Consider the following 126,194-nt stretch of genomic DNA (forward strand, 5'->3'; position numbering starts at 1 on the left):
TCAGACGTCGAAAATTTCCAGTTTTACGTTGTTGCTAAACCCTCCACATCGTTTACGATAACATAACCTTTTATTTCCGAAAATGTCTTAGAAAAAATATCATCTTTGAACATGTACCTTGAGTGCACATTCAACATATATTTCTAGTTTTTTTTTTAAGTACAAACGATCTGTCGGCTCCAAAATTGCCCTGTATTACTTGTTGTCTAACGTCCGTCTTGCCGAAATGTGTCGTTCAGCATTTTGACGTCCATTGATATCGTTCGGGGTTTCTTTTTTCCACTTATTGTCATTATACTTGTTCAAATATGTTTAATGTTGTTTAACTACTTATTCGCAAAACGAATTTCTAATCGATTTTGTTAATTTCATTTACTTCCAAAGCCGCTTTGGATTTATTTCATGGTCTTTACAAAATTGTATCAGTTACTGCTGCGCCGCCTTAAACGCTGACATCGTAATTTTAATACGAGTTAACATTTTAACTTGTCACAAAGCGCAATATAGAATATTAATGAGTTTTGTTATAGCCAAAACATTTTCTGAGTAAATAATAATATCATTATCAAATATCAATGTATGTTTTATTTGAATTTTTTCATTCGAAAAGCTTTTTTCCTCGCAATTTTCATTTCACTATGTTGATTTGAACTTTTTGTTTTTGACATTGCGCCGCATGTCGAATTTCTGATCTAACATGCTTTCATTTCACTAATTTCCTCTCAAACAATATTTGATTTTAAAACATTTTTTGAATGCAAATTTCTTGAACCCTTTGTGGCACAAATTTCATCTTCCTTTGTCTTCGATTAACTGAATAACGCCACTTGTCTACGCTATTTTGGGACAACCCTCGTACTGTTATATTCAAAATCGTGAAATTAAAAAATTATTTTGAATAAGATCAAAAACTTAGTATTATCCTTTAAAATGGATGTCAGTGCAATAAAATTGGGTAGTACAGAACTGCCACATTGGTGCATTATCACGTGACAACTATAAATAGCTTACGTATATTCCTTAACATAAAATGAGATAGAACAACACTACCCCGCGGTTTCAAAAATAAAATAAACATACCAAGTGAATGCAAAACATCTTAGTTTAATCAAAACCGCTGCTAGAATCCTATGTTTTTCCTTATTAAAAAGTTATTTATCCAGTTCTCGCAAAACCTTCCCAACTTTTAAATAGTTTGCACGGAAAACGGCAAATTGCATTAAAACAACACACAACATGGGATTCTAGCAGCACTTTTCAATTTAAGCATTGATCAAACTAACGATACGTATAAAATTTCAAGTTCAATATATACGGGGTAGTGTTGTTCTAGTCGGATCTTTATATCGTAAACAACGACAGAGGAAAGCCTGGCCGAGAAATAAAAGCAAATTTACATACCTTTTAGCGAATGATTGATAAAACTAACATCTCCCCCAGTATTCTTATGTTCAATTCTCAATAAATCACACCACAATACTTTATTAGAGTTCTTAGATTAGTTATATTTTGAATATGTTTACAATGCTTTCCGATCAAATTCACACGACATTCAACTTTTAGTCATGACGTCATCAATGTGTAAATCTACGTAATACAAACTAATTTCTGGAAAAAAATTGTCTTCAGTATTTTTCATTTGTTTTTGATCTACGTTTCGTTGCTTAGATATTTGAATATGTACATAATAACTACGATTTGTGATTCCACGGAATTACATGTAACTCAGATTCCATATGCTTCCTTAACACCCCCGCGTATCGGAATCCGCGAACAAGTACAGAAACTGTGATACCGAGTTGTTGTAAGAAACTTAAAAATTACTGGTAATTATGTGTATTTTTATTAAAATTATAAAGAGTTGCGATAAACATCTTGATTTTGGACAAGGATGTTCTAGTTTTCATGGTTCATTATTACTTCCTCCTACTACAATCGAGAGAGTTCATTCCTTTCAAAATTGTATTGAAGGAATAAATACATTCACACTTTGGGATCCTCTTAACATCAAATTTCCAGGGATGGGACATATCAAGATTCCCGATTAAAAAAAGGATATTAAAGTTTTCCCTATGGACACACTAATGGCAGAATTGCCAGTTAACAATGAACTACAACCTATGGAATCATTACCTTGGGGGGGGGGAAGTTTTTGGTTTTATGTATTTTTAATTTTGGCAATAATGATTGTATTTGGAATTTGTATCATGAAACGTAAAACTATCAAAAAGTTAGGATATAAGTGCCGTGGTTGCTGGTCGGGTTGTCGAAAAAGGGGTGGTGACAGGGATGAGGAGGGTTCTGGAAGAAATGTTTTGTCTGGTGTTAATCCTGATCAACGAAATACCCAAGAAACTATTGAAATGAACCCCATAGTAAAGGACACTACAACCCCAAAGAAACTTCGCCGTAATGAAAAACCACGACGATCAATTGCAGACGCTCACGCTATTGGACCAATCACTAAAGAATTAGCATACCAGTTGACCGGAGAGAATAGGAACTCCGATTATCCAAAGCCTGAACGCTATGGACCGGACCCCGACTTGGCACACGAAGCCCTTGCAGAAAGGCCGTTGATGTCTAAGAAATAGAGGAACGCAGTCGATGTTCCGCGAGGAGCAAACTTGCCATCCGCGCAGGAAGTGCCGTTGGTGTGCTTAAAATAGTTATATATTCAATATGTTTCAATTTGTGAAAAATGTAAAATGTTTTTGAAATGATTATGAAATGTTATATTTGAAATTAAATGTGATGAGCTGAGAACTGCGGATGGAATTCTTTGAATCCGAATTACACAACGTTTTCTTGATTATCGTTCCGATTATTCGAAATGGATGCAATTGTGTGAAACCGATAACTTAAGTGTAACTTTTATGTACGCTGGACAGTGTAACCTTTATATATACTTATATATTCTATTATAATTCTTGCGGCGCTTATGCTTGAATTAACATTTTATAATGGACTTTATATGTTACCTGTGTGGAACTTTGGGCATTGGACAATTCTGATTGCATTTAATTGCAATTATATTTGATTTTGATTATTGTGTATCAATTATTATTATTGTTGTCAAAAGTTATAGGTTTATTACTGACTTTTGCATGAAATGCTAAACAATTATATTGTCATGAGTGAAGTATACATATTGTTGACTGACTATTATTGTGTCTCAAGCCGGTATAGGAAATTGGTCACTTCATTCAACCTCTTAACATAGATGTATGTTCTGACCGGTGTGTCGCCAGGAAGTTCATCTGACTTAGAGGAGTTTGAAGGATAATTTCTCACACCGGGCACCTGGCGAAAGAAATCTCCCTCGGGTATATTTCTTTTGTAAGGGGGCGTATGTAACCAAATAGCCGTATATATATATATATATATATATATATATATATATATATATATATATATATATATATATATATATATATATATATATATGTGTATATATATATATATATATATATATATATATATATATATATATATATATATATATATATATATATATATGAAACATACTTTTATAATTGTATTCTGCTTTGTGTTAATTAGTCATTAGCTTGATACTCGATACGAAATAAGTGTATAGTGAACAATGTTAAAGGTCATTGACCGAGAGGGACAACTGCGTAGTTAGAACTCGTGGTGTTAACGGAATGACCAGGAAGAATAAAACTCTCGATGATGATTGGACTTTGGAAAGCGGTCAACGGATGCAAGACTCTTAATTGTAATTAACCTTTAACAATGGACTTCGTTGTAAGTTACTTATGAACTGTGACCTGAAAGGTTGTTCTAACAACTGATTATTTTATTTTACTGATGTTTATACTTATGATTTAAATAATAATAAGCAGATGGATTTTAGACTGATAGCAGATTGATTATATATTGCTTTTATACCACTATACGATTACAGTGCTTAATAAATATCATAAAACTCCAACTGATTTTCAATAACAACAGAAGGATCACACTCTTCTTGAAGGACTATTTTAGTATTTGAATACAAAGTACTACAGTTAGAGTCTGATTATTCACTTTTAATAAAAGAAAATAACATTACGGCTGGGTGGACCGGGATTATTATCATTTAAAATCTGTCTTAACGACGCCGAGTACAGAACGAGTACGCACGCTTTCGCTCAGCGTTTCATTTGGTTTGTGACGTCATCTTTTTGCTTGGTTGACGCCATGGCGTGATAGTTTCAACTGCAGATATTCTGCGAAGTTTGTTGAAAATAGCTCGTTTGATGCGTAAAATTAATGTTATACTGTGGAATAAACATAAATGTCTCGAAGTATAAGTATATTTGGGCTTGGGTCGAAAACCTGATGAGGATTCAGCAAGCCTATCCTTCTGTCACGTTTTCTTAACCCGCGTAAATATAGCTTAATTCATATATTTCAAGACAGTAACCATGTATTTTATATTAATGACCCTTAATATGTGATGTTATATATCTTTTTATTACTAAAATATGTCTGAATGTTTTAATAATACTATATAGATCACCTTTTTCGCCTTTGTCAAATAAAAAATAGCCATTATCTGACGAATCTGGGAAATTGGGCATACAAAAATCAACTTTGATAAGACCCCTGGAACAAACCAGGAGGTAAACGGTTTTTTTTTATTTGACCATTTGATGCCTTTTAGCAATAACTTTAATATGTAGAACAGAAAAAGAAATCCCTAGGGCAGAAGTTTAAAAAAAAATGTAAAAAATGTGCAAAATTGATACATTTCATGCAAAATCCCATAGGGGCCTATGTTAAAGATTAACAAACTTTGAGATGACCCCCTAAACAAACGGTGTGGTAAATGTCTTATTTTTTAATCTTAAAATAATAATTTTGTCAGTAGAAATTCATGTAAAAAATTTCATCCAAAAATCTAGGGCAGAACAAATTAGACCCGGTCTCGTTAAGTTTATAATTATATGCAGAGGTCAACATGCATATAATGTTCGCCCAAAAGCGGGATTATTGTTTCAGCATCACGGTCAACAATTCATGAAATTCCTGTCTTATTACCCGATTGATTAACATTGATCGTTTAGACATAACACTGGGGTATTGGGATTTGGGAAAAGGGGGGACTATTAACCATGATACATTTGTAAGATGTAAGTTTTGTTATTTGCCGACTAAGCAGGTTTTTTTATCACTTAGTGTTAATCGGCAAATATAAACTTGAGACGAAAAAAATAATGGATATTTTAAAGAAGCAGATAAAAATATTACCATTTTCTTTACCAAATCGATTTCTGATTAATTCATCTCTCTCTCTCTCTCTCTCTCTCTCTCTCTCTCTCTCTCTCTCTCTCTCTCTCTCTCTCTCTCTCTCTCTCTCTCTCTCTCTCTGTTGACAATGGTTTTCAAGTGGTGTCAATTTAAGCTGTTGTCCTCCCAAACAGGCTTTATTTATGTTTTTATACTGAATGTCATAATTCTAAAGAAGAATTACTGCTTTTAAATTGTTTGACGTGAGTTCTACGGCCAACCGTTCGCGTATACTTTACGCGGATGTAATAATTCGTTGCGTTACCCATTGCCAAATATGTTGCTAATGATGAAGGTAATAGAACGGATATTTAAGTATTTAACATGAAAGTATTATAACACATTATGTAGCATTACAATCTCGGTGTATCATTGTACAATAGTGTTGAGATTCAAATATATAAATTAATAAATGGAATTTGACTTACTTTTATCTACATGTAACTTCAAAAGAATTCATTAATGTACATTTGCTTTTGTACAAGACAATAATTCACTTTAGTTATAATTGCTTAATTATTTCATTAACTATTACATCTCACCATTGATTTAATTGACTCACTCAAATTGAAGTTTAACGTTGACTTACGTCACTTGTTCTTAAGTGTTAACTTCTATTGTTTTCAACACTTATTTATATTGTGATATACATGATTGTCGGAAGAGAGAGGAATTATGTTTGAGATTGTTTGGGTGTAGTTTTTGGATTCCAAGAAATCACCTATACCGAACTAAAGTTTAAATAAAGTGCCTGGTAACGTCTAAAGCCAGGACACATTATATTAAAGGGATATACTTATTGCATGTATGGACAAATCAACCAATCACTCAATAAAGCAATATGATTAAAACATGTCATTGGTATAAATATAAAAAACAAGAATAAGTTGATGCAGACCTTTATATGAAAGTTTTTGGAGAATATTCTTACTTTCGCGATACAAAACTTTTAGATACTCTTGAATACAAGCATCAAAGAATAAAGTATAAACAGGAATACATTGTAACTTCAAAATATTCAGGAAATAGATATAGAAAAGTATCGTTATTGTGTCTAATCATATGCTGTGGGTTGCATGTGTTACATGTACCAACAAGAAATCATATTGATGCAAGCGTCAAATGGGTTGCAAAAAATATAATTGTTGTATGAATCATTGGTCGTTTACATAAAAACACACTACAAAGAAGAAAATAAAAGTTGGTTGTACTAATATTTATGGTGAATTTTGATATATTACTGTAAGCATTTTTAACGGTAATTGTATGATCATTGCCATAGATTGAAGTGATGGAGAATACATTGATTTGTACATTACTCTAATACAAAGTTCAACTCATCATTTTTCTCCTGGAGATTATGTATTTCAATCCATTTTGATTTTTTGTTGTTGCATTGTATTGAATTAAAACCTTTAAAATGCATTAGTTTATATGAGTTCAAGGGACCACATGATGAAATAAAATTGGTTAGTTCAAATGTTCCTGTCAATTCAAAATTTCATTTATGTCATATTTTTGCGTAAATAATTGATAATGTATTTCAATTCATGATATTTTCTACCACATTTTACATGGAGATATAATGAATACACATACAAAGTCATTTTATTTGACACGGCACATAGAAATTCAAATATATCATTTACATAAAATTTAATGACATTCAGGTCTTTAGTATTTCAGGTCTTTAGTATGTCCCGCATACCTATCCCGATGCATTGTTTTGAAAAGAATGAAGAACTCCAAAATTTTCCGAACAGATTATAGTGTCGATAAATCGCGCCAAGCACGACAGTCTACCAAGTATGACTTATTTTTTATTTACGAGTAAAACAAAAAATATGTGATATTTTTTAAAAAGCATAAAACATATTTCTACATGCAATGTTTTTTAATTCATAAAAAGAAGCATAATATGAATTCTATTAAAAAATAATTATACCGCAGAAACGCAGTAACAATATTTAAATGTATGTCAAATAATGCATGTCCCCTTGACCTCACTGACTTTCACGTGTGTTTCCAAAAAGTGTAAACATGTAGTGTGAATCCTGTGAATTTCAAATATCTTATTATTTAAAAATAGCCAAAATTGCAGTAGACAGCACAAATGAGGATGCTTAAACATTATATATATATATATATATATATATATATATATATATATATATATATATATATATATATATATATATATATATATATATATATATATGTGTGTGTGTGTGTGTGTGTGTGTGTGTGTGTGTGTGTGTGTGTGTGTGTGTGTGTGTGTGTGTGTGTGCGTTCGTAAACACTGGCAACTGAGAGCCGACGTCAAGTTACACAGCAACAACTGAGAACACAAAATTCAAGTGAGGACAAAAATCTGGTCCTCAGTTGAATTTCACCTTAGAAATGCTTAAAATCATGCCATAAACCATATATGTGAAAATTGGTGCATGGACCGGTTGGAAGTATTTTTCCGTTTTGTGTATGTTGTGTGTGTATAATTATCAGCCCGTCAGCATGGCGGTATACACACCACGAAGGGCAACACGCATGCGCGGGTTAAAACGGAAGTTTACATTCTATCTGGATCATATAAGCGCTTGAAAACATACAGATATCAAGGACGATCAGTGTCGCGTAAAAAGATAAAGGTAAGTACTATTTGTTTTGGTTTTTAAAAAATATTTTATCGCATAGTGTGTGTTATAAATATGTTAAGGAATTTATTCAACAAACGGAAATTTACATCCATACTTGTTTTTTCGATTAAATTGAATCATACCTTCAGTTACAAGTACAGTGCAAGAAGCCGTGTATGATCGATACAAACTGGTATAATGGTAAATTATTTCCAACAGTATAAGTCAGTATTTACTTAAAATCGTTAATATTATACATGTACATAAACCATCACATACAATTTCATACAACTAACTAAAGACGTCACAACAAAAATTGCTCATTATCCTCTATAGGCATCCATATTAACAGCCATTGTCTTTGCAGGATGATAATTGTATTCATTTATTACATACAGACGATGTGCAATTTTCAGAGCAATATTAATTAATGTGTTATCAAACGAAAAGCTAGATATGCACAATAAATGTGCCATACAAATATTCATTGCTTGGCGTTAAAGAAAATATCCAATGGCATGTAAACATGAAATCAGCAAGTACTGGTGACGTGTAGAGGAAAATAAAAGCAATAATTTGATTTTAATTAAGAAGTTGCTAACCTAGCCATTATGACATGAAAACGTGTTATAACCATTATAGTTTGTACATTGTTGATTTTGAAGTAGTTTGTACTATGTAAACACAATATATCAACATCATTTCCCCCCAACACCCCTCCCTTAAGTAAATTTTAGATCCGCGCCTGTTTGCATATCATTACATCATACAACTTATATATGAATTAATATGATATCCCAGAAATTTGTCCTGTTTTAAATGAAAATATATCAACGAATCAATTTAAGCTATAAATGCATAATCAATATAACATACCAATTGCAAGGCGTAAAAGATTATTAAATGAAAAGATACCAACGAATTTAATACACACATTAAAATATAAAGACTCAACAAAAAAACACACATTGTAACTGCTGGCAATTGGAAAAAAATGAAGGCATTACAATTAGCGTCAATTATCAAAATTTAATTATGTAATGGCTATAAGTATCCATCATTTTATTTTTTGTGAAATATATCGTTGTGTATGATTTTAATTTTTGTGATTGATTATTTGTGGTGTATCTTCTCGTCTGAGGCTTTAACTAGGGTTTTAATGCGTACAGTTTTTTAAAACACAATTTAAATAAATCATGACTTACCTTTAATGTTACAGTTTAATTTATATAATATTATAATGATAATTACGTTTAATAATATTGCTGTTTTCATTTTTATCTGTCTAAACATTTGCATAAATATAATAACATGTGCTTTAATAAATTATATTATGCCAGGCGCGGATTCCACTAAAAAAAATAAGGCTGTGAAGGATCGTAGCGGCTACGTGGGGCTACGTACATGTACATGTAGCAGCTACGCTGTTGAACAGAAATCTAGACAAGCCGCTACGTGGATATACCTAGCTTACATTTTTAGTGCTAAGCATCAAACTCGAAATTGCTACCTCAGTTACCACTTTGTACCAAACTTGATATTTATCCTATTTAGTTATATTTAGTTCAAATGATAAGTTATTATGAATTTAAACTTGTACTGTACGTTATATTTCCGCTTGAAATTAACAAAATATGTCGGTTTAATAAGTGGTTGGCTGAATTTAAAGACATAGCGGCTAGGCTGGTAGCTTATAGTAATGTTCAATATACCTAGATATCCATATATATCCACATCCATATGTTCATTCGCCTTAAAACGCGTTCGCCCTTTGACGCCGTTCGCTCTAATTTCCGTTCGCCCTGAAATGTGTTCGCTCAAGGCCCGTTTGCAATATTAAAATATAATTTTAAAGCGATTTTTTTGTAAATAAAGTTTCAAATTATATAAGATAAAAAACCGCATTCAGTGGATTCAACACATATTATAGTGTCCAGATTAACCTACGTGTAGCTGCATGGCCAACTTAGAAGATTAATTATTAATTATAAATAAGATTCTTTTGATAAGATTAGGGCTATAAAAACTTTTATTCTGAATCAAAAAAGCCGCTGCTCGTATCCTCATTGGATTAAATTGTTTTCAAAACAAAGCGAACATATAGAAAAAAGCTTTCCATAATTTTCAGTTTAAATTATTAACCATTAATTAACATTATCCACTTACACTGTTAAAAGAATTACGTCTTAACATTTAAAAAAAGAATACTTTCATGTCTTTGATTTCAGTTAAAGTCAGTTATTTAAAGAAAATTTAGTTTTATTGAACAATTGTAAACATTGTTAACGGAATTAAAAACATAACATCGATGATAAATGTTGGATGAAAAAGATAGAAAAATGAAAACTTCTTTATTTTCTTTAACTGACTTTAATTGAAATCACAGTATTCTTTTTTTTTTTTTAAATGTTTAAGACGTAATTATTTCAACATTGACAAGCAAAAAAAGAAGGAGACGTAATTCACTAATCGTTATAATGCCTATTTTGTTGATTTGCACCCCCCCCCCCCCCCCGATGCTACGCTCCTTTGTGGCGAACGGACTTGGTCGAACAGGTAGATGGGGCGAACGAACCCGATACCTTTTTGCGCATGCGTTAAGGATCATCAAAATGGCGAAAGTTGACTGCATGTCACCTTTCCAACTAGTAAACACTAGATACGAAACACCTTACAATACCTTTTGCAGCTAGAGCCGTTGGAAGGTATGTATCCTTATGTTTGCCTGTGTGAAGGGAGGTTTAATCTATTTTTGCCGAAACGATCGATTCGGTAGGGGTACCATCCTGCATGAAGTCCACTCGTTGACGTTGAGAGGATGTACCCAATCCTTCGTCGTTTTTAAACTCTCTCTCTCTCTCTCTCTCTCTCTCTCTCTCTCTCTCTCTCTCTCTCTCTCTCTCTCTCTCTTCTGCTTTTGACGAAGCTCCCACTGGACACATTGAAACATTGAATGTTGTGATGCTCTAACTGTCAGGATTTGTTATACACAATTTTGGTGTAAATTAAAAAATAATGTTTGACAAAACTTAATTTTTAGCTAAAGAAGAAACCCATTTTCACAATAATGAGGCTTATTGTTATTTCTTGCATAAACCCTTGACAAAAGTTGAGCTCATGAGACACATTACACCATCATTAAAAATAAAACACCCAATGAAATCGCAGCGTGTATTTGTTCTTTACATTGTTAAAGTTTAAAGGCCGAACATTTTACAAACGCCCCCTTTTTTACCTGTACAAACTTCAAAATGATGCCGCTGGTCAATCAAGTTTGAACGATAGCACCCATTTCGATGGACGTGATCGTCCGAGCGTGATCTGGCCAGGTCCGCTGATTTCTGTTTGCTAGCAATTAACAACGTTATCTTTGATATCTTCCGTCACGTATAAAAAAGGGGAATTAAAATTGAACTTTTAACATTACCGGTATTAACATTGTTAAATATAGAAAATAAAAGTCAGTAATTGAAAATATGCAATTTATATTTGTATGTGACCTACTAAATTCCACGAAGATGCATAAGCAGTTCCAAAACATGTAAAAAAAAAAAGAAAAAATTTAAACAATCTTATGAGCTACTAAAGCTGTATTTACTGGAAATACACTCAACTAGAACTTTTTGCACGAAAACGTCACTAAATGGAAAACAAACTCCAATAATACTGTCATCGTAAAAAGGCAGAATATAGTGGTTTGAATTCTTATACAATTATAATTATTAAAATTGACTTCCTAAACAATGTCAAGTGCTAAACACAATGTACTGAGTTACATTTTTAGAGCAGAATTAATTTAATGATTTTTTTAAATTGTACTTTACAAGTGTAATTCGGACAATGCGTAACATTTCCATAAAAAATTGCTTCATATCATTAGAACAACAACATATTCAAACTAAGACCAATTCTGACTGATTAATTATTAATATTTATTAGTCCACTACAGGTTTTCACCGGAGGGGACTATAGCTTTCCTCTGCATCCGACAGTCCGTCCGTCTGTCTGTCTGTCCCACTTCAGTTTTCCATACTTTTTTTCTTTATGTGTTTGAGGAATAATATGAAATTTGCTGAACAGCTACAAAATGTCAAACTACAGATCAAGATTACACTTTTGTAGCGTCTGGTTGACATATTTTCGAGAATTTTTTAATGTTCGGGTTCGATATTCTGGATAACAGTGCATTGTTTTTACAATTTCCACAAACCGGTAGGGGACGTGTATTGCTTATGCAATACTCTCAGAATGCTTGTTTCCTGTATATTAATTCGCTTCTTGTGTTTAATGATTAGCAGCGTTCACGACCGCTGGTAGACTGCAAGCCCGGAGGCTTCTACACCTCTAGAAATTAAGCCCCGCCCTCACCTGAGATTTACCACCCGGTAAAAATGTGTGACCTTTAAGGACAGTCAAATGGTATAAACATTATTATGTTCCCCCACCCATAACTACTATTTAGACTCATCTATAAAAGTTATCTAACAGTTTCTTGTTATTCGACAGAATGATAAGGGGTTTTTTTCTGTTTACTTTTTTGATCATCAGTTTAAAATTTGTGATTTATACACAGAGAAAACTGTTTTATAAACTACCGGGATTTACTATAATCTCTCAATCTTTGCAGTGTGGAAAACAGTAAACAAACAAAAAAATGGATGTACGTGCTTTAGCATATTGAAAACCATGTCAAGAAAAGATCAAAAAAGAGTTAATCCCATTGAAGAGTCAAGGAAATGGAGTGAAAAGAATATTGATCCACCAGGATTTAATAGAAGTTTATTTGAGAACAAAGGTAAGGAAACATTTTTGAATTGCCCTAAATTAAACTTCTGAATTTTGTTTGGAGACCAATCTAGTTGGTATTATTCCTCTATTGTGAGTTAAATATTTCATGAATCCTATTACTTTTGCGTGCTTCATGGTTATCAACAGGTATTACTCCATATTATCAATAAATTCTGCTATATGGCCCGCTGATAGCTGCACAAATATATATATATACATTAAATTTAAAACCAAGGAACTTCATTTATCAAGGAAGTACATGTAATATTGAATAAAAAATTCAGTTGACTAGTGACTACTGTGGATTCATCATTGTTGAAGAACATTTTCGGTATTAAAATTTTCACAGAAGATGTTCCTAGATTAGTTTAAATAGTCCAAAACCATGTGGAACTTTTTGTGTGCAATAAATATTAAATTTGTGCATGGGTGGAACTGTAGCTCTACGGTCTGTCAACCTGAATTTCACGTGGAGCTACTGTTCTGCAAAAATACAAAAATTTTCTTTCGTACAAATTCTTTGACATGATCGCCCTAAAAGAATTGCAGCAGATACTGCAAAGGCAGTATATGCTGCAACAGTGCTGCAATTATACTTAATATCTACTGCAAAAATGAAGTATATTTGCAGTACTTATTAGCATAATGTACTGCGCACCAGTATATGCTGATAATCTACTGTAAATATACTGAAAATGTGCTGCAAACACTTTCTGTTAGTGACACACAATTACATATGCTGCTTTTGTACTGCCAATAGGCTGTATTTCTACTGCTTTATCTTTATCAAGAGATACTGGTATAAAAGGTATACTGCATTTCTACTGCCTTATCATTATCATTCACATATGACTGCCATAGGCATGATAGGTGTACTGCATTATCTTTATCATTTAGATACAGGCATCAAAGGTGCTGCATTTGTACTGCATTATCTTTATCATTTAGATACATGCATCAAAGGTACTGCATTTGTACTGCATTAACTTTATCCCTTAGATCCTGAAGGTATACCATATTCCGCAAATATTACAACTCATATAGACATGTACACTATGATCATGATGATCTGATGGTTTGTGGGAAATGCAAAATTCATGTGTATAAAAACTGTTTGTTCCAACACTGAAAAAATATACTAATAGACATGATCGATGTTTCAATAATAATAACTCTTTAATTTCATATTAACACATTAGTAAAGACATGGTCAGTCAGTAGCTTATGTACAACCTTCGAGATCGAAAGATGCATTCCGTTAGAATTTGAACTCCGTCGCGAAATGTTATTTATAAGTGAACGGCATCACTGTAGCACACAATTCATCTCAAAGACGTTATCAATCTGTTTCGAGAATATTTCTATGACCACTGTCGCGAATGCATTAGCTTAGAAGCGATTGAAACTCCAGCAGTTACACTCTTTTTCGAAGAGTCCGCCATTGTTTATAAGGTGTCAAGTCAATTCGTCGCCAATACAAAATGAATACGATCTTTAAGATGGAAAAAACTTAATTTTTAAATTAAAAGTAAAATTTAAAATGAAGATACTACTTACAAAAATAAGTGCATAGTTTAAGAAACAACGTACGATATTATATTATTTGAGTTCCAATTATTTGATAGTTTTCAAAGACTTGCAGGTTCAAAACATGAAGGGGTTAAAATTATACGGACACGACTTGTGTAAGCTGCGTACTAAACAACTCGTACGTTCCTTCAATTCTTATGGCTAGATTCTGAATATTTATTAATGACATCGTTAGTACCTTAAATTCAGTATAATTAAAAAGAGTCAATTCATTATGATCAATTAATGTTTTGTATGTTTTATATATGTTCATATCAAACCGAATCGAAAAGTTCCAATTTATCAGAATATATTGTCACCGTGTTGTTTGAATCTATAACGTCATTTCCGCTACGCACTTTTAAATGAAGCAGACGGATCTTCAACATGTGTTATGGAACATTAAAAAATCACAATGTTGCAGCAGTTGTAGCGAAGAAAGGTAAAATATTTATGTTGAAATCACCTTGAGTGTATATGAGATAAATGTAGTTACTTTAATGGAACAAATGAACATGTTTTGTCAAACATTTCAAAATGGCGATTTTGAATTTTTAAGTTAGATTTATGTTAGATTTATGGCAGTAAAATTCTTTTATATTGTATAAAGTTACAAAGTTATATACTATAGCTACAAAGATGGATGGATACATGTGTACAAAAAGAAAAGAAAATAAACACAATAAGTAAAATCATTCTCTTTTTTCTTCAGAACTAGTGACTCTGAATGATGATCATGAGGAACTTTCAAAGATGCACTTGATGCTGAATATTGATTGTTTTAAGGTAAGCAAAATAAATGATTTCACATTTGTATTAGATTTAAGCTTTGTTAAAAATCTGAGTTTGCATCAAAAGAGGGTTGAGTCATTAAATCACCTAAATAATGAGTGCTATTTTAATATGATGTTATTATTCTAACAAAAGATAATACAAATTCCATTACATTGAATTTGAGTAATAATTGTAATTTATCCTTAGTATCAAAGGCTTAATTCAAATTGAATTTTTTTATGCTTCTGTAGGAAAGTATGAAATTGTATCCATAGGGACTTGCCAGTTCAACAAGTGAATGCTCTTTAGCTAAAGGGCAGAATACCTGGCTCAAAAAGCCCTGCGAGACAACTGGAGGTGAAATATGCAGAATGGATTAAAGAAAATGACATTCTAAAATGCAGTAAGTTAATAGATTAATCATTTCAAATTGTATATCAATGTAAAATTTTTCTGTAAATTGTACAAGTCAAAGTTAAGTTATAAATTATTTAAAATACATTTTTTTCAGGGTTTTTTAAGTTTTGACCTGTTCATTTTAAATAATAAAATTGTGCACCTTATTTTTTTTTCATGACTTTCATTTTATAGTTATTAAAATTCTATTGGTTTTAAAGAATCTTTGGAATTACAAAAGACTGTTTCTTCTGTTGATCACTGGATATCAGTGGTGTATGTAAATGTAAATCTAACACTTTTTATACCTCCTTCAATGCATTTATAAAAGAGTTCCATCTGTCTTTTTCATTTTTTTATCTCTCTGTATAAATACAATTTTTTAATGGCCTGCATTCATTTTAAGAAACACCTTAGACCTAACATTTTTTAAATTAATGATGTTTTAATTTGGATATATTATTTTCATTAATTTGTTTGCAGATTTTTCAGCGCAGAACTGAGAAGTCTTGCGCTACAAAAGGGGGCCTTCACCATGCAGTGGCGGTGAAATTGACCAAAGGACCAAAAGCGGGAAAGCTAACTGTGCAGCACAGCAATGAAAGTTCATAAAGGCTTGTGTATATACTGACTGTTACACATTATAAATTACTGCTTATACTATAGATAGATTTACTGTAATAACTGTAGTAGCTGAAATAATCTGAAAGTTTTGTAACGTTTATACAATTATCATGAGTATTGCGAATATAGATATATTTGCAAATTATTTGTAATTAAGTGTACATGTATCTAGAGTAATTAAACCTGATTATATTACTTTATTTGTTAATTTTGTTATGAATAGTTGTTGTATTCTACAAAGGCTGCCAACCATATTCACGGTATATCACTATATGTCAGTAGTTTTGCTGTCCTACCGGCAAGGGTACATGAAATCTGAAGCAAGCTGCATCTCTACTGCCAACCAAAGCTTCCATATTTGGATACACAATGCTGCTGTGCAGTACTAATTTAAATATTTGAAACATGCTGCAACTCTACTGCCAACCAAAGCTTCCATATTTGGGTATACAGTACTGCAGTGCAGTACTAATTTAAATATTTGAAACATGCTGCAACTCTACTGCCAACCAAAGCCTCCATATTTGGGTGAACAGTACTGCTGTGCAGTAGATATTTGAAACCCACTGCAACAGGTCTACTGCTTAGCAGCGCTATTTAGTACTGCAGGCCAGTAGACTGTAGAGATATTCAAGAATTCTACTGTAGGGCAGCATATACTGCCTGGCAGTATATACTGCCTGGCAGTCTTATTTGCAGTACAATTGCAGTCTTAATTAACATATTTGAAACATACTGCAAGTCTGCTGCTTCATTGTATTTTTCCATTTAAAAGCTCTGCAGTACATTTGCAGCACTGTAGCTCTACTGATAGTCTACTAGGATTTTATACTGATAATGTGCTGCATATGTACTGCATTTATGCTGCAATTCTGTAAGGGCGCGATATCAGTGCAATTCATCTAATAGTATATACATGTACATATGACAATAACATATAAATTGAAATCAACAATTTCTTCATAATTTCCATGTAGCTTCCTGTACGCTTATATTATGTATTATAGGCAGAGGAGTCAGAACAACTGTCCGCAGAAATGCAGGCGACTTTTTGTTAGTGTATACAGAAAAGGTTATAACAACGAAGGAAGGTGCGAACTTGGAAGAAGGGTTCTCATCTGGCTACAGATTTTGTTTACAGAGATTTGTGGTAAGTGTCTAGATTCTCATGAAATACTTTTTTGTTATCTTACGTACCTAAATATATGGATATTGGTTTAATGCCAGGCCATGGCTTAATCAAGTATAGCTAAACATATTTGGCTGGTTTTATGGTGATAGTCAAGGGTTCCAGCAGTTGGAAAATTCAACATTCAAAGAATTTAGAAAAGTGAACACCTTTATTTGTATGGACTAAATAATGTTGTCACAGAGATAGCTGTCATTTCTCTTATGGTAATTAATTTAAAACATATTTTTCCATCACTGAATCTCGCAAAGACAAATGAATCTATTTACAACTTTTTTTACATCATCCCAAAGGGAAGTCAAATTACATACTTTATTCCTGTGCACTGTTTGAATCCTAAATAAAAATCCCCTATCTGTTATACTTCTCTGGCTCCAATTGATGACTATCTCAGATCATTAGCTTCAATTAATCTATATATTGATAAACTAGTTCCATTTCTACATCACTCTAACTCTATAAAAATCTTAAAGGGCCTAAAGAAAAAATAGGTTTGTTTCCGCTTTCCCAACCGACCCTGAAAAATACTGCTATCTCAAAACTTTTTTTTTGCCATTTTTCAGTGAGGGTGTTAAATTTTCGTTTTTTTTTTTTTCAGATCATCAATTTTTTAAAAATTTAGTCAGAGAAACGTTTGGACAAGTCTGTTTATTACATCAACGTTGAAAAAACACTTGAAATTAAAAATAGCAGGACATTCTGCAAACAATAGCACCCATGCAAGGCTCCAATTATCAAAAGCTAACTCATAAAACTTGACCACTCTAGACGTTAATTTGCTTCATTCTTAATTACCCTAACACGTACAGCTTGAACTGTCTGAATAACGCATTCTAAAATCACTATAATAATTACAACTAATACACTAAAATTTACTCCTCATCACATGCATGAAGAAACATCACAACTACTAGTATACAACAGTCTGCATAATATTATAATAATGAGAGTGTTGTGTTGTGCAGTACTATGCTTATATATAATAACCAGGAATTATTTGTTATTGTGTGACAGAGAAAGAAAAAATATAAAAACATTGTCATCTATCTGAAATGCATGCTAGGCCTTACAGTACTTAAGTACTGTTAGGCCTAACATGCATTTCTGATAGATGTATATATTTTTAAATTTTTAACATGTCTTAAAAAAAATTAATCTATAGTAGTTTACACATGCAAGCCTATATTATTTTTATTTCTTTGATTTAAACAAAGGCTCTATCCAACTTTTTGCTAAAGAAAATGAGTTCTTGTAGTATTATAAACATATATTTTGGTATGAATCTTTTATTAATGGAAGCAATTAATTTAACTCGATCATTTATAGTGTTGATGTATTAGAAGAAGATGGTAGATTGGGAAGGCTTGTAAACCATGGGAGCAAGAAAGAGATCAACTGCAAAATAAAATTAATAGGGGAAGTGCTATGTCTTTTTGGAACCAGGTATTTACAAAATAATTTTGCCTGTTTACCGTGTACTATAGGCTTACTGGTACTGATTTAATTATCATGATTAGGCCAATATTTTTTTTATTTTTAAGTTTATGAACCCAAAAGTTTTAAGTCCCATAGGAGGAGAAAATGAAAACAAAAAAATATTTCTTCAATACATTATCAACATTATTTTGTCATGTACATTATATGAGTTTCACTGAAAAGATTTCTTATAACTGTGGTATTTCTCAACTTGGTAAACATATATGGAAACAGGCTCTGTACATTTGTATATTGTTGAAGCACAAATTTTTGTGGGGTTGAAATTTCGTTGTTTTATAGCAAAATAATGTTTTATTGAGATTTAATTTCGTCATTTTAAGAATATCTTAAATGTTAACTATCTGGTTTAAAATTCTCATCTCCCCCTTGGCAGATTTAGTGTAATTCATATAATGCCATATAGCGGTTCTTCTGAGTTATTTATTGTTCTTGAAAAAACACAGTTGTGTTTATAATGGCAACAGCAATACAGCATCACTTTAAAGTATGTCACAACAAATACCGAAAATAAATTTCTCTTCAGCTCATCCTGTACACAGGAAAAATGTCCACATGTGTAAAACATGTGTTAAACATATATTTTACATATATATTTTACATGTGTATAACACATAAAAAGAGCACACATGTATTAAGTGTTTAATTTCACACATGTTCAACATGTGTTTAACATGTGTAAAACACATGTAAAATTAAACATGACATATTTTTTATGTGTAAAACACATATTCTATATGTGTAATATATGTGTTGCATTTTATATATGAAATTCATGTATAAATTTTTGTTAGCAATTTTCAATAATAAAGGTACATCTTGACTTAAGCTTTCATTTAAAATATATTAAATATGCTTCATATTTTCACTTCGCTTCAAACTATTCCTCGATATAAATGTATGGATCATCAGTATAGAACTATTGCAAATGCATTCTTGGTATATCAAAATAAAGTAATAACAAAAACTTCATTAATTTGTTCTCAGGAGTTTATTCTTCATCACGGTGCGTTGTACAATTGCCCTATCATTTCTCTCTTTCTTGTTCCTATAAATGAAAAGAAAACCTATATATATATGCATATGTAGTGTTTCTTAACACCAAAATTACATGTAGTTATTATTTTCCATGTCTGTTTTACAGGATGCACTTATTACACTATATCCAATGACAAATGCTATTACATTATATATATATAGCTTCAAAAGAGGAATTCATCCATACAAAATTACACTAGATAAGTAATCTAGGTCAGAAAATGTATATGATTTATTAGGATTTTAAAAGAAAGAAAGAAATCACAACAAATCTTTTAACTTACATCTTGGTACCGCTTAATTCTTCTTTCTTCCTTTTCTTGTAGAAGATCCCAGATGTTGGGTCTAAGGTCTTCTTTTATGGATGCATAGAACTCTGGTGACATAAAAAATAATCTAAAGTTAATTAACAGTCATGGTATATTTCATGGATTGAAGATTTAATTAGATTATTGTCATTTGAGAATCTTTTCACTTTAATTTAAATATAGCTTTTCTGTTTTAAATATGTGCATTTCTGTAACAGAACTTACATACGTGTTATTTTTACTATACAATTATGTATATATAATATTATAATTCTCATGCACCTTTAAACTCTGGCCAAAACTTCTCACATTCATTAAACTTCTTTGTTGATAAGAATGCCCTCTGAAAGATGAAGAAAAAGTAAGCAAAATTCTTTCATAAAGTATAAATCAATAGATAGTTATATATATATTTAGATACATGCATATGATGCAATTTATTTGTTCATAATTATGTCCAAAAGAAGGGACTGATTGCATGTTAAGTTCAATTGTTTGTGTCGTTAGTCAATACATTTCACTAAGTATCTATACATTGCATTACAATGTAGATCCTGCTCTTTTAAGATGCATAGTATTGTTGATTTTTATTGACATATTTTGTTTATCACACAAAATTAGACTTACAAGTGCTACTGTCATCTTCCTCCTCTTTTTGTCCACAGGACTCTCCCCTGGTGGAGTGAATGGCCTGTACAAATAATTGCACAGGCCATCCAGGGAGAGGGCCTGTATGTCCATTGTAGAATGGAACAGCTAAGAAAAATAAACATCAGACAATCAATATTGCAACAAAAAACAAAGATGTGTGTTAAAATCAGTCACTGTATACACATGAAAGAGAGGTCATTGTTGTACATCCTAAAATTACCACTATTACAACTATAAAAAAAATCTTAAACTTCCATATTTAAATAATTGTGAGTTCACATGTATTTTTTAAATGATGTTTTGCAAGTACATGTTATACAATACAAGTGCTGTTGATTGTTAAAAACTGACAGCGATATGAAGAAGTCTGAGATAAGAAATATAATGAAATAAACAATATGCAGCCATGCATCAGTGTCCGGATACCAAGCAGCTTAAACAGAAATATTCTGATATTGCACTATATATATTTGCATCATATTACTAAAAAACTAACATATATATGAAAACTTGTTAAAATTCACTAAAACAAGACACATTTTATGTACATGTACATGAACATAAATGTTCTCTTACCATTCGCCTCAGTTGATTTCTCATCTGAGTAAACTTCTGAGAAGCAAAACTGCACATACTCCGAAATTTGCACGGGTTTTCACCGACAAGCTCTTTTACTTCTCTCTAAAAAATGCATCAAAATGATTGTATGTGCTTCACTTGAATGTCAGATGAGGTTGAAGGAAAACGTTGTACTCTTGTCATATTTCTTAAATGTATATGCATTACTATAATTAAGTCACTCAAAACTAACCTTGAAGTCTTCATTTTCAATGTCAAGCCAGGGAAAGCTGCAGAAGAGTCCCTTCAAATACTGGAAGTAGGTTTTCTGCAAGAAAAAATTAAATGTGGTTGTGTATGTACACACACACATATATATATATATATATATATATATATATATATATATATATATATATATATATATATATATATATATATATATATATATATATATATATATATATACCGGTATATACATGTCTGTGTGTGTAAATATATAACTTATTAAATGTATTCGTGCGTGTGTGAGAGTATGTGTGTGTGTGTGTGTGTGTGTGAGAGAGAGAGAGAGAGAGAGAGAGAGAGAGAGAGAGAGAGAGAGAGAGAAGAGAGAGGGGCTTACATGAAAACCCTGATCTTCAATTCTGAATAATGTTGTTTTTTCCCTGGTTTCTGAGGATCTTTTAAGTTCCTCGATACTTTTTCTAAGGTCTTTTAGTTCTTGTACTATGGCAAATATAAACATTTTTATAGGTCAACACTTTCACAGTAACTTTCATGAAATTGACCCCTAGGGCCTACCCCTTTTCAAAAATATTAGATATATTTTTTTCATTCCTTAATCCAAAATCAACTTTAAAAATTGATAAGACTGCATCTTTTACATTATTACTTTTCATATTAAACAAATAAAATTTCCAGCTTCCTCGAAAATATGATTTTTTTTAGCTGATAACGTTAACATGGTTACAGTAAGTAAAAAAAAATATTCTGATCCAAAAAAGAACATATGAACATACTATGTTTTATGAATTGATTGGCATTTATAAACTTACGGATGTCTTTAAGCAGTTTCTCAGACACAGGGACAGTCTGCTCTCGATCTGACTCTTGGCCAAACAACTCCTGGGATGCTGGTGCCTCAGTCTCTTGGGAATCCTTTAATATTACATTACATTATACATTTGTGTAATTTATGTAATTAATGTTACATATTGATTACAATTTTGTATATATTTTTAAACACAAACTTACATAAATAGACTGGAATCTTGACATTTCTGCTTTTTTCGTCTTTGTACAGCGCACGTTGTCGTCTGTTATTGTTTATGAATATTCATTATTTACCAATGACGTAATGGCAACAAACAATCCAAACCTGATCATAATACAGACTCCATTTTTCTGTTATGACACATTAAAAGTCCACAGTTCTAGTAAAATTGAAATCAAATAAAACAAAAAGAGTATGATTCCGACAAATTTTAATTTATTTCTCAGTGTTATTAATATTCTGCAGCTCATTTGATTGCACACAATACCGATCGGGATCGATCTCATTTATAGTTCGTTGACAGTTCGCGGGGTAAACAAAATGTACGTCTGCGATTGCTGTGAATTCAAAACAGTAAAAGAAAATAATTATAAAAGACACCTGTCAACAACCAAGCATATAAGGGCTTCAAGTTTTATCAGCGGAAACGAACAAAACAATCTCCAAACTACCGTGGATGTGCGTCTCATTCTGTCACCAGACGACCAACAAAGTAGATGCGAGGAGGTACATGAAGATGATGAACTACAGGACGATCGAAGTGAAGATCAACGCGAACGTGAACCATTCATTGGTAATTCGAATCAAGGGGAAGGTGAACAAACAGAATACTATCCATTTAAAAACAAGTTACATCTTCTACTTTACATCTTGAAAAATTCACCAACACATGCAGTGGTAAGTTCAATATGTGAACATAAAACTAATCGTAGTTCAAAAAATTAATTAATATTTAATTTTCCATTACCTTTTTGTAATGTTTGTTGGGCTTGTTTTTTTTACCGGTGTATATAAGCTATTTATAGAATGTGTGGCATTATCTAAAAGAAAGGCCTGGATGGTTATAACATATAACCTATACCAGCGCGTGCCAGCATGCAACTGCATGGCTGGGTTTCAAACATTTCCTTTAATTTAAAAAAAAATATTTTAGAGCAATGAAGTCGTTAAGTTTGTGATGTTCATCATGAAAGAAGTTGGGATAAAGGAAGAGATTCCATCAATGCATGAACTTGATGCCACCAGTTTTGGAGATTTGAATTGGGAGACTTTAGTAGATGAGGTGCGTAAAATAATTAAGCTTACATTTAGATCTGCCTAAAAAATTTAGATATGATTTGTGCCTTAACTATAAACTATTATTTAATTAGTCAAAAAGGATATCCATGAACACCTTTTGAATTTTGGTACTTTCCTACATATTTTTTATAGAGCTCGATCTCCTTTAAAAAAGCTTGTACAGGAGATCAATACAGTATAAATTAATGGCCTCAACCCTTTTATATGATTCACATTTTTTTTAAGGAGACCAATTAACAAGAACTAGGTAATCGGTAATATATGACAAAAAATAATAATAATCTGTTTTAATTAATAGCATCATGCTGAAGATGGAACATCATTTTGGTGCTTGAAGCCATCAGAAATTCTGAAACTATTTCTAGCAAATCCCAAATTTGCAGGGGATATTATGAGGTAAATTTATCTTAAATAATATATTATATATATTATATATACATGCTTTCATTTACTTATTTAGTTTTATAATTGACCTATTTATGTGGTTCATGTTCAGTAAACTTCCTACGATGCAACTTGAATAAATCATTTAATGCTATATAATAAATATGAAATATTTTATATTGTGAACTGACTGTGCTTCAATATTCATTGTGGTCCTGACTCCCTCAAAGAAATGGTTCCCCCTTGGAAACATTATAAATTCTCACCACTATACCTGTCATTTAGGGTGTACATGACCTCCCACTCCCTTTCCAACTCAATTAACATATATGCAGATTATATCATATCTATATGACATTTTCTTTGCTACCTCACTGAGTATGACTATAATACTCATATGGTAAAGGAACTCTGTAGATTATTTAATCATGCATTCGCATTTGTAATCACAAGATTTCTTAATTGTGAGCATTTAATTTTACAAAAAACAATTTTTCTTTTTTATATTTTGAGAATTTTTATAAATCATTTTTCATCATAAAGGTACCCTACAAGTAAGAACAACCATCCATCTGGAGCTGAAAAATGGCAGAAAGATCTTGCATTCCACCATATGAGAGTTGAAAATGTGTCATTCTTTACTGGCAAAATGTACACATATAAAGATGATCAAACAGAGGAGGAGCAACATGGGATGCTGAAAAGCTTCATTGATGATGTAAACGTAAGATATATTTCTAAATATGTATAACAATTTCTCATAAAAATGGGATTTGATTTTATTACATTTAGTTTCTTTTTTTTAAGAAATTATAATTATAGCATGGTGATTATAACAGCAGATTAACTACTCACATCTCAGATCTCTAGATTTCCACTCATTATTCCGCATTTTTTCTGCATTTTGTATATATGGAAAAAAATGCGGAAAAATTAAATAATACGGAAATGCGGGGAAAAATCTGTAAATGATCTGGAAAATATATGGATATGATATGGAGAGTTGGACTTGGTTTATTTTTTATCTGGAAAAAATATGGAGCTCTGAACTTCGACAATTTTTCATCCAGAAAAAATTCGAAGCTCTGGACTTAGACATTTTTTTCGTTGGATTAAAACTTATGGCACTAATACTGGTATGTGCATTTATCACAATTACAGCATGATGCTATTAAAGCAGTCATCCAACCATACACAGAAACAAATGAAGATGGATCTGGCCATCAAAGGTATATATAAATAAGCTTTTTTTTAAATGTTTGACCATAATGCAGATTTACTTATAAGCTCACCTGAGCCAAAGGCTCAAGTAAGCTTTTCTGATCACAATTTGTCCGTTGTCTGTCTTTGTCGTCGGCGGCGTCGTTGTTGTAAACTTTTCACATTTTCATCTTCTTCTCAAGAACCGCAGGGCAGATTTCGACCAAATTTGGCACAAAGCACCACTAGGTAAAGAGGATTCAAGTTTGTTCAAATGAAGGGCCACGCCCTCTTTAAAGGGGAGATAATTGAGACTTATTGAAAATTTATTGGTATTTTTCAAAAATCTTCTTCTCAAAAACTAATCGGCCTGGAAAGCTTAAACTTGTGTGGAGGCAGGTAGTGTAGATTCAAGTTTGTTCAAATCTTGGTTCCCGGGGGTACGGCGGGGCCACAATGGGGGATAAATTTTTATATATAGAGAAAATCTTTAAAAATCTTCTTCTCAAAACTATTAGGCCAGGAAAGCCCAAATTTGGTTTGAAGCATCCCCAGATCGTAGATTCAAGTTTGTTTAAATAATAGTCCAGGGGTAGAGTGGGGCCACAATGGGGGATGAATTTTTACATAGATATACAGAGACAATCTTTAAAAATCTTCTTTTGAAAGACTGGCCAGAAAAGCTTAAACTTGTGTAGAGGCATCCTCGGGTAGTGTAAATTCAAGTTTGCAAAATCTCAGTCCCTAGTGGTAGGGTGGGGCCGTGATGGGGGTTTGAACTTTTACATAGGAGTTTATAGAGAAAATCTTTAAAAATATTCTGGGAAAGTTTTCGGTCCAAAACTCAGTACTGAGTGTGAAAGCACAGGTTATGCAGATTTAAGTTTGATGAAACCGTGATTCCTTAGAGAAAAGTGGGGCCACGAAATGGGAGGGGGGGGGGGGGTACATAGGAAGAGAGAAAAATATTCTTACAGGCACAACAACAAAAGGGGCTTGGTATTTTACCCAAAAAAAGAGGTGGATAAAAATTGGCAGATTTTCAGGTTTTTTTTAGCAAGATCTACTGTACTTAGTTGTCAAGATATTTTGATACTGTAAAGCTAATTTGATCAGAATTAAGGCAATTGTTGTTCAGGTGAGCGATGTGGCCCCTGGGCCTCTTGTTATTAGAATATGCATGATTATATAAAATATTTATTACTCCTTAACTATCATGTTGATGTTGAAGTAGACTAACAAAGAAGGGCGCCGTTTAATTGTCCAACTTTAATAATTAATTCGTTGCTGAAATGTAAAATTTACTGTTCATATATTAATTCATTCTATTGTAGAGTTGTTCGAGCATTGGATTATACGATACACGTTCCTTTAAAACAATTGAAAGAATGTAATGAGCAAGTAAGTTAATAACTGACTGCTTTTCCTTTAATGAAATTGATCTTCTTTATCTTTTGTCCAAGCTGTAATGAAAGATCTGGCTGAAAGTCATTGAGTTACAATATGTCTCACATCAGGTTATATACTCACAGTAAAGCTTATGCTGCATTAAGATCGACTCAAGAATATCTTGAAGAAATGCATTAATTTTCAATTTCATTTTAAGGCATATTGCCAGCTTGAAAGCGTGTCAAACCTGGCTGCAGAGAAACCATCAATTCCAATATGGACATTGCCTGTCAATATTTTCGTTGACGATACTTCTGCAATCAGGAGTAAGAGATGGCTCGGTCTACATTGTGTGCAAATGCAACCTGCAGGTAATATTTTTTTTACTGGTTTTTAATTAGGTTATTAATATATAAGCAAATATCTTTTCCAGCATGTACATAAACTTAATCCATGTAAATCTAATTAATTCATAATTAATGAATTTCAGTAGCTAGCACATAAAACAGGATTAAAACATGTTATCATACCATGTAAAACATATGGAATATGATTTTTTAACAGTGCTTTGAATGCATATGTTTTATCTCCATTACATTGAGACTAGGGGATAGAAACTCAACTTTTCAGATATAAATCACATACCATCACAAACTATGATGTCATGATGTTATGATATTTATATCATATATTTTATATAGAAAATATAATGATGTCCTGACAAAAAAGCGCTACGGGTCTATTTAATTATTACTTGATTTTCGCAAACTTGTCTTCAATATGTGCCAGCTGCCAATACCAATCAAGTCAATGTCAACATGATTATTTGATGTCGTACTAGCACATGATCGTTGGAATTGAACGGCGCATACTAAATTTTATGTCATAATAGTTACTAAATCGCTCTGAAATTGTATTAGTACAAAGATCTAGCTAATTTTATATTCTTATGACATTTTATGTCACTTGCAATTGAATTCTTTCATTCAACTTATGCATTGATTTTCATATAGGATTAAAGCTCCATCTTCGACAACATCATGAGTCAATCTTCTTATTAGGTGCGTCTGAAAAAGTTGACCCTAATACTCTTATGAAGCCGGTCATCTCAGATATACAGAATTGTAAAAGGTACTTATTACACAATAATAAAGGTGAGATGCAGATAACAGTTAAAATTAAAGAACTGTATCTTAAACTTATAAAATAATTTACAAAGAGTTTTTAAAATTTTTGAGTAATAAGTAGCATACTTTAATGTAAATATTTTTCAATTCTTAGGAATGGAATTAGTGGATTTGATGCATACAGAATGGAGGAATGTACCATTACAACAGACTTGAATGCCGTTGTTGCAGACTTCAACATGCAGTCATATCTTTGCAACCACCTCGGAGCCACTGCTACCAAATATTGCCCACGTTGTTATGTAAGTAAGTTAAATGTAGTGTAAATTTCAGTTGTCATTATCAATAATTAAGTCAACAGGTTTTGAGGGTAAATATTAAGGTTTTCCGATCCTCTGCCTCAAAGCATTTTTTTTCATCATAAAAGTTATTGCAATTTTGGGCACAGTGGATATAATGAAATAAGTATACAAGTTAAGATGATATTAGTGAAAAAAACAACGGTCGTTCCAGTGCATGCATGCATGGCTCGAAACCCTTTTTCTTTATGTAGTGGGTCTCTGTGGAGCCACTAAGCTAAGCAGTTCTTTGAATAGGTATGTGTGATATGAAGACTTATTAAATTAGACTATATAAGAGACAGATTTAAGGTACGAACAAAAAAATTCTGGATTATTTAGAGTTATCGGACATTGCTGAGGATCGGAGATCGTTAACTAGTGTGTGTGTGTGTGTGTGTGTGTGTGTGTGTGTGTGTGTGTGCGTGTATATATATATATACTATAAGCGTTTGTACTCAAGTGTTTTAATTATGCCCTTAATAAGCATGTACCTTAATTTATTGATTCATATAGGCAGATGCAGAACATGCCATCAGGAAGGCAGAAGAAAGAACACCAACTAAGACATTGACTACCATAAATAGAATTAATATGAGAAGTATGGAGACAGACAAACGTAAATTAAGGCAACGGACAGGAGTTAAGGAATACGAAAACCATATCTGGGATGTGTTGAATCCTCACAGGTATGAAAAATCTTATTCATTGAGAAATTTTTTAACCGGGGTTTCTATAAGAAAAGATGAAGAGTATTTTTTTTTAGACTTAAGACAAAACATTATTGATGATGTATTATCATTCCAGGGACATTCCTGTTGGCTTCCTTCATCTCATACCGCTTGGCCTCACCAAACACTTAGTGAAGTACATCTTGAAATCAATTTCGGACGAAAAGGTTGAAAGGCTGCAAGCTCACTTGTCCTCTCTTACAAATGAATCTTTTGCCAACAACTTTTTTTCCTCCATAAACAGTCGTCAAGGCAAAGACTTCAAGCAATATGTATGAACATGCTTTCTTTGTTGTGTAGAATTAATGTATACTGTAGAATCAGCATTGTTTGTGGGAGATCAATGTTTGTTGAATTTGTGGGTATAACCCTTGCATGCCTACAAATTTACATCCCCACAAATGTATTTATATATACAGTCATTTGTTTAATATTTTCTAACGAAATATAACTTGCTATGGAGTTTAATTAATTATAGTCTTATTTAAAGCTTCTTTTTGAACAACTATCATGTTTTCAAATGATAATTAATTGCACAATGAAAGTCGCAGAAAAAATATGTCATTTCTATATAATTACCCGGTAAATAGGATGTTTTTTCATTAGTTGCAGTTTGCCCCAATCAATTTTGCATTTGTTGGCATACCACGGGAACATTTGAAAATGCTGACTACACTTGCAGAGGTAAGACCATATACATGAAATGTTACATTACAAAACTTGCATATGTATAGGCTTTTTCCGTAACCCTGGTTAAATAATCTTGAAAAGTAAATGATTCAATATCTGTTTGTCACATCATCTTTCATTGACTACATGAAAATGTTTACACTTGTATAAATTTTATGTACATATTCATTTTATACTTATTATCCTGCATCCTGTCTCAACTTCTATTGAATACATTTGAAGTCATCCAAGTGTAAATTAGGAAATGCTTTTCAGATCCAGAAAATTCTTCTTAAAGATGAATTTGTTGAGGAAGATATCGTTGAGACAGAACATCTTGTCAACAAGTATTTACAACTTGTTGATGAGCATGCACCGGAATTGAGAAGAAAAGTCAAAACTCATCTACTGTGTCACTTGGTAATCATGATAGCTTAGCTGTTTGCGGTAAACTGAAATTTTTATCCTTGTACATTACAGATTAGTCAGTGAAGATCTCTTTTAATGTTTTGAAGGTTGATGATATCAGAAGACATGGCCCTCCAAAAGGATACACAGAAGATGGATTTGAAAAAAAGCATGCTTCAATACGCAATGATATCTTTCACCAAAACCAAAAACAGAGAAGCAGAGACACTGCAATTTCATTTTCGCACATGACATTGCTTAACCATGTGATTTCTGGTGGATATTTTCCTGTGAATGATGATTGGTAATGTTAGATTTACATGTACTACATAATTCTATATTTAAGTTAGCTAATGAAGGACATTTTCCTGTTCTTGAAGACTTGCTCCTTTTGCTTTTAATCCATAAAAATCAATTTAAAAAAATCTATCAGGTTTAGAATTTGTTTTAAATACCATAGTTTTTAGCTCACCTGGGCTGAAAGCTCAAGTGAGCTATTCTGATCACATTTTGTCTTTCATCCGTCTGTCCGTCAAACTGTCTGTCCGTAAACTTTTCACATTTTCAACATCTTCACACTCATTTTCAAGGGGAGATAATTAGAAATTAATGAAAAATGAGAAATTTTAAAAAATCTTCTCAAGAACCATAAAGCCAGGAAAGCTGAAACTTGTGTGGAAGCATCCTCAGGTAGTGTAGATTCAAAGTTGTGAAATTCATGACCCCCGGGGGTAGGGTGGGGCCACCATAGGGGGTGTTAAAGTTTTACATAGGAATATATAGAGTAAATCTTTAAAAATCTTCTTCTCAGAAACTAATCAGCCAGATAATTCTTTGTAATTGTTAAGACTTTATCTCCAGGACAATTCTTCGGCCTCACAAGAAGGTTCAGAGTTTGATGTAGTTTTATATCCCATATATAAACAATTGTTAAGGATCTTTTTGAGAATACTCAACATGTGATATGACTATAAAATCATCCTGTTAGAAAAGGGACTAATGATTATAAACATAAAAATATCCAGGGGGAAAATGGATTTTATTTACATAGGATCTACATGTATTATTGTACATTGTCCAGATTGTTTGTATTATGACTCCATTAAGCCGATTTTATCATACCTAATGTTCCTCAGGTGAACGATGTGGCCCATGGGCCTCTTGTTCTATTCCTAATGATTGAATATTTTTTTGTCCCACGCCGCAACGCGGAGCGGGCAGGGACATAGAAATGCCGGGCGTCCGTCCGTCACACTTTTTTGTAAGCGCTCTCATGCCTACAAATTTTGACGGATTTTCAATAAATTTATACCAAATGTTTATACCACTAATACTTTGGTCAAGTTCGAAAATCAGCATTGGTCGATACTTTTTGTTGGAATTATGGGACTTTGACCACAATAATGACTCCGTTTTATCCCAAAATTCACCTTGTTAGCGCTCTCATGCCTACAAATTTTGACGGACTTACATGAAATTTATACCAAATGTTTATATCACTGGGAATTGGTCAAGTTCCTAAATCAGCCTTGGTCGATACTAGTATAGATCTACCGCTTGACCGGCGGGGGACCCAGGAATTCTATTCTTGTTCATGAGAGCATTTATTGATATTCATAGTATTAATTTTTTTTATTTTCAAACATGTGCTTGTTACCATAGACCTTAATGCAATTTTCATTAATTAATCACTGTTTAGATAATAACATTATTGAAAATTTCTCTTGGTAAATAAAATTCTTACAAATAATATCAAAGTATTTAATACATGGATGGATATTAAAGGTTACTCAGTATAAAATAAAACAATATATATGGATGAGATACCTTATATGTATTACTTTATAACACTAAGATTTAATGTTTCAGGGTGTGTATTGGAGAAAAGGCAAGGACTTTGGGGCAACAACGTGAAATAGTCCAGTTTATTGGTAGAGAGATGCCCCAGGAGGAGGGAGAAGTTCCAATTAAGAAACTGAAAAGGAAACCCAATGGGAAGGTTATTTCAACTGCAATGGAGGAGTGTATTCTCCTCCAGCTCTGTACAGAGATGGAGGTACCAGCTTTCTCTCCAGAGGATGCAGTCATATTTACAGGAAAAGCTGCAAGAACCAGGAGGAAAAATGAGCTCGCAAATAGTGGGGATGCTGTGCAGTATCTTTCATCGCAAAATGAGGTAAAATATACTGCAAGTATTATATATCATGTACAGTTACACATTTGGAGATACATATATATTTATTTGAATGATCATACAGAATAGGCAAAGTTCATTTCTGTGATATTTTTAATAAAGTCACAATGAAATGAACTTTGTTGTTATGTTTTTAAAACTTCTGTGAAGCCTTTTTTGGCCTGTTTTTTTTCTAAAATAACTTTTTACCTGATACATTAAAGTACTGGTATTTAAGGTAAAATTTTTAGAAAGTAATGGTGTTTGTGAACTGATGTCTTAAATAGCATTTATTTTGGAATGTGCGTTTTAACAGGTGGCCGTGGGGATTTTTGAAGAGGGCCTTATTATAAAAAAAAAAAGGAGTGCAGAGGTCATTAATGCAGTCAAATTACAAATCATGGAAAAGACCGGAATTGCAACAGAGACTGGATGTAAAATTTTTGAGTTGAAAGACACATTTATTTTTGTTAGTCCTAGCAAGCTAGTGCAGTTGGAACACATTTTTCACAATTGCAAATATGCCAGCTGTCGGGTGACAAAGACTAACTCTAATGAAATGGGTATTGTAAGACACAGAAATGTGAACTCTTACATATGGAATCAATTCAAATTATGAATGTTGTGCTGAATGTATTGATCACAACATTCATTATTTGAACTGATTCCATATATACATGCATGTGTATGTACATGCATATGTAAAAGTCTCTACATGCAGGAGATTAAGTTGTTTTGGGTAGTTAGTCATTAGGATTTTATTGTGAAATAGAATTAAAATTGGAATAACAATTTAGCCACATTGTTACCTTTGGTAACAAATTATCATTCAGAGACCAATGTTTTTGACAGGTATTATCCATTGTTAAGTCTTTGTGATCAATTTTAGTCTAAAAACTACCAGTGTATTTTTTTTTTTAATATAAAAATAAAAATACATGTATTCATTTGAAATACATAAATTATATTGAATTGAAAAACTTGTTTTATCTGTCAATATTTATTCTAGAATGGTCTCATACAGAGCAGAAATGTTCTCTGGTCCCAAAAATAGAATTGTTCACATATTATACAAACATCTGTTTACACAATAGAATCAAAGTACTGAAGAACTGACGGGAGTTGATTTTGTCGATGTTTATTTATTTTAAAATCAATGATATGTTATTTTGCATGACAAGTACATGTATACGTAGTTTTTAATTTGAATTACGCATATTTTTATAATATGAATTTTTGAACTAGAATGTCGAGAAACCTCCATTTTGTGAATTGATCGATGCTAAAACTTGTTCATTTTTATTGATTTCAAGATTTATAAATCAGCTTGTCCTTCTTCAATATTTGTAACTTTTTCAAGCTTAACTTCTGAAAATGTACAGTGTGTCATCCACTGTAAAGAAATTTGTATATATGTATAATTGTATAGTTGTATGTACCTCATGTACCATGGCATTGATGGTGAATGTGCGTAAAATGAATAGAGAAAAAGGTATTAGTAGGACTGTAAGCCTAGTTGCATGTTTTTAACTGGACATATTGTATTCTGTTAATGCAACAGGTTTTTATGTGTATATTTCCAATTTATTTATTGTCATTTATGTTCAATAAATGACTTTTTTTATCTTCATGGATGAGTTGTTCTCTTTACTATACTATGAGAAGTAGGTAGACAGATATAAACATGCCTTTTCATTGTTGGGACAAGCATTATAAATGATCTATTTTTAGTCTTACTTTCCATCATTCATCACACATTTTTGCAATCTTTGGCATTTAGAATATACATGTATATTTTCTATGTAACTCATCACACATGTAACACACATGTAAAATATACATATTTCATGTGTGTCAAAAAACATGTATATAATATGTGTAAAACACATGTTCAAATTTACACATGTAAAATATATGTATATTTTATGTGTTTTTCATATAAAATATACATATATTATACATGTATAAATTTGAACATGTGTTTTACACATGTCAAATATGTGTAAAACATGTGTGGTATGAAACACATGTTTTACACAAATGGACATTTTTCCTGTGTAGTATGGAGTTACATTTTCCCATATAGACGTATTTATTTTTACAATGCAATAATTTTTTTTTGTATTTCAATGGCTATTGAATATTTTCACAAATATAAAAAAAAACATATCTAGAGTGTGATTGAGATTTTGGAAAATAATACAAAGGCTTAACTCTATCATAAATGTAATACTGTTCATGAATGCCAGTGACACCAAATAAATAAAAAAGCATCTAGTTTTTATCAACAATTTTTATAAATATTACATTCCGTATTTCCTCCATCAGTTTTGAAATCCCTACCTATTTTTGTTCCAATTTACGAAAAAAAAGATAATACTTAAACATTTATAAAATTAAACTATTATATCGACCCTACTCTGATGACATAACATTTTTATGAGGTCAAATATTAATTCAGATATATGGTATCTGTTGTTGTTTTTAGCATGTTTCAATATTTTTGCAGTGTGTGCCCTACGATAATATATTGGAAAATTGAGATAAAACTAACAGAAGATATACAAAATCATGTTTACTAACAAATACAATTTTATCATTTAATATTACAGTAACAAACATATTTCAATATATAAAAAAGAAAAACATAGTTCGAATTTCCTCTGTTTTTCTAAAAGTACAATATTGTAAGAGCACAATTCCATGATATAGTAAAAGTTTTAAATGTTATGACAAAACTTATTAATTCCAATAACATTTTGTGTGTTTAGAACAAATTATACCCATTACATTGAACTCAAATCCTGAATAAACAAGGTCGATAATTGCAATATTTTTAAAATTCTAAAGAAAACCTCAGCTTAAGTGCAAATGAATCTAGACGTAAGAAATGAATGCATAATGTTAATATACCATAAATGTTAAAAAATATATTGGTTTTTTGTTTGAGAGTTTGCGTTTGATAAAGGCATATGGTATTTAGTTATGTTCTCAACTCATTTACTTACAAACATGCTTGTGAGAAAAAGTTTTTCGCAAAAACGATGTTCCCATTTAATGTAATGGTGTATGGAAATTCAAAAGAAATCTTTTCTTTTGCACAATTTTCAACCATTTTAGTTGCATTTGACCAGCAGTCTTCTTCTTGATTTCGATCTGATTCACCTACGAAGTAAAAAAAAACCCAAACAAACACAACAAAACAAAACAAATAAGACCAAGAAAAACTAATGCAGATACAACATGCCTTAAGTTATTGTGGCATCAAAATGAAAACTTATGTCATTTTCCTTGACTTACGTTTCCTTTTCTTTTTTTATGAAATCAAGATCAAAATATTCTATGTTACCCATTCAGACGTACACTTCCATCAGGGAATATACAATAAAAACATATCGTTACTTTGTATATTGATATAATCATACCACCACGATATATTCCATAATAGCTGATAATTTGATTAAAATGATTCAAGACCAATAATTATTGAATTTATTTAATAGTTTAATTAAGGTCTTCCGTTTCTAACGGAAGACCTTATTATTATTATTTTTTTCCACAAATTTTGTGCAAGCGATTTCTTGAAAACTATTCGGCCGATTTCGACCATTTTTTCTCAGATGATTGCCAGTGGTCATAATTCTAGAAGTTTTTTTAAATTTTGAAATCGGCACTTCCGGTTCCGATTTACGGCCGATTTTGTAAGTTTTTACGAGTAATTTTGTGCAGACATAAACTCAGAGACTATCAAAATAGGAATATGAAATTTTCAGGATAGGTGAACTTTAGGTTGAAGTTGTGCACAATGTAGTTTTTTGGCGCCAATGGCGCCATTTCTATGAGCTCGCCTAGGCTCGAAAATTGGGTACGGATTTCGAATCAAATTTTTCATACGTTTTGATCTGTATCTTTTTATGAGTTGATATTTTGTTAAAACATATATAACAAAAGTGGTAGATAATCAAAAGTTCTTTTCAACAAAATCAAGAAATAGTGGCTGGCCCCTTAAATTAGGGGCCAAGATAGTCATAAACTCTATTACAAATAACTTAAAAACGATAAAGATTTTGTAAAGCATTATAGAAGCAAAGTTGTTTATTGTACCAATATCTATTAGAAAAAATCATTGCCACGCCCATTTATTACGTAATTAGGGATTTTTAGGGGCCAAAGTACTTAAACTTTGACGAAAAATAACTAGAGAAGTATAAATATTTTGTTAGACATCATAGAAGAGAAAATGTTTGAATAAATGATTTTAATCGATTCCATTAATCAAAACACCAATGTCTGTCCCCAATAAGGATCTAGAGGGCTGGCCCCTAAAATATTCAATCATTTGTATCTCAAAAATGATCAACAATTTTACATGGGTGTAAAAACACAAAATATTTGTATTCTTAAGACCTTTTCAAACAAATCAAGAAAAAGGGGCTGGCCCCTTTTTTTAGGGGCCAAGGCCTCCGTAAACTCTATTACAAGTAACTTAAAAACGATAAAGATTTTGTAATGCATTATAGAAGCAAAGTTGTTGATCGTACCAATATCTATTTGAAAAAATCATTGCCAAGCCCATTTATTACGTAATTAGGAATTTTTAGGGGCCAAAGTACTTAAACTTGGACGCAATATAACTAGAGAAGTATACATATTTTGTTAGACATCATAGAAGAGAAAATGTTTGAAAAATGATTTAAATTGATTCCCCTTATCAAAACACAAATTTCTGTCCCCATTAAGGATCTAGAGGGCTGGCCCCTAAAATATTCAATCATTTGTATCTCAAAAGTGATCAACAATTTAAGATGGATGTAAGAACAAAAAATGTTAGTATTCATGAGACCTTTCGTATAAAATCAAGAAAAGGGGCTGGCCCCTTAAATTAGGGGCCAATAGACTCCTAAACTCTTTTACTCATACCTTAAAAATGATCAAGATTCTGTAATGCATTATAGAAGCAAAGTTGTTGATAGCAGCAATATCTGTTTGTAAAACTCAATTTCAAACCCATTGATGACGTAATTAGAGATTTTAGGGGACTAAAATCTTAAATCTTTAATGTGCTGTATGTTAAAAAGCAAAACTCTTTGTTAAGCATTTTAAAGGATATTGACAATCGTATACATTATCTAAAAGGAGGTGGTTGAGGGAGAATTCTGAAATTTCATTGATATTTTAATCGAATCGTTTAAAAAATTGAACGGAAGACCTAATCGTTACTCGTAACGAGATCGTATCTAGTGATATATATGTTTGATATTTGATGCAAGTCAGATGCAAATGGCGGTAATTCATTTTTTGCACAATAGAATGAAAAACATAACCAATACACCGTTATCAAATATAAAAACAAAACATTTACCCAACAACAGAAAGTGCTGTCTGAAATTTGACTTACGTATTTATTAATGGAATCAAGTTAAAATTATTCTTTGTTACCGATTCGGACTTACCTGCAATCTTGGATTTTCTCTTAATCCATAATCTTAATACATCGAAAGACCTTGCGCTCCAGTAAGGAGAAATAGGCATAGCCAAAGACGTTCCATCTTTCCGTCTGTTGTGGTGAATTTGACATCGTGAATTCGTATTTATATACGGAGCCTTCGTTTTTTTTGTAGGATTGTAAATGAGATAGTTCATGGGCAAATTGTTAAAAGTTCAAAATGATATCTGTTTTTGAAATTTCATATGACAAACTAAAATGTCAATTCCAATTGGTAGTGATATAATTGAGGATGTGAATCATTTTCTAGTGATTTAACTTTTCTTGATTGCTAATAAAGGCCAAGTTGTGAAAGCCACAGTAAAAAGTTATTGCAACTTTACAAAATGTCGAAAGTATACGTGCTGATTCCAACAAACATAGAATGGTATGTTTTAATTTTATTTTTACCTCAACGTGTGTTAATGAAATGTCTCTTAGAATTTATGACGGGTACAAAACGGCATAAAATAATATAGAATGAGTAGAAAAAAGCGAGAATGCCAATGGCACCATCGTTCACTTGAACAACAATTCTTGAATTATTCTATTTTGAAATGTTTATGGATTAAACAAAAAATATTGTTTAACCCTCGTATGTTCCAAGATTTGTCAATACATTAAAAAACACATACAACGTAAGGAACGTTTTTCGGGGGAAGCAAGTATTTTGTAAGATTTTTTTTTAAACTTAGAAATATTATATAAATCTCTCTCTCTCTCTCTCTCTCTCTCTCTCTCTCTCTCTCTCAAAAACTCTTTCATGTAAGTTGATAACTGTAAAAATATCACTAAGGTGATAATGATGGAGGATATGTGCAATTCGTGTTGCATTCGTCACACTGGTAGCACCGTAAAACAGTTTAATTCGTTTTTTTAATGTTATTTAAAGAACAAAAATGTTTGCTGAGAGAAAAAAAATGGGAGGGTCAGGCCTTTCTGTCTCCCTTTATGCAACGTGCCTGCAATGATTATGTATACACACGACACGTGGCCTGAGTAGTTGATCAAGTTGGTAATTAATCAATCGATACAGTTTGTCTAAAATTTAAAAAAACAAAACAAATAGTTTTAATTGCATTATAGTTTTCAAAACTAAAAGATGAATACAATGATAAGAATAATGTGGTGGTTTCGGTTAATTTGATTGTGTGTATTTGTTTATTTATCCATATGTGTTATGTCTTTAAATCTATGTTTATACTTGTATGGATCAATATATCATAGGAGCGCCTGGATCTATGATCCCGGTCGGGATCTAGTATTGTTTTATATGTAGATGTATAACTTTTGTATTTGTTTACACAGGATGAATGACCATCTTTAAGTTCTCCTTAAAGGTGGCTTAAAGATGCTTAAAGGTAGTTTAAAGACGGTTTCAAGCCACCTTTAAGCTACCTATAAGGAACACTTATAGGTTCTTAATGTCCGAACGTCTTTGAGCAACCTTTAAGCCACCTTTAAGCCATTTTAAAACAATCTTTATTCAATATTTTGCTTAATTTACCGGCAAGTTTAATCAGCTGTGATCAATGGACAAATATATATTCAACATATCTGCGAAGTATTTATTTTAGAAAAGTATAGCCGTGAGTCTGGACAAAAAAACACACCTATTGTGTAGGTCCTGCATATTCTGTGCTAATTCTATGGTTTTTCTAAGGTTTATCAAACGATCGATTTTAATTAGATATTCACAAGGAAATAAAAGAATGTCTAGACACACAACGCAGCGATTTTAACAAGTGAATTTGATTATACATGAACATGTACAATAAATAAGTAAATACTGTATATACTGTCGCAAGTTTTAATGATTTCAAGACAGAAAAGGTATTAAAACGGTCTTTGCTCTAAAAAAAAAATTAAAAAAAATCGAAACTCCCAAGAACAGGGTTTAAACCCGGGACCCGTCGTTTAATAGCACCACCTCACTCCCTCCGAGCAACTTATATCTTTGAGGTGGTTTTTATTTCCTATAAATCGGTGGCTATTGAATCAATGTAATGAGTGTATTTTTCACTTGAAAAGATTTTGACTTCCACTCAGTTTGAAACAATCAAGTATATCTGATTTATGAATTACATGCATGCATGTATTTAGAATGAAATACGGTACTTATTCTTCAGTGAAAAAAAATATATTGTACCTGAATGGAAACTGTTATGCTTACTAGTGCTTTGTTAATAAATTTAAAAATTACTTTTACCAGTGTCTTGTAGTGTACTTGTCCTGGTTAAAAATTTAAAGTTCCCTTTCTGCGCTTTCATTAGTTTGCAGTGATATCTTCTCTGCGTTTGCAGCAAACTAACATCACATATTATACACAGTGTAAAAAAGGGAAACAATTGTGTCTTACACTTAAAAAATAGATCTCACATTCGTCAATGAGGAGAAAGCTTATCAATCAATTATATATTGACAAAACATGTCTGTATAAACAGTTATCAATTATTCAATTAATTCCTTAAAAGAGCACAGAAGCTCCTGTTATATGACGGTGATCATGATTATTCTTTCATTGTTAAATATAAGTTCTTCAAAAAAAAATTGCAGCTATTAAATTATATCAATTGTAAAGTAATCCAAATTGCAAGGATAGCTGGTAGACTGATTAAAAAATAATAGTACTAACACGTACCAATTGTTATATAATTTTGAGCTTAAAGTAAATTGTTCAACACGTAAAAAAAACCGCCTTGAATTGTCATGAATATATAGTAGGGCTGATTTTCACCTTTATATAAAAAGTTATGCCTGTGACATTTCAACAAAAACAGGAGCATCTGACATTGCCTGGTTGACAGAGATCACGCACTGTTCCAAATTGTCAGCAAAAGTCTTTGTTATAAAGGGAAGATCCTGGCCAAAGTTCACCATTACTTTATCCAGAGTCTTGTAGTCTACTTGTCCACAATCGCTCTGGGTCGTTTGTAAGGTCTGATCAAGCTTGTTTTTTATCATCCTAAAAGACAAATAATGTTTAAAAGAACTAAACATGATATAGGGCTAATATTCCCCCTAAAGATTCACATCATTTTTCTGTAATTCTTTTCTTTCATTGTATGGATATATGCATGTTAAAAGATTTTTCATTATATTTTTTTTCGATTCAAATGCCCACTTTTAAGACATAAACATTAAAATATCAACCTTTCCCCGCCGTTTCCTTATTTCTGAAATAAAACAGCTTATTTTCACACATTTTCTTTTCATCAAAGATATATCTATCCAAAACACTTAAACGTGACAAAAAGTCAGTTCTTGTCCAATGCGTAACTCCATCTTCCCCATTAAACATTATTTTTTTTAAAATGGAAATTTTTACTTTTTTTGGGTGACTAACAAAAATGGCGTCACCTTTGTCTCATACATTGCCAGTCGGTGCAAATAAATTGAATAAAAATTTAGAAATTATAAAAAGACTAACAGAACATTTTATTGTATCTGAAACACATTTAAAAATTTCCAATTGTGGGGTCCATATTTGACTGAAATCGTATGTGGTTCTTTGTAAATGTTCGTTGGCATGTGCCAAGAGAATATGATAACTAAGTGTATGTATTTAGAAGTAAAAATCATTAATATTTGTGTAATTTTGTTAAGCTTCCTTGTCTTATATCAGAATAAAAACATGAACGCTGTCGTACTATCGAAGATTAACATTTCTATTAACATTTTCAAATAATAGGTAAATATGCAATCGTCTTAAAAATAGTATATTACCGACAAACATCTTGCTGCTGGAGGTTCTCGGAGTTTGATTTTTAAATATTTCTTTGGAAAGACGGCCGGTTTGAGCACCCTAAAAGACTTTCCAAGGCTAAAAGTAGAGACAAAAAAGGCCGCAGAAAGTAGCAATGTAAAACTGTTTCTAGCATTTCATCGTCTAGCTTAATTACTTTTTGTGTTCAATTCAAGTTTAATTTGATTTGTAATGTTAAACTCGTGTTGAAGTCCGAGTGATTTATTTAGTCCTACATCCAATATGGCAATAAATGACCTATCACCGCAGACACAATAAAATATCAAATTACTGAAAAGCACTAGCCTTGGATGTAAGACAATATTTTCTAATTGTAAACCTTAAGAAATATTTGATTTGCAATTTTTGGGAGTTGATTTTCAATCAACTCTCCTATGCAGTCACTCGGACAAACCGAAAGTGAAACAGTGTTTGGACCTCAGCACAAATTAATGCTCCTGTCAAGACTGAGTTCTTAAAAATAATTGATGAATTCGATAAAATGTGTGCTAAAGCATTGTTTTTCAATTTATTCAAACTTATTTACAAATACCTTAAAAATAATTGGATTTTAAATGGTACGAACAATTTAAATATTTTTTGTAGTCGTATATATTCCTACGCCAGAGTTCAATATAGTCTCGTTCAACTCGACGCTCGGCTGTCTCCGTAAACCCTTGTCGGAGATTTACGGTGTCTGCCGAGCGTATGGTTGAACGAGACTAGAGTTCTATAAAAAATAATTGCTTGGATGCATACAATTTTCGAGAAATATTTCTACCACTGATACATAGTTTGATTGAATTAATTTTATCTTTAAATATTATTTAACATGATTCATATGGAGGTTTCTAGACATTCTAGTCGAAAAAGTTCAAAAATTCGTATTATAAAAATATGCGTAAATCCAATTAGAAACTACGTATACATGTACTTGTCATGCAAAATAACATATCATTGATTTTCAAATAAATAAACATCGTCAAAATCAACTCCCGTCAGTTCTTCAGTACTTTGATTATGTTGATAGCAATGAAATTGTAGGGAAAAGGGTGGACTGCAAGTTTTTATTTGTCTTAAAGACGCAAAGAAATTTGCATGTGGAAATTAAAAGGTTTCAACAATAATTAATGACCTACAAAATTTGTTTACTTTAGTACTGAGTAAACATGAGTGTTTGCTTATAAAAAGTGCACACTGTGACCACATGTTGCTTTATCTTGAACATCAAACAAAATGTATATGGAATGTGTCTTTTCGTTGGAAAAAAAAATTAATTTAGTGGTTTTATATGTCTATTAGACCCATGAAAAACATGCTAGGACATTTTCTTTATGTTCGAGTTATTTTGTTTGCAAAGTTTACAAAGTCAAGTTTACATTTTATTCCAAGTTCATCATACTAATCACGTTTACATTTTATTCCAAGTTCATCATACTAATCTTTGATGAGAGTGGCTTTTAAGATGGTATTAAGGAACGGTGCAGATATTGTGCATCCAAAGTTAATATGGTACTAATAACAGTTCTAGGAATTTTGGAATGTTGAAAGTGCCACGACAGGATGTAATTAGACAGAAACAAATTTGTTATATCTGTTTATTATTGTACTGTTAATTAAAATTGGTTGTAATACTAGTGTTTGCTTCTGTCTACCTAGATAATCAAAACAAAGCAACAAGTTACAGTGTATCCTGTAATCAATAACACATCACAGCTTATCTTGTCTTCTAGCATGGTCTGGAGATAAAAATGTAGTCAATAACCATGGATAATGATTTCATGAAAGCAAAATATCTGCTTTCATTTCTATTCGTTTAATTGTTTTATATTGTGCAAAGTTTTATTAAATTGTTGACATATTTGTGTGTAAAAATATATCATTATACATATACAAAAGTTAAACTTATGTTTGCATAAATAAAGTTGATGTGCGAAGACTATTTTTGTGCATATAGATTTAGGCGGTGCAAATTGAAATCTGCAAGGTTACTAAAATATGACTGCCGAGCATAGCTTGAACTCTAAAAAAAATTGATAGCCGTGAATGTTTCTAATCTACATTAATTCCCACTGCCTGCAAGTCATGTGTTTTTCTAAATAAAGTAGAAAAATCAACAAAGTTGACAATGTAGTTAGACACAAAGTTTTTATTTGAAATGCATAAAAAATCAATAGGCATACATTGTATTAAATTTTGTGTGTTAACATGATGTAATAATATGGTGCAGAGCAAATGTATGGAATGAATGATTACCGGGATTTTCGTTTTTGAAATGTTATAACATGTTATAGATATATAAATCATATATATATCTATATAATCCATAATTTCTCTGAGAGGTTTTTCTAGTAAAAATATCAAAACATTTATTTCAAAATCATATTTAATCAAGAGGCTGACTTTAACAAGGAATATAGATTCACAAGACAGTTTAATTCCTTTTTTCTCTATATAATACATTTTCTGTCATACAGTAGGTTATTTTTTTATCCTTTTTTTTAAATTCTTTTTAATTTCTTTATTTTTTTTTTTGGTTGGATTTTTTAACAAGAAACAGGCAGAACAAGTCCATTTAATTACAGCAAACTTGATTCAACTTATTCTGGACAGTTGTTTTTTTTTTTCAATTGGAGGGCTATAGGAAAGTTTTTGTGATATCTTGACATGCAATTAAACAGTTTAAGCATATCAAAACAAAGCTAACACTATTGAGTGAACGTGCTATTATTAGATCTTGGAAAATTTACAACATTTGATAATGGCGGCGATGTTGACAAAAGCATATTACATTAAAACAACAAGTGATCATGGCTCTGTTTATTCCCTTTTTACAGATTTATAAACTCAGTTTTGATATATATCAATCATAAGTCCTCTAACAGTTAACCAGGTGTGCCCCCTTGTTGAGATCGATCCCAAAGCTAACAGGTTAACGCGCTCTCTGCTGGTACAAGCGTTTTCATGAAGTTTGATTGGAATAAGGACAATTTTATATCCTATTTTATACTAATTACAGTTAAGATGTGAAATATTTGAAAAAAAGGATATTTGCTTGAAAATAAGCATGCATAGCGGGAAGCATGGTGGCACTGTGTGATGCATGGCAAGGGGTCGTTAATGCATGGCGGTACCGCTGATTAAAACGGCCTGGGGTTAACAGAGACACCCTCTGCGTTTTATTATTAGAGATCAAGTCTACAGTCAATTTTTATTAAATATAGATGGCGTTTAATCGGAAGCATCATCCCCATATTGCAATGCCAGTATGCGCTTCGTGTACTGTGTACGCTTAGCGCTTAAAAATCGCTAATCATAAATATAAGTAGTGTCATATTTCTTTGACATAAAAAACCCAGTCAACAAATAAATGTTCTATAGCTTATATATCTTGATTACAAAATGACCATGCAGGTGAATCAATTATATTAAGTTGGATAAGGTATTTATTTGTTGGTAAAATTGTATCCAAAATCTGGAATTGCTGAATACGAGTTTTAAAATGTAACTCCATTCTATCTTTCTATACACAAATCCAGTATCTGTTCACTTATTTATTGAACGTATTGGGTTTTTTTAACTCTTGATAAGTACACAGTAAATTAGTTTACATCATTTGCTTTGCATGATTCATAATCTATACTTATCACAATATTTGAGGCTTTCCATCTATCAAAAATCACCCCCTTTCAATACATACATTTTTTAAAGAAATGGTCTTAACATTAGAGTTTCTGACAGATTCAATGCTTGTAAAATTACCTTCATCTTCCATCAAATGTTTAATGAATTAATGACAAGAGTTGAAATATTTTTTTTTTGAATAAAAATTGATGAGTTACATGTGTCAAATCTGATTTTATATTAAACTATATAATTATGTTCTTTAAGCACGTTTATGTTATTTTGGCAATGAGACAAATTGTACCCAATCTGATTAAACTTTTGTCCAAAATATATTACTTATTTGCTTTAAATTTATATATACATTCTAGATATATCTCTCGTGCCAACATTCTTAACATGTTACTAAAAATACATCTTCACAGTTGAACACTGTGTACACATTTTTACCTATCGTTTATACATAACTTTCTGCACAAAACAATACACAAGCAAATTTTATGTTAAACTTACCAACTTAAAAGTTCTCTCTCGTAGAAATAAACATAGCAAACATGGTAAATGTAAATGGTATTCAGCACAGGGACAAGGACAAATCTAAACTGATCGTTTTCCACAAACAATTCTAATAACAAAACCGAATCCAAAAATCAGGAATATTCTAAAAAATCAAACCCAAATCGGAAAAATGTGTATAATGTTAATTGGCTATAACATGCATCCATACTCTTTGATAGACAGTTTTGACAACTTTGTTACTTTATTTAGAAATAAAAGATATCTCTGGAATTTGAACACTAAATGTTCACTCATTATCATCGTAGATGGGCCGTTCTAGTCAAAAACATCATAATTGAAATGTTATATATACCCCTGTAAAATTCTGTTAGATAGATTTTTTTTAGAATTTATATTTAGAATTGTACTTTGGGTTTTGATTCCGCTAATAGAGATCTTTGATTTAGGCTGCTTTTAATTGATGTAATTTTAACAAAACGACTACGCTTTAATAAAACCGCTTGTGGAAGAACTACTTGACTTGGTGATTACTAAATTTGAACTGATCCTCAAGTGGATCCATAAGACGAAAGGGTTACAGGAATTTAAAAGTATGAAGTAAGAAAAAATTGAATTAAATATTTTTTTTAGAATCATGCTATGTTCATGTTTAAGGTAATTATTTAAGCATTTTTGGTTCCCGGTGACTACACTTGTCAGTGATATTTCGTAGGTTTTAAATAATTTGAAGGTGAAATTGTTGTAAGCTATCCTTTTTACCTAATCATTTATAATGTAGCATTTATATTTAACGTTATAAAAATCACTAGAGTTCTCCATCAAATTGAGGATAAGAGTCATTAAAAGTGCTTTGACTTTTCGTGACTGCTTAAGATAAGTTGTTTAGAACCTTAATTGAATGTCACAATCCATCGGATGACCGAAAAAAGTAATGCCCATTCATATACTTTTCGTGATTGCTAAAAATGAGTTGTTTAGAGCCCAAATTGAATGTTACAATTCATCGGGTCACCGAAAAAAGTCATTCCTATTAATATATGCATAAATACATAGTTTTGGTGTAAAAAAGTTTGTGAATGTGAGTGCTGATTTTAAGGTAAACTATTTGGTATAATGTATACATGTAATTTATGTCATTGATACAATTTCAAGCAAATATCATATTTTAAGAACATAAAAAAAGCAACAACAATAAATCAAATGTTTTTTGAAGTTTCAAATAAATATAAGAAGGTAATTTCCTTGTTCTTGTTCTGTTTCTTACACTATTATTTTGTTTAATTGCTCTTGATATCCTTCTCGATTAGATCTAGATGATAGGTATGTTCGGTTTATGCTGTCACAAGATTAGATCTAGATGATAGGTTTGATAGGATTATGCTGTCAAAAGAGAACATTTAGATCCAGATGATAGTTAATGCTTTCAGAAGATTATATATAGATGATTAGTTTTTTCGGTTTATGCTGTCAGAAGAGTAAATCTAGATACAGTGGTAACAACGTTATTGTTGACAAGCCAATCGTGTTAAATAGTTCGTGTAACGTGGGTGATCGTTCGTGTAACGTGCGGGATCGTGCGTGTATCAGGAAAAATAGTTTGCGTTTTTTTGCGTGCGTGTTCGTGCGTGATCGTGCGGTTTTTTCGTTTTGTAACTTTTTTTACGGAATGTCCGGATTATTTCTTAAAACAACGACACGTTTTTTTTTTGTAAAACAATGTGAATTTAACTAAATTTTAAACTTTTTTTTTTATAGAAAAACATTGACAGTTGTTAGCATTTATTCTCTCTTTCGTGGTTAAATACATTTATCAAGTATTTCCACAGCTAATTCAATCCTTTGTTCGGTCGAGTTAGTTTTGCATAATGTTATAGTCAGCCTATATCAAGCATCCATTGTGTCTTGACACATAATTTTAATCATTTAAGCAAGAGCGACACGTTGAATGAAAGCGGTCAAGCTTACCCACTCCCCGTTCTAAACTAAACGATTATTCCCAACGATTTTTCTTTCAAATAAGAATACGATACGCATTTCTATCAGGTACATTGTATAAAAATTTATTTGAAATATTTCTTTAGACGCTTTAAAATTTAAATAGAAATAAATCAATTTTGTACTTTGAATTATGAAAATATTGGATGTGAAAAATCGAAATTATATGGAACAAGGTAACAAATTTACCTGTGACCCGCATAATTAAATCGTACGTAAGGGAAATGGATTACATAAACAGTCAACTTGTATTTAAATAATTTCGTGTAGTTTATGCATTATTTTCATTTCTTTTACACTTTAACTTATAATAGAAGTTAGTGTTCGTAATGCAGACAAAAAAAATAATTTGTGTGGAATCCTATTTATTTGTGTTTGAATGTGTAATATTGTTTACTCGTAAAATATAACATTGCATGACTGAAGTGCATGCCGCTTTTCAATAAAACACAAACATAAAGCGATACAAATTAAAGCAATACGTTTTCTTAATTTTAATCTTAAAAATAAATTTTGATTTTGCGTGTTTAATGGTGTAGAATCGTTCATATGCGTGTTTTATCGTTTTTGTTCGTGTATCGTGAACATTCAGTAAGTTAGTGATCGTCCGTGTATCGTGCGTGATCGTTCGTGTATCGTGCGTGATCGTTCGTGTATCAGAATTGTGCGTGTCGTTTGTCAACAATAACGTTGCTACCACTGTAATAGCTATGCTCAATTTATGCTGTCAGAAGAGTAAATCTAGATAATAGCTATGCTCAATTTATGCTGTCAGAAGAGTAAATCTAGATAATAGCTATGCTCACTTTATGCTGTCAGAAGAGTAAATCTAGATAATAGCTATGCTCAATTTATGCTGTCAGAAGAGTAAATCTAGATAATAGCTATGCTCACTTTATGCTGTCAGAAGAGTAAATCTAGATAATAGCTATGCTCACTTTATGCTGTCAGAAGAGTAGATCTAGATAAAAAGTATCCTAGGTTAATGCTGTCAGAAGAATAACAAGGCCGACCAAAACACAAAATCAGGATGATAAACAATGCACTCTTTATGTATTACTGTATACTGTGAATTATTTGCTTCTGTTTAATTTTCGTTACTTTCGCCCTCATTGCCAGTGGGCGAATTTATGACTGGCGACCTTTAATGACTCAAATTGTATCTCTTTAAGAAAGGAGTCTTCTCGTTATCAGACATATTTTTTATATTAAGAAATTCATGAAATTTTGACACAGTCAAACAGATCATATGACCAAATGAGTCTATCAGTTTAAACAGATTTGACCATCTTGTTTTCGCATCAAGGTCATTTGACGGATGATAAAAATACATGTGGATCTTTGCATAAAAAAGTAGTTATCTGTATGTTTATATATCTGTTTAAAAAATGAAGATCTTATTTTTCATTGAAATGATAGAATATCAGATTGTCTATCAGCGTGTAATAGAAAGTTGGAATAAATAAACTATTATAAACTAAAATTTATTTTGCTTAGCCCGCAATTCCTCTAATTTTCTTAAATTTTGAGGATATTTTTATTATTTTGTTAATGCTTCCAATATTAAAATATCTCTGATTTTAACATAGTATTCAGACCTTATATAAAGATATTATTTGACAAAAAGCTAATATATTGACCTTTTAATACGAGAAAAAACCGATTTTTGTGATTTTTTTTTTACACAAATCAATTTATAGGATGGACGCTTAAAAACGTTAAAAAATGTATTTTGATAGGCAAATCATATTTTAAAAACATATTCTGAAATTCAAGTATCTTATTACTAGTTTCAATAGTTAAAATTCCAAAATTAATGTTTTATTATAACTCATTTAGTTAGACTCATGAATCTTCAGCAATTCTGATTTGCAAAAAATGTGAGCTTTACCTACGCCAATGCTCCGCCAAAAATATAGTCGTTATTAGATTTTAAACTTTGATTTCTATTTCTTTGCCAAGTTGTATGATAGTAAAAAAAAAAGAAAAAAATATATTTTAATTTCCATTCATCTTGATTTACTGAATATTTAATCAAATTTACTTTTGACAAGTCGAGAACAAGAAAAGACTCCTTCCTTCCTCTGTCTTGGTGAATTCAAGATGGATCGAACTGTTTGCAAGTGTAGAAGGTCGAAACTTACACGAAGAGAAAGGGCTTTATACAGTATTATGTATTATGCAGGAATAATTAACTATATGTTTGAACCTTACACCAATCGAGGAGCATTCCCTACTAGTGAGCATTAAAGCTGCTGGTGGAAAAGCATCACTCTGAGATCCAGAATCGTAGCCCATAAACTCTGTTTCAAAACGATAACTATATACTTACATTTCATATTTCAATTCACATTTTGATGATGATATTTTGTCAATGATATTAATACCTTATTCATACAACAGGATTTGCATACACCAGTTTAATTTACACATATTTTAATTTTTTTAAATGTCTATTTTTGTCCTAGTGAGGACTAGGTGAAAATTAATTCTGCAGATATGTTGTAGCAGCATCAAATAGACCCAGTCCTGTGACATTCCTCTGGAGACAATATAAACAGAAGATCACAATAACTCCCTTTTTCTTAATATGCCACGTACTTGGTACTTAAAGGTACATTTTTGTATTATGTTCAGTTCTGTTGTTTGAATCAGTGCGTTGGACTTTTCTAGTAGTATCCTTAGTTCGGAAACATCCAAAAGTTAATCATATACACAAATAGCAAGAAAACAATCCTTTTGCGACATTAACGAATTTGAAGCGGTTAACATCCTTAAATTAATTGTCCGTTTGAGGATACACTGACAATATAAAAATTTCGACTGAACACCTAGCAAATACAATTTTTTACTTATGTATGTAATTTTACTCGTGTAAAATTTGCATAGATTAACAAATTTGGGCAAAACAGGTTTAGGCTAATGGCTGTATGTAATGGTAATTAAGTGTAAATACAAATTTTGCTGTAATTGAATGTAATGTATAATTGACCAGATTTTCAATTACATGTGATTGTAATTTAATTATTTACTTTCAATAGACGGCATGTACTTTAAATTAATTTTCATTCACTTTCAATATCAAAACCAGATGTGTATATGAATAAGAAAGATGAAGAATATTGACACCAACACTATCATTTGTACGTTAAGTACAACAACAATTATAAAAATACAAAGTCGAGTTAAGATGAGTTGGTAAACAAAAATGATGTAATATCACTTTTCCCAAATATAGTTTTTAATATCCACTTTTGAAGAGTTTCATTTTCTACGTATAATATTTATGAATAAAAAAGTATTTGATAATTTGCTTGATCTCTTAACTAGATTTGTCCTCACTTATTTAAACTTACATAAGCTTATGCTATAAATGATTATAATGAATTTATTATACCGCTATTAACTTTTCACTGAATTCAAGTAAATTGTTACAGCACACACTGATTGCCTACAGCACACAGTGATTGCTTACAGAACACGCCGATTGCTTACAGCACACAGTGATTGCTTACAGCACACAATGATTGCTTACTGCATACGGAAATTGCTTACAACACACAGTAATTGCCTATGACACACACTGATTGCTTACAGCACACGCTAATTGCTTACAGCACACAGTGATTGTTTACAGCACACAGTGACTGTTTACAGCACACAATGTTTGCTTACAGCACACAGTAATTGCCTACGGCACACACTGATTGTTTACAGCACACAGTGATTGCTTACGGCACACAATGATTGCTTACTGCATACGGAAATTGCTTACAACACACAGTAATTGCATACGGCACACACTGATTGCTTACAGCACACGCTAATTGCTTACAGCACACAGTGATTGCTTACAGCACACAGTGATTGCTTACAGCACACAGTAATTGCTTTCAGCACACACTGATTACTTACAGCACACGGTGATTGTTTACAGCACACAGTGATTGCTTACAGCACACAGTAATTGCCTACGGCGCACACTGATTACTTACAACACACACTGATTGCTTACAGCAAACAATGATTCGCAGCACAGTTAAGGCTATATTTTGGAGGCGGGGCTTTTTTGATCAACTTTGAACTATTTTGTTGAAGGGAGTTAAATCAAATATCAAACCCCACATTGTGCAATAATGATCATTATTTAGTTATTTTTAATGAAAGCATTAATTTTCGTTTGGTTCCGATCCGCTCCCTTCCGACGCTAGTATAGATTCGTGATGCGTCGACTATTTTTAACTGCTACATGTAGCAAAATGGCAGGCATGGATGTAAACATGTGCGCCGAGATGTTGTGGATTGATACAATTGTTGCAACCACAATTGAAATAAAACCACTATTGAAATAAATTATTTCAATAGTGGTTGGGAATGCATTTCATTAGAAAAATCACTTTGCAACCACTATTGAAATAAAACCACTATTAAAAAATTTTATTTCAATACTGGTTGGGAATATATTTCATCTGAAAAATCTCTTTACAACCACTATTAAAATACAACCACTACTAAAATAAAATATTTAAATAGTATTCCGTGATATATTCCATTTTGAAAATCAATTTACAGACACTGTTTGAAGTACAACTACAATTAAATTATTTTTTCAATTGTAGCTTAGAATTAATTTCTTCATTAATTTTTTTTTTTTGAACATTTACATTTTTTTCTTTACATTTCTCTTTCTACAAACACATTATGTCCTATGATATTGTATATTATTTGCACAATTGTGAGCATCTTGTAAATTGCCAGAACTTCTATATAAACCCACATGTATATTGAATTATTATTTATTGATTACAATTATTATAAATATCACTATTAATACAAATTATTTCAATAGTTGTTGGGGATTACTTCACTACGACCACTATTGAAATATATTATTTCAATAGTGGTTAAGGATGCGATTCATTTCAACCACTATTTAAATAATTTATTTCAATAGTGGTTGGGGATACCTTTCATTTCAACCACTATTGAAATAAAGTATTTCAATAGTGGTTTATGATGCATTTCAGTTTTATGTCTATTATCATATCTGTTTGTAACACTTTCCTTTCTGCTAGGGGAGTTTCTTAAGAAAAGAAGTATGTCTTATGAGATTATGCATTTCTTTTTGATTATGATGTTCTTTGATTTACCTCTATATTGTCATGTTTCCCATACCACCTGTCATCTGGAACCGAAAGTTTGATGCACAGTCGGAATAATAGGCATTAAAATAACATCCTACCACTATTAAATTATTTTATTTCAATAATGGTTGTAATGAACCGCATCCTTAACCACAATTGAAATAAATTATTTCAATAGTGGTTGTAATGAAAGTCATACCTAACCACTATTGAAACAATTTATTTCAATAGTGGTTATAATGAAATGCATACCCAACCACTAGTGAAATAATTTATTTCATTCGATATTGGTCTTAATGAGGTACATCCCAAACCATCATTGAAATTATTTATCTTAATAGTGATGTTCATTATTACATAATTCTATAATGAGATATAAGCTATAAATTATTTTTTGATATGCAGGGGTTTTGATTAGAAGTTCTGGCAATTTACAACGTTGTTTTCTAGTACAAATGATTTACAATTTCCATAAAACATGATAGTATATCTATAGAAAGAGAAAGGTAAAGAAAAAATATGAAAACAATTCTGTATGTTAATCTGCGAGGATTGGTTATTTCTGCACAACAGTGAACATCCTAAAATAAGTACATTTACATCATAGTCTTGATTACAATTACCATAAAATATGCAAATCTTTAGTACCTTAATTGTGTATTTGAATTGTTGTTGAATAAAAACAAATGTATATGCATGTTTATCTGCGAGAATTGGTTATTTACTTCTACACAGCAGTGAAAATTGTACCATAATTGTGTATTTGATATTATTCGTTAGATTTTTTGCATTTCAAAATAGTTTGCAAATATGATATACAACTTCTTTCTTTCCAAATGTGTTACATAATAGTGATTACATAGCTATGATTATAAGTTATTCATTCCAATCTACAATTCAAAAAATAAAATTAATAGTAGTTGAACTTTAATGGTGTCTGTAAAGTAGTTCTCATCATGAAATGCCTCCCCAACCTCAATAAAATCATTACTTCAATAGTGGTTGTATTTCAATAGGGGTTGCAAAGTGATTTTTGTAATGAAATACGTCCGTCCCCAACACACTAGCATATCATTTTGCTACACAAAGATAATATATCAATACTTTATTCGCATAAAATTAATTTTTTTAAAGAATATTTGAAGATATTTTAAATCCCACTTGTTGACATTGAAATTACAGAACCTTTATATATATTTAGAATTTATCTCAATATAACAGTGTGTCATTATTACTTATATTACCAGTATATGTAAAATTATGGTCTAGAATAAAAAAAAGATGATACAATATAGGTTAATTGATGTGGGAATTATTATCTCTAATAGTGTACTATTTTGCTGACCTGTCTTAACTATCAACATGGTCAGGGTTTTTTTTGACATGATATCAGAACGATTTTTAAATGAAATCATTTGTCAGGCACGTTGACTGTCCCTGCAGATAATTAAAACATTTTTCAAAGCAATACAGTTATCCTTGTTAGGTAGCATTAAATTGTTAAAAAGCTACAACTAGATTGTCACCACCTTCATTTAACTCGCATCATGTAATTACCATTCACCTTGCTTTCAATGGCAGGGGTCAGTCAAAACATTTCGTTGAAACTGTTCTGGAGTTAACACGGCTCTGCCGATTCAAAGCTTATATGTAGTGGACTGTAAATTTTTGACTTTATTTGTTAAACTTGGCTGGAATACATAATTTATAAAGAAAATGAGTGACAGCTATAAGATTTCAACATATGAAGTGCTATTTTTTGTTCATTTACGCCGTAGCTTATACATGTACTTCATGTGTAGACTCCTATACTACTTGTGTTGTGTAGAAGAGGTGAACGGTGCGGGGTACCTGTGTCATTGTGTTATTCCATATGCTGTATGCTCCAGTGTCTCATTACAATCAACTGCTTCAGCCGCTAAGTTTAATTATCCAAATGCATTCAACATGTTTTGGTAAGATTTAAAAATACAGTGCCTAACATATATATTCTGTGAGTGAAGACTACCCTGCATGTATTTGTGTGTTTTAATTCTGCTTGAAATGAAACTAAACTTGCCGTGAGAGTATAAATTACATCACAAACATTGATTGCTTAGCATTATCCCTTGACGATAAAGGTTTTTTGGGGAGGGGGGGGGGTTCTTTTTGCTATTGTAAACATATATACCTAAGTCATCTTGGAGTATTCACTTAAATCTTGATTTTATTAAGTACTAGTATATTGGAAACATTTGTTAATTGCCACAAGAAAATATGTAATGTTAATTATAGTGTATAATTATATTTATAGAAAGAAATCAAAATTTAGGAATAAAGAACATAAAGTACATGTACATGTAAATGCCCGTGTGGCATTTCCAATACTATTCTTCTATGTAACTGTGTGTCCATCTTGGCATCTTTTGTGTTCACTATTGTTTAAAAGAACATTGAATAAACACCAGAGGCTAATTCTTTGCTCATAGGATTGTCTTTTATCAAAAAAGATTTCCCAGGGTGAAAGTTCAATTTTTATCATTTGACATTGTTTAGTTTATACTGTAACTGTTGTAAAGTGCAAGTGCTAAAATATATAATGTAATGTTAAACTTTGTAGGCTTATGCGTGACACCATCTGCATCAATTGGTGAATTGGCTAGTTCTACCTCCCTATGTTTCTGCCTGTTACATGTACCAAGCTTTATCTATTTGGGGACCATCGGCATGATTTTGTGCGAGAAAATCTTGATTTTTTAAAATTATTAACAATGATATTTAAAACTTAAACAATCTAAATTAATCTTAATATGCAAATATTATCTATTTAAACCATGGTTTATTTGTTAACAGTTTCCTGACTATGATTTATTTATTCAATATTCCCTTAAGAAATGAATAATAAATGTTTTAAAATTTATGTTTTTGTTGTTGTGATCAACACTCAAAATCTAGGAGTTTACATTGTTCATGTATTGTTGTTTGAGTATTTGTTCATTAGGAAGGGGGTGGGGGTAAAAGTTTTGTGCCTGTGCTTTCTTAAAAACAAACAGCAATATGTTGAGGAATACTCTAAAACAATTAACAGAAATTTTGATGAATAATGTGTATTAAAATATATTTCATTCACCAGTAATTGATTTAGTTGGCAAAGAAGGTAAAAAAGTAAAAAATGAAAAAATGCATGGCTTGTTGCATGCACGAATTTAGGGGGGGGGGGGGTACAGATCCCCCCTGCAAAATTCAAATTTCTTTAAATTACATTACAAAATTATACCTTAAATCCCCTTTCCTGGCAAACTCAAATAACTGTCCGATCCCCCCCCCCCCTCTGGAAAAACTTTCTGGATCCGCGCATGGAATATAAAGAGGTAATGCATGTCGTAGTTATCTCTGATGTTTTTTACTGTTAATGAATTACTGACCCACGCTGTCGCTTAAAATTTTCAAATGAATGATACATGTATTTATTTATACTTAAGTTACAATTTTGCCTCCAACAATACATTCAAGGGAAACTATCGCAAAATGCTCGTAATGTAATACAAATTTCCTGCAATACTATATCTACAGAGTTATTTCCCTAAGCCGAAATCTTGCTCGACATTGAGTTTCAAAAGGGGGTTGAGTTAAGGAAAATACATGTATTTCATCTTCAAGCACTTTGGCAAGGGCATAATCTGTAGGATACTTTTGATATGTTTTATTCTCCGGATTTGTCTAATTCGTTGATGAAAAATGACTTGATACCCCAGAAAATGACGGATTTTCGAGTGTAATTTTGAATATAGCGTTGTAATGAACTCGATTCCAATAAAGCAGCATTTTTGGGTGAAGGAGATCACATTAAAAGTAAAAATGCAAAACAAATAAATGCGCAATGGAGGTATGTCCTTGCGATATTTAAAAATATGTGTGACATAGGAAAATGTTTATAGATATCGATGTCACGTGATAGGCACGTGATGACTCTAAATGCAAACGTGTGTCGTAACACATGGATCACTAGAGTTAATAAAATAGTATTTTGGAAAATATTGTAAGCGAGTTTGAATTAATACGACCATCACATTTGTTTTGGATGACATATATTATAGTAATTTTAGCATATGCAACCTTAACAGTGCTGCGTTGCTTACAACACACGCTGATTGCTTTCAGTACACGCTGATTGTTTACAACTCTGATTGCTGATTGTTTACAGCACACACTGATTAATTACAGGAAAAGCTGATTATTTACAGCACACTCTGATTGCTTATAGCACACATTGGTTATTTACAGCACTCAACATGATTGATTACAGCACACATTGACTACCTACAGCACTAAACATGATTGCTTACAGCACACACGGATATCGTTTACATCACGTACTGATTGCTTACAGAAGACAGTGATTGTTTACAACATACACTGGTTGCTTACAGCAAACCTTAATTGTTTACAGCACACACTATTATTGCTTACAGCACACCTTGATTGTTTACAGCACACACGGATTCACTGCAAGAAGGTGTGCTATACTGATGAACTGTTACGCTATTTAAAACACTTTGAAATTTCTTGTTATCTAAGAAACAGTTCCGAAATATTCCGAGTAAATAATGAATATTTCTTATACATCATAGTTAACAAATCTGCTGTCAGATTAAAAAAAAACAAGCGCTTTGTTACAAATGGCGAGTTCTCGGTAAAAATAAATTAGTTAGAACATTTGCATGGTACGAAAATGCAATGTGTTTCAAGGACATTAGCATTGATGACGCCCTTTCTCAGATACTTAGTTATAACCCAGCGGGGAAGTTATGGTTTTTACAATATGACAGTGGTGATTGGTTGCTATAATAAGTTATTCCTAATTGTATATTTCCCTCTTGCTGATGAAAGTTGTGTCTAAATAGTTTTCATAAATCATAATGTACATGGAAGTGTCAAATTTGAGTCCTTGATCATAATTCCACTTTCACTTCCTTTAATGTTTGGAATTAAATCTACCTCTTCTTAAGCATCTTGAAAATGTTGCGAGAATACACGTAATTTTACCTTATCGACAATATACATCAAAATATATGATAAGCTGAACATCATCAAAGCATTTGCAGAAAAGGAAAACCGCAATATGCACAGCAAATATTTATTTCCAAAAATCCATACGGCATACTCGTGAAAGTAAAATTTGATCGGTTGATGACTATGTGACATTCATGCTGCAATAATCAGTGGGGTAGATGTAAAACTGCGCAATATCAGCGGTAAGGATAACTCCCCGAATGTTGTCTCTCAGAAGCCGGAAGTCGTCTTCTCCACACAGAGATCTGGTCAAGTTTAGACCATGCTGGAGTTTTTCATTTGCGACCCTTGAAATCATGTAATTAAATCTTTAGCTATCTTGTTAATCAGAAAAAATATACAATGAAACGATTTTGAATAGACACAGTCAATGGTAATGAATTCATGTGCTTGTTTCAAATTTTGTTCTAAGAATAAGAAATTTTAATTTCATCTTTTTTCCAAAATATGAATAAGAGACAAAAGGAGTTTAAAACATCAGACTACTGTAAACAGATAGCCATGCTATGACCTTGAATTGCTAATATTACATAATGGTCACTATGATATTTATGTGAACTTAGGTACTGCGCACTGAATGGTGTTAATGGTAATTGACAGAATGAACTCTGTGAATCTTGTAGCACTGCGTAGAATTCCTAAATGATGTTATAAAACCAGGTGAATAATACGGGCATAATAATATCCAAATTGAGAGTTAAAAACAAGTGTCATATTTGGCGATTCTGTGTCTGCAACGTCTGTATTGAGTCATGTATTGTGTATTCTATATATTAACCGTTGTAACCTTTTATGGCATGTATGAAAGAACGTATTATGAGTAAGTGATGCCTCATACCTAGGTGGGGGACTGCGAGGCTCAGGACTCGGAGACTCAAATCCTGCATCCGTACGCTTTGATTGGCAGTTTTGACAGTTTTGTTACTTTATTTAGATATAGAATATTAATCTTAATTTTGAACACTAAATGTTCACTCGTGATCGTCGTAAATGGGCCGAACTAGTCAGAGTTCTCCATCATATGTAAAATGTTATATATGTAAAATGATGTTGAGCAGATATACTCTTTCATTTGGGCTGCTTTTAGTTGATGTAATTTTAACTGTTCGATCACGATTGTAAATAAACAATTGGTGAAAGAAGTACTGGACTTCGTAGTTTGAGTAACATCTCCAGGAGATAACAAAGTTTGAAGGCTTACACTACTTAATTACTTAGAAAAATGATACATACTGAACAGAACAATCAAAACTTATTTTTATACATAACAGATCCGACCACCTTCTTGCTAAATACTGATTCTTAATATGCCTATTTCTTTCCAAGAATCTAACATAGAACTCTAGATCTGTAAACATTGAACTGTAAACCAATTTTTACTCGCATACGAGAAATGTTCACGAGTTTAGCTACAACCTAGTCCTTGCCAATAGTTCTCGCTGTGAACCAGTCCTTGTCGATAGTTGTTAATGCAACAACAGTCTGAATAAGGCTTGTTTACGAAAATAAGTCGTAGCAAACCAGTTTATTAAAAACGTTATAACTTGAATAAAGTCGCCGCGAATAAAATTTTGTTTACAGTAGCACACGGACAACGTAAGAAAAAGAAGCATACGAGCATATATTTTCCATAGTCACTTGCTGGTTGTCATAATTTGCTGCAGATGAAACAACGTCTTGGAAAGATCTTCGATTCATGCAGTCTATCAAACTTGACAGCTCTGGATGAAATAATAAACGAGTATTTTGCAATTGTATAACTACTTTAAACAATAACAAATAAATGGTAATCCTAAAGGAGACTCCCTTATTAACTTTTCCATCCGAATTACCTCTAGGTGGTAAGCGTGGTTTTGTGGCCGTCAACAATTCTTCAAAAGACCTTAACTATTTTGCTTACAAAATGAAAAAACAATCTGTATACGAAGCTTTTATTCAAAGTGAAACTAACATCTTTGGAGAATGGCCTCGGCCAATTATCCTCATAGAAAGAATTTCATTAGAAATATAAATACAATCAACTTTTAAGATGAATTATTCAATCGTTTGTGCGGACAAATTATAAATCGATTCCACAAGACTGCATGAAACAACAAGAATATATTTAGTTGATGCTAAAATACGTCAAAAGTGGGAGGAAATGCATTGTTCGTTATATACAATAAGAAAAGAACCTATTCATGTGTTGTTTTTTGTTGTTGTTTTTTTAATCGTAAATGTAATTATTACCTAAGAAATTAAAGAAAACAACAACAACAACAACTACAACAACAACAACAAGTTGCAAATAAAGTAAAAGAATAAGTATTGTGGATACTTACCTGTCCTTTTAGGACACATTTACCTGATTACTTCGCGCAAATTTTCAACAATTTTGGGCACCTGCATCTCACAATCGACACTTTCCAACTCTCCATAGCATTTGTGAGCCTCTGTGACCAAGCTGTAAATTATTACTTTTTAGGTTTGTTACTGACTGGCTACAAAAATATATCGGCTTTGTCACGCCGTCTAAAAGATTGATCAACCCCATATACCCCTGCATTCACTCAGTATCAAACAAAATACGTGTTTTGTTTTTCCCGAGAACTATAAGTAAAGAAATTTACTTAACAAGATGCAATGATCAACAATACTTTTAAAAAATTAACACTTTGTCCAATTTAACACATTCGAACTCTTTAAAATTATCGGCCACAGTGCTAAATATTTTTTTTTATTTATATGATTTTTTTTAACTGACAAATAAAGCGATAATACTGAAATGAGGGAAGTTTAAACCAACGAAATTGTGATATTTCAGTTCAATGCACTGAATGCTTACTTTTGGATATCGGCAGTTCTATAACAAACCAAGCTGTGAAGACAAATCAAAAACTGCACGTTAGCTTGGTATGATGATTTTTTTTTGCATATCTTGGTGTGTCAAAGGACCGACGAAATCCAAAAGTAAGCATTCAGTGCTTATATTTGATATGTTTGTTCTGATGCCTATATGGGCTTTGAGGCTATCTGCACATATAGATTAAAAAAAATATCCTAACGCGGGGGGTGTTAAGGAAGCATATGGAATCTGAGTTACATGTAATTCCGTGAAATCACAAATCTTAATTATTATGTACATATTCAAATATGTAAGCAACTAAACGTAGATCAAAAACAAATAAAAAATACTGAAGACAATTTTTTTCCAGAAATTAGTTTGTATTACGTAGATTTACACATTGATGACGTCATGACTAAAAGTTGAATGTCGTGTGAATTTGATCGGAAAGCATTGTAAACATATTCAAAATATAACTAATCTAAGAACTCTAATAAAGTATTGTGGTGTGATTTATTGAGAATTGAACATAAGAATACTGGGGGAGATGTTAGTTTTATCAATCATTCGCTAAAAGGTATGTAAATTTGCTTTTATTTCTCGGCCAGGCTTTCCTCTGTCGTTGTTTACAATATAAAAATCCGACTAGAACAACACTACCACGTATATATTGAACTTGAAAATTGTATACGTATCGTTAGTTTGATCAATGCTTAAATTGAAAAGTGCTGCTAGAATCCCATGTTGTGTGTTGTTTTGATGCAATTTGCCGTTTTCCGTGCTATATAAAAGTTGGGAAGGTTTTACGAGAACCGGATAAATAACTTTTTAATAAGGAAAAACATAGGATTCTAGCAGCGGTTTTGATTAAATTGAGAAGTTTTGCTTTCACTTGGTATGTTTATTTTATTTTTGAAACCGCGGGGTAGTGTTGTTCTACCTCATTTTATGTTAAGGAATATACATAAGCTATTTATAGTTGTCACGTGATAATGCACCAATGTCCAATGTGGCAGTTATGTACTACCTGATTTTATTGCACTGACATCTATTTTAAAGGATAATACTAAGTTTTTGATCTTATTCAAATTAATTATTTAATTTCACGATTTTGAATATAACAGTCAAAATAAGACGCTAAATTGCCCATATGCTTCCTTAACACCCCCGCGCAAATACATAGGTCCCATCGGCTGTCGTGTTGTATGGTACGGAAATCGGTGTTCCCTTTTCCTTCAGGCATGATCCTATTGCTTCGACCGGATTTTCAAGACAATTGTCAATACGTTTATGGTCTTTTAAATTGAAATATATAATAATTTATAACGATACAAACATCGACACACCAAAAAAATTCAATGTGATAAAATATTGATGAAATTTAGAAGTTTGACTATCAATAAAAAAATCACATGTGCTTTTAATTGCTTAAGCTTTGAACTCATCTTAAAAAATCGTAAAGATTATGTTTTGTTCTAAATATTAGATAGAACGAAAAAAATGCATTGCTTAAAATACACGTCACATTTATTTCAATGTTTCAAGGGTGTTTATGGCAAAACTTGTTCTATGTCAATTTGAAATTTTAAGATCAGTTGACCACCTAGCCTCCTGAGATTGTGAAACTAAACAAATTCATACAAAATACCGAAACTTTCATGTAATGCACATAAGGTTGTTTTTACCCTTGTTACACATACACGAACAAGTACGCGTTCAAATGTTTAACATATTATTTGTAATGATTTAACTTACTTTAGATTTTTAATTCATAGAGAAAATTAAACCAAAAGATAAATCGCTTAAAGGGTTAGTTAGTGTTTTCTATACTTTTATATAACAATATTCATTATCAGAATATTAAAACAATGATGCAAATTAATAGTAACAATTTGGTTTTTTTTTATATAAACTATAAGCACACTTTTCATTTTATTTAAATCATACGTACTTGTTCAATAATTTTCAAGATACACCCAAATGGAGTAAAACTATTTACTAATCAGCAGGTTTTACGGGGAACAAATAATTCTTGAAATACATATCTTCATTTTCTAGGACCATCCTTAATCCAAGACGATTGTTGATGTACAAGCTTTGCGCCAAGTTAAAGATCAGGGCGCTCCACAATAAGCAGGACAGCCAACTCTCCATGTTCAATTTTAACTTTAAATAATTCAGCTCTTCATTTTTAAAGCGCTAAGCATAGCTCAGCGCTTTATTGTCGTTAGACTTCTATTTCCCGTGCAAGGAATAACTGCCCTCTATGAGCAGAAATATACATAATTTAAACTGGTAAGAGGTATAGGGAACCAGTTATCTGGGTGACGGAAATGGCCGAGTAGATACGATTGGTATGCGGGGCTTACGTACATCAGCACGGGATGCTATGCAGTGATGAAAAAATATAGTGCGTATTCAGAAGCTAAAATATAGAAAAATAAAATCGATTTTTGCAAGAAAATGTCAAAAACTGTGATAAATTACTGTTCAAAAGGTATAATTTGTGATTTTAACATATCTTTTTTCAGGCAAGTATCCATATACAAGTCGTGTTCAGCTTTAATTCACATCATCTTCAGAAAATAACATATATTTAAAGAAATCTGGCCTTCGATACTTTTAATTGATATTCATTAAGCATAAACCAAAATTTCAATAAGGCTCATTTCCGCCTACGCTTGCACACAGCAAATTTTCTTAGAACCAAGTTAGGTTAGCGCTTTTCAGTACTTTCAGTACTTTGATTTTCCTTTTATACCGTAATACAGTTCTCATTGTCTTTATTGCTGCAATTTTAGGGTCAGAATTGTTTTAAAATTACCTCTGTTAACGGAATAACGGTTATCATTATTGACAAAAGATAATGGCAGATACATTTTTCCCACATATTAAGTTTTGCACATAAATTATATTTGAACTTTCCATTATTTCTTTTTCATCACGCATTTACTTCTTGTTGTTTACTCAGCAGTTGTACAATGCAAAGATTTAATTTTGTATCAGAACGACAAACTTGATATTTTTTGTGAAAATAGATGTTAATGCAATGAATGTGTCATTCATTACTGTCATCTTGTGATATAATCACTTTCTAACTTTAACTAGCCTATGAATATTTCTAATATAAAAAAGATATAGAACATCACAACTCTAGGTTTTCACTAAGCAAAAACCATATTAGATAAAAGCATAATATCTCATCTAGAATCGGTAATCTTCTTAAATGAAATTGAGACTGTCTAATCATTAAAATTAGTGAGGTCCAATTTTGATAGATTGTTTAATTTTACAGGATCGAAGAGACTTTTTCGGGTATTCTCTTTTACCGACAAAAGGGAATATCCCTTTTTTATGTTTAAATTTTGTTTGTTTAATATTTAAAAAAAAAGACATTCATAATTACTTAGATTTGTTATTTCGCGGAACTACATGTAACTTTTAATCCATATGCAATTTTAATACTGTTGTGTTTATTCTAATAAATAACACATCGACATTAAAAATCTCACCAGGGTGAAAGGAATAAAGCGATATATAGTGCTAAATTGCCAATGTGTCACATGTACACACAAACCACATAATGATGTATGTAATGCGTATAGAGAATGTACATAATGAGGTAATTGTGTTATGAATAGAGATAATATTTTGCTTATCAATTCCAAACATATTGTATGTTTTTGCCATGTGTGCTAAAAATATATTCAAAACAAGTAAGGCAAACCTGTAACATATTTATAAAAACGTTAATTTTTTTACTAACCAAACGAAAAAAAACCACTATATATACTATGTTATCGTTAAATTTCATTTGAACATAATTATCAAATTGTTTTCATTTCTTGTGTTTTTATTCATCTTTTTTTCCCGATAGATGCCGATGCCCTTTGTGAAAATGCACAATATTTGTTGAGTGAATAATAAACATATATAAACATATAAATTTGAATTATTATGTGCATTTAGAAAATAGTGTCCTTATGTATGTGTTATATAACAACAAATGTAGATACCAGGGACTTTTCAGACTTATTGTTTAACAGTACTATAATGACTGATGTAAAATAAGTAACAAAAAGAGAGTTCTTTTATTATCTATAAAAATATGATAAAAGTATTCCAATAGCAAGACTTTTGAACATACATTAAATAAGCATGCTATCTATCTCAATCAATGTGAATGAAAGAAGAGAGCAATATAACAAATCAAACAATTATGGAAATGAACAACCAATGACATAAATAGTGAACAATATGATAATTCAATAGAAACGCATATGTCAGCTTAATTTACTTAATTTAAATTGATTAAATTGAAGTCATAACGAGATTTCTGATTGGCTAGATAATTAATTTATCGTATAAAGAATGATGTTTACGCCATTGTTAGACCAACGTTAAAAATAATATCAATCTGCCTGACGTAACATTTAAATTTTATACAATCTTATGTAATTTTTACGATCAAATGGCTGTTCTTAGCTATAGTTGATTGGTAAAAATTAAATCATTAGGAATGAATTCAATATTTTTTTTGTTTTATACGATATAAAATGGTTTGGGGCAGTTTACGCTTTATAAACCGCAAAGCGGTTTATAAAAAAGCGTAAACTGTTTCAAACCATTTTATATCGGATAAAACCAATAACTATTGAATTCATCGCTTATAATTGAATTTGTTACTCTTCATTGTAGATAAAAACGGTCATTTGACCTTTAAAATGACGTAAATTTGTACAGAATTCAAACGTAACGTCAGGTGTATTGATACGTTTTTTACGTTAGTCTTACTATGACGTAGGCAACATTCTTCATACGATATAAAATAAATTTTAGCCAATCAGAAAGCGCGTTACAACCAGAATTAAATTATTAAGGAATTAATTTAATACGTATTAGTTTTATCTGACATACAATAGTTTGGAACAGTTTACTCTTTTTTTATAAAACGCTTGGCGGTTTATAAAGCGTTAACTGCCCCTTACCATTCTATATCGAACCCCCCCCCCTAAAAATATTGAATTCCTTAATCAACCATTGTAAAAACAAATAGCCTCCTCTATAAACGTCAACTATATCATTTTTTTATAAACATTTTCTCTTTTTAAAAGCTTTTGGTTATTCTGATTGAACGTATGGATGTTTTACTTTGAAATAAAAAATTGTAAGGATATAACACTAAACAGAATATTGCAACGAGTTTAAAAACATCTATATTTTTAGAAACGATCAATCGAAGCATGAAAGACCGATGTCTTAAATTGCCGCCAATTTTTTATTCAATGTCATTTATTTATTTTGCAAAAGTGTTTTTTAAGTTTTTTACAAATTAGTGCGACAGTGTTCCATTAAAAGTTGGACAATGTTGTAATGTCCTCTGTTAGAAGCTATTTTGATTGGATTTGGTTTTGCTTCCATGCACATCTTCATATCCACACCAAAGTCAAGCAATAGTTTAACAATACTGTAATGTCCGTTTTGACAAGCTATATGAAGAGGTGATACAGCCTGTCTTACACTCAATTGAGTATCAGCGCCTGCGTTCAGTAAAAGCTGAGCACAACTGATATGACCTCCATGACAAGCCATGAAGAGAGGACTTGTTCCGTCTTTCATGCATACATTTACATCTTGTTGCTTACTCAATAAAAGTTCTACAATGCTAAAATGTCCATTTTGACAAGCAACAGAGAGAGGACCTGCCCCATTTGTATTGCATAAATTGACATCAGCTTCATTTTCAATCAAAAGCTTTACGATACCATTGTGTCCAGTGCGACTAGCTACATAAAGTGGACTTATGTTATTTACTTTACATAAATTAACATTGGCTCCATTATCAAGCAAAATCTTAACAAGACTCTCAAATCCGTTTTGACACCCAATAAGAAGGGGACTTTCTGCGTCATTGTTACACATATTTATGTCCACATTTTTGTTTAAAAGCAGTTTAACAATATTGCTATGTCCAGTTTTGCACGCCCAATGCAATGGAGAATCTCCATTTTCATTGCAAAATTCGACATCGGCACCACAACTTAGTAACTTTTGAGCAGTATCATCAAATCCGTATTCACAAGCAATGCCGAGAAGTGTTGATCCATTTATGCTACAGCCATTTATTACAACACCATTATCCATCAAAAACTTTATTACTCTGTCAAATTCGTCGGGACTAGATGAATCAGGATGATTTGAAGAGGTCTCCTTCCCTATTCTAAAATGGGTGCTATTTTTCAAAATATAACATACAACTTTGTCGATCTGTTTTTTACCAACTTTACAAAAAATAGTTCGTTTGGTTTTCTTTGCATTTGATCTTCGGTTTACTCTTTGTTAGAAAATCTTGAAAAGATTCAATCTGCAAATTAAGACTAGCTACAAAAAGAGGACTTGCTTCCAACTCTTCGGTTAAATCACAATTGATTTCTCCTGTGTCTAATTGTAGCACATAGCAATTATTTTCTCTGAAACAAGCAATGCAAAGGCGACCTGTAATTTCTTGTTCGTTGTAATTGAGTTTCAAAGCATTGCCGACTGGTAACTTCCCAAAACTCTTTTGTCTTATTTCAATTACTGTCGAGGATTGTTGTATTCTATTATTTGTAAACAGATGATCAATAGCACGCATGTCTTGTATGAAGTAATCTATGGATGCATCCCACTTTGTAGAAGCTAAAAAAAGAGAATCACTCTTTGTTTATATCCTTTGAATCAAAACTATAATTATATTTCAGGTTAAACTAAGTGATTTGAAAAAAAAATGTTCACATTCATATTACTTTTTTCCTCTGGATTATCTGTTTTCCTTGCTTTTGAAACGCATTTCTTAGTCTTTTTTGACCCTTCTGTCTTTTCTCTTTCATTAACGTTGACTACCAAAGAAGAAATAAATGTTTTATTCCTGGGTTTTTCTCATACCAATGACATGTGTTTTATAATCTACTGCAAATAAATTTGATTCCTTGCATTGATCTCAAAACTTAATTGTAATATAAAAAAACTGCTTAGTTTAACAGTTAACCTATCTTACGCGTTAATAAAAAATCTAATAAACAATTTATGTTACTGGAAGCAAACATTATATCCTATGTCTCACAGTCTCTCTCTTATATTACAGATATTAGGTATAAATGCAATTTGCGTTACTCGGTGTTAATATAAATCAGACCAGAAACAAATAATTATACACTACATTATAAAACACTACCTTTGGTTTTTCGATACAGGTAGATGCCACCAAATAAAATTGCCACAATCACATACACTAATAAAGTTAACATCCATATCAACATCTGGTGCTCCTTGTCCAGTGAGTCTCTGTCTGATATCGTGCTGGGTGTTGCCAGAGTCTTGGAAGTACTGGGTGACAGTTTGTAAAATAATCCATATATTATACATGTACTTCACACGGGTAATTTCTTTAATTTTGTGAATTTTTTTCTGATTCAATATTAAATCCTAAATACTACTTATTAACTAATATTTAACCGTAAATACTACATATTAACTTTTTAGTTTATATCAGCATTTTGAAAGTAAAAATAACTAGATCTGACATTTACTAATACCTATTGTCGATTAAGACATTAAAGGTAGTTTAAAAGAAATTATGAAATAGGCAATTTGTTTACAATGTACATAAGTATGATTATGGTTAAACCTATTTACACTTTTTCTAAAAAAAATCTTCAAGAAGATAAATTAAATTATTCAAAGGCTTCTTTAAAAAAATATGTCCCCAAAATGACAAATATTACTATTCATAAGATAGGGAAGATACTTTTCGTTAATAAAAACGACTTTCAGATCGATGTATCAACAGCAATATATTTATAAATACCTGTTACAGACAGGATCGGCGAGGAAGCACCCATTTCTAATTGACAAACAGCTCTGATCTAAAAGAGGCATGTTTCAGTTTTAAATTTCATAATTGGAGAATATGTTATCCAGATACATGTTTTTGACTAAACGCAATTTTGTAATTATAAATAAGAGGAAATATACAAATTGTTTCTGTTTACATTTAAATATTTCATCACTGAAGTAAGACACATCTGGACACCCTTTCATGAAAGTACGACAGCTCATTGCATCCACTAGAGAATTATGTCTGTAGAGAAATAAGCACATGCCTGAAATCGGAGTAAAGAAAAAAAAATTAAAGTGTAAATGTAGTTTATTCAATTACACAGAGCGCTTAATATCAATCAATGCATAAAATTAACTGTAATTTTAAAACTTCTTTTCAAAACATATTTTTGTTAAAAATATAATGTTTACATAAACCATTTATTATATTCCTTCAATTGACTTTTTTTTACCTTTCTGAATTCGTATTCGAAGATCAGTGTAACAAAACTGTAAAAGTTTTGTAAAGTTTTCATTTGGAATACAGGTGTATCCATTGGTTTTCGTACAGTTTATTGATGATGATCTCTCTCTCCACTCTGTCCTATTTCTGGGGCATAAATCGGTGACATAAACTGGAAACGCATAGCCGTCCAATGGTTTTAAATTCATATAAAACAACTAGTTTAAAAACTCCGATTTATCTGTTCATATTGGGAGTTGATTTTTTGTTTACAAAGTAGTTGATGTTTCCTGACAAAAATTTGACTGACGTAATAAGTGGATGCACCACTCTTTTACTAGCAATATATAGTTACCTGAATATGATGCCGATGATAAAAGAGCAATAATTTTGATAGATTGTTTAATTTTACAGGATCGAAGAGACTTTTTCGGGTATTCTCTTTTACCGACAAAAGGGAATATCCCTTTTTTATGTTTAAATTTTGTTTGTTTAATATTTAAAAAAAAAGACATTCATAATTACTTAGATTTGTTATTTCGCGGAACTACATGTAACTTTTAATCCATATGCAATTTTAATACTGTTGTGTTTATTCTAATAAATAACACATCGACATTAAAAATCTCACCAGGGTGAAAGGAATAAAGCGATATATAGTGCTAAATTGCCAATGTGTCACATGTACACACAAACCACATAATGATGTATGTAATGCGTATAGAGAATGTACATAATGAGGTAATTGTGTTATGAATAGAGATAATATTTTGCTTATCAATTCCAAACATATTGTATGTTTTTGCCATGTGTGCTAAAAATATATTCAAAACAAGTAAGGCAAACCTGTAACATATTTATAAAAACGTTAATTTTTTTACTAACCAAACGAAAAAAAACCACTATATATACTATGTTATCGTTAAATTTCATTTGAACATAATTATCAAATTGTTTTCATTTCTTGTGTTTTTATTCATCTTTTTTTCCCGATAGATGCCGATGCCCTTTGTGAAAATGCACAATATTTGTTGAGTGAATAATAAACATATATAAACATATAAATTTGAATTATTATGTGCATTTAGAAAATAGTGTCCTTATGTATGTGTTATATAACAACAAATGTAGATACCAGGGACTTTTCAGACTTATTGTTTAACAGTACTATAATGACTGATGTAAAATAAGTAACAAAAAGAGAGTTCTTTTATTATCTATAAAAATATGATAAAAGTATTCCAATAGCAAGACTTTTGAACATACATTAAATAAGCATGCTATCTATCTCAATCAATGTGAATGAAAGAAGAGAGCAATATAACAAATCAAACAATTATGGAAATGAACAACCAATGACATAAATAGTGAACAATATGATAATTCAATAGAAACGCATATGTCAGCTTAATTTACTTAATTTAAATTGATTAAATTGAAGTCATAACGAGATTTCTGATTGGCTAGATAATTAATTTATCGTATAAAGAATGATGTTTACGCCATTGTTAGACCAACGTTAAAAATAATATCAATCTGCCTGACGTAACATTTAAATTTTATACAATCTTATGTAATTTTTACGATCAAATGGCTGTTCTTAGCTATAGTTGATTGGTAAAAATTAAATCATTAGGAATGAATTCAATATTTTTTTTGTTTTATACGATATAAAATGGTTTGGGGCAGTTTACGCTTTATAAACCGCAAAGCGGTTTATAAAAAAGCGTAAACTGTTTCAAACCATTTTATATCGGATAAAACCAATAACTATTGAATTCATTGCTTATAATTGAATTTGTTACTCTTCATTGTAGATAAAAACGGTCATTTGACCTTTAAAATGACGTAAATTTGTACAGAATTCAAACGTAACGTCAGGTGTATTGATACGTTTTTTACGTTAGTCTTACTATGACGTAGGCAACATTCTTCATACGATATAAAATAAATTTTAGCCAATCAGAAAGCGCGTTACAACCAGAATTAAATTATTAAGGAATTAATTTAATACGTATTAGTTTTATCTGACATACAATAGTTTGGAACAGTTTACTCTTTTTTTATAAAACGCTTGGCGGTTTATAAAGCGTTAACTGCCCCTTACCATTCTATATCGAAACCCCCCCCCCCCCTAAAAATATTGAATTCCTTAATCAACCATTGTAAAAACAAATAGCCTCCTCTATAAACGTCAACTATATCATTTTTTTATAAACATTTTCTCTTTTTAAAAGCTTTTGGTTATTCTGATTGAACGTATGGATGTTTTACTTTGAAATAAAAAATTGTAAGGATATAACACTAAACAGAATATTGCAACGAGTTTAAAAACATCTATATTTTTAGAAACGATCAATCGAAGCATGAAAGACCGATGTCTTAAATTGCCGCCAATTTTTTATTCAATGTCATTTATTTATTTTGCAAAAGTGTTTTTTAAGTTTTTTACAAATTAGTGCGACAGTGTTCCATTAAAAGTTGGACAATGTTGTAATGTCCTCTGTTAGAAGCTATTTTGATTGGATTTGGTTTTGCTTCCATGCACATCTTCATATCCACACCAAAGTCAAGCAATAGTTTAACAATACTGTAATGTCCGTTTTGACAAGCTATATGAAGAGGTGATACAGCCTGTCTTACACTCAATTGAGTATCAGCGCCTGCGTTCAGTAAAAGCTGAGCACAACTGATATGACCTCCATGACAAGCCATGAAGAGAGGACTTGTTCCGTCTTTCATGCATACATTTACATCTTGTTGCTTACTCAATAAAAGTTCTACAATGCTAAAATGTCCATTTTGACAAGCAACAGAGAGAGGACCTGCCCCATTTGTATTGCATAAATTGACATCAGCTTCATTTTCAATCAAAAGCTTTACGATACCATTGTGTCCAGTGCGACTAGCTACATAAAGTGGACTTATGTTATTTACTTTACATAAATTAACATTGGCTCCATTATCAAGCAAAATCTTAACAAGACTCTCAAATCCGTTTTGACACCCAATAAGAAGGGGACTTTCTGCGTCATTGTTACACATATTTATGTCCACATTTTTGTTTAAAAGCAGTTTAACAATATTGCTATGTCCAGTTTTGCACGCCCAATGCAATGGAGAATCTCCATTTTCATTGCAAAATTCGACATCGGCACCACAACTTAGTAACTTTTGAGCAGTATCATCAAATCCGTATTCACAAGCAATGCCGAGAAGTGTTGATCCATTTATGCTACAGCCATTTATTACAACACCATTATCCATCAAAAACTTTATTACTCTGTCAAATTCGTCGGGACTAGATGAATCAGGATGATTTGAAGAGGTCTCCTTCCCTATTCTAAAATGGGTGCTATTTTTCAAAATATAACATACAACTTTGTCGATCTGTTTTTTACCAACTTTACAAAAATAGTTCGTTTGGTTTTCTTTGCATTTGATCTTCGGTTTACTCTTTGTTAGAAAATCTTGAAAAGATTCAATCTGCAAATTAAGACTAGCTACAAAAAGAGGACTTGCTTCCAACTCTTCGGTTAAATCACAATTGATTTCTCCTGTGTCTAATTGTAGCACATAGCAATTATTTTCTCTGAAACAAGCAATGCAAAGGCGACCTGTAATTTCTTGTTCGTTGTAATTGAGTTTCAAAGCATTGCCGACTGGTAACTTCCCAAAACTCTTTTGTCTTATTTCAATTACTGTCGAGGATTGTTGTATTCTATTATTTGTAAACAGATGATCAATAGCACGCATGTCTTGTATGAAGTAATCTATGGATGCATCCCACTTTGTAGAAGCTAAAAAAAGAGAATCACTCTTTGTTTATATCCTTTGAATCAAAACTATAATTATCTTTCAGGTTAAACTAAGTGATTTGAAAAAAAAATGTTCACATTCATATTACTTTTTTCCTCTGGATTATCTGTTTTCCTTGCTTTTGAAACGCATTTCTTAGTCTTTTTTGACCCTTCTGTCTTTTCTCTTTCATTAACGTTGACTACCAAAGAAGAAATAAATGTTTTATTCCTGGGTTTTTCTCATACCAATGACATGTGTTTTATAATCTACTGCAAATAAATTTGATTCCTTGCATTGATCTCAAAACTTAATTGTAATATAAAAAAACTGCTTAGTTTAACAGTTAACCTATCTTACGCGTTAATAAAAAATCTAATAAACAATTTATGTTACTGGAAGCAAACATTATATCCTATGTCTCACAGTCTCTCTCTTATATTACAGATATTAGGTATAAATGCAATTTGCGTTACTCGGTGTTAATATAAATCAGACCAGAAACAAATAATTATACACTACATTATAAAACACTACCTTTGGTTTTTCGATACAGGTAGATGCCACCAAATAAAATTGCCACAATCACATACACTAATAAAGTTAACATCCATATCAACATCTGGTGCTCCTTGTCCAGTGAGTCTCTGTCTGATATCGTGCTGGGTGTTGCCAGAGTCTTGGAAGTACTGGGTGACAGTTTGTAAAATAATCCATATATTATACATGTACTTCACACGGGTAATTTCTTTAATTTTGTGAATTTTTTTCTGATTCAATATTAAATCCTAAATACTACTTATTAACTAATATTTAACCGTAAATACTACATATTAACTTTTTAGTTTATATCAGCATTTTGAAAGTAAAAATAACTAGATCTGACATTTACTAATACCTATTGTCGATTAAGACATTAAAGGTAGTTTAAAAGAAATTATGAAATAGGCAATTTGTTTACAATGTACATAAGTATGATTATGGTTAAACCTATTTACACTTTTTCTAAAAAAAATCTTCAAGAAGATAAATTAAATTATTCAAAGGCTTCTTTAAAAAAATATGTCCCCAAAATGACAAATATTACTATTCATAAGATAGGGAAGATACTTTTCGTTAATAAAAACGACTTTCAGATCGATGTATCAACAGCAATATATTTATAAATACCTGTTACAGACAGGATCGGCGAGGAAGCACCCATTTCTAATTGACAAACAGCTCTGATCTAAAAGAGGCATGTTTCAGTTTTAAATTTCATAATTGGAGAATATGTTATCCAGATACATGTTTTTGACTAAACGCAATTTTGTAATTATAAATAAGAGGAAATATACAAATTGTTTCTGTTTACATTTAAATATTTCATCACTGAAGTAAGACACATCTGGACACCCTTTCATGAAAGTACGACAGCTCATTGCATCCACTAGAGAATTATGTCTGTAGAGAAATAAGCACATGCCTGAAATCGGAGTAAAGAAAAAAAAATTAAAGTGTAAATGTAGTTTATTCAATTACACAGAGCGCTTAATATCAATCAATGCATAAAATTAACTGTAATTTTAAAACTTCTTTTCAAAACATATTTTTGTTAAAAATATAATGTTTACATAAACCATTTATTATATTCCTTCAATTGACTTTTTTTTACCTTTCTGAATTCGTATTCGAAGATCAGTGTAACAAAACTGTAAAAGTTTTGTAAAGTTTTCATTTGGAATACAGGTGTATCCATTGGTTTTCGTACAGTTTATTGATGATGATCTCTCTCTCCACTCTGTCCTATTTCTGGGGCATAAATCGGTGACATAAACTGGAAACGCATAGCCGTCCAATGGTTTTAAATTCATATAAAACAACTAGTTTAAAAACTCCGATTTATCTGTTCATATTGGGAGTTGATTTTTTGTTTACAAAGTAGTTGATGTTTCCTGACAAAAATTTGACTGACGTAATAAGTGGATGCACCACTCTTTTACTAGCAATATATAGTTACCTGAATATGATGCCGATGATAAAAGAGCAATAATTTTGATAGATTGTTTAATTTTACAGGATCGAAGAGACTTTTTCGGGTATTCTCTTTTACCGACAAAAGGGAATATCCCTTTTTTATGTTTAAATTTTGTTTGTTTAATATTTAAAAAAAAAGACATTCATAATTACTTAGATTTGTTATTTCGCGGAACTACATGTAACTTTTAATCCATATGCAATTTTAATACTGTTGTGTTTATTCTAATAAATAACACATCGACATTAAAAATCTCACCAGGGTGAAAGGAATAAAGCGATATATAGTGCTAAATTGCCAATGTGTCACATGTACACACAAACCACATAATGATGTATGTAATGCGTATAGAGAATGTACATAATGAGGTAATTGTGTTATGAATAGAGATAATATTTTGCTTATCAATTCCAAACATATTGTATGTTTTTGCCATGTGTGCTAAAAATATATTCAAAACAAGTAAGGCAAACCTGTAACATATTTATAAAAACGTTAATTTTTTTACTAACCAAACGAAAAAAAACCACTATATATACTATGTTATCGTTAAATTTCATTTGAACATAATTATCAAATTGTTTTCATTTCTTGTGTTTTTATTCATCTTTTTTTCCCGATAGATGCCGATGCCCTTTGTGAAAATGCACAATATTTGTTGAGTGAATAATAAACATATATAAACATATAAATTTGAATTATTATGTGCATTTAGAAAATAGTGTCCTTATGTATGTGTTATATAACAACAAATGTAGATACCAGGGACTTTTCAGACTTATTGTTTAACAGTACTATAATGACTGATGTAAAATAAGTAACAAAAAGAGAGTTCTTTTATTATCTATAAAAATATGATAAAAGTATTCCAATAGCAAGACTTTTGAACATACATTAAATAAGCATGCTATCTATCTCAATCAATGTGAATGAAAGAAGAGAGCAATATAACAAATCAAACAATTATGGAAATGAACAACCAATGACATAAATAGTGAACAATATGATAATTCAATAGAAACGCATATGTCAGCTTAATTTACTTAATTTAAATTGATTAAATTGAAGTCATAACGAGATTTCTGATTGGCTAGATAATTAATTTATCGTATAAAGAATGATGTTTACGCCATTGTTAGACCAACGTTAAAAATAATATCAATCTGCCTGACGTAACATTTAAATTTTATACAATCTTATGTAATTTTTACGATCAAATGGCTGTTCTTAGCTATAGTTGATTGGTAAAAATTAAATCATTAGGAATGAATTCAATATTTTTTTTGTTTTATACGATATAAAATGGTTTGGGGCAGTTTACGCTTTATAAACCGCAAAGCGGTTTATAAAAAAGCGTAAACTGTTTCAAACCATTTTATATCGGATAAAACCAATAACTATTGAATTCATTGCTTATAATTGAATTTGTTACTCTTCATTGTAGATAAAAACGGTCATTTGACCTTTAAAATGACGTAAATTTGTACAGAATTCAAACGTAACGTCAGGTGTATTGATACGTTTTTTACGTTAGTCTTACTATGACGTAGGCAACATTCTTCATACGATATAAAATAAATTTTAGCCAATCAGAAAGCGCGTTACAACCAGAATTAAATTATTAAGGAATTAATTTAATACGTATTAGTTTTATCTGACATACAATAGTTTGGAACAGTTTACTCTTTTTTTATAAAACGCTTGGCGGTTTATAAAGCGTTAACTGCCCCTTACCATTCTATATCGAAACCCCCCCCCCCCCTAAAAATATTGAATTCCTTAATCAACCATTGTAAAAACAAATAGCCTCCTCTATAAACGTCAACTATATCATTTTTTTATAAACATTTTCTCTTTTTAAAAGCTTTTGGTTATTCTGATTGAACGTATGGATGTTTTACTTTGAAATAAAAAATTGTAAGGATATAACACTAAACAGAATATTGCAACGAGTTTAAAAACATCTATATTTTTAGAAACGATCAATCGAAGCATGAAAGACCGATGTCTTAAATTGCCGCCAATTTTTTATTCAATGTCATTTATTTATTTTGCAAAAGTGTTTTTTAAGTTTTTTACAAATTAGTGCGACAGTGTTCCATTAAAAGTTGGACAATGTTGTAATGTCCTCTGTTAGAAGCTATTTTGATTGGATTTGGTTTTGCTTCCATGCACATCTTCATATCCACACCAAAGTCAAGCAATAGTTTAACAATACTGTAATGTCCGTTTTGACAAGCTATATGAAGAGGTGATACAGCCTGTCTTACACTCAATTGAGTATCAGCGCCTGCGTTCAGTAAAAGCTGAGCACAACTGATATGACCTCCATGACAAGCCATGAAGAGAGGACTTGTTCCGTCTTTCATGCATACATTTACATCTTGTTGCTTACTCAATAAAAGTTCTACAATGCTAAAATGTCCATTTTGACAAGCAACAGAGAGAGGACCTGCCCCATTTGTATTGCATAAATTGACATCAGCTTCATTTTCAATCAAAAGCTTTACGATACCATTGTGTCCAGTGCGACTAGCTACATAAAGTGGACTTATGTTATTTACTTTACATAAATTAACATTGGCTCCATTATCAAGCAAAATCTTAACAAGACTCTCAAATCCGTTTTGACACCCAATAAGAAGGGGACTTTCTGCGTCATTGTTACACATATTTATGTCCACATTTTTGTTTAAAAGCAGTTTAACAATATTGCTATGTCCAGTTTTGCACGCCCAATGCAATGGAGAATCTCCATTTTCATTGCAAAATTCGACATCGGCACCACAACTTAGTAACTTTTGAGCAGTATCATCAAATCCGTATTCACAAGCAATGCCGAGAAGTGTTGATCCATTTATGCTACAGCCATTTATTACAACACCATTATCCATCAAAAACTTTATTACTCTGTCAAATTCGTCGGGACTAGATGAATCAGGATGATTTGAAGAGGTCTCCTTCCCTATTCTAAAATGGGTGCTATTTTTCAAAATATAACATACAACTTTGTCGATCTGTTTTTTACCAACTTTACAAAAATAGTTCGTTTGGTTTTCTTTGCATTTGATCTTCGGTTTACTCTTTGTTAGAAAATCTTGAAAAGATTCAATCTGCAAATTAAGACTAGCTACAAAAAGAGGACTTGCTTCCAACTCTTCGGTTAAATCACAATTGATTTCTCCTGTGTCTAATTGTAGCACATAGCAATTATTTTCTCTGAAACAAGCAATGCAAAGGCGACCTGTAATTTCTTGTTCGTTGTAATTGAGTTTCAAAGCATTGCCGACTGGTAACTTCCCAAAACTCTTTTGTCTTATTTCAATTACTGTCGAGGATTGTTGTATTCTATTATTTGTAAACAGATGATCAATAGCACGCATGTCTTGTATGAAGTAATCTATGGATGCATCCCACTTTGTAGAAGCTAAAAAAAGAGAATCACTCTTTGTTTATATCCTTTGAATCAAAACTATAATTATCTTTCAGGTTAAACTAAGTGATTTGAAAAAAAAATGTTCACATTCATATTACTTTTTTCCTCTGGATTATCTGTTTTCCTTGCTTTTGAAACGCATTTCTTAGTCTTTTTTGACCCTTCTGTCTTTTCTCTTTCATTAACGTTGACTACCAAAGAAGAAATAAATGTTTTATTCCTGGGTTTTTCTCATACCAATGACATGTGTTTTATAATCTACTGCAAATAAATTTGATTCCTTGCATTGATCTCAAAACTTAATTGTAATATAAAAAAACTGCTTAGTTTAACAGTTAACCTATCTTACGCGTTAATAAAAAATCTAATAAACAATTTATGTTACTGGAAGCAAACATTATATCCTATGTCTCACAGTCTCTCTCTTATATTACAGATATTAGGTATAAATGCAATTTGCGTTACTCGGTGTTAATATAAATCAGACCAGAAACAAATAATTATACACTACATTATAAAACACTACCTTTGGTTTTTCGATACAGGTAGATGCCACCAAATAAAATTGCCACAATCACATACACTAATAAAGTTAACATCCATATCAACATCTGGTGCTCCTTGTCCAGTGAGTCTCTGTCTGATATCGTGCTGGGTGTTGCCAGAGTCTTGGAAGTACTGGGTGACAGTTTGTAAAATAATCCATATATTATACATGTACTTCACACGGGTAATTTCTTTAATTTTGTGAATTTTTTTCTGATTCAATATTAAATCCTAAATACTACTTATTAACTAATATTTAACCGTAAATACTACATATTAACTTTTTAGTTTATATCAGCATTTTGAAAGTAAAAATAACTAGATCTGACATTTACTAATACCTATTGTCGATTAAGACATTAAAGGTAGTTTAAAAGAAATTATGAAATAGGCAATTTGTTTACAATGTACATAAGTATGATTATGGTTAAACCTATTTACACTTTTTCTAAAAAAAATCTTCAAGAAGATAAATTAAATTATTCAAAGGCTTCTTTAAAAAAATATGTCCCCAAAATGACAAATATTACTATTCATAAGATAGGGAAGATACTTTTCGTTAATAAAAACGACTTTCAGATCGATGTATCAACAGCAATATATTTATAAATACCTGTTACAGACAGGATCGGCGAGGAAGCACCCATTTCTAATTGACAAACAGCTCTGATCTAAAAGAGGCATGTTTCAGTTTTAAATTTCATAATTGGAGAATATGTTATCCAGATACATGTTTTTGACTAAACGCAATTTTGTAATTATAAATAAGAGGAAATATACAAATTGTTTCTGTTTACATTTAAATATTTCATCACTGAAGTAAGACACATCTGGACACCCTTTCATGAAAGTACGACAGCTCATTGCATCCACTAGAGAATTATGTCTGTAGAGAAATAAGCACATGCCTGAAATCGGAGTAAAGAAAAAAAAATTAAAGTGTAAATGTAGTTTATTCAATTACACAGAGCGCTTAATATCAATCAATGCATAAAATTAACTGTAATTTTAAAACTTCTTTTCAAAACATATTTTTGTTAAAAATATAATGTTTACATAAACCATTTATTATATTCCTTCAATTGACTTTTTTTTACCTTTCTGAATTCGTATTCGAAGATCAGTGTAACAAAACTGTAAAAGTTTTGTAAAGTTTTCATTTGGAATACAGGTGTATCCATTGGTTTTCGTACAGTTTATTGATGATGATCTCTCTCTCCACTCTGTCCTATTTCTGGGGCATAAATCGGTGACATAAACTGGAAACGCATAGCCGTCCAATGGTTTTAAATTCATATAAAACAACTAGTTTAAAAACTCCGATTTATCTGTTCATATTGGGAGTTGATTTTTTGTTTACAAAGTAGTTGATGTTTCCTGACAAAAATTTGACTGACGTAATAAGTGGATGCACCACTCTTTTACTAGCAATATATAGTTACCTGAATATGATGCCGATGATAAAAGAGCAATAATTTTGATAGATTGTTTAATTTTACAGGATCGAAGAGACTTTTTCGGGTATTCTCTTTTACCGACAAAAGGGAATATCCCTTTTTTATGTTTAAATTTTGTTTGTTTAATATTTAAAAAAAAAGACATTCATAATTACTTAGATTTGTTATTTCGCGGAACTACATGTAACTTTTAATCCATATGCAATTTTAATACTGTTGTGTTTATTCTAATAAATAACACATCGACATTAAAAATCTCACCAGGGTGAAAGGAATAAAGCGATATATAGTGCTAAATTGCCAATGTGTCACATGTACACACAAACCACATAATGATGTATGTAATGCGTATAGAGAATGTACATAATGAGGTAATTGTGTTATGAATAGAGATAATATTTTGCTTATCAATTCCAAACATATTGTATGTTTTTGCCATGTGTGCTAAAAATATATTCAAAACAAGTAAGGCAAACCTGTAACATATTTATAAAAACGTTAATTTTTTTACTAACCAAACGAAAAAAAACCACTATATATACTATGTTATCGTTAAATTTCATTTGAACATAATTATCAAATTGTTTTCATTTCTTGTGTTTTTATTCATCTTTTTTTCCCGATAGATGCCGATGCCCTTTGTGAAAATGCACAATATTTGTTGAGTGAATAATAAACATATATAAACATATAAATTTGAATTATTATGTGCATTTAGAAAATAGTGTCCTTATGTATGTGTTATATAACAACAAATGTAGATACCAGGGACTTTTCAGACTTATTGTTTAACAGTACTATAATGACTGATGTAAAATAAGTAACAAAAAGAGAGTTCTTTTATTATCTATAAAAATATGATAAAAGTATTCCAATAGCAAGACTTTTGAACATACATTAAATAAGCATGCTATCTATCTCAATCAATGTGAATGAAAGAAGAGAGCAATATAACAAATCAAACAATTATGGAAATGAACAACCAATGACATAAATAGTGAACAATATGATAATTCAATAGAAACGCATATGTCAGCTTAATTTACTTAATTTAAATTGATTAAATTGAAGTCATAACGAGATTTCTGATTGGCTAGATAATTAATTTATCGTATAAAGAATGATGTTTACGCCATTGTTAGACCAACGTTAAAAATAATATCAATCTGCCTGACGTAACATTTAAATTTTATACAATCTTATGTAATTTTTACGATCAAATGGCTGTTCTTAGCTATAGTTGATTGGTAAAAATTAAATCATTAGGAATGAATTCAATATTTTTTTTGTTTTATACGATATAAAATGGTTTGGGGCAGTTTACGCTTTATAAACCGCAAAGCGGTTTATAAAAAAGCGTAAACTGTTTCAAACCATTTTATATCGGATAAAACCAATAACTATTGAATTCATTGCTTATAATTGAATTTGTTACTCTTCATTGTAGATAAAAACGGTCATTTGACCTTTAAAATGACGTAAATTTGTACAGAATTCAAACGTAACGTCAGGTGTATTGATACGTTTTTTACGTTAGTCTTACTATGACGTAGGCAACATTCTTCATACGATATAAAATAAATTTTAGCCAATCAGAAAGCGCGTTACAACCAGAATTAAATTATTAAGGAATTAATTTAATACGTATTAGTTTTATCTGACATACAATAGTTTGGAACAGTTTACTCTTTTTTTATAAAACGCTTGGCGGTTTATAAAGCGTTAACTGCCCCTTACCATTCTATATCGAAACCCCCCCCCCCTAAAAATATTGAATTCCTTAATCAACCATTGTAAAAACAAATAGCCTCCTCTATAAACGTCAACTATATCATTTTTTTATAAACATTTTCTCTTTTTAAAAGCTTTTGGTTATTCTGATTGAACGTATGGATGTTTTACTTTGAAATAAAAAATTGTAAGGATATAACACTAAACAGAATATTGCAACGAGTTTAAAAACATCTATATTTTTAGAAACGATCAATCGAAGCATGAAAGACCGATGTCTTAAATTGCCGCCAATTTTTTATTCAATGTCATTTATTTATTTTGCAAAAGTGTTTTTTAAGTTTTTTACAAATTAGTGCGACAGTGTTCCATTAAAAGTTGGACAATGTTGTAATGTCCTCTGTTAGAAGCTATTTTGATTGGATTTGGTTTTGCTTCCATGCACATCTTCATATCCACACCAAAGTCAAGCAATAGTTTAACAATACTGTAATGTCCGTTTTGACAAGCTATATGAAGAGGTGATACAGCCTGTCTTACACTCAATTGAGTATCAGCGCCTGCGTTCAGTAAAAGCTGAGCACAACTGATATGACCTCCATGACAAGCCATGAAGAGAGGACTTGTTCCGTCTTTCATGCATACATTTACATCTTGTTGCTTACTCAATAAAAGTTCTACAATGCTAAAATGTCCATTTTGACAAGCAACAGAGAGAGGACCTGCCCCATTTGTATTGCATAAATTGACATCAGCTTCATTTTCAATCAAAAGCTTTATGATACCATTGTGTCCAGTGCGACTAGCTACATAAAGTGGACTTATGTTATTTACTTTACATAAATTAACATTGGCTCCATTATCAAGCAAAATCTTAACAAGACTCTCAAATCCGTTTTGACACCCAATAAGAAGGGGACTTTCTGCGTCATTGTTACACATATTTATGTCCACATTTTTGTTTAAAAGCAGTTTAACAATATTGCTATGTCCAGTTTTGCACGCCCAATGCAATGGAGAATCTCCATTTTCATTGCAAAATTCGACATCGGCACCACAACTTAGTAACTTTTGAGCAGTATCATCAAATCCGTATTCACAAGCAATGCCGAGAAGTGTTGATCCATTTATGCTACAGCCATTTATTACAACACCATTATCCATCAAAAACTTTATTACTCTGTCAAATTCGTCGGGACTAGATGAATCAGGATGATTTGAAGAGGTCTCCTTCCCTATTCTAAAATGGGTGCTATTTTTCAAAATATAACATACAACTTTGTCGATCTGTTTTTTACCAACTTTACAAAAATAGTTCGTTTGGTTTTCTTTGCATTTGATCTTCGGTTTACTCTTTGTTAGAAAATCTTGAAAAGATTCAATCTGCAAATTAAGACTAGCTACAAAAAGAGGACTTGCTTCCAACTCTTCGGTTAAATCACAATTGATTTCTCCTGTGTCTAATTGTAGCACATAGCAATTATTTTCTCTGAAACAAGCAATGCAAAGGCGACCTGTAATTTCTTGTTCGTTGTAATTGAGTTTCAAAGCATTGCCGACTGGTAACTTCCCAAAACTCTTTTGTCTTATTTCAATTACTGTCGAGGATTGTTGTATTCTATTATTTGTAAACAGATGATCAATAGCACGCATGTCTTGTATGAAGTAATCTATGGATGCATCCCACTTTGTAGAAGCTAAAAAAAGAGAATCACTCTTTGTTTATATCCTTTGAATCAAAACTATAATTATCTTTCAGGTTAAACTAAGTGATTTGAAAAAAAAATGTTCACATTCATATTACTTTTTTCCTCTGGATTATCTGTTTTCCTTGCTTTTGAAACGCATTTCTTAGTCTTTTTTGACCCTTCTGTCTTTTCTCTTTCATTAACGTTGACTACCAAAGAAGAAATAAATGTTTTATTCCTGGGTTTTTCTCATACCAATGACATGTGTTTTATAATCTACTGCAAATAAATTTGATTCCTTGCATTGATCTCAAAACTTAATTGTAATATAAAAAAACTGCTTAGTTTAACAGTTAACCTATCTTACGCGTTAATAAAAAATCTAATAAACAATTTATGTTACTGGAAGCAAACATTATATCCTATGTCTCACAGTCTCTCTCTTATATTACAGATATTAGGTATAAATGCAATTTGCGTTACTCGGTGTTAATATAAATCAGACCAGAAACAAATAATTATACACTACATTATAAAACACTACCTTTGGTTTTTCGATACAGGTAGATGCCACCAAATAAAATTGCCACAATCACATACACTAATAAAGTTAACATCCATATCAACATCTGGTGCTCCTTGTCCAGTGAGTCTCTGTCTGATATCGTGCTGGGTGTTGCCAGAGTCTTGGAAGTACTGGGTGACAGTTTGTAAAATAATCCATATATTATACATGTACTTCACACGGGTAATTTCTTTAATTTTGTGAATTTTTTTCTGATTCAATATTAAATCCTAAATACTACTTATTAACTAATATTTAACCGTAAATACTACATATTAACTTTTTAGTTTATATCAGCATTTTGAAAGTAAAAATAACTAGATCTGACATTTACTAATACCTATTGTCGATTAAGACATTAAAGGTAGTTTAAAAGAAATTATGAAATAGGCAATTTGTTTACAATGTACATAAGTATGATTATGGTTAAACCTATTTACACTTTTTCTAAAAAAAATCTTCAAGAAGATAAATTAAATTATTCAAAGGCTTCTTTAAAAAAATATGTCCCCAAAATGACAAATATTACTATTCATAAGATAGGGAAGATACTTTTCGTTAATAAAAACGACTTTCAGATCGATGTATCAACAGCAATATATTTATAAATACCTGTTACAGACAGGATCGGCGAGGAAGCACCCATTTCTAATTGACAAACAGCTCTGATCTAAAAGAGGCATGTTTCAGTTTTAAATTTCATAATTGGAGAATATGTTATCCAGATACATGTTTTTGACTAAACGCAATTTTGTAATTATAAATAAGAGGAAATATACAAATTGTTTCTGTTTACATTTAAATATTTCATCACTGAAGTAAGACACATCTGGACACCCTTTCATGAAAGTACGACAGCTCATTGCATCCACTAGAGAATTATGTCTGTAGAGAAATAAGCACATGCCTGAAATCGGAGTAAAGAAAAAAAAATTAAAGTGTAAATGTAGTTTATTCAATTACACAGAGCGCTTAATATCAATCAATGCATAAAATTAACTGTAATTTTAAAACTTCTTTTCAAAACATATTTTTGTTAAAAATATAATGTTTACATAAACCATTTATTATATTCCTTCAATTGACTTTTTTTTACCTTTCTGAATTCGTATTCGAAGATCAGTGTAACAAAACTGTAAAAGTTTTGTAAAGTTTTCATTTGGAATACAGGTGTATCCATTGGTTTTCGTACAGTTTATTGATGATGATCTCTCTCTCCACTCTGTCCTATTTCTGGGGCATAAATCGGTGACATAAACTGGAAACGCATAGCCGTCCAATGGTTTTAAATTCATATAAAACAACTAGTTTAAAAACTCCGATTTATCTGTTCATATTGGGAGTTGATTTTTTGTTTACAAAGTAGTTGATGTTTCCTGACAAAAATTTGACTGACGTAATAAGTGGATGCACCACTCTTTTACTAGCAATATATAGTTACCTGAATATGATGCCGATGATAAAAGAGCAATAATTTTGATAGATTGTTTAATTTTACAGGATCGAAGAGACTTTTTCGGGTATTCTCTTTTACCGACAAAAGGGAATATCCCTTTTTTATGTTTAAATTTTGTTTGTTTAATATTTAAAAAAAAAGACATTCATAATTACTTAGATTTGTTATTTCGCGGAACTACATGTAACTTTTAATCCATATGCAATTTTAATACTGTTGTGTTTATTCTAATAAATAACACATCGACATTAAAAATCTCACCAGGGTGAAAGGAATAAAGCGATATATAGTGCTAAATTGCCAATGTGTCACATGTACACACAAACCACATAATGATGTATGTAATGCGTATAGAGAATGTACATAATGAGGTAATTGTGTTATGAATAGAGATAATATTTTGCTTATCAATTCCAAACATATTGTATGTTTTTGCCATGTGTGCTAAAAATATATTCAAAACAAGTAAGGCAAACCTGTAACATATTTATAAAAACGTTAATTTTTTTACTAACCAAACGAAAAAAAACCACTATATATACTATGTTATCGTTAAATTTCATTTGAACATAATTATCAAATTGTTTTCATTTCTTGTGTTTTTATTCATCTTTTTTTCCCGATAGATGCCGATGCCCTTTGTGAAAATGCACAATATTTGTTGAGTGAATAATAAACATATATAAACATATAAATTTGAATTATTATGTGCATTTAGAAAATAGTGTCCTTATGTATGTGTTATATAACAACAAATGTAGATACCAGGGACTTTTCAGACTTATTGTTTAACAGTACTATAATGACTGATGTAAAATAAGTAACAAAAAGAGAGTTCTTTTATTATCTATAAAAATATGATAAAAGTATTCCAATAGCAAGACTTTTGAACATACATTAAATAAGCATGCTATCTATCTCAATCAATGTGAATGAAAGAAGAGAGCAATATAACAAATCAAACAATTATGGAAATGAACAACCAATGACATAAATAGTGAACAATATGATAATTCAATAGAAACGCATATGTCAGCTTAATTTACTTAATTTAAATTGATTAAATTGAAGTCATAACGAGATTTCTGATTGGCTAGATAATTAATTTATCGTATAAAGAATGATGTTTACGCCATTGTTAGACCAACGTTAAAAATAATATCAATCTGCCTGACGTAACATTTAAATTTTATACAATCTTATGTAATTTTTACGATCAAATGGCTGTTCTTAGCTATAGTTGATTGGTAAAAATTAAATCATTAGGAATGAATTCAATATTTTTTTTGTTTTATACGATATAAAATGGTTTGGGGCAGTTTACGCTTTATAAACCGCAAAGCGGTTTATAAAAAAGCGTAAACTGTTTCAAACCATTTTATATCGGATAAAACCAATAACTATTGAATTCATTGCTTATAATTGAATTTGTTACTCTTCATTGTAGATAAAAACGGTCATTTGACCTTTAAAATGACGTAAATTTGTACAGAATTCAAACGTAACGTCAGGTGTATTGATACGTTTTTTACGTTAGTCTTACTATGACGTAGGCAACATTCTTCATACGATATAAAATAAATTTTAGCCAATCAGAAAGCGCGTTACAACCAGAATTAAATTATTAAGGAATTAATTTAATACGTATTAGTTTTATCTGACATACAATAGTTTGGAACAGTTTACTCTTTTTTTATAAAACGCTTGGCGGTTTATAAAGCGTTAACTGCCCCTTACCATTCTATATCGAAACCCCCCCCCCCCCCCCCCTAAAAATATTGAATTCCTTAATCAACCATTGTAAAAACAAATAGCCTCCTCTATAAACGTCAACTATATCATTTTTTTATAAACATTTTCTCTTTTTAAAAGCTTTTGGTTATTCTGATTGAACGTATGGATGTTTTACTTTGAAATAAAAAATTGTAAGGATATAACACTAAACAGAATATTGCAACGAGTTTAAAAACATCTATATTTTTAGAAACGATCAATCGAAGCATGAAAGACCGATGTCTTAAATTGCCGCCAATTTTTTATTCAATGTCATTTATTTATTTTGCAAAAGTGTTTTTTAAGTTTTTTACAAATTAGTGCGACAGTGTTCCATTAAAAGTTGGACAATGTTGTAATGTCCTCTGTTAGAAGCTATTTTGATTGGATTTGGTTTTGCTTCCATGCACATCTTCATATCCACACCAAAGTCAAGCAATAGTTTAACAATACTGTAATGTCCGTTTTGACAAGCTATATGAAGAGGTGATACAGCCTGTCTTACACTCAATTGAGTATCAGCGCCTGCGTTCAGTAAAAGCTGAGCACAACTGATATGACCTCCATGACAAGCCATGAAGAGAGGACTTGTTCCGTCTTTCATGCATACATTTACATCTTGTTGCTTACTCAATAAAAGTTCTACAATGCTAAAATGTCCATTTTGACAAGCAACAGAGAGAGGACCTGCCCCATTTGTATTGCATAAATTGACATCAGCTTCATTTTCAATCAAAAGCTTTACGATACCATTGTGTCCAGTGCGACTAGCTACATAAAGTGGACTTATGTTATTTACTTTACATAAATTAACATTGGCTCCATTATCAAGCAAAATCTTAACAAGACTCTCAAATCCGTTTTGACACCCAATAAGAAGGGGACTTTCTGCGTCATTGTTACACATATTTATGTCCACATTTTTGTTTAAAAGCAGTTTAACAATATTGCTATGTCCAGTTTTGCACGCCCAATGCAATGGAGAATCTCCATTTTCATTGCAAAATTCGACATCGGCACCACAACTTAGTAACTTTTGAGCAGTATCATCAAATCCGTATTCACAAGCAATGCCGAGAAGTGTTGATCCATTTATGCTACAGCCATTTATTACAACACCATTATCCATCAAAAACTTTATTACTCTGTCAAATTCGTCGGGACTAGATGAATCAGGATGATTTGAAGAGGTCTCCTTCCCTATTCTAAAATGGGTGCTATTTTTCAAAATATAACATACAACTTTGTCGATCTGTTTTTTACCAACTTTACAAAAATAGTTCGTTTGGTTTTCTTTGCATTTGATCTTCGGTTTACTCTTTGTTAGAAAATCTTGAAAAGATTCAATCTGCAAATTAAGACTAGCTACAAAAAGAGGACTTGCTTCCAACTCTTCGGTTAAATCACAATTGATTTCTCCTGTGTCTAATTGTAGCACATAGCAATTATTTTCTCTGAAACAAGCAATGCAAAGGCGACCTGTAATTTCTTGTTCGTTGTAATTGAGTTTCAAAGCATTGCCGACTGGTAACTTCCCAAAACTCTTTTGTCTTATTTCAATTACTGTCGAGGATTGTTGTATTCTATTATTTGTAAACAGATGATCAATAGCACGCATGTCTTGTATGAAGTAATCTATGGATGCATCCCACTTTGTAGAAGCTAAAAAAAGAGAATCACTCTTTGTTTATATCCTTTGAATCAAAACTATAATTATCTTTCAGGTTAAACTAAGTGATTTGAAAAAAAAATGTTCACATTCATATTACTTTTTTCCTCTGGATTATCTGTTTTCCTTGCTTTTGAAACGCATTTCTTAGTCTTTTTTGACCCTTCTGTCTTTTCTCTTTCATTAACGTTGACTACCAAAGAAGAAATAAATGTTTTATTCCTGGGTTTTTCTCATACCAATGACATGTGTTTTATAATCTACTGCAAATAAATTTGATTCCTTGCATTGATCTCAAAAATTAATTGTAATATAAAAAAACTGCTTAGTTTAACAGTTAACCTATCTTACGCGTTAATAAAAAATCTAATAAACAATTTATGTTACTGGAAGCAAACATTATATCCTATGTCTCACAGTCTCTCTCTTATATTACAGATATTAGGTATAAATGCAATTTGCGTTACTCGGTGTTAATATAAATCAGACCAGAAACAAATAATTATACACTACATTATAAAACACTACCTTTGGTTTTTCGATACAGGTAGATGCCACCAAATAAAATTGCCACAATCACATACACTAATAAAGTTAACATCCATATCAACATCTGGTGCTCCTTGTCCAGTGAGTCTCTGTCTGATATCGTGCTGGGTGTTGCCAGAGTCTTGGAAGTACTGGGTGACAGTTTGTAAAATAATCCATATATTATACATGTACTTCACACGGGTAATTTCTTTAATTTTGTGAATTTTTTTCTGATTCAATATTAAATCCTAAATACTACTTATTAACTAATATTTAACCGTAAATACTACATATTAACTTTTTAGTTTATATCAGCATTTTGAAAGTAAAAATAACTAGATCTGACATTTACTAATACCTATTGTCGATTAAGACATTAAAGGTAGTTTAAAAGAAATTATGAAATAGGCAATTTGTTTACAATGTACATAAGTATGATTATGGTTAAACCTATTTACACTTTTTCTAAAAAAAATCTTCAAGAAGATAAATTAAATTATTCAAAGGCTTCTTTAAAAAAATATGTCCCCAAAATGACAAATATTACTATTCATAAGATAGGGAAGATACTTTTCGTTAATAAAAACGACTTTCAGATCGATGTATCAACAGCAATATATTTATAAATACCTGTTACAGACAGGATCGGCGAGGAAGCACCCATTTCTAATTGACAAACAGCTCTGATCTAAAAGAGGCATGTTTCAGTTTTAAATTTCATAATTGGAGAATATGTTATCCAGATACATGTTTTTGACTAAACGCAATTTTGTAATTATAAATAAGAGGAAATATACAAATTGTTTCTGTTTACATTTAAATATTTCATCACTGAAGTAAGACACATCTGGACACCCTTTCATGAAAGTACGACAGCTCATTGCATCCACTAGAGAATTATGTCTGTAGAGAAATAAGCACATGCCTGAAATCGGAGTAAAGAAAAAAAAATTAAAGTGTAAATGTAGTTTATTCAATTACACAGAGCGCTTAATATCAATCAATGCATAAAATTAACTGTAATTTTAAAACTTCTTTTCAAAACATATTTTTGTTAAAAATATAATGTTTACATAAACCATTTATTATATTCCTTCAATTGACTTTTTTTTACCTTTCTGAATTCGTATTCGAAGATCAGTGTAACAAAACTGTAAAAGTTTTGTAAAGTTTTCATTTGGAATACAGGTGTATCCATTGGTTTTCGTACAGTTTATTGATGATGATCTCTCTCTCCACTCTGTCCTATTTCTGGGGCATAAATCGGTGACATAAACTGGAAACGCATAGCCGTCCAATGGTTTTAAATTCATATAAAACAACTAGTTTAAAAACTCCGATTTATCTGTTCATATTGGGAGTTGATTTTTTGTTTACAAAGTAGTTGATGTTTCCTGACAAAAATTTGACTGACGTAATAAGTGGATGCACCACTCTTTTACTAGCAATATATAGTTACCTGAATATGATGCCGATGATAAAAGAGCAATAATTTTGATAGATTGTTTAATTTTACAGGATCGAAGAGACTTTTTCGGGTATTCTCTTTTACCGACAAAAGGGAATATCCCTTTTTTTTGTTTAAATTTTGTTTGTTTAATATTTAAAAAAAAAGACATTCATAATTACTTAGATTTGTTATTTCGCGGAACTACATGTAACTTTTAATCCATATGCAATTTTAATACTGTTGTGTTTATTCTAATAAATAACACATCGACATTAAAAATCTCACCAGGGTGAAAGGAATAAAGCGATATATAGTGCTAAATTGCCAATGTGTCACATGTACACACAAACCACATAATGATGTATGTAATGCGTATAGAGAATGTACATAATGAGGTAATTGTGTTATGAATAGAGATAATATTTTGCTTATCAATTCCAAACATATTGTATGTTTTTGCCATGTGTGCTAAAAATATATTCAAAACAAGTAAGGCAAACCTGTAACATATTTATAAAAACGTTAATTTTTTTACTAACCAAACGAAAAAAAACCACTATATATACTATGTTATCGTTAAATTTCATTTGAACATAATTATCAAATTGTTTTCATTTCTTGTGTTTTTATTCATCTTTTTTTCCCGATAGATGCCGATGCCCTTTGTGAAAATGCACAATATTTGTTGAGTGAATAATAAACATATATAAACATATAAATTTGAATTATTATGTGCATTTAGAAAATAGTGTCCTTATGTATGTGTTATATAACAACAAATGTAGATACCAGGGACTTTTCAGACTTATTGTTTAACAGTACTATAATGACTGATGTAAAATAAGTAACAAAAAGAGAGTTCTTTTATTATCTATAAAAATATGATACAAGTATTCCAATAGCAAGACTTTTGAACATACATTAAATAAGCATGCTATCTATCTCAATCAATGTGAATGAAAGAAGAGAGCAATATAACAAATCAAACAATTATGGAAATGAACAACCAATGACATAAATAGTGAACAATATGATAATTCAATAGAAACGCATATGTCAGCTTAATTTACTTAATTTAAATTGATTAAATTGAAGTCATAACGAGATTTCTGATTGGCTAGATAATTAATTTATCGTATAAAGAATGATGTTTACGCCATTGTTAGACCAACGTTAAAAATAATATCAATCTGCCTGACGTAACATTTAAATTTTATACAATCTTATGTAATTTTTACGATCAAATGGCTGTTCTTAGCTATAGTTGATTGGTAAAAATTAAATCATTAGGAATGAATTCAATATTTTTTTTGTTTTATACGATATAAAATGGTTTGGGGCAGTTTACGCTTTATAAACCGCAAAGCGGTTTATAAAAAAGCGTAAACTGTTTCAAACCATTTTATATCGGATAAAACCAATAACTATTGAATTCATTGCTTATAATTGAATTTGTTACTCTTCATTGTAGATAAAAACGGTCATTTGACCTTTAAAATGACGTAAATTTGTACAGAATTCAAACGTAACGTCAGGTGTATTGATACGTTTTTTACGTTAGTCTTACTATGACGTAGGCAACATTCTTCATACGATATAAAATAAATTTTAGCCAATCAGAAAGCGCGTTACAACCAGAATTAAATTATTAAGGAATTAATTTAATACGTATTAGTTTTATCTGACATACAATAGTTTGGAACAGTTTACTCTTTTTTTATAAAACGCTTGGCGGTTTATAAAGCGTTAACTGCCCCTTACCATTCTATATCGAAACCCCCCCCCCCCTAAAAATATTGAATTCCTTAATCAACCATTGTAAAAACAAATAGCCTCCTCTATAAACGTCAACTATATCATTTTTTTATAAACATTTTCTCTTTTTAAAAGCTTTTGGTTATTCTGATTGAACGTATGGATGTTTTACTTTGAAATAAAAAATTGTAAGGATATAACACTAAACAGAATATTGCAACGAGTTTAAAAACATCTATATTTTTAGAAACGATCAATCGAAGCATGAAAGACCGATGTCTTAAATTGCCGCCAATTTTTTATTCAATGTCATTTATTTATTTTGCAAAAGTGTTTTTTAAGTTTTTTACAAATTAGTGCGACAGTGTTCCATTAAAAGTTGGACAATGTTGTAATGTCCTCTGTTAGAAGCTATTTTGATTGGATTTGGTTTTGCTTCCATGCACATCTTCATATCCACACCAAAGTCAAGCAATAGTTTAACAATACTGTAATGTCCGTTTTGACAAGCTATATGAAGAGGTGATACAGCCTGTCTTACACTCAATTGAGTATCAGCGCCTGCGTTCAGTAAAAGCTGAGCACAACTGATATGACCTCCATGACAAGCCATGAAGAGAGGACTTGTTCCGTCTTTCATGCATACATTTACATCTTGTTGCTTACTCAATAAAAGTTCTACAATGCTAAAATGTCCATTTTGACAAGCAACAGAGAGAGGACCTGCCCCATTTGTATTGCATAAATTGACATCAGCTTCATTTTCAATCAAAAGCTTTACGATACCATTGTGTCCAGTGCGACTAGCTACATAAAGTGGACTTATGTTATTTACTTTACATAAATTAACATTGGCTCCATTATCAAGCAAAATCTTAACAAGACTCTCAAATCCGTTTTGACACCCAATAAGAAGGGGACTTTCTGCGTCATTGTTACACATATTTATGTCCACATTTTTGTTTAAAAGCAGTTTAACAATATTGCTATGTCCAGTTTTGCACGCCCAATGCAATGGAGAATCTCCATTTTCATTGCAAAATTCGACATCGGCACCACAACTTAGTAACTTTTGAGCAGTATCATCAAATCCGTATTCACAAGCAATGCCGAGAAGTGTTGATCCATTTATGCTACAGCCATTTATTACAACACCATTATCCATCAAAAACTTTATTACTCTGTCAAATTCGTCGGGACTAGATGAATCAGGATGATTTGAAGAGGTCTCCTTCCCTATTCTAAAATGGGTGCTATTTTTCAAAATATAACATACAACTTTGTCGATCTGTTTTTTACCAACTTTACAAAAATAGTTCGTTTGGTTTTCTTTGCATTTGATCTTCGGTTTACTCTTTGTTAGAAAATCTTGAAAAGATTCAATCTGCAAATTAAGACTAGCTACAAAAAGAGGACTTGCTTCCAACTCTTCGGTTAAATCACAATTGATTTCTCCTGTGTCTAATTGTAGCACATAGCAATTATTTTCTCTGAAACAAGCAATGCAAAGGCGACCTGTAATTTCTTGTTCGTTGTAATTGAGTTTCAAAGCATTGCCGACTGGTAACTTCCCAAAACTCTTTTGTCTTATTTCAATTACTGTCGAGGATTGTTGTATTCTATTATTTGTAAACAGATGATCAATAGCACGCATGTCTTGTATGAAGTAATCTATGGATGCATCCCACTTTGTAGAAGCTAAAAAAAGAGAATCACTCTTTGTTTATATCCTTTGAATCAAAACTATAATTATCTTTCAGGTTAAACTAAGTGATTTGAAAAAAAAATGTTCACATTCATATTACTTTTTTCCTCTGGATTATCTGTTTTCCTTGCTTTTGAAACGCATTTCTTAGTCTTTTTTGACCCTTCTGTCTTTTCTCTTTCATTAACGTTGACTACCAAAGAAGAAATAAATGTTTTATTCCTGGGTTTTTCTCATACCAATGACATGTGTTTTATAATCTACTGCAAATAAATTTGATTCCTTGCATTGATCTCAAAACTTAATTGTAATATAAAAAAACTGCTTAGTTTAACAGTTAACCTATCTTACGCGTTAATAAAAAATCTAATAAACAATTTATGTTACTGGAAGCAAACATTATATCCTATGTCTCACAGTCTCTCTCTTATATTACAGATATTAGGTATAAATGCAATTTGCGTTACTCGGTGTTAATATAAATCAGACCAGAAACAAATAATTATACACTACATTATAAAACACTACCTTTGGTTTTTCGATACAGGTAGATGCCACCAAATAAAATTGCCACAATCACATACACTAATAAAGTTAACATCCATATCAACATCTGGTGCTCCTTGTCCAGTGAGTCTCTGTCTGATATCGTGCTGGGTGTTGCCAGAGTCTTGGAAGTACTGGGTGACAGTTTGTAAAATAATCCATATATTATACATGTACTTCACACGGGTAATTTCTTTAATTTTGTGAATTTTTTTCTGATTCAATATTAAATCCTAAATACTACTTATTAACTAATATTTAACCGTAAATACTACATATTAACTTTTTAGTTTATATCAGCATTTTGAAAGTAAAAATAACTAGATCTGACATTTACTAATACCTATTGTCGATTAAGACATTAAAGGTAGTTTAAAAGAAATTATGAAATAGGCAATTTGTTTACAATGTACATAAGTATGATTATGGTTAAACCTATTTACACTTTTTCTAAAAAAAATCTTCAAGAAGATAAATTAAATTATTCAAAGGCTTCTTTAAAAAAATATGTCCCCAAAATGACAAATATTACTATTCATAAGATAGGGAAGATACTTTTCGTTAATAAAAACGACTTTCAGATCGATGTATCAACAGCAATATATTTATAAATACCTGTTACAGACAGGATCGGCGAGGAAGCACCCATTTCTAATTGACAAACAGCTCTGATCTAAAAGAGGCATGTTTCAGTTTTAAATTTCATAATTGGAGAATATGTTATCCAGATACATGTTTTTGACTAAACGCAATTTTGTAATTATAAATAAGAGGAAATATACAAATTGTTTCTGTTTACATTTAAATATTTCATCACTGAAGTAAGACACATCTGGACACCCTTTCATGAAAGTACGACAGCTCATTGCATCCACTAGAGAATTATGTCTGTAGAGAAATAAGCACATGCCTGAAATCGGAGTAAAGAAAAAAAAATTAAAGTGTAAATGTAGTTTATTCAATTACACAGAGCGCTTAATATCAATCAATGCATAAAATTAACTGTAATTTTAAAACTTCTTTTCAAAACATATTTTTGTTAAAAATATAATGTTTACATAAACCATTTATTATATTCCTTCAATTGACTTTTTTTTACCTTTCTGAATTCGTATTCGAAGATCAGTGTAACAAAACTGTAAAAGTTTTGTAAAGTTTTCATTTGGAATACAGGTGTATCCATTGGTTTTCGTACAGTTTATTGATGATGATCTCTCTCTCCACTCTGTCCTATTTCTGGGGCATAAATCGGTGACATAAACTGGAAACGCATAGCCGTCCAATGGTTTTAAATTCATATAAAACAACTAGTTTAAAAACTCCGATTTATCTGTTCATATTGGGAGTTGATTTTTTGTTTACAAAGTAGTTGATGTTTCCTGACAAAAATTTGACTGACGTAATAAGTGGATGCACCACTCTTTTACTAGCAATATATAGTTACCTGAATATGATGCCGATGATAAAAGAGCAATAATTTTGATAGATTGTTTAATTTTACAGGATCGAAGAGACTTTTTCGGGTATTCTCTTTTACCGACAAAAGGGAATATCCCTTTTTTATGTTTAAATTTTGTTTGTTTAATATTTAAAAAAAAAGACATTCATAATTACTTAGATTTGTTATTTCGCGGAACTACATGTAACTTTTAATCCATATGCAATTTTAATACTGTTGTGTTTATTCTAATAAATAACACATCGACATTAAAAATCTCACCAGGGTGAAAGGAATAAAGCGATATATAGTGCTAAATTGCCAATGTGTCACATGTACACACAAACCACATAATGATGTATGTAATGCGTATAGAGAATGTACATAATGAGGTAATTGTGTTATGAATAGAGATAATATTTTGCTTATCAATTCCAAACATATTGTATGTTTTTGCCATGTGTGCTAAAAATATATTCAAAACAAGTAAGGCAAACCTGTAACATATTTATAAAAACGTTAATTTTTTTACTAACCAAACGAAAAAAAACCACTATATATACTATGTTATCGTTAAATTTCATTTGAACATAATTATCAAATTGTTTTCATTTCTTGTGTTTTTATTCATCTTTTTTTCCCGATAGATGCCGATGCCCTTTGTGAAAATGCACAATATTTGTTGAGTGAATAATAAACATATATAAACATATAAATTTGAATTATTATGTGCATTTAGAAAATAGTGTCCTTATGTATGTGTTATATAACAACAAATGTAGATACCAGGGACTTTTCAGACTTATTGTTTAACAGTACTATAATGACTGATGTAAAATAAGTAACAAAAAGAGAGTTCTTTTATTATCTATAAAAATATGATACAAGTATTCCAATAGCAAGACTTTTGAACATACATTAAATAAGCATGCTATCTATCTCAATCAATGTGAATGAAAGAAGAGAGCAATATAACAAATCAAACAATTATGGAAATGAACAACCAATGACATAAATAGTGAACAATATGATAATTCAATAGAAACGCATATGTCAGCTTAATTTACTTAATTTAAATTGATTAAATTGAAGTCATAACGAGATTTCTGATTGGCTAGATAATTAATTTATCGTATAAAGAATGATGTTTACGCCATTGTTAGACCAACGTTAAAAATAATATCAATCTGCCTGACGTAACATTTAAATTTTATACAATCTTATGTAATTTTTACGATCAAATGGCTGTTCTTAGCTATAGTTGATTGGTAAAAATTAAATCATTAGGAATGAATTCAATATTTTTTTTGTTTTATACGATATAAAATGGTTTGGGGCAGTTTACGCTTTATAAACCGCAAAGCGGTTTATAAAAAAGCGTAAACTGTTTCAAACCATTTTATATCGGATAAAACCAATAACTATTGAATTCATTGCTTATAATTGAATTTGTTACTCTTCATTGTAGATAAAAACGGTCATTTGACCTTTAAAATGACGTAAATTTTTACAGAATTCAAACGTAACGTCAGGTGTATTGATACGTTTTTTACGTTAGTCTTACTATGACGTAGGCAACATTCTTCATACGATATAAAATAAATTTTAGCCAATCAGAAAGCGCGTTACAACCAGAATTAAATTATTAAGGAATTAATTTAATACGTATTAGTTTTATCTGACATACAATAGTTTGGAACAGTTTACTCTTTTTTTATAAAACGCTTGGCGGTTTATAAAGCGTTAACTGCCCCTTACCATTCTATATCGAAACCCCCCCCTAAAAATATTGAATTCCTTAATCAACCATTGTAAAAACAAATAGCCTCCTCTATAAACGTCAACTATATCATTTTTTTATAAACATTTTCTCTTTTTAAAAGCTTTTGGTTATTCTGATTGAACGTATGGATGTTTTACTTTGAAATAAAAAATTGTAAGGATATAACACTAAACAGAATATTGCAACGAGTTTAAAAACATCTATATTTTTAGAAACGATCAATCGAAGCATGAAAGACCGATGTCTTAAATTGCCGCCAATTTTTTATTCAATGTCATTTATTTATTTTGCAAAAGTGTTTTTTAAGTTTTTTACAAATTAGTGCGACAGTGTTCCATTAAAAGTTGGACAATGTTGTAATGTCCTCTGTTAGAAGCTATTTTGATTGGATTTGGTTTTGCTTCCATGCACATCTTCATATCCACACCAAAGTCAAGCAATAGTTTAACAATACTGTAATGTCCGTTTTGACAAGCTATATGAAGAGGTGATACAGCCTGTCTTACACTCAATTGAGTATCAGCGCCTGCGTTCAGTAAAAGCTGAGCACAACTGATATGACCTCCATGACAAGCCATGAAGAGAGGACTTGTTCCGTCTTTCATGCATACATTTACATCTTGTTGCTTACTCAATAAAAGTTCTACAATGCTAAAATGTCCATTTTGACAAGCAACAGAGAGAGGACCTGCCCCATTTGTATTGCATAAATTGACATCAGCTTCATTTTCTATCAAAAGCTTTACGATACCATTGTGTCCAGTGCGACTAGCTACATAAAGTGGACTTATGTTATTTACTTTACATTAATTAACATTGGCTCCATTTTCAAGCAAAATCTTAACAAGACTCTCAAATCCGTTTTGACACCCAATAAGAAGGGGACTTTCTGCGTCATTGTTACACATATTTATGTCCACATTTTTGTTTAAAAGCAGTTTAACAATATTGCTATGTCCAGTTTTGCACGCCCAATGCAATGGAGAATCTCCATTTTCATTGCAAAATTCGACATCGGCACCACAACTTAGTAACTTTTGAGCAGTATCATCAAATCCGTATTCACAAGCAATGCCGAGAAGTGTTGATCCATTTATGCTACAGCCATTTATTACAACACCATTATCCATCAAAAACTTTATTACTCTGTCAAATTCGTCGGGACTAGATGAATCAGGATGATTTGAAGAGGTCTCCTTCCCTATTCTAAAATGGGTGCTATTTTTTCAAAATATAACATACAACTTTGTCGATCTGTTTTTTACCAACTTTACAAAAATAGTTCGTTTGGTTTTCTTTGCATTTGATCTTCGGTTTACTCTTTGTTAGAAAATCTTGAAAAGATTCAATCTGCAAATTAAGACTAGCTACAAAAAGAGGACTTGCTTCCAACTCTTCGGTTAAATCACAATTGATTTCTCCTGTGTCTAATTGTAGCACATAGCAATTATTTTCTCTGAAACAAGCAATGCAAAGGCGACCTGTAATTTCTTGTTCGTTGTAATTGAGTTTCAAAGCAGTGCCGACTGGTAACTTCCCAAAACTCTTTTGTCTTATTTCAATTACTGTCGAGGATTGTTGTATTCTATTATTTGTAAACAGATGATCAATAGCACGCATATCTTGTATGAAGTAATCTATGGATGCATCCCACTTTGTAGAAGCTAAAAAAAGAGAATCACTCTTTGTTTATATCCTTTGAATCAAAACTATAATTATCTTTCAGGTTAAACTAAGTGATTTGAAAAAAAAAATGTTCACATTCATATTACTTTTTTCCTCTGGATTATCTGTTTTCCTTGCTTTTGAAACGCATTTCTTAGTCTTTTTTGACCCTTCTGTCTTTTCTCTTTCATTAACGTTGACTACCAAAGAAGAAATAAATGTTTTATTCCTGGGTTTTTCTCATACCAATGACATGTGTTTTATAATCTACTGCAAATAAATTTGATTCCTTGCATTGATCTCAAAACTTAATTGTAATATAAAAAAACTGCTTAGTTTAACAGTTAACCTATCTTACGCGTTAATAAAAAATCTAATAAACAATTTATGTTACTGGAAGCAAACATTATATCCTATGTCTCACAGTCTCTCTCTTATATTACAGATATTAGGTATAAATGCAATTTGCGTTACTCGGTGTTAATATAAATCAGACCAGAAACAAATAATTATACACTACATTATAAAACACTACCTTTGGTTTTTCGATACAGGTAGATGCCACCAAATAAAATTGCCACAATCACATACACTAATAAAGTTAACATCCATATCAACATCTGGTGCTCCTTGTCCAGTGAGTCTCTGTCTGATATCGTGCTGGGTGTTGCCAGAGTCTTGGAAGTACTGGGTGACAGTTTGTAAAATAATCCATATATTATACATGTACTTCACACGGGTAATTTCTTTAATTTTGTGAATTTTTTTCTGATTCAATATTAAATCCTAAATACTACTTATTAACTAATATTTAACCGTAAATACTACATATTAACTTTTTAGTTTATATCAGCATTTTGAAAGTAAAAATAACTAGATCTGACATTTACTAATACCTATTGTCGATTAAGACATTAAAGGTAGTTTAAAAGAAATTATGAAATAGGCAATTTGTTTACAATGTACATAAGTATGATTATGGTTAAACCTATTTACACTTTTTCTAAAAAAAATCTTCAAGAAGATAAATTAAATTATTCAAAGGCTTCTTTAAAAAAATATGTCCCCAAAATGACAAATATTACTATTCATAAGATAGGGAAGATACTTTTCGTTAATAAAAACGACTTTCAGATCGATGTATCAACAGCAATATATTTATAAATACCTGTTACAGACAGGATCGGCGAGGAAGCACCCATTTCTAATTGACAAACAGCTCTGATCTAAAAGAGGCATGTTTCAGTTTTAAATTTCATAATTGGAGAATATGTTATCCAGATACATGTTTTTGACTAAACGCAATTTTGTAATTATAAATAAGAGGAAATATACAAATTGTTTCTGTTTACATTTAAATATTTCATCACTGAAGTAAGACACATCTGGACACCCTTTCATGAAAGTACGACAGCTCATTGCATCCACTAGAGAATTATGTCTGTAGAGAAATAAGCACATGCCTGAAATCGGAGTAAAGAAAAAAAAATTAAAGTGTAAATGTAGTTTATTCAATTACACAGAGCGCTTAATATCAATCAATGCATAAAATTAACTGTAATTTTAAAACTTCTTTTCAAAACATATTTTTGTTAAAAATATAATGTTTACATAAACCATTTATTATATTCCTTCAATTGACTTTTTTTTACCTTTCTGAATTCGTATTCGAAGATCAGTGTAACAAAACTGTAAAAGTTTTGTAAAGTTTTCATTTGGAATACAGGTGTATCCATTGGTTTTCGTACAGTTTATTGATGATGATCTCTCTCTCCACTCTGTCCTATTTCTGGGGCATAAATCGGTGACATAAACTGGAAACGCATAGCCGTCCAATGGTTTTAAATTCATATAAAACAACTAGTTTAAAAACTCCGATTTATCTGTTCATATTGGGAGTTGATTTTTTGTTTACAAAGTAGTTGATGTTTCCTGACAAAAATTTGACTGACGTAATAAGTGGATGCACCACTCTTTTACTAGCAATATATAGTTACCTGAATATGATGCCGATGATAAAAGAGCAATAATTTAAGTTGTGTATGAAGGATTCTTTTTACCTTGGAACGCATATACCACATGTTCCTTGCTTCAGTATATACTAGATTGAAAAATGTGAGTTGTTTGCTTAATCAGATTATATAATTACGTATTAAGTTTGTAACAGACTAATAACAGAAAAAAATCGAGTTGATTAGTCTCATTGACGGCAAAGCAAAGCTGACCGTCTATGAGACTCCGCAGGTACATAAATAATCCTCTAATCTATATGACGTTACAATGAACAACGTGATGTCAAAATTAACCTGTCAATTTTTAATCTATCTCTGGTTCAAATTATGATAAATATATAGGCGTAAAATGTCACAAGAATCTACTCTTAAGTATTATCATTGATGACGTCACATGCCAGTTTGATAATGAAGAGTATTTTCGAGAAAAAAATCGTCGAAATGCAGTGTAAACAATGCTTAAGTACGACAGATACCTAATGTTTATATTGGTGTCAGTTAGGAAATAACGGCTATTGGTACTTTGCGGAACGGAACGGAACGTAACGGAACCAGTTAAGAGGCCCCAAAAGGGGAAACAAGATTTTTTTTAAACGTCATTTTTTCAATTTAACTTATCGTAAATGGAAGATTGTTTTACAAATGAAGATTGTTTTAATGAACTGTGTATTACATAAAATATGCTACCATTTGCTCTATAAGTCAATACACGCTTCTTTCCCGAGAAAACCTGAAGTCACTACATGTAGTTGTTTTATGATGTTTGATTGACACTGTAAATATAAAGTTGAGGTTTAAACCAAACTCAATTAATATGTCTGTGTAACGTCGATGAACATTACTTAAGTAATCTTTCTTCTGAATAGATTTCTTCTGATTCCGTTCCGTTCCGCAAAATACCATTACCCGTGTGGATATTGGTATTTAACGGAACGGAACGGAATCTTTCAAACTTCTTAAATAAAGGAAAATATCATAACAACTACTCACCGTTCCTTGAATTTTTTTCATATTCTTTAAAGATGATTGAGTCTATCAATCAAATCAATTCAGTCATCTTGTGTATTTGCTGATTATTAATTTCAGCGTTTGTGTGCGTGTGCTGCATACAACAACAACTCTGTTTTCATTTTTTTTTTATCAATTTCATATCATTGTCACGGCAGAACTAACTATAGTTGGTTAATTAAGCTAGCAAAAACACAATGCTTATATCAAGTAGAATTCATATTATACCAAGATCATTCGCAGCGCAGGGATAATATCGATAAAAATACTTGATAGTCTTATTTGAAATAAATTTGAATGAATGATGATATAACAAATGTTGTTACCATACTTATGAATAATTTTCTTCTGGTTCCGTTCCGTTCTGCAAAATACCATTACCCGTGTGGATATTGGTATTTAACGGAACGGAACGGAACCGTTTAAAAATTTTGAAATATAAAATATATCATAACAACTACTAGCTGTTTGTTTATTTCTATGTTATTTTGAGATAAATGAAGCAAACCAACAAATCATTTCATCAATTCAAACATCTTGCATATGTGCATATCACTCCTGTGTTGTGTACAGCTATAACTTTTATTTCATCTATGATACTACATTACTTACACGGATGATATTACTAGTTTGTTCATCAAGCTAGCAATAACGCAATGTGTATCCCATATTACGTAGAATTCTAAAATATAACGAGCACATTCGCAAGGAAAAAGTTTAATATTCATCACTTACCTTCCGTCTGAACAATTTTCTTCTGGTTCCGTTCCGTTCCGCAAAATACCATTACCCGTGTGGATATTGGTATTTAACGGAACGGAACGGAATCTTTTAAACTTTTTAAATAATGGAAAATATCATAACAACTACTCACCGTTCGTTAAATTTTTTATCATATTCTTTAAAGATGAATGAGTCTATCAATCAAATCAATTCAGTCATCTTGTGTATTTGCTGATTATTAATTTCAGCGTTTGTGTGCGTGTGCTACATACAACAACAACTCTGTTTTCATTTTTTTTTTATCAATTTCATATCATTGTCACGGCAGAACTAACTATAGTTGGTTAATTAAGCTAGCAAAAACACAATGCTTATATCAAGTAGAATTCATATTATACCAAGATCATTCGCAGCGCAGGGATAATATCGATAAAAATACTTGATAGTCTTATTTGAAATAAATTTGAATGAATGATGATATAACAAATGTTGTTACCATACTTATAAATAATTTTCTTCTGGTTCCGTTCCGTTCCGCAAAATACCATTACCGGTGTGGATATTGGTATTTAACGGAACGGAACGGAACCGTTTAAAAATTTTGAAATATAAAATATATCATAACAACTACTAGCTGTTTGTTTATTTCTATGTTATTTTGAGATAAATGAAGCAAACCAACAAATCATTTCATCAATTCAAACATCTTGCATATGTGCATATCACTCCTGTGTTGTGTACAGCTATAACTTTTATTTCATCTATGATACTACATTACTTACACGGATGATATTACTAGTTTGTTCATCAAGCTAGCAATAACGCAATGTGTATCCCATATTACGTAGAATTCTAAAATATAACGAGCACATTCGCAAGGAAAAAGTTTAATATTCATCACTTACCTTCCGTCTGAACAATTTTCTTCTGGTCCCGTTCCGTTCCGCAAAATACCATTACCCGTGTGGATATTGGTATTTAACGCAACGGAACGGAATCTTTCAAACTTTTTAAATAATGGAAAATATCATAACAACTACTCACCGTTCGTTAAATTTTTTTTCATATTCTTTAAAGATGAATGAGTCTATCAATCAAATCAATTCAGTCATCTTGTGTATTTGCTGATTATTAATTTCAGCGTTTGTGTGCGTGTGCTACATACAACAACAACTCTGTTTTCATTTTTTTTTTATCAATTTCATATCATTGTCACGGCAGAACTAACTATAGTTGGTTAATTAAGCTAGCAAAAACACAATGCTTATATCAAGTAGAATTCATATTATACCAAGATCATTCGCAGCGCAGGGATAATATCGATAAAAATACTTGATAGTCTTATTTGAAATAAATTTGAATGAATGATGATATAACAAATGTTGTTACCATACTTATGAATAATTTTCTTCTGGTTCCGTTCCGTTCCGCAAAATACCATTACCGGTGTGGATATTGGTATTTAACGGAACGGAACGGAACCGTTTAAAAATTTTGAAATTTTTTATAATATGAAAAATATCATAACAAGCACGGCATTTATATATTCAATCTATAAGGAACATGTATTTGTTACGGGAGTTTACGGGAGATTTAAAGAGTTTGTTTATCAAATTAACAATACACAATGTTTACATCCAGTAGAATTTTATATTATATCAAACATATTCTGAGGGATAACATTATTTCCAAAAATAATTGATGGCTTTATTTGTAATACATTAAAATAGATATTAATATAAGAATATGGATTCCATACTTATTAATAATTTTCTCATGATTCCGTTCCGTTCCGCAAAATACCAATACCCGTGTGGATATTGGTATTTAACGGAACGGAACGGAATCTTTTACATTTTTTAAGCCATCTCAGGGCTTTGTTCGTACGATCAGTTTTATAATAGAGATTAACTGCCACTGATCATGGCTAAATATACATTTACATGCTTTATATGTTAAAAATATAATGTGCACATTAAATGGATTGCATGTCACTGAATTTTCATATCCATGATACAGCAAGAGACAGATTATCATAATGTTGATTAAATGTGCTTAATCATGTGTCTCTGTATTCCGCTTGTAAGTTTGTGTTACTAATCAGTGCAGTCTAATTGCAACTTCTCGGGCCTTCCCGACAGGCTCGGAAAAAACATGAATGCATTAACATTACCGGATGTTAGAATTTTATACAAAATGGAGTTGCTTCCCATTTAAATAAGGATAGACTAAACAGCCTTGTGTGTCGTTTTTCGTGGTATAGTTTAGGATATATCGTTGGCTTTAATGAAGTCTATGTCAGGTCTCAACAGATCATAGATTGTGTTGTATTTATATCAAGTTTTATAAAAATGGATGTTACCATGTACGCCTATCTAATATTTTCAATTGTGTCAATTTCAACTGTTACCCTCCAAAAGAGGACTATTTATTTTTCTATACTGAATGTTTTAATTTTAGAGAACATTTTACTGCTTCTACATAGAAATGACGAGAATTATACAGCAAACCGTACGCGTATGTAACAATTTGCGTGTTACCCCTTGCCAAGGGAGTTGCTAATGCTGAGGGTAATATAACGGATTATCAACTGCGTCTAAACCAATCAGATTTCAGTATTTTTTTTAATTCGAACTTTCATGTACAAGTTATTCACATCACCTTATATATTTAGTTTTACAGTGCATACACATCATATATTCACTTCATTTGAGATTTAGAATATAAGTATAATATAGACACAGTCACATACCGAAGATAAAAAAGCACATGTACAGACAAGTGTATACACCGACAGACAGACGTATATATGCACAAACAATCTCGAAAACTTGCTTTCAGAAATTAACATAGAATTATAATAAAACAAAATATTCAGAAATGTATTTATTGGCCAATAAATCTCTCATCGACGGTAGAAACTAAAATATACATATAAAGACAAATGAATTCAAAGCACAAATCACACACCAACGCTAGATCAACATACAGACTTGAATCACAACGACAATTGATACCCTTATGGCCCGTCATACTATTACTTATTAGGTTAGTTACTGACTCACTACGCCTCGCCATCTATGAGATTGATCAACCCAATATATTTCCGTAGTGAGTCAGTAACTAACCTAATAAGTGTTTTGTTTTCCCAAGAACTATCAAGCGACATGTTTATTCACAAATAGCGATGATCTACGCAAAGCCATGTACAAGATGTCTAACATCTCGTGCAATTTAACTCATTTAAACTCTTCAAAATTTTCAATCTCACCTTTCAAATACTCTTTAAAAATCTTTGCTTCACCCATGTTTACTTACAATGTTTTGTTCCTATTCAATTTTAAATGTTTTCTCCCTTTCCTCTGCAGAGATTTGATCAAATATCGACGCTGTCATTTTGTTCTCCTCCAGACAAAACAATGTGACGTCAATATTCTAAGGGCAACTACTCTAATTTTAATGAATTTCAAAGGGCAACTACTCCAAATACATTAAGAACTTACGGCATGCGGTTTATGTATTGAATTCAATGAAATGTCGAAATGAGTAACGAAGCGTCGGCCAATGACGGCCATATTGCCTAATACTAGTATTATTTCTCACCGAACAAATATAAAGATATGTGCACGTGCTATGTTTAAACCAATGAAAGTGTGACATTTCAGTCCAAGGGAAAACAATTATATATGTGCGAACTTTAAAACAGAGATTTCATATCATTAAAGTCACAGGGGCTTGGTTGTTGGATAGTGAATTTTCTAATTATTTGTTCCCGAAGAAAAAATTGATTAAAATTTGTAATCTTATGTGTATTTCTGTGTATTGCAATAAATAAATTCACTGAAACCCCCCGTTTCAGCCATGTTTAAAAAGTGTATTCAATGTACATTAAAAGAAGTAAAGGGACGACACTCGCCATTTTGGATTTATAGGGGGTCCTCGTTTCAAGCTATGTTTTAAACAAATTCTTCCATTTCTCCAACGATTACTGACGAGATCTAGGTTGTAAAATGTTAAAATGACTTATTCTTATCGTCTGACTACATCTGTACGCTGCATAATAAAAACATCGTTCCGAAATGTACTAGATACTCGCCAAACTTATCGAACTTATTGAAATGCACATATGCAAGATGTTTGAATTGATGAAATGACTTGTTGGTTTGCTTCATTTATCTCAAAATAACATAGAAATAAACAAACAGCTAGTAGTTGTTATGATATATTTTATATTTCAAAATTTTTAAACGGTTCCGTTCCGTTAAATACCAATATCCACACCGGTAATGGTATTTTGCGGAACGGAACGGAACCAGAAGAAAATTATTTATAAGTATGGTAACAACATTTGTTATATCATCATTCATTCAAATTTATTTCAAATAAGACTATCAAGTATTTTTATCGATATTATCCCTGCGCTGCGAATGATCTTGGTATAATATGAATTCTACTTGATATAAGCATTGTGTTTTTGCTAGCTTAATTAACCAACTAGTTAGTTCTGCCGTGACAATGATATGAAATTGATAAAAAAAAAATGAAACAGAGTTGTTATTGTATGCAGCACACGCACACAAACGCTGAAATTAATAATCAGCAAATACACGAGATGACTGAATTGATTTGATTGATAGACTCATTCATCTTTAAAGAATCTGATAAAAAATTCAAGGAACGGTGAGTAGTTGTTATGATATTTTCCATTATTTAAAAAGTTTGAAAGATTCCGTTCCGTTCCGTTAAATACCAATATCCACACGGGTAATGGTATTTTGCGGAACGGAACGGAACCAGAAGAAAATTATTTATAAGTATGGTAACAACATTTGTTATATCATCATTCATTCAAATTTATTTCAAATAAGACTATCAAGTATTTTTATCGATATTATCCCTGCGCTGCGAATGATCTTGGTATAATATGAATTCTACTTGATATAAGCATTGTGTTTTTGCTAGCTTAATTAACCAACTAGTTAGTTCTGCCGTGACAATGATATGAAATTGATAAAAAAAAAATGAAACAGAGTTGTTATTGTATGCAGCACACGCATACAAACGCTGAAATTAATAATCAGCAAATACACGAGATGACTGAATTGATTTGATTGATAGACTCATTCATCTTTAAAGAATCTGATAAAAAATTCAAGGAACGGTGAGTAGTTGTTATGATATTTTCCATTATTTAAAAAGTTTGAAAGATTCCGTTCCGTTCCGTTAAATACCAATATCCACACGGGTAATGGTATTTTGCGGAACGGAACGGAACCAGAAGAAAATTTTTCAGACGGAAGGTAAGTGATGAATATTAAACTTTTTCCTTGCGAATGTGCTCGTTATACTTTAGAATTCTACGTAATATGGGATACACATTGCGTTATTGCTAGCTTGATGAACAAACTAGTAATATCATCCGTGTAAGTAATGTAGAATCATAGATGAAATAAAAGTTATAGCTGTACACAACACAGGAGTGATATGCACATATGCAAGATGTTTGAATTGATGAAATGATTTGCTTCATTTATCTCAAAATAACATAGAAATAAACTCACAGCTAGTAGTTGTTATGATGTTTTCCTTTATTTAAAAAGTTTGAAAGATTCCGTTCCGTTCCGTTTAATACCAATATCCACACGGGTAATGGTATTTTGCGGAACGGAACGGAATCAGAAGAAATCTATTCAGAAGAAAGATTACTTAAGTAATGTTCATCGACGTTACACACACAGATTAATTGAGTTTGGTTTTAACCTCAACTTTATATTTACAGTGTCAATCAAACATCATAAAACAACTAGTGACTTCATGTTTTCTCGGGAGGGAAGCGTGTATTGACTTATAGAGCAATGGGTAGCATATTTTATGTAATACACAGTTCATTAAAACAGCAAAATTTGTAAAACAATCTTCCATTTACGATAAGTTAAATTGAAATAATGACGTTTTAAAAAAATCTTGTTTCCCCTTTTGGGGCCTCTTAACTGGTTCCGTTCCGTTCCGTTCCGTTCCGCAAAGTACCAATAGCCGAAATAACCATATAACACGGGCATAGATATTTTGTTTTATAAGCGAGTGTTACAAGCAGATACCCATGCATGGCGTGACCGGCCTTTCTTCTGTCAGTGTGTACAAAACAAGTAAACGTATTACACTACCCCAAATATTATTAAAGTTGAATTTGGCAAAAATCAAAAGAATATGGCCTTCAATACTTTAAAACTGTTGCTAGAATCCTTTGTTCAATTGTTTCGAATGAAAATTACAAATGAATGTATTTTCATTTAAATACAAGAAGTTGAGTGGTTTCGGATAAATCAAAATGACAATATATATTTTATGCAATTAACAATATTATTCTAGCAGTTATACAATTAAACAAGTGCTCTATTTTAAACTGTCATGTGATACCACAGTAGGACAATATCGACGTGATTTCGAAGAGGAAATATTTTAGTGAGCACTATCACTTCATATTAATATGCAGCATTGTTTTCGTAAAAATAATCAGTTTTAAAAATGATCATTATATCAACGGTCAATAAACTCGGAGTTGCCTTTACCTACCTGCATGATTATCTATGTAGAGCAGTGTTTTAATTACGGCTTCGAGAAAAATATGCAAGAGACATGTTTTATAATCTTAAGAAAAATGTCCACAGTAAACCCAATCATAAAATATGCTCATACGCAAAGATAGGCTATGGTTTAAATACATTGAATGGAAATAAGAGGTTTCGAGATATAAGACAAAATAAAACAAAGAAATTGTGGTGGTTATCTGCATAAACGAACCCAGTTGATTTCACGATTCAAGAGACAAACTTTGAGCCAGATATCTTAAAGATACAACAAAGCCAGGGATGTATATTTTGAAGCAGCAATTTCACGGATATTATTCAACTTTCAATCAATCCAAAAATCAATCCAAGAGCTTGAAAATAAACAAGAAAAATTGAAAGGAAAACACACAAGCGAAATACATTTTTCTAATGTAATAATGTTCTGTAAGTCAGTCAATTATCCACTGGAAAAGAGATGCTGCAAGGTGCTAATGGTATAAAAATTTGCTCCGCTAGAGCGGTAAATGATGCAATTCATTTTGGGAGACCGTCGTTTTGAGATTGCAAACTGAATAAATGAATATACAAAAGTACTTAAAGATAGTTTTGTTTGTCATTTTTATCTAAACCCTTATTTCAGTAGTAAAATATTAATACTTACTAATTGAAAAGGTTGGATCACTGAATACACCAATGGACTAAACATTATTAAAAACAGTCGACTTGCTTCTGCCATGTTCACTTGTACAAAAAGGTATCTTAAATCAGTTCTATACATGTACTGTGTAACGATTATCTGTTTTTGTTGTAGGTTTTATTTGCTTTGCACACTAATACGATAAGCGGTATCGCAATGGTGACGTCCCATGCAAAAGTGTTTTATCTGTACTATTGTATATCTGGTAATTTTCGCGATTATCTAATTTTTGTTTTTCTGCAATTTCGGTCAAATCAAAAGTAAAGTGAATACGCGGAAATTATATTCTATATTATTTTCTATAAGAAACTTTTAAAATCGCAAATATTGAACGACGCAGATGCTTCATATTTCCCCAATTTTAGCATATTTTGTGACACGCGAAAAAAACCTGGATACACAGTATTTTGTGTTTTTTTCTTTTGTCTATATTTAATCTCATTCCTTAACATTATGCTTTTATCTGAGCTCAAATAGAAAACACCTGTGACTTTTTCGTCATCTTATTTCAGTGACTATTTATTTTTATAAAAGAGGTCTACATTAGCAACAGTGCATATATTTAAAAAAATCAAAGTACTGAGGAACTGACGGGAGTTGATTTTGTCGATGTATATTTTAGAATCAATGATATGTTATTCTGCATGACAAATACATGTAGTTTCTAATTTGAATCACGCACATTTTTATAATATGAATTTTTTTACTTTTTCGACAAGAATGTCGAGAAACGCACATATGAATCACGTTAAATAGTATTTAAAGGTAAAATTGAATCAATCAAATTATGTATCCGTAATAGAAATATTTTTCGATAATTGTATGGATCCAATATTGAACTCTAGTCTCGTTCAACCAAACGCTCAGCTGGCACTGTAAATATCCGACAAGGATTTACGGAGACAGCCGAGCGTCAAGTTGAACGAGACTCTATTGAACTCTGGCGTAGAAATACATACGACTACAAAAACTATTTAAATTGTTCGTACCATTTAAAATCTGACTATTTTCAAAATATTTATACATACGTTTCCTTGAAAAACAATGCTTTAGCGTACAGTACATCGAACTTATCAATTATTTTCAAGAACTAAGACTTATCAGCAGCAATGATTTGTGCTGAGGTCCAAACACTGTTTCATTTTCGGTTTGTCTGAGTAACTGCATAGGAGAGTAATTATTGATTAAAATCAACTCCCAAAAACGAACCATGCTAACTTTAAAAACCAGGAGTAAACATTTAACAGTGTAAAATCGTTGTTATGTGATAATGCGGAAAATAACGAACTAAAATGATTAGTTTGATTTTGTTAATATAACCAAACATTTGAATATTGATTGTTGTTTAAATTTGCTTAAATGCAGAAGGGAAAAAGGAAAGAGACAAACAGACAGACAATTGTACAAATGTAAACACTGTTCGTACAAACGTAGCTTATTCAGTACCCAAACTAATTACACTACTGATTTTCAGTCGGTACTTAAATAATCTTTTATTTTATAGACAGCATTTTGTTAGGTATTTTTCTTGCACAAACAATTATATTGATATTGCAAAGTTTTTAGACAATATAATCTTGTGTAAACAAATAATTCATTCTATTTGTTTTCAACATCATAAGTTAGGTTTTTTTTTCATCTTGTTATTAAAACTTCGATAAGATAATGTAAATGGGAATTATAATGATGATATGTAAAGAAAACTTGAAAGTGAATACATGTTTTGAGATACTCATCTGTTCATCTGCACATGTATATTGTAAATAAAAAACATGCTATCACTTAATATTTATTTAAATCAACAAGACATACAACAGAAGCGTTCACGACCAAAATAGTATCGTATCAACTTGTTCTTCATAGCAGATTATTATGTCTGGGTTGCCTCTTGACGATACCTGATGACTTCTCGTGTTATGATTAAGAGCAATACAAGTGATATAATAGAACCTGTTGGAATTGTTATCTGTCGTACAACTGTGACAATAGTTTCTTGTAGTTTATTCGTGGCATCTCCTCCCTTTGTTTCTACCAAAACCGTCGTTTCTTCTATTAAAAAAAATAAGTTAGATTAAAATAATTGAAGGGACATGGTCACGATTTTGGTGTAATTCTATTTTTCTGTTTTTATTATTTACAATGCTTTAGAAATGCATTTCTAATTATCTATTTGAATTTGAGAGTCAGTCTTTAAGGTTTAAGCAAGATACGGGGCTCACAAATATGTGTCATGTAAACAAGGTTCGTGCCCTGTTTTTGTTTACATAGGTTCAATATACCAATAAAAAATCTTTTTCAAGCTGATTTTTCTATTTTCTTATTCATTTTAAGCATAAATAAACAGTTCTCTAACGTTTCACATATTCAACACTCAAAATGTAAGCAAAAGCTTTGTTTACATGGCAAAGACTTGTATGCTTTTTCACTGTAACTCAACAAATGACTCAAATTCTGGTTGCCTATTAAGAATGCCCCACTGAAGCATTGTAAACATTAAAATCGGAAAAATAATTTTTGACAAAAATCGTGACCCATTTAGTATTTAATCAATCGGTGGCAAGTATTACGTTTTGAGAAATTAAACTTTTGAAATATGAATATACACATACGACATGCGAAATATAACTATTAACCGTTTAAATTTACTCATTTATAATCACCTGTTCACAAAATGTAAAATGCGCAAACATAATTTTTTTAAAAGGAAATTAACTACTGAATACACTGTGGTAAAATATAAGCAAAATGCACCAACCAAAAAATGCAATATTGTATGACATTTTTAGCATCATCATTATTCTTAATTAAGGTAATCACATTATAAATAACCATATAACAACGCAAGCTAATACAATTAAAACTGATGTAGTGTACGTAATATGACATAAACTACATATTGTTTGTGAATGGACCACTTACCTTGGTGGTTATTTTGTTTCATACCTAAACAATATACAATGGTATTCCATTGCAGGTGGGAATCAAAAATTTTAGAAATGTAACGCCATAATATAGGTATATTATCATACTGTAAAAGCTATTGAAATCATGGTAGCTTCAAATATGCTTTGTCTAAAGAAATTGTTGAACATTTCACTTAATATTAAACAACAATTATGTTAATAATTGTATTTATGTGTTGAATGCTATAATTTTATTTGCTGATTTATTGTATTTTTCATGTTTATGTTTGATTAGATAAGTTGCATTTCTTTCCCAGGCCTTGTAGAGGTCGTTGGCCATATTATGTAATTTCCCTGCAGTGGTCACTTTCCATGTCTATTTTTAGCCCAAATTCCTAGTCTAAAAACCTCCCAGTGACCTATTATGTAATTGTTAACAATTCCATGGTGTTATTCTACCCAAATTTAATTTAATAGCCAATCAAATTAAGCGATACGGTCACGTGGTTTGATGCGGTCAGTATCTGACCAGTGAGAGTAGGGTCATTCTGTCTTCATCTATGAGAGTGTTAGCACGAGTAATGTTTTGATACACCCACCACCATCCCCGTTTCACCACTCCAATATTCGAAAGTTGCATACATGTACAAAATATTGTTATTTTGCATCTGTCATATTTTATTTTTGAGGTGCCATCTTTTTGCTGGTTTTGTATATATTGTATATAATTTTGAACAAAATATTTTTTTATGTATTTTAAAGGGATCAGCATATTGATAAGTTATTTAACATTTTGTGTGAACAGTTTTGGGTCTGATCCCCTACTGTGTTGTTTATATTTTTCTTTACTTTTGTCATTTTTAATAAATGACATATTTCATCATGCACAAGTGTTGAGTTTATTTATCAGACAGCAAAAACGGAGCTGCGGTGAGGTTGTGCAGCATGAAAAAACATAAAGTACTATTTTATTTCAATAGCACGTATAATATTTTTCGTAAGAAAAAAAGTTTAAAATTGACGTACAAAATAAGAACTATACGCGACAAGGTCTAATCCCCCCCCTTCTTTTATAAATTAGAGAAAATAATCATGTCTTAATGATATTTTGATGAAACATAAAACGGAACATGCTAGTTAACGAAGTTTAAAAGTTGTTTAACATCAATTATTCCTCGTTCCTGTATGACGTCACGTAAGTGGGACATTTCCTGCATTTTCATAAAAGCATGAACATTTCACCAGTTTTTCTTTATATTCAATAGTAGGAGGTATATATAATGCAACTCTAAAATCATTTTTACCAATAGTATTGTTTATATCAATTTGCATATCATATTAAAGAATGGTGTTGGGACGAACGTGCGCTCGATGTTTCTTTTTTTTTAAATTGGTAGGAAGTTCCCCATTTTTTTGGCCAAAATACCTTCTGTTTTTGAAATTAGTTCATCATTAACATCTCGTATTTCTATTATGACTTCGAATAGACAATTTATTTTTAAAAACTTGAATTATATACATATCAACATATCTTTTAGCAAATTTCTTTTCATTGATGCTCAATATATATTTTGACATTTTTTGGCATAAAAACTTGAGCTCTTTATCCCTCACATAGTTCCTTGAAATATACTCAATTGGGCCCATTTTAGATCAACAAATAGAGTACTGGATTTGTAGACACTGGCTCAAATGTATTCGTAAATGTAGCCAATGGCCTACAAATTACTAGATATTGATTAAAGTTAGTTTGCACATACAAATATTGTTTGTGCAGTGCTAATCATAGACATAAGTTTCAGAAAGGCCATAGAGAATTCAGGGAAAAAAACCCACTATGTTCGAATTACTTTTGTCATAAACAAATCTGTAAATATTCTTCATCTAGGCTCTCTTTAAAGATTAAATTATGGATAATTCATGGACATTAAAAACTACATGTTAAACACTTTTCGTTATTTGAATCCATGGCGTATATAGTGTTGATCTAACCGACTAATTTATGAACTCATTACATACACACTATCGGCTATTTACAGTTGTTTGTTTTTTTGTATAACATGAGTCTAAAAATGTTATTCATATTAATGAAGAATTCAACACTTTCTCCAGCAACGTTTTGACATTCGGAACTATCGGGGTTTTTCATTTGAAATGCACTGAGTTAGAGTTATCTCCCGTATTTCCTTTAAAGAAATATACATGTATAAGACAAATTTTCAATGAAAATTTGCACGTATTTGTAAAATTGTTTTTGAGTTTATCCATGCAAATGTGATATTGTGGAAACAAAAACTAGAGAGCCTCCTGTGATTTAGCCTTAATGTAATGCGCATGCGCAAGATTGTAAAATCCGAAAAATCCATATTTTTTTATTATTAATTAGCCAAGCTTGATTGAGAAAAAAAAATTGGTAATCTTCAAGTGCCAATAATGTTTAAAATATATAAACCAATTGTCAGTACTCTTCCGATTCCTCGGTATTAAAGCCCCCAAAATCGAGTCTATTATTTTTAATATACATGTAGTAGTATAGATAGATACGATCAAGGCGAGGTTTGCGGCCACATAAAGATACCTTAAATTTACATTGTCATATAACACTAGATACCCCTTTGTTCAGATATGAGTAACAGATAGAAGTTTCTCATGAGGTCGTTGAACCTATTTTAAATGGGTTTTTGTTTTGTTTTTGTTTACATTGAAGTAGTTTAAAATGTTGACTTTTGTTGCATTTTATTCTATGTATAATAGAAATGAAATCTAAATGCAAATTGCAAACCTTAATTTAATTTACAAAATTATCTTCATGATATACATGTAAATACAATAATTGTTAAGAATCTTTTCATTGAAATATCCGAGAAACCCATGTATAGCTTTCGGACATCGTTCAAACATATTAGAAACTATAGTTTACCATGAAACAGATATGTTCATAAACATTAAATAAGAATAAGATGAATGACAACTATTGTAAACTTTAAACATACCATTGATTATACCTTTGGAACAGATAACGTTGGGATAAAATTTGCAAATAAATTAATTTGTAAGCAATGAACAGATTGTGTTTTATGTCAATCGGAATAAATGGAATATGAATAAAATGGTGAAGTTGAAGGGGAATTTCCCCTCCTAAATTGGTTTAGCAAAACAATCTCTTATCTGAAAGGGTTGGTTGGGAAGGAGGGGTGATCAAGACTAAAGTGAATCTTGACCTAAAGAACAGAATTTAGAGATATGATATATTGTCCATTAAGCTAAAGCAAAAGTAACTAAAGCAACGTACATAAATATATCATTGATTTCAACAATAACAATAATTGTTAAGAATCTTTTCATTGAAATATCCGAGAAACCCATGTATAGCTTTCGGACATCGTTCAAACATATTAGAAACTATAGTTTACCATGAAACAGATATGTTCATAAACATTAGATAAGAATAAGATGAATGACAACTATTGTAAACTTTAAACATACCATTGATTATACCTTTGGAACAGATAACGTTGGGATAAAATTTGCAAATAAATTAATTTGTAAGCAATGAACAGATTGTGTTTTATGTCAATCGGAATAAATGGAATATGAATAAAATGGTGAAGTTGAAGGGGAATTTCCCCTCCTAAATTGGTTTAGCAAAACAATCTCTTATCTGAAAGGGTTGGTTGGGAAGGAGGGGTGATCAAGACTAAAGTGAATCTTGACCTAAAGAACAGAATTTAGAGATATGATATATTGTCCATTAAGCTAAAGCAAAAGTAACTAAAGCAACGTACATAAATATATCATTGATTTCAAAATATATATAATTATGTTTGCTATTTCAGGCTTGTTTATTTAAAGTGATCGTAGGTTTTAATTTTCTTAAATTTTACAGTGATTATTAATCAGGTAAAATTCAATTTAGCTTACGGACATTGTATCACACGTGATGATATACCAATTATATAAGCTATACCTGCATTGCAGGCATTTTTGTCTCTAGTTTATTGGCAAAATGTCTTTCTTTCTTTTTTTTTTTTTAGAAAATACGATTCATAAACCCAATAGAATACTTTGAAACGGAATATATCGAACACGTTTAAATAAAGTAATGATACAAATTATGCATTGATAGTATTATTACACACCACACGTTGGCCTCGTTTGTTTCTTTCACATCAAACCCGATCACGAACTCGAACAATAATGTATTGAAATGTAAAAAAAAATCAATATATTTTGTCGAAAATATGTCGATAAGACGCTACAACTTGTTTTGTTGTTTGACATTCTGAAACTCTTCAGCAAGTCATATAATTTCCCCAAACGCATACAGAAAAAGGGGGGTATTGAAGTAGAACAGACTTATAAGGGGACGGACAGTCACCTAGAAAGACGGATTGACGAACACACAAAAAAGCATAAGACACCACCTCCGGTGAAGCCGGTAGGTGACTTATAATGTATTATGAAAAGCATTTTGATATGTACGAGTAGTGTAAGAATATGTGTGATAATAATTCTTAAAACCTGTGATTTGCAATTGATTTTTTCGCTGATGCTTACATTAAAACAAGTTCCAGTCTTAGTCAGTGTTTAAAAGCAGAAGAATACGAATGATCAGTGAAATAAGTAAAATTGTTGAGCTATGTTGTTATGTATGTTAAATCTATGTTGTACCTCTTGAACTGGTGGCCAAATTGCAACCGTACATGTGGTGACACGGAAAACACTCGCATTTCAATGCACACTTCAGACCATACGATGGTGTTTCACACATTTCAGAGCAGTTGAACCCAAAGTATCCGTCTGGACAATCTGGAAATAGCAAGATAAGTATTCACTGGAAAAAAGCTCGGTTCCTTTCTGCATTATATTAAAATAAATAACTATGGTGTTGATACACCCATTGCATGCTATATCAACGCACTATCAAAAAATGAATAACTTAGATAGTTGTTGAAAAAAGTAATACTCTAACGAAGAACATAAAATTGAGTAAACTGTTTATACTCTATCAAATTATTTTGAATCTACGTGCGTAACTTTTGCATTGGTTTCCATCTCTGTAGAAATTATAGCAACAAGACGCTGTGCTGTCCTCCAAAAGTCTGAAATTAAAAACAAACACAAAATAAAGAGTTACATGTAATATAACTTAATGTCAAATTTAAAAAATAGACATATAAAATAATAAACGATTCAGTATGATGTGTTATAGCTGGGACTAAAAGTGTTTTAATTATTTTTTGTCCCCACTTCAGTAGCCATTGTAGCGCCGGAAGCAATCCAAAACCATCCATTCATTAATATAATTTTTTAAATAACCAAAGTGTTTTGACTATTTCGATTTGTCAGTGGTTCACCAAAAGTACTTTCAGTGTTTTTGTTAAAATATAAATGTTGCTTATTTGAAACATAAGAGGGTATCAAAAGTATACGAATAGGGTATAATTTATGGACGCAGAGATGCTTATTATACTTTTATATTAATGAAGGATGCTGAAAATATACTCAAAATCATTTCCTCTTTCATTAAATCAGTTGGTGTATGATATACACATTTCACAGAAATTTCTCATTAAAGCACACCAGTTCAATTGGAATCTTTAAATAAAATCAAATGAAAAAAAACATGTGTCTATGGATGTACTTGTACATATATGCATTGATTTATCTTTATATCTTGTTAATTAAATATTCATTAAAATTTAACCGTGGTTACATTCATCAATTCTTTTTTTATAACTGTTGCTGTTTGAATTTAATGTTATATAACTCTATGAAAAGATATTTTTTAACCAGGTTGACAATGCTTTCTAAAAAGACAATATTAAATTAAATTTATCAGTAATTTGCTAGGTTTTGATATTGTTAGAAATAAAAATTAAAGAATTAATTGAATGTTTAAATTGTCAGGCTTTATTTATGTATGTTAATTCAGAAGTTCATGAATCATACATAATGATTGGTTTAAAATAAATTCTTTTTAAAATGTCCATTGAGTACCGCGGTTTGATATAATAAGTTTACATTTTTAATTCCTTAGCACATAAAGCAAGTTTATCATTGACATTTATTATTACTTAACTTCCGGATATATAATCAAATAAAATGCCAAACATTAATTTAAGCCAAACTTACCCAGAAGAGCAACATTCTGCTTCATTTTTCAAGATGAAAAGGAAGAGGAACAAGAATAAAACGATACCTTTAATGGTATTGTTCTGCAATACATTAAAAACGTGTGGCGTTACTTCCATAGTTCCATTAATACCACAAAATAGTTGAATTATGCGTATTCCATTTCCTGGTCCACTAAACAGAATAGCATCACATGATAAACACTTCACAGCTTCATCACATGGTTTGGGATTTTCAGCTCATATCAGTGTTTTTATCTGATCCAAATCATCTATTGTCTAGATTTTAACCGTCCACTTTTCTGTTTGTCTGTCCTAAAAAGTGTTAAACCTCTTAACTTTAGAACCAATTGGCAAATTTTAAATACATCAAAGAAAAATAAAAAGATAAAAACAAATATTTGGATCTGTTTTCTGAGAATAAGAATTAGACCGATTGTTTCAAATCCTTGAAATAATGCATGCGTGAAGTAAGTACAATACATCATTGGATATACAGAGAGAATGTGTACTAAATAATTTCTATTTATCAACAGTTATAATTCTTTTTAAAAAATACATTCAATCATTACACTGCTTGTTTAATACAGAGTACATTTTGAGTTGGTATCTTTAAGCAATGACGTTGATTATAAAAAGCAAAACAAACTGCAATACCATGCTTTTTTTTTAACAATTTCACGGACATTTTTAAAAGTGCCCGATTGAAGACAGTTTTGAAAAAAAATCACCATTTGTGTTTAAAAAATTTTGTTTATCGTTGAGATTTACAATGACAACTGTTTGAAAAATCCTGTTTTTTTTTTTTCAAATGATTTTAACCTTTATTTTGCTATGATTTCCTATAAAGCTTTTGTAAAGCTTTTTTATATGTCTACATTTTACAAACAGTCATGACTTTGAAGACGTTTCCTGTGCAGAAAACGTATCCACCGATCATTACACTACCATTACGCTAGATTTTATGTGAATCATTTTACATGTATGTCTGCACAAATCAATTTAGAACCTAATTGAAACATGGACTTACGAACTTTAAAGTCCAAGTGAAAATAAAAGATGTTTATGTTATGTAGATGATACGCACTGGTAAAATTAGGATGTGGTATAGTTTAAACATCGGCTATGATTTTGGAATGACAGATTAAGTGAATGAGTTCATGGTCTAAGTAACACTTAGGCATGGTTGTACATTGTACATGTATACTTATATCTTTTACTATAGGAATATGATTGTACTATTCGATGTATATTAGAAATTGGTAATGTTAAACATTTTTATAACTTTCTGCATATTTCACTCCATCACCTTCTGATAATGTATCTGTCTTTTATTCAGTGTTGCAAAACCGAGAAACGGAAAAAGGAACGAAAACCAGAAATCTTTATTTTAGGTTAATCACCTTATGAAGTTTTATAAATAGCAGAAACGATCTAATCTGTATCAGACGTTTGAAGCAGAGGATTTTTAATCATTATGAGGGCAAATCAAAATGCTAAGATTTCTTATAAGGCTATTTTCATTTAACGTTATATTATTAAAAAAAAACAGTATAACGAATAATTGTCTAAAATCCTCAACTGCAAAAAATACAATTTTACTCTATGTAAACAATACATCTTAAAACACCAAAAGTAATAATTACATAATCGAATCAACACCATTAAATATTGTAACCTGAAACCGTTGTATCAAATTCTAACTGGTTAAATTGTTTCGTTCAAGAGTTAATACAGTCAAGTAGTCATCATTACACATAACCAAATAATTATTCAATTATGAAAAAAAACCATTTTTATTCCATTAAAATACAGCATCCATAAAGAAACACAAGTTTTATTGGGTGGTGTGGTACGGAAAAGTAATAGGCAAACATGACAGAAATCAAGCATTTTTTATGAAGAAAAAAGCACTGTAAATTGACCATAAAAGCGGTGGCAGACCAAAATAAAATAATGTCGAAAAAAAAACCAACTGTCCCATGCATATGTAGAGGAAATATACAATTTCTAACACACTTTTAGGGTGAAGCATCCCTGTGATGAGAGAAATGCGAATTTTTAAATTGATAGCCTTCCCAACCCTCAACTTTTATTGGCGGGCCATATTAGCCAAAACAATTAAAAAAAAACCCATTTTTTTTTCTTCAACCCAAGTGTGAAAAAAGCATGACTATGATGTCCACAAAATCTTCTACCAATAGGGTTCAGACTCCAGGGCATGGCCGTTATGGCCATATATTAATGATATATAAATGTTAAAATAAATATTTTTTTCTGCTCCCATATAAATTGAGATAAACTAAATGATTGGTTCGGATTGTATTCTACCATAGTTCAATCATTGAGTCACATTGATTCTGATCTTTGCATAAAACAATCAACAATTCAAAAGTAGATAAGTGTTACATGTAGCGTAGATTTTAGGGTACTATTCTTTTTTATAAATAGAAAGTCCGATAACTCTAATATCTGTTATAGACTGATGAGAGTAAGGAGGTTTTCTGCGCCAGAAATTAGAATATGTTTAAATAAATAGTTTTATCAAACTCGCTTTCGTACTATATAACAACTAAGCTTACAGTTTACATGTATGGACTGATTTGCTTGCTAAATGAAAATAAACGATTTGGAAAACCTTAATTACTTAATGAAACATCGAAATTAAAACATGTTTGTTTTAGTTTTTGTGTTTATTGTTAAAATATACATTTATACATACTCATAGTTAGCTTACATTTTCATTATTAAATATAATAATAACTGTGGAATCATTTAAATTCGTGGAGGCCAATTTTAGTGGAATGTGACTTTTATGTTTATTCGCAGGGCTGTAATTTCGTGGATGCGTCGGTTACCCTTCAGTAACAAAGATAACTATCTCTAAAATTCATTTCATTGAGAATTTAAATTCGTGGAAGAGGTCTACCCATGAATACCACGACCAATGAGCCACCACAAATTCTAATGATTCTACAGTATTCAGTTTATTATCCAGCAGGGATATACTTCATAATTTAAACAGTGGGAACAGTTTACTATTTTTTTTTGGTAGCGTATATAAATGTTTCCAGCTTCATCTTCTCTGCAACAAAAGATATCTCATGAAAAAAAAAATCAATACGTATTAGAAATATACAGGCATTTTATACTCTCACATAAACATACACGTATGATTAAAAAAAAAAGGTATAAGTGAGTAATAAAATGTGAATACGTACTTCACTGCAGTAACCATGTTTCTTTCTACAATTCATTGTGTCGGATCTATTTAAGGTTCTATTTCTGACTTTATGAACATTTGTCATTTGGCAACCAACAGAGATTTCATTGAGATTTACAATGACAACTGTTTGAAAAATCCTGTATTTCATTTAAAAATGATTTTAAACTTTATTTTGCTATGATTTCCTATAGAGCTTTTGTAAAGCTTTTTTATATGTCTACATTTTACAAACAGTCATGATTTTGAAGAAGTTTCCTGTTCAGAATACGTATCCACCGATCATTACACTATCATTATGCTAGATTTTATGTGAATCATTTCACATGTATGTCTGCACAAATCATTTTAGAACCTAATTGAAACATGGACTTACGAACTTTAAAGTCCAAGTGAAAATAAAAGATGTTTATGTTATGTAGATGATACGCACTGGTAAAACAAGGAAGTGGTATAGTTTAAACATCGGCTATGATTTTGGAATGAAAGATTAAGTTAATGAGTCCATGGTCTAAGTAACACTTAGGCATGGTTGTACATTGTACATGTATACTTATATCTTTTACTATAGGAATATGATTGTACTATTGGATGTACATAAGATATTGGTAATGTTTAACATTTTTATAACTAACTGCATATTTCACTCCATCACCTTCTGATAATGTATCTGTCTTTTATTCAGTGTTGCAAAACCGAGAAACGGAAAAAGGAACGAAAACCAGAAATCTTTATTTTAGGTTAATCACCTTATGAAGTTTTATAAATAGCAGAAACGATCTAATCTGTATCAGACGTTTGAAGCAGAGGATTTTTAATCATTATGAGGGCAAATCAAAATGCTAAGATTTCTTATAAGGCTATTTTCATTTAACGTTATATTATTAAAAAAAAACAGTATAACGAATAATTGTCTAAAATCCTCAACTGCAAAAAATACAATTTTACTCTATGTAAACAATACATCTTAAAACACCAAAAGTAATAATTACATAATCGAATCAACACCATTAAATATTGTAACCTGAAACCGTTGTATCAAATTCTAACTGGTTAAATTGTTTCGTTCAAAAGTTAATACAGTCAAGCAGTCATTATTACACATAACCAAAATAATTATTCAATCATGAACGAAACCAAAAACCCAAAAGTTTTTTATTTGGTGGGGTGGTACAGAAGATGTATAGGCCAAAATGACAGAAATCAAGCATTTTTATGAAGAAAAAAGCACTGCAAATTGACCATGCAGACTTAACAAAAGCGGTGGCAGAGCAAAATTGAATAATGTCGAAAAACTGTCCCATGCATATCTAGCGGAAATATACAATTTCTGACACACTTTTAGGGTGAAGCATCCCTGTGATGAGAGAAATCCGGACTTTTAAATTGATTGCATGGTTCTGATTGTATTCTACCATATGTCAATCATTGAGTCACATTGCCCCTGACCTTTGCATAAAACAATCAACAATTCAAAAGTAGATAAGTGTAACATGTAGCGTAGATTTTAGGGTACTGTTTTTTTTTTATAAAAAGAAAGTCCGATAACTCTAATATCTATTATAGACTGTTGAGATCAAGGAGTTTTCTGCGCCAGATATTAGAATATGGTTTAGATAAATAGTTTTATCAAACTCGTTTTCGTACTATATATATAACAATTAAGCTTACAGCTTACATGTATGGACTGATTTGCTCGGCGCTAAATTCAAATAAACGATTTGGAAAACCTTAATTACTTAATGAAACATTGAAAATAAAACATGTTTGTGTTAATTTTTGTATTTATTGTTAAAATATACATTTATAAGTACTCCGAGGTTACATTTTCATTATTTGAAATAATAATTTCTGTGGAATCATTCAAATTCGTGGAGGCCAATTTTAGTGGAATGTGACTTTTATGTTTATTCGCAGGGCTGTAATTTCGTGGATGCGTCGGTTACCCTTCAGTAACAAAGATAACTATTTCTAAAATTCATTTCGTTCAGAATTTAAATTCGTGGAAGAGGGCTACCCACGAATACCACAAAAATTGAGCCACCACGAATTCTTATGATTCTACAGCAGGGATACACGTCATAATTTAAACATTTGGAACAGTTTACTATTTTTTTTCTGGCAGCTTATATAAATGTTTCCAGCTTCATCTTCTCTGCAACAAAAGATATCTCATAAAAAAAGCAATAGGTATTAGAAACATACAGGCATTTTATACTCTCAAATAAACATACACATAGGATTTTTAAAAAGTATAAGTGAGTAATGAAATGTGAATACGTACTTCACTGCAGTAACCATGTTTCTTTCTACAATTCATTGTGTCGGAACCATTTAAGGTTCTATTTCTCATTTGGCAACCAACAGAGATTTCACAATTGTCATAATGACTTTGACGCAAAAAACCTTTTCTTAAATGTCATAATATGCGGGCTATTTTATTACCTTACTTTGAAATCTGGTAATGAAAAAAAAATGGTTGATATGTTAAAAGTTACTTTACTAAATGGTATAATTTATTAGTCACACGGAAGATTCTCACGAAACTCTCAACAATGAACGTTAACTTTCAATATTTTCGGCGTATCTTTTGGTTAAATATTTAGTGGATCACCGATTCGTCAAAAACGCTTTTACTGAAAAGAATTTAACATTTACTAAAAGTAGTTCAAAAATAAATGTACATGAACTTTTTAAATTTAGAGGTACAAACCTAGCGGTGATTTTCTTGTCTTTTTTAATGATATTGACTATATCATACATATAGAATACCACACTGTTGTCGGCCCTCAAGGTATCAGCCCAAGCGGTTGGTATCGGCCCAAGCCCGAAGGGCGCGGGCCGATACTATCCGAGGGCTTTTACCAGGGCCGAAATCAAAACAACAATGTGATGTTGTGTATATCATATATCTAAAACCAAAGACTTTCATTCAAATTCAAATTCCAAATAAGGAATCAAGGAATAAAAAGTTGTCGGACTTTGTTGACTGTCGTCATTTAAAATACAGTAAAAGGGAGTCTGTCGTCTGAAATAAAGCAGTATCTTCTAGAATTCAAAATTATCGAGAGATAAACTTCCATCCTACACAGCTTTGTAATTTGTCAAATTCCATC

At 31.1% G+C, this 126,194-nt stretch overlaps 5 protein-coding genes, 7 long non-coding RNA genes and 1 pseudogene across 15 annotated transcripts; 2 read left to right on the forward strand and 11 right to left on the reverse strand.

Annotated features, from left to right (window-relative positions):
- The first annotated feature begins 10,514 nt into the window (after nt 1-10,514).
- On the forward strand, nt 10,515-18,697 carry LOC128169942 (uncharacterized; annotated as a pseudogene).
- Nucleotides 18,698-19,630: 933 nt separating this feature from the next.
- LOC128169941 (uncharacterized) lies at nt 19,631-22,698 on the reverse strand. The gene is made up of 9 exons (XM_052835963.1): nt 22,575-22,698; nt 22,376-22,478; nt 21,943-22,046; nt 21,571-21,645; nt 21,336-21,440; nt 20,736-20,864; nt 20,391-20,451; nt 20,085-20,176; nt 19,631-19,810 (listed from the first exon to the last, which is right to left on the reverse strand). The coding sequence occupies exons 1-9, from the start codon at nt 22,596-22,598 to the stop codon at nt 19,790-19,792; spliced, it is 714 nt and encodes a 237-aa protein (XP_052691923.1). The 5' UTR covers nt 22,599-22,698; the 3' UTR covers nt 19,631-19,789.
- A 206-nt stretch (nt 22,699-22,904) lies between these two features.
- On the forward strand, nt 22,905-33,722 carry LOC128169939 (uncharacterized). Of its 4 annotated transcripts, none has more exons than XM_052835959.1 (16): nt 22,905-23,271; nt 23,528-23,656; nt 23,972-24,069; nt 24,601-24,781; nt 25,219-25,286; nt 26,592-26,658; nt 26,864-27,017; nt 27,660-27,777; nt 27,928-28,075; nt 28,628-28,800; nt 28,919-29,114; nt 29,449-29,526; nt 29,788-29,931; nt 30,027-30,223; nt 31,789-32,095; nt 32,409-33,722. In XM_052835959.1, the coding sequence occupies exons 1-16, from the start codon at nt 22,915-22,917 to the stop codon at nt 32,709-32,711; spliced, it is 2,718 nt and encodes a 905-aa protein (XP_052691919.1). In that variant the 5' UTR covers nt 22,905-22,914; the 3' UTR covers nt 32,712-33,722. The 4 variants fall into 4 exon arrangements, with proteins under 4 accessions (XP_052691919.1, XP_052691920.1, XP_052691921.1 ...); XM_052835960.1 differs by having other exon boundaries at nt 29,455-29,526; XM_052835961.1 differs by lacking the exon at nt 29,788-29,931.
- Nucleotides 33,723-65,513: 31,791 nt separating this feature from the next.
- Nucleotides 65,514-66,739, reverse strand: LOC128169938 (receptor-interacting serine/threonine-protein kinase 4-like). The gene has a single exon (XM_052835958.1). The coding sequence runs from the start codon at nt 66,622-66,624 to the stop codon at nt 65,806-65,808; it is 819 nt and encodes a 272-aa protein (XP_052691918.1). The 5' UTR covers nt 66,625-66,739; the 3' UTR covers nt 65,514-65,805.
- A 1,587-nt stretch (nt 66,740-68,326) lies between these two features.
- Nucleotides 68,327-69,131, reverse strand: LOC128169947 (uncharacterized). The gene is made up of 3 exons (XR_008241633.1): nt 68,811-69,131; nt 68,511-68,621; nt 68,327-68,384 (listed from the first exon to the last, which is right to left on the reverse strand). It is a non-coding gene; the product is annotated as an uncharacterized LOC128169947 (long non-coding RNA).
- Nucleotides 69,132-70,956: 1,825 nt separating this feature from the next.
- LOC128169945 (ankyrin-1-like) lies at nt 70,957-78,035 on the reverse strand. Its single transcript, XM_052835967.1, has 3 exons — nt 76,695-78,035; nt 73,136-73,287; nt 70,957-72,600 (listed from the first exon to the last, which is right to left on the reverse strand). Exons 1-3 carry the CDS (start codon nt 77,996-77,998, stop codon nt 71,249-71,251), a joined length of 2,808 nt encoding a protein of 935 aa, XP_052691927.1. The 5' UTR covers nt 77,999-78,035; the 3' UTR covers nt 70,957-71,248.
- Nucleotides 73,769-74,573, reverse strand: LOC128169954 (uncharacterized). Its single transcript, XR_008241638.1, has 3 exons — nt 74,253-74,573; nt 73,953-74,063; nt 73,769-73,826 (listed from the first exon to the last, which is right to left on the reverse strand). It is a non-coding gene; the product is annotated as an uncharacterized LOC128169954 (long non-coding RNA).
- Nucleotides 78,036-79,210: 1,175 nt separating the features above from the next.
- On the reverse strand, nt 79,211-80,015 carry LOC128169948 (uncharacterized). Its single transcript, XR_008241634.1, has 3 exons — nt 79,695-80,015; nt 79,395-79,505; nt 79,211-79,268 (listed from the first exon to the last, which is right to left on the reverse strand). It is a non-coding gene; the product is annotated as an uncharacterized LOC128169948 (long non-coding RNA).
- A 4,635-nt stretch (nt 80,016-84,650) lies between these two features.
- LOC128169950 (uncharacterized) lies at nt 84,651-85,455 on the reverse strand. Its single transcript, XR_008241636.1, has 3 exons — nt 85,135-85,455; nt 84,835-84,945; nt 84,651-84,708 (listed from the first exon to the last, which is right to left on the reverse strand). It is a non-coding gene; the product is annotated as an uncharacterized LOC128169950 (long non-coding RNA).
- A 4,642-nt stretch (nt 85,456-90,097) lies between these two features.
- Nucleotides 90,098-90,902, reverse strand: LOC128169951 (uncharacterized). Its single transcript, XR_008241637.1, has 3 exons — nt 90,582-90,902; nt 90,282-90,392; nt 90,098-90,155 (listed from the first exon to the last, which is right to left on the reverse strand). It is a non-coding gene; the product is annotated as an uncharacterized LOC128169951 (long non-coding RNA).
- Nucleotides 90,903-95,538: 4,636 nt separating this feature from the next.
- On the reverse strand, nt 95,539-96,343 carry LOC128169946 (uncharacterized). The gene is made up of 3 exons (XR_008241632.1): nt 96,023-96,343; nt 95,723-95,833; nt 95,539-95,596 (listed from the first exon to the last, which is right to left on the reverse strand). It is a non-coding gene; the product is annotated as an uncharacterized LOC128169946 (long non-coding RNA).
- A 4,634-nt stretch (nt 96,344-100,977) lies between these two features.
- Nucleotides 100,978-101,782, reverse strand: LOC128169949 (uncharacterized). Its single transcript, XR_008241635.1, has 3 exons — nt 101,462-101,782; nt 101,162-101,272; nt 100,978-101,035 (listed from the first exon to the last, which is right to left on the reverse strand). It is a non-coding gene; the product is annotated as an uncharacterized LOC128169949 (long non-coding RNA).
- Nucleotides 101,783-118,080: 16,298 nt separating this feature from the next.
- LOC128169943 (multiple epidermal growth factor-like domains protein 10) lies at nt 118,081-120,147 on the reverse strand. The gene is made up of 3 exons (XM_052835964.1): nt 119,857-120,147; nt 118,759-118,823; nt 118,081-118,530 (listed from the first exon to the last, which is right to left on the reverse strand). Exons 1-3 carry the CDS (start codon nt 119,973-119,975, stop codon nt 118,382-118,384), a joined length of 333 nt encoding a protein of 110 aa, XP_052691924.1. The 5' UTR covers nt 119,976-120,147; the 3' UTR covers nt 118,081-118,381.
- Nucleotides 120,148-126,194: the final 6,047 nt, after the last annotated feature.

The sequence above is a fragment of the Crassostrea angulata genome, unplaced genomic scaffold (genome assembly GCF_025612915.1).
Source record: "Crassostrea angulata isolate pt1a10 unplaced genomic scaffold, ASM2561291v2 HiC_scaffold_261, whole genome shotgun sequence".
NCBI classification, from domain to species: domain Eukaryota; kingdom Metazoa; phylum Mollusca; class Bivalvia; order Ostreida; family Ostreidae; genus Magallana; species Magallana angulata.

Bases quoted from the DNA above. Each gene is read 5' to 3' on its own strand.
- LOC128169941 (XM_052835963.1), bottom strand. From the start codon at position 22,598: ATGTCAAGATTCCAGTCTATTTAT. The intron at 20,452-20,735 runs GTAAGTCTAATT...TTCATCTTTCAG, and splicing joins GGAAGATGACAGTAGCACTT to AGGGCATTCTTATCAACAAA. The intron at 19,811-20,084 runs GTAAGTTAAAAG...TTTCATTTATAG, and splicing joins GAATTAAGCGGTACCAAGAT to GAACAAGAAAGAGAGAAATG.
- LOC128169939 (XM_052835959.1), top strand. From the start codon at position 22,915: ATGTACGTCTGCGATTGCTGTGAATTCAAAACAGTAAAAGAAAATAAT. The intron at 23,657-23,971 runs GTGCGTAAAATA...TTTAATTAATAG, and splicing joins GGGAGACTTTAGTAGATGAG to CATCATGCTGAAGATGGAAC. The intron at 24,782-25,218 runs GTAAGATATATT...TCACAATTACAG, and splicing joins GCTTCATTGATGATGTAAAC to CATGATGCTATTAAAGCAGT.
- LOC128169938 (XM_052835958.1), bottom strand. From the start codon at position 66,624: ATGGATAATGGTGTTGTAATAAATGGCTGTAGCATAAATGGATCAACA.
- LOC128169945 (XM_052835967.1), bottom strand. From the start codon at position 77,998: ATGCGTGCTATTGATCATCTGTTTACAAATAATAGAATACAACAATCC. The intron at 73,288-76,694 runs GTAAAAAACTTA...ACTGTCACCCAG, and splicing joins GAACACTGTCGCACTAATTT to TACTTCCAAGACTCTGGCAA. The intron at 72,601-73,135 runs GTAGTGTTTTAT...CTCTTTTTTTAG, and splicing joins CCTGTATCGAAAAACCAAAG to CTTCTACAAAGTGGGATGCA.
- LOC128169943 (XM_052835964.1), bottom strand. From the start codon at position 119,975: ATGGAAGTAACGCCACACGTTTTTAATGTATTGCAGAACAATACCATT. The intron at 118,824-119,856 runs GTAAGTTTGGCT...TTTTAATTTCAG, and splicing joins GCAGAATGTTGCTCTTCTGG to ACTTTTGGAGGACAGCACAG. The intron at 118,531-118,758 runs GTTACGCACGTA...TGCTATTTCCAG, and splicing joins AGATGGAAACCAATGCAAAA to ATTGTCCAGACGGATACTTT.